General features: G+C 48.9%; 3 protein-coding genes across 9 annotated transcripts; 2 read left to right on the forward strand and 1 right to left on the reverse strand.

Moving 5' to 3' along the window:
• The first annotated feature begins 1,110 nt into the window (after window positions 1–1,110).
• TRIP10 (thyroid hormone receptor interactor 10) lies at window positions 1,111–12,973 on the forward strand. 3 transcript variants are annotated; one of them, XM_003819348.6, is made up of 15 exons: window positions 1,111–1,236; window positions 2,461–2,576; window positions 2,676–2,732; window positions 4,408–4,555; window positions 4,635–4,697; window positions 4,935–5,039; window positions 5,146–5,274; window positions 5,992–6,138; window positions 6,238–6,432; window positions 7,471–7,638; window positions 7,894–8,003; window positions 11,399–11,531; window positions 11,757–11,896; window positions 11,977–12,098; window positions 12,528–12,973. In XM_003819348.6, the coding sequence occupies exons 1-15, from the start codon at window positions 1,213–1,215 to the stop codon at window positions 12,674–12,676; spliced, it is 1,806 nt and encodes a 601-aa protein (XP_003819396.1). In that variant the 5' UTR covers window positions 1,111–1,212; the 3' UTR covers window positions 12,677–12,973. The 3 variants fall into 3 exon arrangements, with proteins under 3 accessions (XP_003819396.1, XP_003819395.1, XP_003819397.1); XM_003819347.6 differs by lacking the exon at window positions 7,471–7,638; XM_003819349.5 differs by lacking the exon at window positions 7,471–7,638 and having other exon boundaries at window positions 1,121–1,236; window positions 12,499–12,791.
• A 652-nt stretch (window positions 12,974–13,625) lies between these two features.
• On the reverse strand, window positions 13,626–29,246 carry SH2D3A (SH2 domain containing 3A). Of its 5 annotated transcripts, XM_003819351.4 has the most exons (10): window positions 28,703–29,243; window positions 24,991–25,127; window positions 21,963–22,312; window positions 20,928–21,004; window positions 16,296–16,780; window positions 16,081–16,196; window positions 15,716–15,890; window positions 15,517–15,628; window positions 14,922–15,107; window positions 13,626–14,219 (listed from the first exon to the last, which is right to left on the reverse strand). In XM_003819351.4, the coding sequence occupies exons 2-10, from the start codon at window positions 25,057–25,059 to the stop codon at window positions 14,059–14,061; spliced, it is 1,731 nt and encodes a 576-aa protein (XP_003819399.3). In that variant the 5' UTR covers window positions 25,060–25,127; window positions 28,703–29,243; the 3' UTR covers window positions 13,626–14,058. The 5 variants fall into 5 exon arrangements, with proteins under 5 accessions (XP_003819399.3, XP_034801290.3, XP_054960139.1 ...); XM_034945399.3 differs by having other exon boundaries at window positions 15,517–15,890; window positions 28,703–29,246; XM_055104164.2 differs by lacking the exon at window positions 28,703–29,243 and having other exon boundaries at window positions 15,716–15,913; window positions 16,296–16,397; window positions 24,991–27,682.
• Window positions 29,247–34,014: 4,768 nt separating this feature from the next.
• VAV1 (vav guanine nucleotide exchange factor 1) lies at window positions 34,015–120,156 on the forward strand. The gene is made up of 27 exons (XM_034944953.4): window positions 34,015–34,319; window positions 81,082–81,198; window positions 82,002–82,060; window positions 82,171–82,239; window positions 82,602–82,710; window positions 82,800–82,895; window positions 85,434–85,502; window positions 85,684–85,787; window positions 86,993–87,092; window positions 88,456–88,551; window positions 88,799–88,867; window positions 89,002–89,088; window positions 89,195–89,280; window positions 90,166–90,298; window positions 92,467–92,576; window positions 93,324–93,425; window positions 93,668–93,765; window positions 93,851–93,873; window positions 94,048–94,093; window positions 96,561–96,697; window positions 97,127–97,192; window positions 103,237–103,268; window positions 108,046–108,162; window positions 110,734–110,821; window positions 112,733–112,847; window positions 113,715–113,866; window positions 116,788–120,156. Exons 1-27 carry the CDS (start codon window positions 34,116–34,118, stop codon window positions 116,839–116,841), a joined length of 2,538 nt encoding a protein of 845 aa, XP_034800844.1. The 5' UTR covers window positions 34,015–34,115; the 3' UTR covers window positions 116,842–120,156.
• The last annotated feature ends 844 nt before the right edge of the window (window positions 120,157–121,000 follow it).

Consider the following 121,000-nt stretch of genomic DNA (forward strand, 5'->3'; position numbering starts at 1 on the left):
ACAGAACTCACTGGGTTCAATTGCCCAACTGCAATCAGACATTTTCTAGCTCAGAAGCCACCAGCAGGTGGGGCCAGGTCTCAGCAGAGACATCAGTCCCAGTGTGGGCTCCCAAGGCTCTCCTCCTGGGCTCAGCCGTATCTCTCTGTTCTGGGAGCCTGGGTGCTCTGTGTAAGGGGAACGTATACCCAAGGGCCCCCCTGCAAGACGCCCAGCCTTGTCTGAGGCTGCAGAGAAAGCGCCAAAGCCCGGAGAGAATGGGAGTGGGAATCCCCAGTGCCTCCTCTCCTCTTTCATTCCAGCACCTCAAAGGGATTTACAAGGTGTGAACAGACTTTTATGGGAGAGGTGACAGACTTCCCTTCTCCAGGGCCCAGATGGCCCAGATGTCTGGGGGAGGGGCGGAATCGGAATCTCAGGGGCAGTACTGAGAATGAAACCAGGTTAAACTGGAAAATGGGCAGATGCAGGCGCGAACTGGAAGGCACCTGGGGAAGGGCCTGGGCCTGGCGCCCCAAGGACGGCCTGTCCTCAGTTTCCCAGCGGAGACTCTGGGGGAGGGAAGGCAGGATGCGGTGCGGGAGTTAATGGACCCGGCCTTGGCGAAGGCGCGTCCTGGGTTGGATCGAAGCCCTCTCATCCGCCCTGTGGCCGGAGGGACCAGACCATTAGTGGGACGAACCTAGACGCCTGGAGCCGGGCCGGCTCGCAAGAACGGGGTGACCTCAGGTTGCCCCTGCAATGGGGTTGAGGAAGGACTTCTTGAGTTTGGGGTTTTAGTGTCTTGGCCCTTTAAGGAATAATTGCGGGGAAAGGGGAAAAGGAGATAGGAAGAACCGTTTGGAGCGGGGAAGGAAGATGAGAGGACGAGAGGGACCCCGGGGATTTGGAAAAAATGGGTGGGGGTTCTTTAAGGGGTCGGTCCAGCGGCGTCGAGCGGCAACGTTGCTTTAAAAGGGGGCGGAGCGTCCGTTGGGCCCCGCCCCCGAATCGCAGGGCTTGGGCTCCGCGCGGGTGGGGGCGTGGCAGAGCGTGCAGGGGGGCGTGGAAGAGTCTGGGGTGGGCGGGGCCGGGCGGGGCGGGGCGGGGCCAGGCGCACCGCCCTCGGCTGAGTCTCCCCGGGGAGGGCGGAGGGCGGCGGGCGGCGGGCGGCGGGCGGCGGGGACCGGGTGCGGTGGTGGCTGCGGCGGCGGCGGCGGCGGCGGGAGCAGCATGGATTGGGGCACTGAGCTGTGGGTAAGTCCAATCGGCCCGCCTCTAAGTTCCCCTTTGCTGGGGTCCAGGCACCCCCCTTTTGTCCCCAATGTATCTTAGAGGGGGCTCCGCGCCTTTCCCTTCCACCGACCCCTGGGTCCCCGCCCTCCACCCTCCGCTCTCTCTCGAAGTTTATCTGGGAGTCTCAGCACGCTCAGGGGCGAAGGGCGACTTTGCCGGACCGGAGTGGGGAAACTGAGGCACAGGGTTGAGAATGAGGCGGGCAGAAGGAATCCTGGGGCCAGGCCGGGGCGGCTGAGAGAGGTCACCTATTTTGGGCGCCCTGGCCGGGCAGGCGGCTTATCTTACGGCCCCTGGGTCCCTGCCCGTCGTCCGCCTGTCCGGCTAGGAGGGGGGAGGGGACCCTCTGGTCACCCTCATCCCCACCCACGTGGGACCTAGAAGTCCTGACCGCCCTTTCCCTCGCCTTTAATCAACACCTAGGGGCTGGGGACGCTCATGGAGGGGAAGGGGGATGCTAAGCTCGGCCTGATCCCCCTCCCTGGCTTCCCCCTGCTCACCCCAGGCCCAGGGCGGGACCGCCCCCTGGTCGCCTATAACCTCAGCCCTGGAAGCCCCAGAAATTTCCCCCTATCCTAGCCGGACCTCTGACCCCTCCCCTTCCTGGGGGCGGTGGAATCACTGAGTTCTTAGTGCAGCGGGGGTAACCAGACTGCCACCCCCTCCTCCAATTCTGCGATTTCTTTTGGATGTGTAGTGGGGTCAGTGGGGTAAATTGAGTCACCCATCGGGGGATCCCTGGAAGCAGGGAGATTCAGGGAACCTGGTGCCTGCCCCCTGGCCACTCAGGGGCTCCCAATCTGCCAGGAACCCTGCCCCTCTGGCCTTGACTCACGCCGGGCCGGCCGGATTTTCCGGAATCCGGGGGGATTAGGGGAGCCCGAGCTGGGGGAGTGGCCCTGTCCCCTTCCACGCCCCTCTTGGAGGTCCTATGACGGAGACCTCCATCTCCCGGCCGGGGTGGCTGGGGCCTGGGCGCTGTTCTCCGGCCCTTCCCGGGAAGGGGAGGGGGTTCCCGCCAGTTTCCTGCCTCCCCCCGCGCCACGCCGGGGCGGCGCCGGGAAGCCACTCCTTCTAGGAGCGCAGAGCCTTGGCCCTCCCTGGGAGTCTGGTCGGCGGGCTGTGGGGTCCCAAAATCGTGACCCCGGCCCCTCTCCCCTCCTCCCCCACCATGTCCCATGTCAGGATCAGTTCGAGGTGCTCGAGCGCCACACGCAGTGGGGGCTGGACCTGTTGGACAGATATGTAAAGTTCGTGAAAGAACGCACCGAAGTGGAACAGGCTTACGCCAAACAACTGCGGTGAGACCCTGGGGTGGACGCTACGGAGGACGCGCCTGGGGCGACGGGGAGCGGTGGGAGGGCTGCGGGCTCAGCCCTCCTACCTCTGTCTCCCCTTAGGAGCCTGGTGAAAAAATATCTGCCCAAGAGACCTGCCAAGGATGATCCTGAGTCCAAGTAAGGTTGGAGAGGGGCTGCAGGGCTAGATTTGTGGGGGAAGGCGGTGCATGGGTCTCACTTCCCCTCCCTCAGCTGGGACACCCCACCGCTCCTCTCACTTCCCCTTCCAGAGGTGAGAGCATGGATGCAAGATGCGGGATTATCTGGCTTGGAATCCTGAGTCCACTACTATGTAGAGGAATTGACTTGGGCTTGTGACTCAGGTTTTCTGCCATTATTTTCCTTAACTGTTAAATACAGAGGCCCCAGCAGTTACAAAACCAGTAACTTTGGGCAGATGACTTAAAGTTTTGCGCCTCTGTTTTCCTCATCTGTGAAATGGAATGATGACGATTCCTCCAGCTTTGTAGGGCTTTCATGAACACGAGCTGAATGAATGTGTTTAAACAGTGTGCAGTCCATATCAAACGCCGTAAGGAGCATTTGACTTTGAGTCCCCAATTCCAAAATCCAAAAAAGCCCTGGAAATCAAGTTGTTTTGGTCACTTGTTTGGCAGCAATCTCTGACCTGAACTTTTTGTTAATTGTAGTTTTTTTTTTGACAGAGTTTCACTCTGTCCTCCAGGCTGGAGTGCAGTGGCCCCATCTCAGCTCACTGCAACTTCCGCCTCCCAGGTTCAAGCGATTCTCCTGCCTCAGCCTCCCTAGTAGCTGGGATTACAGTCACCTGCCACCATGCCCAGCTAATTTTTATATTTTTAGTACAGACAGGGTTTCACCATGTTAGCCAGGCTGGTAATTGTAGTTTTGACTTTTATCCCACTTAGTGTGAATGTTAACACCTCTCATTGTAAAATTAAAAAAAAAAAATAGGGTTGGGCACAGTGGCTCACACCTGTAATCCCAGCACATTGGGAGGGTGCGCAGGTGGATCACTTGAGGTCAGGAGTTCGAGAGCAGCCTGGTCAACGTGGTGAAACCTTGTCTCTTCTAAAAATACAAAAATTAGCCAGGCGTTGTGGTGCGCGCCTGTAATCCCAGCTACTCAGGAGGCTGAGGCATGAGAATCGCTTGAACCCGGGAGGCGGAGGTTGCAGTGAGCCAAGATCGCACCACTGCACTCCAGCCTGGGCGACAGAGTGAGACTCTGTCTCCAAAAAAAACAGATACGGTGTTTGATTACAAAATGATGTCCCCAGCCCCACTGAGATGATGCAGAAAAGATGGTATAAGCTTTGTACACCATCTTTAAAAACTGGAAAATTCTGTGTTCCAATATACATTCAAGGTCCAGTGCGGTGGCTCACACCTGTACTCCCAGCACTTTGGGAGGGTGAGGCGGGAAGATGCGGAGTTCGGGGGGATTGGAGTTTGAGACCTCATCTGAAAAAAAAAAAATTAGCCAGGTGTGGTGGCGTGTGCCTGTGGTCCCAGCTATTTGGGAGCCTGAGGTGGGAGGATCACTTGAGCCCAGGAGTTTGAGGCTGCAGTGAGACGCGATCATGCCACTGCACTACAGCCTGGGTGACAGCAAGACCCTGTCTCAAAAAAAAAAAAAAAAAAAATCTACTCAAGGGTTGGGGTTAAGGAATATGGACCAGAATTTGTCATCGCTTCAAGGATTACATTCTTGGGGCTTAACCCTTTTCCACCTGGAGGTGCGTCCTGGGGCATCAGCCTGCTCGGGAGGAGGGGCCTGACTCCCTGTTCCCCGATTCTCATCCAACCCCAGATTCAGCCAGCAACAGTCCTTCGTACAGATTCTCCAGGAGGTGAATGACTTTGCAGGCCAGCGGGAGCTGGTGGCTGAGAACCTCAGTGTCCGTGTATGTCTTGAGCTGACCAAGTACTCACAAGAGATGAAACAGGAGAGGAAGATGGTGAGGAGCCCCCCGATTCAGGTTTTACAAAGGGCTTCTGCTGGAACCCTGGCGAGCCTTATCACTCTTCTTTCTGTAGCACTTCCAAGAAGGGCGGCGGGCCCAGCAGCAGCTGGAAAATGGCTTTAAACAGCTGGAGAATGTGAGTTTGCAGAGGTAGCAGTGACTGTGGCCCGGAGGCACAGGGGCAGGGTTGCGGATCCGGAGTCAGGGAGCTGCCCTCTTTGTCAGACCTGGACCTTCCCTCCCCCATAGGCTTCCAGTACTCCCTTGTCCCCTACTTACTGGATGACATCCCAATAATCCCTGAAACCTTGGTTTCCCACCCTGCTGTCTTTGGGATGGTGGCTCCCTCACTCCGGTTCTGTCCCCTACACAGAGTAAGCGTAAATTTGAGCGGGACTGCCGGGAGGCAGAGAAGGCAGCCCAGACTGCTGAACGGCTAGACCAGGATATCAACGCCACCAAGGCTGATGTGGAGAAGGTGTGTGTGTGGGGGGGGGGGGGGGGCGGGGTCTGGGACAAGCTTGGGGAGTCCGAGTGGGACGTGACCGGAACCTGGCAGTACCTTCCACCTCTGCATTCTTCAGGCCAAGCAGCAAGCCCACCTTCGGAGTCATATGGCCGAAGAAAGCAAAAACGAATATGCGGCTCAACTCCAGCGCTTCAACCGAGACCAAGCCCACTTCTATTTTTCACAGATGCCCCAGATATTCGATGTGAGTGCTCCCAGTTCTCAGACCTACCTTCCTGAAAGCCTCCAAATGTTTGCCAACTCCTACGCATTCATCAAAACCCCAGCTGCAATGTCCCAGTCCCTAGATTGAAAGGGAATCAGAAACCTATAGTAACAGTGAGCTGTGCTTTTAGTCAGCTGTTCTTCCTGCTGGGCATGCCTTTTACTTGTTTGTTTATTTACTTCTATAGAGAGATGGGGCCTGGCTCTGTCACCCGGGCAGGAATGCCGTGGCGTAATCACAGCTCACTGCAGCCTGGAACCCCTGTGCTCAAGCGACCTTTCTTTCCTTTTGAAATTCCTACTTATTCTTCTAAGCTCCACCTCTAACAACCCCTCTGAAAGGTCTCGAATTCCCCCTCTCCTGTTTCAATCTAGCGCTCCAGTCTCCACTCCATCCGTGGCCCTGGGAGTATCAGGGCTGGTTCTGCTTTTTCTTCAAATCCCTGTTCCCTTGTCTCCTCCTTTGAGAAGCGTTTGCTGACCCCCTAGGCAGGCGTCCCCCTCTGAGATCCCCCTGGCCCTGTGTCTCTTCCCCAACCACAGTGGGCTGGAGTCTCTCTTCCCGACTCTGTCTTCCCCTCCAGACTGGCTTGGGGCTGGGGCCAGCGTGGAGCGCGATCATATTTGCAGAGTGAATCACTGTGCTTCTAGTCCCTCTGTTAGCACCCCTGAGCCACCCTTGTCCCTGTCCTTACAGAAGCTCCAAGACATGGATGAACGCAGGGCCACCCGCCTGGGTGCCGGGTATGGGCTCCTATCGGAGGCCGAGCTGGAGGTGGTGCCCATCATAGCCAAGTGCTTGGAGGGCATGAAGGTGGCTGCAAATGCTGTGGATCCCAAGAATGTGGGTGCCTGGTCTGGGTCCACTGGGCTACGGGAAGGGCAGAGGGAGGTCCCCATAGGCTAGGCACTCGACTGCTCATCCACTGTCCCCCTCCCCCAGGACTCCCACGTCCTTATAGAGCTGCACAAGTCAGGTTTTGCCCGCCCGGGCGACGTGGAATTCGAGGACTTCAGCCAGCCCATGAACCGTGCACCCTCCGACAGCAGTCTGGGCACCCCCTCGGATGGACGGCCTGAACTCCGAGGCCCGGGCCGCAGCCGCACCAAGCGCTGGCCTTTTGGCAAGAAGAACAAGGTGGGGGCCGGGACCCTTGGGATGGTGGGGGAGAAGGACAGTGAAGTGGGGACAGTGGGGCCCCTATTGAGTCAGCCCCAGCCGCCTGAACACTGAGTCCCGGGCAGGAATTTTCCTCTTGGCTGCCAGCCCGGACTGGAGGGAAGGAAGGCGGGCGGGCCGATTGGCCTGGGAGTCCCCCGAGGCGAAGGTGGGGGCGGGGTGGGGAGGTGGGGAGGTCTGTGGCGTTTGTCTGCTGCTTCTCGGGATGCTGGGAGAAAACCTGCTGGTGGAATTCAGGGCTGGCCTGAGGGCTGGTGACACCATCCCTGGGGACTCCCCGAGTTTCTCTCTCCATCCTGCTGATGGGACTCTGGGAGCCGCCCTGCATGTCCTGCTTTCTTGGGTTTTTGGATTTTAATATACCTTAGCACCCTTGGTTTATACCTTTGATTTATACTTTGGGTCCCTCTTCACTTACACTCTCATACCTCTCCTTGACTTAACACCTGTGATCCCCGAGCTTAAACTTCTGATGCCCCTAACCCCTCTCATCTTCCTGCCTTCCACTCCCTCTCGGCTTGTGGTTTTATTTTTGTTTATTTATTTTTGTCCTCTGTGGCCTCATACCTGTCTGAGACCTTGATTCCTGCATGCGTCTTCTAGACTGTCAGCCCAGAAAGCTAAGTGGACAGAGAGACATGGGCCTCCCTGCCTCCTGGACCCATGCTTGCTCCCGGACATAACATTCCAGAGACCTAGGAGATACCGGGGGAGTGAGAGTTCTGGCTTTCGGGCTTACAGTTCAACATCCTCCCCGCCACCTTCCAGATTTTTTTGTGTCGCTCCTGCATGCGTTTTCTCTGTGTGGTTGTGCATCTTGAGTTGTGGTTTTCTTACCGTTTTTTTCTTTCTCCGTTTTGTTTTTCCTTTTTCCTTTTTTTGCGTCCATCCGTCCGTCCGTGCGTCCATCCCTCCGTCCATTCGTCCTCACTCTCTACATCCTCCTATGCCCCCCCACCCCTTCAACCTATCCCCCTCCCCGGCCCCCGCCGGTAGCCTCGCCCCCCACCCCTCTCCCCCCTGGGGGGCCCCGTACCCTCGGCATTGCCTAACGGACCCCCGTCCCCCCGCTCCGGCCGTGACCCCTTGGCCATACTGAGCGAGATCAGTAAGTCGGTCAAACCGAGGCTAGCATCCTTCCGCAGCCTTCGAGGCAGCCGTGGGGTAAGTGAGGCCTCGGGGCAGGAGGAGGTGGTGGCCCTAGCCTGCCCAGCGGCGGGTGGCGGGACCCTGGGCTCGCTTCCTGCCGCTGGCTGGGCCCCTCTTCCCTGGTTGCCCAACCCAGACCTGCTTTGCTCTGTGCATGGCCTCGCTGCCAAGAACCATGGCTGGGGAAGGGCGTGAAATATCTCAGACGGGTGCAGAGTCTGGCAGGCTAGACTCCTTGATCCCAAATTCAGCCCTCTACCCACCTTGCAGACAGTGGTGACCGAGGATTTTAGCCACCTGCCCCCAGAGCAGCAGCGAAAACGGCTTCAACAGCAGTTGGAAGAACGCAGTCGTGAACTTCAGAAGGAGGTTGACCAGAGGTAAGGTGGTGGCATAGGGAAGGACAGGCAAGGAACATGATAAAATAGTAAATGAACTTCATTTATTTGTTTATTATTTTATTTTATTTATTTTATTATATTTTATTTTGTGACAGGGACTTAGTCTGTCGTCCAGGCTGGAGTGCAGTGCTGTGATCTTAGCTCACTGCAATCGCCACATCCCAGGTTCAAGCAATTCTTGTGCCTCAGCCTGCCGATTAGCTAGGACCACAGACATGCACCAGCTAATTTTTATATTTTTAGTAGAGGCGGGGTTTCCCCATATTAGCCAGGCTGTCTTGAACTCCTGGCCTCAGTTGATCTGCCTGCCTTAGCCTCCCATAGTGCTGGGATTATAGGCATGAGCCACTGCCCTGGTCTGTAAATGAATGACATTTAAATGGTACTCAAAGATCTCTCCAATAATCCCAAGGCCCCGACGGTTTTACAGGTGATTCCTACCACACTTAGTTACTTCTTGGCCAGGTGCAGTGGCCCGTGCCTGCAATCCCAGCATTTTGGGAGGTTGAGGCAGGAGGATCATCTGAGCCTAGGAGTTTGAGACCTGCCTGGGCAACAGAGTAAGACCCCATTTCTAGCAAAAATAAAAAAATTAGCTGGGTGTGGTGGTTTGTGTCTGTAGTCCCAGCCACTTGGGAGGCTGAGGTGGGAGGATGGCTTAAGCCTGGGAAATTGAGACTACAGTGAGCTGCGACTGCACCACTTGCACTTCAGCCTGGGTGTCAGAGTGAGACCCTGTCTCAAAAAGAAAAAAAGAAACAGTTACTTCTTGTCTTATACAAGTCATTCCAACAAACAGAAAGAGTGTGAAAGCTGTCAACCTCTTTAGGCTGAAGAATCCTGGTTCCCAAATCAGTGGCCAAGAATTCAATAAGATAAAATTAAGGGCTCATTTTACCTTATTTATGATCATAGAGGCAAAATCCTAGCCAAGCAAATCCAGTGTTTAAAAAATAATACATCACTTTGGGAGGCCAAGGAGGGCAGATCACGTGAGGTCAGGAGTTCGAGACCAGCCTGACCAACATGGTGAAACCCCGTCTCTACTAAAAATACAAAAACTAGCTGGGCATTGTGGCACACGCCTGTAATTCCAGCTACTTGGGAGGCTGAGGTGGGAGAATCGCTTGAACCTGGGAGGCGGAGGTTGCAGTGAGTCAAGCCTGCACCACTGCACTCCAGCCTGGGTAACACAGCGAGTCTCTACCTCAAATAATAATAATAATAATAATAATAATAATAATAATAATAATACATTAGCCGAGCGCAGTGGCTCATGCCTATAAGCCCAGCACTTTGGGAGGCTGGGTAGAAGGATCACTCACTTGAGCCTAGGAGTTCAAGGCCAGCCTGGGCAATGTAGTAAAACCCCATCTCTTAAAAGAAGAAGAAGAAGAAAAACCCAAGTAAATTTTTTTAAAAACTAAAAAAAAAAAATCCACCATTGGTTGGGTTTTATCCCAATAATGCAAAGATAGTTCAATATCAAAAAATGTATCCATCTAGTTCACCACATTAATTGGCTAAAAGAAAAGCAGCATATGGTTATCTATTTAATAGCTCAAACACTTAAAATATTGACAATAAAAAAATCTGGCAGATTAAAAAAAAAATCTTTACTCACTCTTTCCAGGCAACAAAATCCTCTTCCCAGTTCTGTTACATAATAGGAATGATGTTTGCCACTTGCAAACAGGCAGCCAAATTATATTTTGCCATTTGCATGTAACCTCTTGGACAGAATGGCTTTTATTGGTGTAAAGTTCCATTCAGAACTCTCTAGTTCCTGAGTTTCTATGGTGGAGGGGTTAAGGGTGCATGTTCTAGAGTCACGACAAACTGGACTTGATTTCCAGCTTTATCTCAGGACTTGGGCAGCTTGTTTTACCTTTTAATTCCTCAGTTTCTTCATCTGTAAAGTGGATCAGGTATTAGAACTGGAATGAAGTTGGCAGGGTGCAGTGGTTTACGCCTGTAATCCAAGCACTTTGGGAGGCCGAGGCAGGCAGATGGCTTGAGGCCAGGAGTTTGAGACCAGCTTGGCCAACATATGGAAATCCTGTCGCTACTAAAAATATAAAAATTAGCCAGGCGTGGTGGCGTGTGCCTGTAGTCCCAGCTACTCCAGAGGCTGAGGCACGAGAATCACTTGATCCCGGGAGGCACGGGTTGCTGTGAGCCGAGATTGCGCCACTGCATTCCAGCCTGGGCGACAGAGTGAGACTGTGTCTCAAAAAAAGATAAAAAATGACTGGAAGGAAGTTGAGCTCAGATCTGGTCTTTTCCAAAGGTCCATTATAGTCGTGACTACCTGTATATATAGACATAGAGGAGACAGGGATGAGAAACTGATGATAATGATAACAGTATTTATTAGTCACTTACTGCATTCTAGGCACTATTCAAAACAGTGTACATGGATTTATTCAAATTTTCAAGGTTTCCTGAGAGATTGTATGCAGACTTAAGATCTGTCTTGTTTAGTGTTATATTTATCTTTATTTATTTTTTCCCCTGCCCCCCCTTCTTTTTTTTATTTTTTAAAAATTATTTTGATTTTTTACTAGAGACAAAGTCTCACACCATTGCCCAGGCTGGTCTTGAACTCCTGGCCTCAAGTGATCCTTCCACCTCAGCCTCCCAAAATAATGCTGGGATTACAGATGTGAGCCACCACGGCCAGCCCAGTGTTATATTTCTGATGCTTGGAATAGGACCTGTATGCAGTAGGTACTCAATATGTATATGAGTAATAGTGAGGACTTACTAGGTATCAGGCATTGCATTAATCCTCACAGTGACCCACATGAGATATTAGGATCATTATCTCCATTTCCAAAATAAGCAAACAGCAGTGGGGGTTCAATGATTTAAGCCAAGCTCACACAGCTAGGAAATATTCAAACTGAGATTCGAACCCAGGCAGTCGGGCACTAGTATTTGCATCCTTAACCATTGTCCTGCCTTGCTATTTGCTCCTTGATGCAAAACCCCTGTTTTTTGCTTGTTAAATCACATGGAGCCCGGTGCTGTGGCTCATGCCTGTAATCCCAGCACTTTGGGAGGCTGAGCCAGGAGGATCCCTTGAACTCAGCCTGGGCAACATAGCCAGACCCCATCTCTACTAAAAATTTTTGAAAAATCAGGCGAGTGTGGTGATGTGGGTCTATAGTCCCAGTTACTCAGGAGGCTGAGGCAGGAGTATCACTTGAGCCCGGGAGGTTAAGGTTGCAGTGAGCCATGATTGCACCACTGCACACCAGCCTGGGGAAAGAGTCAGAGTGAGACCCTGACTCAAACAAAACAAAACAACAGCAACAAAAAAACTCACACGGAACTATGTTTTCCTTTCTATCCTGTCTCCCTTGTCATAGGGAAGCCCTAAAGAAAATGAAGGATGTCTATGAGAAGACACCTCAGATGGGGGACCCCGCCAGCTTGGAGCCCCAGATCGCTGAAACCCTGAGCAACATTGAACGGCTGAAATTGGAAGTGCAGAAGTATGAGGTCAGGAAAGACCCTGGGGAGGGGCGGGAGCCAGCGGGCCTGGCTGAGTCACTGCTGGGTGGGGTGGGGGGTCGGGGACAGGGGAGGTGTTCGGAGCGGGGGGTCTCCAGCTGTTTTCCATCACAGCCTTGGCTGTGCGTGGGTGATCTCAGGGAACCTCTGGATCCAAAGTGGGCTGACCCCGGAGCTCTGCCCTGGAACGATTTTCCTGTCCCCTCCTCCCAGGCGTGGCTGGCAGAAGCTGAAAGTCGAGTCCTTAGCAACCGGGGAGACAGCCTGAGCCGGCACGCCCGGCCTCCCGACCCCCCCGCTAGCGCCCCGCCAGACAGCAGCAGCAACAGCGCATCACAGGACACCAAGGAGAGGTGAGGGGTGACGTCAGAGTGGGTCTGTTCCCAGGGTCCCAGGAGGGCCTGTCTTTATCTGCCGAATTATCCCCAAACAGCTCTGAAGAGCCTCCCTCAGAAGAGAGCCAGGACACCCCCATTTACACGGAGTTTGAGGAGGATTTCGAGGAGGAACCCACATCCCCCATAGGTCACTGTGTGGCCATCTACCACTTTGAAGGTGAGAACGGCCAGAGTGGGCTTGGCGGGGTATGGGAGGCAGTGTCTCTGGCTAGGTTCAGTTTAAATTCGCCTAAAGCAGGGCTGGGCGGGTGGCTCAGGCTTGTAATCCCAGCACTTTGGGAGGCTGAGGCAGGCAGATCACTTGAGGTCAAGAATTCCATACCAGCCTGGCGAACACGGTGAAACCCCATCTCTACTGAAAATACAAAAATTAGCCAGGTGTGGTGGCACACGCCTGTGATCCCAGCTACTCGGGAGGCTGAGGCAGGAGAATCCCTTGAACCTGGGAGGTGGAGGTTGCAGGGAGCCAAGATCCGCGCTGCTGCGCTCCAGCCTGGGCGAGAGCGAGGCTCTGTCTCAAAAATTAAAAATAAAAATAATAAATTTGCCTAAAGCAGATCTGGGCCCACCCCCACCCCCATCACAGGGTCCAGCGAGGGCACTATCTCTATGGCCGAGGGTGAAGACCTCAGTCTTATGGAAGAAGACAAAGGGGACGGCTGGACCCGGGTCAGGCGGAAAGAGGGAGGCGAGGGCTACGTGCCCACCTCCTACCTCCGAGTCACGCTCAATTGAACTCTGCCAGAGACGGGAAGAGGGGGGCTGTCGGCTGCTGCTTCTGGGCCACGGGGGGCCCCAGGACCTATGCACTTTATTTCTGACCCCGTGGCTTCGGCTGAGACCTGTGTAACCTGCTGCCCCCTCCACCCCCAACCCAATCCTACCTGTCACACCGGACAGACCCGCTGTGCCTTCTACCATCGTTCCACCATTGATGTACATACTCATGTTTTACATCTTTTCTTTCTGCCGCTCGGCTCCGGCCATTTTGTTTTATACAAAAATGGAAAAAAAAAAAAGAAATTATATAAAGTTCCTAGAGTCGGTGTCTTATTAGAGGATTTAAATACTGGGACTGGAAGTATCTAACACCACGTTTCTTACAGGCCACACAGGGAATGAGGAAGGGGAGGTGATCTTGGGCACACCTTGGGTCAACCCTGCCCCTTTCTGGAAGTTGGCCTATGTCATTGTCAGTGGGTGTCTGCTTGTGACTCAGGTAGGGAGAAGGATACCAAGTTTCTTTTTTTTTTTCTTTTTGAGACAGTTTCACCCAGTTGCCCAGGCTGGAGTGCAGTGGCGTACGTGATCTCAGCTCACTGCAGACTCCATCTCCCGAGTTCAAGCAATTCTGCCTCAGCCTCCCAAGTAGCTGGGATTACAGGCACACACCATCATGCCCAGCTAATTTTTGTATTTTTTGTAGAGACAGGGTTTTGCCATGTTGGCCAGGCTGGTCTTGAACTCCTGACCTCAAGTGATCCATCTGCCTCGGCCTCCTAAAAGTGCTGGGATTGTGGGCGTGAGCCACCGCGCCTGGCCAGGACACCAAGTTTCATCCCTTCTGAATGCACTGCAGCTTCTGAGAATGGGTAGCACTTATTGAAGACCTACTGTGTGCCAGGCATTCTCCACCTGCGGTCTCATTCCCGGCCACAATTCTTAGAAAGTACACAGCCTCAACTTTTACATTTTTAAAAAGTTTTTTATTTTTCAGTTTTTGTAGAGATGAGGTCTCACCATGTTGCCCTGGCTGGTCTTGAACTCCTGGCTTCAAGCCTTCCTTCCGCCTCGGCCTCCCAAATTGCTGAGATTACAGGCCTGAGCTGCTGTACGGCTAAGATTTTGTTAAAGGCAGACACAGAGGTGAAGTCATCTGCTAGAAATCACGGCTTTTAAGAGGTGGAGTCACATTTGAACTCTGGCCTCTGATGCCAGATCTGCAGGTCACATGTTCACCATGACCCAGGTGACCCTGACTGCGGTCCCCACCTCTTCTGTGAGGCACAGGGCAGGATTCCACCTGAGGCGTGAGGAGCCTGGGACGACTCCTTTGGTCTCTTCTGGGGTTCGCAAAAACCTGGGGGTCCCGGGTGTGAAGAAGGGTGTCTGCGCTCTCAGCGGTCAGGCTCCAGGCGCTGCGACAGGACGCCGAGGACGCGCTGGAACTTCTCAAAGCGTTCAGCGCGCGGAGCTCCCGCGCCCCGACTACCCCAGAGCAGCCTCCGCACGAAGCCGGTGGTCAGGGCCTCCCTCAGCTCCGGGTTAGGCCGGAATCCTGGAAGCAAGGTCAGGTGGGCTGGGGGCGGGGCCCAGGCGCCCGCCTCGCCCCTCCCAGCCTCCCGGCACCTTCCTTTCCCCAGAGGACTTTGACCCAACAGGGGCCCGGGAGGGACCTGCCCCACCTGCGGGATGACTAGGCGGGGTCAGAGGGGAGGGGGCTTCCAGCTCTCTGCAGGAATGGGGGTGGGGTGCCTGAGGGGCTCTACCGCAGTGCAATGGGGTGGCCTGTTCCTGGTGCCAGATCCTGGAGGTCCCGCCTTAGGGGCTGTGCCTGGACGTGGGGCTGCCCCGAGGACGGGATCCCAGGTTGTCGGGGAAGGTGGGGGGATCTTGCCGGGTGGGCTGCCCTAGGATAGGAGGGAGGAGTCGTTTTGGAGGGAGCAGGGCGTTCTTGGGGATCGAGATCCCTGGGGGACGGGATCGTCTTAGGTGGGAAGGGGGAGTGGGGACCCGCGGAGGTGGCTCTGGGGGCAGGACAGCCCGTTTTGAGGTGGACGGCCCTGTTCCTATCAATACCGCTGGATGCAGCGTTTGCTTGGGGTGAGAACCTTCCTGGAGTGGAGCCGTCCCAGTTTGGGTGGGGCTCCCGGAGGCGTGGCGAGAGGCTCCCCTCCTGGGACAGGCTGGGTTTGGGGGATCCGGTTAGAACCTGCAGGGTGCTCTGAAGTCTGCAGTCCAGCGCAGAGGGAATGCTCACCTCGCAGGCGCTGGGCTGCCACCTTGCGGAATTTGGGTGCGTCCCGGACCATGTGACGCGCTCCGTGCAGGGTGCGCAACAGCCGCTCACAGCTCTCGTCCAGCGGCCCCGCGACTTCCTCGCCCTCCAGTAGGCGCACCAGGGGTGCCACGTGCGGCAGCGCCACCTCGCCGGGGTCGCAGGGTCCTGCGGAGGGGGAGGGCCTGATCAGGGTTTGGGGCTGTAGATGGGGCATAGGGCGGAGGTGGAACCTAGGACAAATGCAGGGGCGGGGCTTAGGACTGAGCGACAGCGGGGTCTGTGGAGAGGGGCCAGGACCACACGCCCCTATGGAGGGCGGGGCCTGCGGCGAAGGGGCGTGGCCTAGGGAAAGGGGCTGGGACCAAGGCTGGTGGGGGCGTGGCCTAGGAACAAGTCTCGTGTGGAGGGCGGGGCCTAGGGAAAGGGCCAGGACCAACCCTCATGTGGAGGGCGGGGCCTATGGTGAAGGGACCGGGCTTAGAACAGATGCAGGGACTCGGCATACGACTAGATTGAGTCCTGTTAAATTTGGTCTGGGCCCCCAGGGGATGCTAAGCCCCAGACCTTCACTTACCAGCGCCCTCATCCAGAGCCCGCATCAGCGGCTTCAGCTCCTGCTCAAAGGCCAGCGCAGCCTCCGTGTGGCTCCTTCGGAGCTGGCGCCACGTGTGCTCCAACCGGGACACCTGGGAGAAGAGACCTGCGCATGCCTCCTCTCCAGTCTTCCCAGTCACCCGCACTCCAGCTTCCTCCAGTCCCTGCTCCCCACGAACCTGGGGCATGAGCAGGGCGCCCATGACCGCAGCCAGCCCGGGCAGGTCCCCCGCCGCCCCTGGCCGCAGCGCCAGCGCCAGCTCTACCAGGCCCCTCAGTGCGGCTGCGCGCTCCTCCAGCGGCCCCGAGCAGCCCAGCACCGCCAGCGCCCCGGCCAGCGCCAGTGTCTGATGCCTGCAGAGGCGGAGGGCAAGGGTCTGGGGGAAGTGGGGAGGTTTGTAATGCAGGGGTGAGGGGGGACAGGAGGTGGCATTGCCCCATCTCCCTTCTTCCCTGGGGAGCCATGAGTGAGGAGCTGTTTGGAGACCTTGGGAAGTGGGGGGAATTGGCCTCCCCCAACCAAGATTACAAGCTGCTGGCTTACCTCTCCAGCAGTTCCAACCTCAAGTGGTGTCCATGGGGAAGAGTGAGCAGCTCCAGGCCAGATGAGACTCCCATGTTGCCCCGCTGATCCCTGGTCACTCCCAGGAGGCCTGTGGCCTGCAGAAGGGAATGGGGAAGTCAGGTGAAGAGTGATTATGTAGGCATGGTTGGGTCTTGCCCTGGGCCTGGGGAGGAGCATCCCAGGAGGTGACCCACCTGGCAGTCTACCAATAGCAGGTGAAGGGCGGTGCTCCCAGGATGGTGCTCCAGGAACAGGCCACGGAGGGTATGCAGGACTTGGGGTTCCAGGGGCCGATTCTGGGGGCCCAGCAGGCAGGAGGGGGCATCATGGGGGCAGAAAGAGATCTCAGCCTGTGGTCTCGTAAAACATCTATTCTCTTCCTCCTCATCCTCCTCGGCCTCCCACCATGGGGCCTCTGGCTCTGGGCAGCTTTGGCTCGGGGATGTTCCCTGGACACTGGGCACTCGGGGCACCAGCTCGCAGTACGTCGGGGGACGTTCAGAGGCATCAGGCAGTTCGAAGGAGGGTGTCCAGGGGGGCTTCGTTGGTGCCTTGGCTTGAAGCTGCCCATCGGAGGCCCTGAGACTGTCGGCAACAGTTCCCAGGAGAGCAGGGGCCTTCAGCAACACCGGGTCACTGCTTGTTCGGGGCAAGGCAGATATGGGCATGGTGGAGGCTTCTAGAGGTCATACAAGAGGGGTCAATGGGAATACACAGAGAAGATTGCTGAATGGGCGGGGGTGAGAGCTTCATCGGCTACCACCCACCTGATCCATCCACTCATTCCAATAATGGGGTATAACAACCTATCCGGGTGCAGTTTTGAATTTTAACCACCTCGACAGTAGAAATGCTACATGCTTACACATGGTTAGAAAACTTTAGCATCTCTATAGTTCTGTAAATTATTTTAATTTATTTTATTTTATTTTATAGAGATGGGATCTCACTGTGTTGCCCAGGCTGGTCTGGAATTCCTAGTCTCAAGCAATCCTCCCTTCTCGGCCTCCCAAACTGCTGGGATCACAGGCATGAGCCACCTTGCCTGACCCTATGAATTCTGAATACGACATTTTAAATTTGAATTCTTTGTTTTTGCCCCTCTGACTGAAAGATGGTAAGCAGTGACCCAACGAAATTAAAAATTTTTTTAAAAAAAGGATGAGCGTGGTGGCCGACGCCTGTAATCTCAGCATTTTGGGAGGCCAAGGTGAGGGGATTGCTTGAGGCTAGGGATTCCAGACCAGCCTGGGCAACATAACAAGATCTTGTTTCTACAAAAAGTTAGAAAATTAGCTGGGCATGGTGGCATGCACCTGTGGTCCCAGCTACTTGGGAGGCAGAGGTGGGAGGATCACTTGAGCCAGAGGCTGCAGTGAGGTATGACTGCACCACTGCACTCCAGCTTGGATGACAAAGTAAGACCCTGTCTCAAAAAAAAAAAAAAGATATCTATCTATCTACAATTAAGTGTAGATATATCTCTCTATATCATATCTATAGAGATAGATATATTATATAAATATATAATATATATTTAAATTAAGTATATGTTAAATAAAATCAACATTATTAAATGTATAATGTTGCCCTATATGCTATATATAATTACATTTATATATGATAGATATTTTACTTTTTTTGTGATAATATATATCTCTCCATAGACATATCTATATAAAATATATACAATTAATATAGATATCTATAGAGAGACAAAGTATAAAAAATTCACAAAGCTGCATATGGTATGACACTCAGATAAGTGTCAAAGAAACCAAGCTTATTAAACTTTCTTTTTTTTCTTTTTTATTTCTTCTTAAAAAAAAAAAAGATACATGTGCAGAATGTGCAGGTTGAGTATCCGTGTGCCATGGTGGTTTGCTGCACCTACTGACCCCTCCTCTAAGTTCCCTCCCCTCATCGTAAACTTTCAAATGATGTCCTTTGTAAGTTGGTGGCATGTTGATCTCCTGGACTATTAGTACTTAAAACTGTACTAAGACTTTTGGGAGACTGCATTTACCATGCCTTTGAATAGGCTCTTTTCTAGGAACTTGAAATCATCCAACAGTGCCTGGCTCACTCTGAGTTAAGGTCCAAAGTGCTCACATTAGCTGAAAAATCCTCACAATCTGAGCCCCAGGGTCTCTCTCTCTGACTCTCCCCTCATTCCCTCTGCTTCAGCTACACTCATGTGTCCCTCCTTCCCTCCCTCCCTTCATTCCTTCCTTCCTTCCTTTCTTTTCTTTCTTGATGGAGTCTCACTCTGTCACCAGGCTAGAGTGCAGTGGCGCCATCTCGGCTCTCTGCAACCTCTGCCTCCTGGGTTCAAGTGATTCTCCTGCTTCAGCCTCCCGAGTAGCTGGGACCACAGGCACCACCACACCCAGCTAATTTTTGTATTTTTAGTAGACACGGGGTTTCACCATGTTGGCCAGGATGGTCTTGATCTCTTGACCTCGTGATCTGCCTGCTTTGGCCTCCCAAAGTGCTGGGATTACAGGCTTGAGCCATTGCACCCAGCCCTTTCTTTTCTTCTTTTTTTTTTTTTTTAAATTTGAGACAGGGTCTCACTCTGTGGCCCAGGCTGGAATGCAATGGTGCGATCACGGCTCACTGCAGCCTTGACTTCCTGGGTTCAAGGAGTCCTCCTGCTTCAACCTCCCAAGTGGCTAGGACCACAGGCGTGCAACACCACACCCAGCTACCCACTCATTTTTTGGTTGAATGAACAGCTTAAATTCTTGTTCTGACCCAAGAGCCTTTGCACTGCCTCTTCCTCCTGCCTGCTTATCCCCCAGTTATCCACCTGTTCCCTCCCTCATTTCCTTCAATTTTATTTTATTTTTTTCTGCAATGGGGCCTTTCCTGACTACCATTTAAAATTGCTTGCTTGGGTACAATGGCTCACGCCTGTAATCCCAGCACTTTGGGAGGTCGAGGTGGGTGGATCACCTGAGGTCAGGAGTTTGAGACCAGCCTGACCAACATGGGGAAACCCCCATCTCCACTAAAAATACAAAATTAGCAGGGCGTGGTGCACATGCCTGTAATCCCAGCTACTCGGGAGGCTGAGGCAGGAGAATTGCTTGAACCCAGGAGGTGGAGGTTGCAGTGAGCCGGTATCACGCCATTGCACTCCATCCTGGGCAACAAGAGCAAAACTCTATCTCAAAAATAAATAAATAAATAGAAATAAAATAGAATTGCAATATACATCTCCATCTTTATAGTCTCTATCTCCCTTACTCTGTTTTTTTGTTTTGTTTTGTTTTTGTTTTGTTTTTTTGAGACAGTCTCACTCTGTCCCAAGTAGCTGGGATTACAGGCATATGCCACTACACCTGGCTAACTTTTGTATTTTATTTTATTTTTTTTAGTAGAGATGGGTTTTCACCATGTTGGCCAGGCTGGTCTCGAACTCCTGACCTCAAGTGATCCACCCACCTTGGCCTCCCAAAGTGCTAGGATTACAGACCTGAGCCACCTCACCCTTCCCTTACTGTTTTTTGTTTGTTTGTTTGTTTGTTTTTTGAGACAGAGTCTCACTCTGTTGTCCAGGCTGGAGTGCAGTGGTGCAATCTTGGCTCACGGCAACCTCTGCCTCCCGGGTTCAAGCAATTCTCGTGCCTCAGCCTCCCGAGTCTCCCGAGTAGCTGGGATTACAGGTGTGCACCACCATGCCCGGCTAATTTTTGTAGTTTTAGTAGAGACGGGGTTTCACCATGTTGGCCAGGCTGGTCTCGAACTCCTGACTTTAGGTGATCCGCCCGCCTCGGCCTTCCAAAGTGCTGGGATTTCAGGCCTGAGCCACTGTGCCTGGCCTTCCCTTCCTGTGTTTTAATTTTTATCTTGAAGCAAACAAAATTGCCTTATTTTTGTGGTTCATGGTTTGTTGTCCTCTCATGGGCTGTTGGCTCCCATAGGGCAGGGATCTTTGTCTCTTTCTGGTTCGTTGATGTATCCTAGCACTCCGTGCAGGGCCTGGGATGCAGGGAGGGCTCATGTTGAATGGGGCTGGGAGAAGGATGGGAAAAAAGGGGCATGAGGGGGCATTCAGGTGAGTCCTCCTTTAGGTAAGACCGTCAGACTCAACTGCTTTGAGGAACTTACCCTGGATGGAGAGGAGCCACTCAGGAAAAAATTAGGGGAATGAGAATGTTCCCGTCACTGGTGGAAATGTAAAATGCAAAGGCCCCGAGGCGGGAATAAAAGCCTGAGGGTTCGAACAACTGCAAGGAGGGCTGTGTGACCAGCATGAGGAGGGTATGTAGCAGAAGTTGTTAGCAAGGTAAGCTGTGGTCAGAACAGGTACAGCTCCTTGGAATAATTGTAAACACTTTTTTTTTTTTTTTTTTTTTGAGATGGAGTTTTGTTCTGTCACCCAGTCTGGAGTGCAGTGGCGCCATCTCAGCTCACTGCAACCTCCGCCTCCCGGGTTCAAGCGATTCTCCTGCCGCAGCCTCCAGAGTAGCTGGGATTACAGGTGCGTGCCACCACGCTCGGCTAATTTTGTGTTTTTAGTGGAGATGGGGTTTCACCATGTTGGCAAGGCTGGTCTCGAATTCCTGACCTCAAGTGATCCACCGGCCTCGGCCTCCCAAAGTGCTGGGATTACAGGCATGAGCCACCGCGCTCAGCCTTGTAAACACACATTTTAAGCACCCACAAAGTCCCTGCATGTTTTAAGTCATCGTGATTGTCATCATTTTCTAAAGCAAGAAATTGAGGCTCGAAGAGGTGCCTGCACCTGACCAAGATCTCTTAGGTGGTGAGTGGCAGAGCCAATCCCTGAGCCACAGGCCATTCTAGCAGACACTTACCCATCCCAGGGGGGTCTTCTCTTGACCGCCCCATATGTGCCAAATCTGCAGGCTGACTGTTGCTCCACTTCCTTGCCCTGGGGGACAGAAGTGGGAGAAACCTGTAGTCCCCACCTAAGCAGTGTCCCCCACCAATATCTGCAAAACCCTGTGTCCAGTTACTCTGTACCAGTGAGTCTCAACCAACCAAGGTGACCTACGTCCAGGGGACTCTTAGCAACGTGTGGAGACATCTTTAGTTGTCACGACTAGTAGCATCTAGTTGGATGGAGCTCAGGAATGCTGCTCAGCACCCTATGATGCACCTCCTCCCCCACAACTAAGAATGTTCGGGCCTCAAAAGTCAACCAAGGCCGGGTGCGGTGGCTCACACCTGTAATCCCAGCACTATGGGAGGCTGAGGCAGGCGGTCACGTGAGGTCAAGAGTTCAAGACCAGCCAGGCCAACATGGTGAAACCCTGTCTCTACTAAAAATACAAAAAATTAGCCAGGCGTGGTGGCTCATGCCTGTAATCCCAGCACTTTGGGAGGCCGAGGCGGGTGGATCACTTGAGGTCAGGAGTTTGAGACCAGCCTGGCCAACATGGTGAAACCCAGTCTCTACTAAAAATACAAAAAATTAGCCAGGCATGGTGGTGCACACCTGTAATCCCAGCTACTCAGGAAGCTGAGACAGGAGAATTGCTTGAAGCCGGGAGGTGGAGGTTGCAGTGAGCTGAGATCGTGCCATTGCACTCCAGCCTGGGCGACAGAGTGAGACTTCGACTCCAGAGAAAAATAAAAAATAAAAAAGTTAAAAAATTAGCTGGGCGTGGTGGTGCACTCCTGTAATCCCAGCTACTCTGGAGGCTGAGGCAGGAGAATCGCTTGAACCTGAGAGGTGGAGGTTGCAGTGAGCTGAGATCATGCCACTGCACTCCAGCCTGGACAACAGAGTGAGACTCAGTCAAAAAAAAAAAAAAAAAGTCAACCATTGAGTTGGAAAACCCTGGGAGTGTTGGGTGTTCTCAAGGAGGCAGGGAGACTGTGAGTACCTGAGAGGCTCTATCCGAGCTGGGCCATCCATCAGGGTGTCCTCGCTAAAGCTGCGTCGCAGAGGCCCCTGCCAAGTCACAGGCCTGGAGACCACAGCCCCTGTGGCCTGGGACAGTGGGCGCCTGCCTGTCATGTAACTGTGAACCAGAGCCGGTATGCTGGGGAATTGCTCATCCTCCAGTTGAAAGAGGGCTGTGGGTCGGCCTGGCCGGGGACGCAGGGCCACACGGAACACCTCAAAATGGAGGGCTGAGCCCCGCCAGCGGCAGGAGATCACGGGGTTGCCCCCACGGGACCCAGAGGCGCGAACCAGGAAGTCGCCATCTTGCTGAAGAAGAGCTTCAGCCTTCTGTGGATGGAGGTCAGGGGGCAGGGGAATTAGGAATGAGTCCAGGGCAGTGGTTAATGGTAGCTCCCCCCACCATTGCCCCCACCACCCAAGAAAAGCTACCCCAGTGAAACTTCTGTGGCAGGCAAAGACGGGGAACTTTCACACCAAGTTCTGTCCCCCTTTCTCCTGGCACCTATGTAGACTACATTTCCCAGGTTCCCTTGCAGCTAGGGTTGTCATGTGATGAGAACTGGCCAATGGGATGTGGGGTAGAAGGGCTATGGGAAATATCCAGACCTGGCCCATAAAACCCTGCTGCACAATCTTATAGGTTGTGTCCCCTGTCAGCTGATATCCCCCAAAGCCCAGAGGGATGACAGAGCTACAAGATGCGCTTGGCTCCCGACTGATTTATGGAGCTTTGCATCTCTGCTTCTCAACCACCTTGGACTATGACATTAACATGTTGACTGTGTTTAGCTGGTGATATCTTGGGAATGTTTGTTACAGCCACTAGCTGATGCTGACCAATGCAACATCTAATTTGGTAAATGCACTGGGCTTGTTATGCAAATGTGGCTTCAAGAGAAACCATTAGCTGGATGCTTCCAGATTGGGGCCCCCTCTTTTATAAACATTTGCAAGCAGTCTTATGCCAGCTGTGGTGGCTGGTGTCAAAATAGGGTAGGAAGGGTGGGGCACAGTGGCTCACACCTGTAATCCCAGCACTTTGGGAGGCTGAGGTAGGCAGATCACTTGAGATCAGGAGTTTGAGACCAGCCTGGGCAACATGGCAAAACCCTGTCTCTACCAAAAAATATAAAAATTAGCTGAGCGTGGTGGTGTGCACCTGTCATTCCAGCTACTCAGGAGGCTGAGGTGGGAGAATCGCTTGAACCCAGGAGGCAGAGGTTGCAGTAAGCCGAGATGGAGCCATTGCACTCCAGCATGGGTGACAGAGTGAGATCATGTCTCAAAACAAAAAAACAAAAAAACAAAAAAAAGACTTGGGGAGGCAGGTAGAAGGGCCAGGACCCCAGAGAGAGGCAAAGTAGAGCTGAACGTGGGGTCTGGGGACTAAATAATAGATGTAGCAGACACACGTGTGTAGCCCTTACTATATGTCAAGCACTGCTTTAAATGTAAAGGGTGTTAACTCTTGTAATTCCTGTAACAAGGGTGGTAGGTATTATTATACCTTTTTTTGTTGTTGTTCTTTGGGACGGAGTTTCACTCTTGTTGCTCAGGCTGGAGTGCAATGGCACAATCTCGGCTCACTGCAACCTCTGCCTCCTGGGTTCAAGCGATTCTCCTGTCTCAGCCTCCCGAGTAGCTGGGATTACAGGTGCATGCCACCATGCCCGGCTACTTTTTTGTATTTTTAGTAGAGAGGGGGTTTCATCATATAGGTCAGGCTGGTCTCGAACTCCTGACTTCAGGTGATCTACCCACCTCGGCCTCCCAAAGTGCTAGGATTACAGGCATGAGTCACCGTGCCCGGCCCATTTTTTTCTTCCGGCCTTTTTTTTTTTTTTTTGAGTCAAGATCTCTCTCGATTGCCCAGGCTGAGTGCAGTGGAGCAATCATGGCTCACTCACAGCCTTGACCTCCTGGGCTTAAGCAATCCTCCCATCTCAGCCTCCTGAGTAGTTGGGACAACAGGTACATGCCACCCATGCCTGGCTAATTTTTGCATTTTTTTTTTTTTTTTTTTTTGTAGAGACAGAGTTCTGCTATGTTGCCCAGACTGGTTTGGAACTCCTGGCCTCAAGTGATCCTCCTGCCTCAGCCTCCCAAAGTGCTGGGATTACAGGCATGAGCCAACATGCCTGGCCTGCTATCCGTATGTTAAAGATTGGGAGACTGAGGCCCAGAGAGGTCAAATGTCCTGCCCAAGGTCACATACAATATAAATTGTAGGGTTTGGATTTGAACCTAGGGTGTCTGGGTCTCGATTATGGGATTTTAACTATTAAGTTCTACTGCCTCTCATGATTTCATGAGATGCTCAGGGTCCCAGAATTTTGGGGGGTGACAACTGAGTTTCAGATGGAGGTGGGAGCCTCAGATTTCTTTGTTTGTTTATTTATTTCTGTTTTTGACAGAGTCTCGCTCTGTTACCCAGTCTGGAGTGCAGTGGCACAACTGTGGCTCACTACAACCTCTGCCTCCTGGGTTCAAGAGATTCTCCTGCCTCAGCCTCCCAAGTAGCTGAGACTACAGGCGCATACCACCATGTCTGGCTAATTTTTGTATTTTTAGTAGAGATGGGGTTTCACAATGTTGGCCAGGCTGGTCTTGAACTCCTGACTTCAAGTGATCCGCCCACCTCGGCCTTTCAAACTGTTGGGATTACAGGCGTGAGCCACCATGCCTGGCTTGGGAGCCTCACATTTAGAGGGAAATACCAGGAGGTAGATGGAGTTCAGAGGGAGAGACGGCCAGAGCCAAGAGTAGTTTGGGGGCATTAGGACTCTCCTTAAGCTCCATCACCAATCTCATCATCCCAAAGAAAGTGATAATTTAAATATAGTGACAGTCCCCAGCCAGCCAACCTTCAAGACAGTCCCCAGCCCTCTGCCACCTGTCCCAATAGACCTTGGCACTAAGTCCCTCATCCAGGGACCCAGGAATCCTCAGCAAGGGTGGGAGAGGCTCCCCACCAGATGGTGCTGAGGTCCTGCTGTGGGTGGTACCTGGCGGGACAGGAGGCCGTGGTACCAGGGTTGGCCAGCAAGGTCTTCTCCATCCTGTGGCACCTGCATGGAGCTCTTGGGAACACAGGGTGCCAGGGCTGAGCTCTGCACTTTCAACAGGCCTCAGTCTTCCACATCTGTAAAAGGGGAATAATTAGCCCTGCTTGACTGTCTGGGTCAGCTCCTTTCATCCTCTTCTTAATTTTGGAGACAGCTCCATCAAATCTTTTTTTTTTTTTTTTTTTTTTTTTGAGACAGAGTCTCATTCTATCACCCAGGCTGGAGTGCAATGGCACGATCTTGGCTCACTGCAACCTCTGCCTCCCAGGTTCAAGCGATTCTCCTGCCTCAGCCTCCCAAGTAGCTGGGATTACAGGCATGCACCACCACACCCAGCTAATTTTTTCTTCTTTTTTTGTATTTGTAGTAGAGACAGGGTTTCACTGTGTTCGCCAGGCTGGTCTTGAACTCCTGACCTCAGGTGATCCACCCGCCGCAGCCTCCCAAAGTGCTGGGATTACAGGCATAAGCCACTGCACGCAGACTTTTTTTTTTACATTTAAAGAGAGAGGTCTTATGTGTTGCCCAGGCTGGAGTGCAGTGCTATTCACAGGTGTGATCATAGCACACTTTAGCCTTGAATTCCTGGGCTCAAGGAATCCTCTAGCCTCAGCCTCCCAAGTAGTTGGGATTACAGATGTCACCATCGTGCCTGTTCCAAATATAATGCAATCGAAGAAAAAAAAAATGGCTGAAGATGACAACATGCCACCCCATCTTGCAGAAATGTAATTAATGAATTCACTGAACCCCTATTTATTCAGCACCTTATGGGGTCCCAGGCTCTGTTCTAGGCCCTAGAGACATAGCATTGAACAAAACAGATGGAAATCTCTGTCCTTGGGAGCTGACATTCTACTGGGAAGCAGCACCTCAGAAAAGAACTAGATGATGGCATACATGAGTGAGTGCTAGACAAAAAAACTAAACCATGGATGGGATATAATGAAAGTACAGGTGCTAGGGTGAACACCCTTTTTTTTTTTTTTTTTTGAGACAGAGTCTTGCTTTATTGCCCAGGCTGGACTGCAGTGGTGCAATCACAGCTCATTGCGGCCTTGACCTCCTGGGCTCAAGTGATCCTCCCACCTCATCCTTCTGAGTAGCTGGGACTATGAGCGTGGGCCACTGTACCTGGCTAATTTTTTTTTTTTTTTTTTTGAGATCGAGTCTCACTCTGTTGCCCAGGCTGGAGTGCAGTGGCATGATCTCAGTTCATTGCAACTTCCGCCTGCTGGTTTCAAGCAATTCTCGTGCATCAGCCTCCTCAGTAGCTGGGACTACAGGTGTGTGCCACCATGCCTGGCTAATTTTTAAAATATTTTTAATAGAGATGGGGTTTCTCCATGTTGGCCAGGCTGGTCTCGAACTCCTGACCTCAGGTGATCCACCCGCCTCAGCCTCCCAAAGCACTGGGATTACCAGCATAAGCCACTGCATCTGGCTGTGACTGGCTAATTTTTAAATATATATGTAGAGATTGGGTCTTGCCACGTTGCCCAGGCTGGGTGAACATTTTTGATCATGTGGCCAGGGAAGGTCTCATTGAGTAAAGTCTGGAAGGAATTCTGGGGAGTGTGCCAGGTGACTCTGGGTGAAAAAACATCCCAGTCAGGGGGAATTTAACTTACAAACATCCATGGCTTCTCGGCAACCTATGCGCACACTCAGAGGTTCTCAGGATAGGTGCAGATCTAACCCCTATTCTTTGCTTTAGAATGCAACGCTGGGGGCCAGGTGCGGTGGCTCACTCTTGTAATCCTAGCACTTTGGGAGGCAGAGGCGGGTGGATCATCTGAGGTCAGGAGTTTGAGACCAGCCTGGTCAACACAGTGAAACCCCGTCTCTACTAAAAATACAAAAATTAGCCAGGCATGGTGGCGTGTGCCTGTAGTCCCAGCTACTCAGGAGGCTGAGGCAGGAGAATCGCTTGAACCCAGGAGGCAGACCCTGCAGTGAGCCGAGATCACACCACTGCACTCCAGCCTGGGCGACAGAGCAAGACTCCGTCTCAAAAAAAAAAAAAAAAAAAAGAATGTAACCCCAGGGTTAAGATTTTTAAAAGGTCACATTTTATAGCAATGTCAGCAAACAGCAATGTTGCCTTTGCAGATCCTTCTATTTCGGAGCCCATACATGTGGTTATCATGATGATCGAATTTGGATCTCAGACATTTTGGTAGTTTCCTGATAATCTCACAGGCCTCAGGGCCAGTGTGTCTCAGGTGTCCGGTGGGGGAGATTTCTCTGGATGGTCCAGAAGAAGATAATCTGCTTCTTACTCTCCTGCAAACTCTCCCTGCAGCCCTGCAAAGTCTTCTGGTAGGGTCTGCAGAGAAATTCCTGCCTCCTGAGTCAGCAGGAAGTTCCCAGACCAGCCCTAGGTGGCTTTAGGGGAGGAGCGCTGGGCAGGGAGCCAGCTGCCAGTGCCGCATACCTGAAGCCAGGTGTGTCTTTGCAAGGCCTGTGCACTTCCTGTTTGTCACCTGGACCAGGGCTAGCCTCGTTCGCAGAGTTTCCCAACCCCAAGTTCCTGTCTTGTGTCTCCCTTAGTGAGAGTGAAGTTGAGTCAATGGCAAGGTTCTGGTTAGTTTGGGGACACAGGGTGGCCATAGGTCAGCCAAAGGCCAACTAAGCCATCCTCCTGCCTCTGAGTCCTTTGGGATCATTTATTCGGGCACGGAAGAGAAGAAACGGGCAGAATCAGGAATCAGACCAAGCATAGAGAGAGGAGAGAGGGGATTATTCATGTTCCAGTTGGATCATAAACATGTGTCCACGTGTGGGGAGGACATGGAGGGTGGGAACCACCAGCACAGGCAACACAAACACAGATGTAGGCAGGACTCGCTTTTGACGTTGGACGACCATTGCTGGAGCACTTGCTGTGCGCCAGGCTCTGTTCTAGGACCTAGAGATACAGTGACTAAGGAGATTAAAGCCCGGCACCGCCCTGCCCTCCAGAGCTTGCAGTCAGCTGCGCAAGACAGACTGCAAACGAGCACAAGGTGAATGGAGAAGACAGACCATTTCTAAGAGTTATCAATGAAAGTGATAAGCCAGGGAGATGTGATAGAGGAGGCTGGACAGGACAGCCTCTCCTATAAAGTGACATTGGAACTGAGACCTCAGTACAGAAGGAGGCAGTTAGGCAAAGATTTGGAGGAGTCGCCTGGGTGAGGGGTACAGTAAGGGCAAAGGCCTGTAGCTGAGATGGACTTGCTTTTTACATTTTACATCATCAAGGCTGCTGCTGTAGCCGGAATACGATGAGCAAGGAGTAGATAGGAGGGCAACGAGGTTAGAGAGATCAGGAGGGGACACCAGGCAAAAACTAGTGGACTTTGAATTTTAATCTCTATGACCCAAGGGTTTTAAGTGAAGGAGGGGCCCGATCTGATTCGCCGTTTAAAAGGATCACTCAGGCAAAAATGGAAACAATGGCTTTCTGTGCTGCACAGGAAATACACTTAGAGAGGCACGCCCAGGTGAGCCCGGGCACACCGACACGCGTAACGCACACGACCCACTCATTCGCGAGGCGACCTCTTCTACCCCAGATCCTCCCTGCGAGCCGGTGGCCCCACCTGGAAAGAGAGGACTCCCCATCCCAATAATCCTGGTTCTGGATCTGCCCTGGGGCTCCACTCACCTGGGCAGGACCCGCGGGGCTCCCACGAGGCTGGGTCCAGGCGGAAGCTGAGGCTCCGCGGCTCCGGGCTGCTGTCACCCACGCCCTCCACCTTGCCACCGCCCCGGCCTTCCCAGACCACACCTAGTGGGAACCCAGCCCAGTTACCTGACCACACCTCCTGCAGGCCCCGCCCCCTTAAACTAACTTCCCAGGCCCTTGCTCCGCCCCCTTAAAACCATTTTTTGCCACTAGCCACGCCTCCTTTTGCATCGCACCGCTTTCTCCATAGACCCTGCCCACTAGGGGAGCACCACGCATCCTTTCCTGCCAATGGCCCCTCCCCTTGTACATAGCCACGACCACCGCCGAATGACTACGCCCACCCGCAACCACCTCCTTCTCAGCCCCGCCCCTTAGGGCAATAGAAGAAATTTCATCCCAACGTTCCCGCCCCTTAGAACCCTGCCCCTCCCTTCCACCCAGGCGGCCCCAGGCACCCATGGCCCTTTGGGACCAGGGCGGGGTGGAGTGGGGTGTCTCTCTCCCCTCCCCGCCAAGGCTCTGGGTCAGGGCAGGGCAACTCCCTCGGGCTCTTACGCCAGGCTGGGGTAGCTGCGGCAGCTGTGACGTAAGGAGGGGTGCGCTTCCTCCAGACCGCCCTCCCGGATTTTCCGGAAAGAAGCCCCATTTAGGTGGCGGATTTTGTGGAGAGACGTCCGGGAAAACGCGACAGCTTCCTTCAGTGACAGCACGCTGGAGCGGGGCGGGACTTTGGTGGAGGTGGAAGGCAAATCATTCAGGTGGTTTCCCAGGTGGGAAGAAGGGTGGGGGGGACTTCCATCGTGATGCCTGGAGACGAACAAGAGAAAAGGTGACAGGGACCTAGTGCAAGAGAGAGGACTCTTTGGCCACGTTTATTGATGAGTTCCTCATATTAACATCAGTCTTGTCTTGTAGAGACAGGGTCTTGCTATATTGCCCAGGCCGGAGTGCAGTGGTGATCATAGCTCACTGTAGCCTCAACCTCCTGGGCTTAAGCTATCCTCCCGCTTCAGCCTTCCAAGCAGCTGAGACTAAAGGTGCACACCACCACACCCAGCTGATTTTATTTTATTTTTTGTAGAGATGGGGTCTTACTATGCTGCCCAGGCTCTGGAACTCCTGGGCTCGTGCGAACTTCCTGCCTTGGCCTCCCAGAGCGCTGAGATTACAAGCAAGCATGAACCACTGTGCTTGGCCCCAGTAACCACAGTCTTAAAAGCAGTAGCAGCAGCTAACATTTATTGAGCACTTACTGTACACAAGGGCTGTTCTGTCAACTTGCCTTTATTTTATTTTATTTTATTTTATTTTTTGAGATGGAGTTTCACTCTCGTTGCCCAGACTGGAGTGCAGTGGCAGCAGTCTCAGCTCACTGCAACCTCCACCTCCCCGGTTCAAGCGATTCTCTGGCTGTAGACTCCCGAGTAGCTGGGATTACAGGCTAATTTTTGTATTTTTAGTAGAGATGGGGTTTCGGCCAGACTGGTCTCAAACTCCTGACCTCATGTGATCCACCTGCCTCGGCCTCCCAAAGTGCTGGGGTTACAGGCATGAGGCCTCTCTTTTAATTTTCAAACAGACCACCCTGTAAGGGTGGTAGGTAGTATTTTCATCACTTCCATTTTCCAGATGGAGAAACTGAGGCACAGGACAACTAAACCATTTGCCCAAGTTAACCTGGCTTGTAAGTGGTAGAGGCGAAATTCAAACCCGGAGCTCTGGAGCTTTATCCTGTCTGCCTCCTTTTCAATCTTCGCATGCCCACTTTCTCCACGATGCTGCTTTGCGGTGAAAGTTACTCACCCACCATTTTACAGATGAGGAAATTGAGGCCTAGAGGGCCAACGTTGCTTGGGGATGAAAAGTTTTGATGCCTGTAGGTTGCAAAGCAGGGAATTTCCAGACTGGGCTCCCCCCACTGGCCCTGGCAAATATGGAAGAGACTCCAGGCTCAAGAGGGGAAGAAAGTTTCTTCCTTATCCCCCACCGGTCTGGTATTGGTACAGTCAGAGGGTAGGGGCCTGTTCAGGGAAGGGGTCTAGCGCCTCCTCGTGGTTATAATAATTTAAAAAGAGGGCCCAGCACTTTGGGAGGCCGAGGTGGGCAGATCACCTGAGGTCAGGAGTTCCAGACCAGCCTGACCAACATGGTGAAACCCTGTCTCTACTAAATACAAAATTAGCTGGGTGTGGTGGAATGCACCTGTAATCCCAGCTACTGGGGAGGCTGAGGAAGGAGAATCACTTGAACCTGGGAGGCGGAGGTTGCTGTGAGCAGATTAGCTGTGTGTGGTGGCATGCACCTATAATCCCGGCTACTAGGGAGGCTGAGGAAGGAGAATCACTTGAACCTGGGAGGCAGAGGTTGCTGTGGGCAGAGATTGCACCATTGCACTCTAGCCTGGGCAACCAGAGTGAAACTTTCTCCTAAGAATAATAATAACGATAATTTAAAAAGAAACTCCATGATGAGGGCCACGTATTAGGTGGAGGGGGGAGGGCCTGCTTACACTCTACGGGGGTGGAAGCTAGGGATGGGGGCAGAGAGACCTAATCTCATGAAGATGATTTCAGCTAATGATAAGGTAATGGCCGGGAAGCCAGTAAATGTTTGTTGAGTGAGTTAATGAAAGACACTATTGGGCCTGGCACAGTGGCTCGTGCCTGTAATCCCAGCACTTTGGGAGGCTGAGGCAGGTGGATCACTTGAGGCCAGGAGTTTGAGACCAGCCTGGGCCACATGGCGAAACCCTGTCTCTACTGAAAATGCAAAAATTTAGCCACGCATGGTGACACCTATAATCCCAGCTACTCGGGAGGCTGAGGCAGGAGAATCACTTGAATCTGGGAGGCAGAGGTTGCAATGAGCCGAGATTGCGCCACTACACTCCAGCCTGGTCCATAGAGCAAGACAAAAAAAAAAAAAAAAAAAAAAAAGACACTATTGTAGTCTATAAGGAGAGGGATGATGGTGGCTTGGATTTGGGTGGTGACCATGGACATGGTGATAAAGGGATGGATTTGGGATAAATGTCAGGTGCAGTCAATAGAGCTTTCAATTATTTATTCATTCAACAGGTATTTAAGGGGCATGCCTATGTGTCAGGTGTTGCATAAGAGAGGGGTCAGTAGTGAACCAAAGAAACATAAATTCTTGAACAGACAATAAAGAAACAATGATGAGCGGGTGCCATGGCCCACGTCTGTAATCCCAGTACTTTGGGAAGCCGAGGTGGGAGGATTGCTTGAGGCCAGGAGTTCAAGACCAGCCTGGGCAACATAGTAAGAGCCCCTCTCTGCAAAAAATTTAAAATTAGCCAGGCACAGTGGCACAAGCCTGTAGTTCCAGCTACTTGGGAGGCTGAGGTGGGAGGATCACTTGAGCCTAGGAGTTTGAGGCTGCAGTGAGCTATGATCATGCCACTGAACTCCAGCCTGGATGACAGAAGAAAGAGCCTGGGCACAGTGACTCAAGCCTGTAATCCCAGCACTTTGGAAGACCAAGGCGGGCAGATCACTTGAGGTCAGGAGTTTGAGACCAGCCTGGCCAACATGCTGAAACCCTGTCTCTGTGAAAATACAAAAATTACCTGGGCATGGTGGCAGGTGCCAGTAATCCCAGCTGCCTGGGAGGCTGAGGTCAGGGAAAACCTGGGAGGCAGAGCTTGCAGTGAGCTGAGATCATGCCACTGCACTCCAGCCTGGGTGACAGAATGAGACCCTGTCAAAAAAAAAAAAAGCCGGGCGCGGTGGCTCACGCCTGTACTCCCAGCACTTTGGGAGGCTGAGGCAGGTAGATCACCTGAGGTCAGGAGTTCGAGACCAGCCTGACCAACATGGAGAAGCCCCGTCTCTACTAAAAATACAAAATTAGCTGGGCGTGGTGGTGCATGCCCGTAATGTCAGCTACTTGGGAAGCTGAGACAGGAGAATCGCTTGAACCCAGGAGGCAGAGGTTGTGGTGAGCTGATCACACCACTGCACTCTAGCCTGGGCAACGAGAGTGAAACTCCATCTCAAAAGAAAAAAAAAGAAGAAAGAAGCCGGGCACGGTGGCTCACGCCTGTAATCCCAGCACTTTGGGAGGCTGAGGCGGGCAGATCACGAGATCAGGAGATCGAGACCACGATGAAACCCCGTCTCTACTAAAAATACAAAAAATTAGCCAGACGCGGTGGCAGGCGCCTGTAGTCCCAGCTACTCAGGAGGCTGAGGCAGGAGAATGGCGTGAACCTGGGAAGCGGAGCTTGCAGTGAGCTGAGATTGCGCCACTGCACTCCAGCCTGGGCGACAGAGTGAGACTCCGTCTCAAAAAAAAAAAAAAAAAGAAGAAAGAAAGAAACAAAGAGAGAAAGAAAGGAAAGAAAGAAAGAAAGAAAGAGAGAGAGACAGAAAGGAAGGAAGGAAGGAAGAAAGGGAGGGACGGAGGGAGAGAAAGGAAGGAAGGAAAAAAATAACTATTAAAAAATCAGATTTGTTGGACAAAGATCAGGGCTTAACCTAGGGAGGTGGGTAGAGCTGACGGAATGCGGAAAAGGCTGTGATTTGAAATCAGGGGATTTAGGAAGACCTCATGAGAAGGTAGCATTTGAGCAAAGACCTGTAGGGGTGAGGGAGCTAGCCATGAAGTTGCTTAAGGTGGAGGACACAGCCCGTGCAAAGGCCCTGGGGCAGGGCCGTATGTTCCTGGCATGTTGGAGGAAGAGTGAAGAGGCCCGTGTGGCTGGAGCACAGTGAAGAGGGGGAGAGAGGGAGTGGGGAGGGCAGGGAGGGAACTGGGCAATTCAAGCAGGGTTTTGTGGGCCTTGGGGAGGACTTGGGCTTGTCCCTGGAGGAAAGTGGGAGCCATAGAGAGTTGTGGGCAGAAGAAGGGTGTGCCCTGACTCAGATGCTCACAGGCAACCTCTGGTGGTGGCTGCAGGGAGGACAGACTGTGGGGGACGGGGGCTGGAGTCAGAAGACCAGCTGAGTGATGATGGGGCTGGACCAGACAGAGGAGGGGGTGAGAAGTGGGTGAATTCTGGGTATATTTCAGAGTGTCACTGCCACTGTCTGCATATGGAGGAAGCTCACCCATCTCATAGTCTAGTTGGCCTGACTCCCCCAGCCCCCCAACTCCCCATGCCCAGGCCTGTGTCAAGTGGGCGGAAGAAAGAGATGTCAGATTCTGCATGGAAGGCGTGGGGTGGGGCTGGGCTGCAGGTGCTCCCCCAGCTCCCTCCCGCCCCATGGCTCCTCCTCCTCCACCCCCTCTCAGGGCGACAGTTACAGGCAAAGAAGAGGAAGTGGTAGCACTAGCTGTCGCTCCACAGGCGAGCAGGGCAGGCGTGCGGGCGGGTGGGTGGTGGAGGCTGCGAGGGTGCACGGCCGGCCCTGGGCAGGCGGTAGCCATGGAGCTGTGGCGCCAATGCACCCACTGGCTCATCCAGTGCCGGGTGCTGCCGCCCAGCCACCGCGTGACCTGGGATGGGGCTCAGGTGTGTGAACTGGCCCAGGCCCTCCGGGATGGTGTCCTTCTGTGTCAGCTGCTTAACAACCTGCTACCCCATGCCATCAATCTGCGTGAGGTCAACCTGCGCCCCCAGATGTCCCAGGTGAGCCCTCCGTGGGCAGGTGTGCTGAGGGTTGGAGACGGGGGTCCTCCCCGGGGCTGACAGTCGAGGGGTTGACGTGCTCCACCTCTGGGCCTGCAAAGGAGAGGGAATATGCTTACAGGTCCAGGGCTGGCCTAGGGGGTGGTCACAATCTGAGATTCTGGGGTGGCCTCCCCAAGCTTAACAGGCCCCCTGTGTGGGTTCACGGGCCCTGAGTTGGCCCGCATCTGGGCTGAGAACTGGCAAACTAGGGGTTAACTCTCTCAAGCCCCAGGCTGCCTCTACTGTGGTTCATGCCCCCAAATGGGACCAACCAGAGGTCTCGGGGGAGCTCCCCAGAACCCCCAGGGTGGCCATTGGGTTACCTGAGGCTTTGGACTCCTTTGACCCCCAGAGTCTGGATGTGGGGGAGGAGCCTCCGCCAACATCTTCCCCCACATGTGTCTCCTCCTCCCGGGCCCTGGGCCCCTTCCTTCCCCTTACATCTTCCTTCCCCTTGGCTTCCTGCCTGGGCCTGGGGTACCATGGGGCAGGTGGGGGGCCGCAGCCCCAGGGATCTGAGCTTCCTCCCTGCATCCATCTCAGAGGAGATAGTAAGGCAGGGCCCAGTCCTGGGCTCAGAGAGTGGGTCCTGAGGTCTTGGTGCTTGGAAGAGCTGCATTTTCTCGGCAGGGATTTCTGCAGGGGCCCAGGCTGGAGGGGTGGTGGTGGATTTGACTGTGGCTGTATGAGACTGGCTCAGGAAATATATTCAAATCCCTATTTGAATGTGGTTGGGTGGGCGTGTGATGTGGCTGCATTATGTTTCTGTAGCATCGTGTCTGGTTCCCCAGGGCTGCTGGGTGGGAACGGGGGACGGGGCAGGGCTGGTGGAGTCCCATCTCCTCTGGGATGAAAGGAGATACAGCCCTATCCTGGGGCCTGGGGGACACAGTCCTGCCCTGAGGTCTGAGGGGACAGCTCCCATCTGGTCCTCAGGCTGGCCCTGCAGATGAGGAGCTGAGAGGATAAGTTAGTGGAGATGGGCCCATGGGGGTTCCTGGCGGGTGGTTTTCAGGGGCAGGGCCATTGGTGGAAGAGATCCATGCGCCTTTACTCCTTCTGTTTATTTTATTTTATTTATTTATTTATTTATTTTTTTGAGACGGAATCTCACGCTGTCACACAGGCTGGAGTGCAATGGCACCATCTCGGCTCACTGCAAGCTCCGCCTCCCAGGTTCACGCCATTCTCCTACCTCAGCCTCCCGAGTAGCTGGGACTACAGGTGCCCGCCACCACGCCTGGCTAATTTTTTGTATTTTTAGTAGAGACGGGGTTTTCCCATGTTGACCAAGCTGGCCTTGAACTCCTGACCTCAGGTGATCTGCCCACCTCGGCCTCTTGAAATGCTGGGATTACAGGCATGAGCCACCGTGCCCGGCCCTTCTGTTTCTTTAGTGCCAGGGGATTACACCGTCCTCAGCTGGGACAGGGCTTCCCGAAAGGAGAAGGCACTCCCCCCACCAACCTAAGCATCCATCCTCTGGCCACAGCCCATCCCAGCTTTGCCTACATTTGCTTAATCTTCTGGTTTGTAGGGCATGGGGAAGTAGTCATGGGATCTGTTAGGCCCCATCTGTTAGACCTGGCAGGGAGTCGAGCTCTCTGTGATGCTTCAATAGCAGCTAATGGGAAAGTGGATAGACTTAAGGATGAACTTCCATTCTTGTGTATGTCTTAGCTAAAGCTAGTTTTTGGATGAAGGGCGAGGGTGCATGATGCTAATCCCTGGGAGAGCAGCTGCACTCCAAATACAGTCCTAATCCTCTGTAACAGGGAACAAAGGGAACCCAGACGGGGTCAGGCTTTATGCAAGAGGGGACATTTGTGCTGGGGTTTTGAAGAGTAAATAGGAGTTTTTCTCATTGTTCTGCCTTCCTGTGCCCAGCTGTATCAGGCTCCAGGCTGGGCATGGGTGTACCCAGACCCTTTCCCTCTTCGAGGGGGAACATTCCTGCCCCTACCCATTTTGTTGCCCTTTGAAGCTCGGCCGTGTGTCTGGTATGTAGTGGGGACATGTGAGGGAAGGTAAAAGGTCTTGACAAGAAGCCAGAGGAAGCTGCCACAGGAACAACCTCTCTGGGTTTCTGGGTGCCTAACTGTCCACAGATTGAAGCAGAGCTGTGAATGCCCCATGGGATGTGAAAGGGTAGAGGGAAAAAGGAAAGGTGCTCCTGCGGAGGAAATAGCATAAATAAAGGTGTGCAGGCTGGAATGAGAATTCTTCCCAGTTTCTGTCATTTCTCTTCAGAGTCCTTCTCTTTTTTCTCAGTTGTTTCTTGGGAAGAGGGTGGAAAGAACATATTCATCCATCCGTTCATCCACCCATCCACTCATTCATCCACTCATCTATCCCTCCAATTATCCATCCATCTACCCATCCATCCATCCATTTATCCATCCATCCATCCATCCGCTCATCCATCCATCTGCTCATCCATTCATCCATCCACTCATCTATCCATCCATCCATCTGCTCATCCATTCATCCATCCACTCATCTATCCATCCATCCATCTGCTCATCCATCCATCCACTCATCCATCCATCTGCTCATCCATTCATCCATCCACTCATCTATCCATCCATCCATCCATCCATCCATCCACCCATCCACCCACCCATCCATCCATCCATCCATTCATCCATCCACTCATCCATCCACTCATCTATCCATCCATCCTCTCATCCATCCATCCATCCATCCATTCAACCACCCACTCATTTACCCACTCATCCGTCCATCCACTCATCCATCCACCCATCCACCCGTCCACTCATTTATCCATCTATCAGTCTATCCATCCATCTACTTTTCCATCCATCTATCCACCCATCCACCCACCCACCCATTCACCTATCCACCCACCCATCTATCCATGGATCCATCCATCCACTAATCTGTCTTATTTATTTATTTATTTATTTATTTATTTATTTATTTATTTATTTATTTATGGAGTCTCACTCTGTCACCCAGGCTGGAGTGCAGGGGCATGATCTCGGCTCACTGCAACGTCTGCTTCCTAGGTTCAAGCAATTCTCCTGCCTCAGCCTCCCGAGTAGCTGGGACTACAGGCACCTGCCACCACGCCTGGCTAATTTTATATTTTTAGTAGAGATGAGGTTTCACCATATTGGCCAGGCTGGTCTTGAACTTCTGACCTTGTGATCCGCTCGCCTCAGCCTTCCAAAGTGCTGGGATTACAGGTGTGAGCCATACACCCGGCCCATCCATTCATCTATCTATCATCCACCTGCCCACCCACCCATCCATCCATCTATCCATCCATCCATCCATCCATCCATCCATCCATCCATCCACCCACCCACCCACCCCATCCATCCATCCATCCATTCATCCACCCATCTACTCATCTATCCATTCATCTACCCATCCATCCATTCATTCATCCATCCATTTATCTGTTTAACTATCCATCCATCCATCCATCCATCCATCCATCCATCCATCCATCCATCAATCCACCAATGACAAGGTCTGCCAGGCCCTGTTCTTGGTGCTGGGGACAGTGGGAATAGCACACACACACAAAAACCCCTGTTGTTGAGGAGCCTGCATTCTAGTGGGGGAGGCTGACAGTGAAGAAATAAGACAATGTATAAGTCATCAGGAGGTGGTATGTACTGCTCTGGAGAAAATAAAGTGGAACAGGGTATGCAGGGGGCACTTTGACGAGGAGGGCTAGTGGTAAGGTGACATTGGAGCAGAGACCTGGGGAAAATTAAGGAATGAACCATGTGGATCTGGGGAAATGGTGTCCCAGACAGTGGTTACTGCCAGTGCAAAGGCCCTGAGGTAGGAGCCAGTCAGTGCCTGTATGTTCAGGGCAGTGACTGGCCCAGCTGGTGGGAATGGTGCAGGAGGTCAGGTTGGATGAATCTCCAAGCGGCTGGTCCCCTTGAGATCTGAGGCCCAGGGAGAGAATGATACCATCATGAGAAGCCACAGCTATACTGAGACACCCAACTCTCAATTATGATTTTTTTTTTTTTTAAATGAGACAGAGCCTTGCTGTCTCCCAGGCTGGAGTGCAGTGGCATGGTCCCAACTCACTGTAGCCTCCACCTCCCAGGTTCAAGCAATTCTCCTGCAGCAGCCTCCTGAGTATCTGGGATTACAGGCGCCCGCCACCACGCCTGGCTAATTTCTGTTGCCCAGGCTGGAGTACAGTGGCATGATCTTGGCTCACTACAACCTCCTCCTCCCGGGTTCAAGCGATTCTCCTGTCTCAGCCTCCTGAGTAGCTGGGGCTACAGATGCGTGCCACCATGCCTGGCTAATTTCTGTATTTTTAGTAGAGACAGGGTTTCAGCATGTTGGCCAGGCTGGTCTCGAACCTTAAGTGACCCACATGCCTCGGCCTCCCAAAGTGCTAGGATTACAGGCGTTAAGCCACCACGCCCAGACACCACTGTGCTCTTGAAGTCCAAAATCTGGGCTGCGGAGATGGAACTTGAAGGCCAAGAGACTGGAGAGGAAAGAACAGATCGTTGGAAAGATCCACCAGGACATGGGAGCTGGTTAGACCTAGGATGTGGGCAGCTGCTGGGGCCAAGATGATGTTAAGTTCCCCAGCCCCAGTGAATAGTGGGGAGAGGGTGGGACAGTTAGAGTAGGGGGTGGACTGGGGAGTGGGTTGGGTGGTGGCTTTGGAGAGCCACACCTGGGTTCAAATTCTGGTACCACCACTTCCTGGTTTCACCTCTCTGAGCTTCAGTTTCTCCATCTGTGAAACATAGATAAAAATGGCACCTTTTAAGGCTGGGCGGTGGCTCATGCCTGCGGTCCCAGCTACCCGAGAGGCCAAGTGGGGAGGATCACTTAAGCCTGGGCTGCAGTGAGCTGTGATGGCACCACTGCATTCCAGCCTGGGCAACAGAGAGAGACTTTGTGTCAAAAAAACAAAACAAAACAAAACAAAACAAAACAAAACCCTATTTTGCCTGGGTGTGGTGGCTCATGCCTGTAATCCCAGCACTTTGGGAGGCTGAGGTGGGAGAATTGCTTGAGTTCAGGAATTCAAAGCCTGGTAACATAGTGAGACCCCGTCTCTACTTTTTTTTTTTTTTTCTTAAGAGACAGAGTTTTGCTCTGTCAGCCAGGCTGGAGTGCAGTGGTATGATCACAGCTCACTGCAGCCTCCAACTCCTGTGCTCAAGCAGCCCTCCTGCCTCAGCCTCCCGAGTAGCTGGGACTACAGGTGTGCACCAGCATACCTGGGTGATTTTTTTGTTTGTCTGCCGGTTTTTTGAGACAGGGTCTCAATCTGTCACCCAGGCTGGAGTATAGTGGTATGATCACAGCTCACTGCAGCCTCAAACTCTTGGGCTCAAGCAGTCCTCCTGCCTCAGCCTCCTGAGTAGCTGGGACTACGGGTGTGCACCAGCAATACCTGGCTAATTTTTAATTTTTTGTACAGATGGGGTTTTGCTATGATGCCCAGGCTGGTCTTGAACTCCTGGCCTCAAGCAATTCCTCCCGCCTTGGCTTTCCAAAGTGCTGGGGTTACAGGCATGAGCCACTGCACCCGGCCAGAATAGAGGTTCTTATCTCCATCCTCCCATAACAGGAAAGATGACACATGCCACCCACTGCTCTATGCTTGCTTTCCTCACTGATCACCTTGGCAGTCTTTCCAAGTCAGTCTGTAGAGATTATAATTATTCTTTATAACATGACTGCGTATTCCATTTATTTTAAGAAATACTTACATTTTGCTCGCCCTGTGCTAGACATTAGTCTAAACCAGGGAGGGGCCTGGCTGGATGCAGTGGTTCAGGCCTGTAATCCCAGCACTTTGGGAGGCCGAGGCGGGAGGATTGCTTGAGTACAGGAGTTAGAGGCCAGCCTGGGCAACAGAGTGTGACCTCGTCTCTATAAAAATGAAAAATAAAAATAAAATAAAGCTGGGGGCTGGGTGCGGTGGCTCATGCTTATAATCCTAGCACTTTGGCTTACAGGTGTGAGCCACCGTGCCTGGCCCAATTATAGCTTCTAAAAAATAATAAAAGGCCGGGCGCGGTGACTCACACCTGTAATCCCAGCACTTTGGGAGGCCGAGGCGGGCGGATCACAAGGTCAGGAGATCGAGACCATCCTGGCTAACACGGTGAAAACCCGTCTCTACTAAAAATACAAAAAATTAGCCGGGCGTGGTAGCGGGTGCCTGTAGTCCCAGCTACTCGGGAGGGTGAAGCAGGAGAATGGTGTGAACCTGGGAGACGGAGCTTGCAGTGAGCCGAGATCGCGCCACTGCACTCCAGCCTGGGCGACAGAGCGAGACTCTGTCTTAAAAAAAAAAAAATAATAATAACCTCATCCGTGAATCATTTTCCAGCTCCTCTGCTGTGTGATCTTGGGCACATTAGTAAACCTCTCTGTTTCCCGGTTTCTCATCTGTAAAATGAGGATGCTAAATCCCTATTTACAGTGTCATTGTGGGGGATAAGTGTATTATTATAAAGAACCTAGAAAAGTGTTTAGCTGCATATACAGTTGTGTGTTGCTTAATAAAAGGAATCTGTTCTGAGAAATGCGTAGTTAGATGATTTCACAGTTGTGTGAACATCAGAGTATATTTACATAAACCTAGAGGGTACAGCACACTGCACACCTGGGCTATATGGTATAACCTATTGCTCCTAGCTACAAACCCGTACAGCATGGGACTGCACTGAATACCTACCATTGCATTAAAAGATTGCTTTTCTTCTCCTTTTCTTTCTTTTTTCTTTTTTTTTTTTTTTTTTGGGATGGAGTCTCACTCTATTCCTCAGGCTGGAGTGCAATGACGTGATCTCAGCTCACTGGAACCTCCACCTCCTGGGTTCAAGAGATTCTCCTGCCTCAGCCTCCCGAGTAGCTGGGATTACAGGCACGTGCCACCACATCTGGCTAATTTTTTTGTATTTTTAGTAGAGACGGGGTTTCACCATGTTGACCAGGCTGGTCTTGAACTCCTGACCTCAGATGATCTTCCTGCCTCAGCCTCCCAAAGTGCTGGGATTACACGTGAGAGCCACCATGCCCAGGCGATTTCTTATCATTTATACCATATTTTATACAAAGATTTCTTATCTTTCTTTTGAGACAGAGTCTCGCTCTGTCACCCAGGCTGGAGTGCATTGGCACGATCTCTGCTCACTGCAACCTCCACTTCTCGGGTTCAAGTTATCCTCCTGCCTCAGCCTCCTGAGCAGCTGGGACTACAGATGCACACCACCAAGCCCACCATTTTTTAAAGTAGAGATGGGGGTCTCACCATGTTGCCCAGGCTGGTCTCAAACTCCTGGCCTCAAGAGACCCTCCCACCTCGGCCTCCCAAAGTGCTGGGATGATAATCATGAATCATCGTGCTCCACCCAGTCCTTGTGTTTTTATTTTTCAAATTTTAAGACGTTTTATTTTGTCAACCGAAGTGCTAGCCAGTCTTTGTGTTTTTGATAGATATTGCCAAATTGTTATCCGTCTGGGATTGTTTCCATATGAATTATTTCAATTATACCACCACATGCCAGAGGACTGGCTTCTCTGCTGCCTCCCCGACAGATGGTTCTGTTGCCAAGATTCTGGAGTTTTGCCAGCTGGATGGGAAATCAGTGGAGCTCATTAAGGCTCAGTTTACATTTTCTCTTATTCTGAGTGAAGCTGAGCCTCTTTCCTTATGTTTAAGAGCTACTTATATTTTCTTCCTGTGATACAATCTCTGTTCATATCACTTGCTTACTATTGTTGCACTTTCTAGAACTACTGACCTTTTCTCTTATTGATTTTTTTTTTTTTTTTTTTGAGGCTGAGTCTTTCTCGTTGTACAGGCTGCAGTGTAGTGGCGCAATCTCAGCTCACTGCAACCTCCGCCTCCCAGGTTCAAGTGATTCTCGTGCCTCACCTCACAAGTAGCTGGGATTACAGGCGTGCGCCAAGATGCCCAGCTAATTTTTGTATTTTTAGTAGAGACAGGGTTTCGCCATGTTGGCCTGGCCGGTCTCAAACTCCTGACCTCGAGTGATCCGCCCGTCTTGGCCTCCCAAAGTGCTGGGATTACAGGCATCTCTTACTGATTTTTAGGAGCTCTTTATATACAGGTTGACTTAAATTGCAAGTCAGGTATTTGCTAGCTTTGTGGTCTTGGAGAAAAAAATAATTACTTAACCTATTGGATCCCTGATTGTCTTACCTATAAAACAGGAAATCTATAAAATGAGAATGTTGGCCGTGCACATGGCTCACTCTTGTAATCCCAGCACTTTGGGAGGCTGAGGTGGGGGATCACCTGAGGTCAGGAGTTCAAGACCAGCCTGTCCAACATGGCGAAAACCCAACTCTACTACAAATACAATAATTAGCCGGGTGTGCTGGTGGGCACCTGTAATCCCAGCTACTCAGGAGACTGAGGCAGAAGAATCCCTTGAACCCAGGAGGCGGAGGTTGTAGTGAGCCAAGATTGCATCACTGCACTCCAGCCTAGGCAACAGAGTGAGACTCCATCTAAAATAAATAAATAAATAAATAAAAATAAAAATAAAAATAAAATAAAATAAAATAGAAATGTTGACAGTACCTTTATTTCAGAGTTGTGTAAGGATTAAACATGATAAGGTAAATGAAATTCCCAGCATGGCAATTAACATATAGCAAGTGCTAAATGAATGAGAGTCATTATTTTTGTTAATTTAATTCCATTGAGTCCCAGCTGCCTGTAGGCAATGGTATATAAGTCAGGGTATGTATGTTAACTGCTGTAACAAATTGCATCATTTTGCCAGGCACAATGGCTCACGCCTATAACCCCAACACTTTGGGAAGCCAAGGCAAGGCTAATCGCTTGAGGCCAGGAGTTTGAGACTAGCTTGGGCAACATACAAGATCCCCATCTCTACAAAAAATATATATATATTAGCAGAGCATGGTGGTGTGTGCCTATGGTCCCAGCTACCTAGGACGCTGAGGCAGGAGGATCGCTTGAGCCCAGGAATTGGAGGCTGCAGTGAGCTATAGATCGCGCCGCTGCAGTCCAGCCCGGGTGACAGACTGAGATCCTGTCTCGGAAGAAAAAAAAAAAAGGCCAGGTGCGGTGGCTCACGCCTGTAATCCCAGCACCTTGGGAGGCCAAGGCAGGTGGATCATGAGGTCAGGAGTTTGAAACCAGCCTGACCAATATGGGGAAATCTGGTTTCTACTAAAAATACATAAATTAGCCAGGCGTGGTGGCGTACGCCTGTAGTCCCAGCTACTCAGGAGGCTGAGGCAGGAGAATGGCTTGAACCTGGGAGGTGGAGGCTACAGTGAGCTGAGATCATGCCACGGCACTCCAGGCTGGTGACAGAGCGAGACTCCGTCTCAAAAAAGACAAAAACAAAAACAAAAACAAACAAAACCAAACCCTCAAAACAGAAAACCAAATTACATTACTTCAGTGATAGTGAGACTTTACTTCTTATTGATGTCACAATTCAGTTTGGGTCAATGTCGGGGGTTGGAGGAGGAGGGCTCTATGTTATAGAGTCTCTCCAGGGCCGAAGCCCCATCATCTCATGGTCTTAGCTTCCCTAAGGCCCTTGGAGTCTTTTCTACTGGGGAAAGAGCGCTATGAAAGAATTTCCCAGGCCAGGCCTGGAAGTGGCGCCATCACCTCCATCCTTTTTTTTTTTTTTGAGACGGAGTTTCGCCCTTTTCGTCCAGGCTGGAGGGCAATGGCGCGATCTCTGCTCAGTGCATCACGGCAACCTCTGCCTCCCAGGTTCAAGTGATTCTCCTGCCTCAGCCTTCCAAGTAGCTGGGATTACAGGCATGCACCATCACACCTGGCTAATTTTGTAGGGGTTTCTCCATGTTGGTCAGGGTGGTCTTGAACTCCTGACCTCGGGTGATCCACTTGCCTCGGCCTCCCAAAGTGCTGGGATTACAGGCGTGAGCCACCATGCCCTGCCTCCATTCTTGTTATTGGCCAGAACTTGGTCACATGGCTCCATTTAACTACGAGAGAGACTAGGAATGTGGTTAAACTGGAGCTGGGGATAAAAAGGAGATAGGTTGTTTGGACGCAAAGAAGTCACTGCCGTAGAACCTCAGGGTAATGCCTCACTGGCTCCAGAAATGCAGGTATGGAGCGGGTTTCAGGAATGCAGGTCTAGGGCCAGGCATGGTGGCTCATGCCTGTAATCTCAGCACTTTGAGAGGCCGAGACAGGAGGATTGCTTGAGGCCAGGAATTCAAGACCAGCCTGGGCAACATACCAAGGTCCCGTCTCTACAAAAAATAAAAAAATAAGCCCGGCATGGCGGTGCACGCCTATAGTCTCAGCTACTCAGGAAGTTGAGGCAGGAGGATCGCTTGAGCCCAGGAGTTTGATGCTGCAGTGAGCTATGATTGTGCTACTACTGTACTCCAGCCTGGACAAAAGAGTAAGACCCTGTCTCTAAATATATCTATGCAGGTCTGTGGAAATCTCAATGGGATGTAGAATAAGAAGGACCTGAGCCAAGGCCATGGGGGAGGAATTCAGCTGGGGATGAGGGAGCTGGGTGATAGCAAACTTCAGCAAAATGGGTTGGGCTGATTGGAAAACCTCCTCTTACCTTGCCTGCTAGGGCCAACAGGAGGGGCATCCAGGAGGGTCAGCACTTGGCACCATCCCTTTCCATTCCATTCTGTTCCTTTTTTTTTTTTTTTTTTTTTTTTGAGACAGAGTTTCACTCTCTCTCCCAGGCTGGAGCGCAGTGGCACAATCTTGGCTCACGGCGCCTCCGCCTCCCGGGTTCAAGCGATTCTCCTGCCTCAGCCTCCTGAGTAGCTGGAATTACAGGCAAGTGCCACCACACCTAGCTGATTTTTGTATTTTTAGTAGAGATGGGGTTTCACCATGTTGGCCAAGCTGGTCTCCAACTCCTGGCCTCAAATGATCTACCCGCCTCGGCCTCCCAAAGTGCTGGGATTACAGACGTGAGCCACCATGCCCAGCCTCCATTCTATTCTATTCACTGACCTTGGTCCAGTGCTGGGAAATGTCACCTTTCAGGACTTTCACAGAGATGCTGGAAATCTCTGTCCCTTCCCTACTCACAGCCCTTCCCTGGTTCCCCACTGCCCTTGGCGAAAAAGACAAAATCCTCACTGTAGCCCACAAGGGCTTATGCATTTGGCCTCTGTCCACCTCTCAGCCCTTCCCTGCTCCCTCTCTGCCCATTGCTGTCTGCACTGCAGCCAAATCGGCCACCCGGCACAATCCAGCCTCAGGGCCTTTGCACTGGCTCTTCCTTCTTCAGGGATTTCTCTTCCCTCAGGTATACACTGTGAGTGTTCTCTTATCTCCTTCAGGTTTCTCTTTCTCTCTCTGTCTTTTTTCGGAGAAGGGGTCTTGCTCTGTTGCCCAGGCTGGAGGGCAGTGGCGTTATCATAGCTCACTGCAGCCTCCAACTTCTGGGCTCAAGTGATCCTCTCGCCTCTGCCTCCCAAAGTGCTCAGATACAGACATGAGCCACTTCACCTTTTTCTTTTTTCTTTGTTTTAACGGGGTCTCTGTCTATTGTCCAGGCTGGAGTGCAGTGACATGATCTCAGCTCACTGCAACCTCTGCCTCTTGGATTCAAGTGATTCTCCTGCCTCAGCCTCCCAAGTAGCTGGGATTACAGGCATGTGCCACCATGCCTGGCTAATTTCTGTATTTTTAGTAGAGACAGAGTTTCACCATGTTGGCCAGGCTGGTCTCAAACTCCTGACTTCAGGTGATCTGCCCGCCTCAGCCTTTCAAAGTGCTGGGATTACTGATGTGAACCACTGCACATGGTCAGTGGCCAGGTTTCTTTCTTTCTTTCTTTCTTTCTTTCTTTTTTTTGAGACAGAGTCTTGCTCTATTGCCCAGGCTGGAGTGCAGTGGCACGATCTCAGCTCACTGCAACCTCTGCCTCCTGGGCCCAAATGATTCTCCTGCCTCAGCCTTCCGAGTAGCCAGGATTATAGGGACGCACCGCCACACCCAGCTAATTTTTGTATTTTTAGTAGAGATAGGGTTTCACCATGTTGGCCAGCTGGTCTTGAACTCATGACTTCGAGTGATCCGCCCGTCTCGGCCTCCCAAAGTGCTGGGATTACAGGTAATGAGCCACCGCGCCCAGCCCAGATTTCTTATCTAAGAGATCTTCCACTGTTTCTAGATATAAAATCATAGATTTCGCCCTCCCAACTTCCCATTCTCTTTCATGTTTTATTTTTCTCCATAGCACTTAGTGCTCTCTGACCTGTCATAGTTTTTACTTATTTGCTTATTACCTGTTTTCCCCACTCAAATGTCAAGGCAAGGATTTTTGTCTATTTTACGTCCCCCAGTGCTTTAGAACACCACCTGGCACATAGTACGGAATCAATTAATTATTATTCACTTATCATATGAATATATGATTCTAATTGCTTCATTCATTCACTTAACACAGGGGCTGGCAAATGATAACTCATGGGCCCAGGCTGCCTTGTGTTTTAAAAATTATTTTAGCATGTGTCTGTAGTCCCAGCTACCCGGGAGGCTGAGATGGGAGGATCGCTTGAGCCCAGGAGTTTGAGGCTGCAGTGAACTATGATCCTGCCACTGCACTCCAGCCTGGGCAACACAGCAAGCCCGTCTCTGAAAAATAAATTAATTTAAAAAATTAAAAATAAAAATTATGGCTGGGTGCAGTGGCTCACGCCTGTAATCTTAAGACATTGGGAGGCTGAGGCAGGAGGATCACTTGAGCCCGAAAGTTTGAGATCAGCCTGGGCATCCTGGCAAAACCCCATCTCTACAAAAAATATAAAAATTACCTGGGTGTGATGGTGTGCACCTATAGTCCCAGCTACTCAAGAGGCTGAGGTGGAAGGATCACTTGAGCCCGGGAGATGGAGGTTGCAGTGAACCATGATTGCACCACTGCACTCTAGCCTGAGCAACAGAGACAGGGTCTCCAAACAAAATGAAACAAAACAAAATAAAAATTATTTTATTTATTTACTTTTCTTGTTATTGATTTGAAGTTTACTATTTTTATATTTTATTATTATTATTTTTGGTATTCCGCATATTCAGAAAAACTTCTCTAGTAACAATCTATATAAAAATGATCCCTGAAAGTAGAGTCTTACTGCCTTATTTTGAAAATAAAATTTAACCAATACACGGTCAGGCCCATTTGTTGACACGCTGTCTATTTTTTTTTTTTTTTTTTTGAGATGGAGTCTTGCTCTGTCATCCAGGCTGGAGTGCAGTGGCCTTCAGGTCTGGCTGGATCCAGGGGCTCAGGCAATATCTCAGGACACCTCCTCCCCACCCTTGGTCTTTCCATCTCTCTCTCTCTATTTTTTTGTTTGTTTGCTTTCTTGTTTTTTGAGACAGGGTCTCACTCTGTCACCAAGGCTGGAGTGCAGTGGTGCAATCTTGGCTCACTGCAACCTCCATCTCCTGGCCTCCAGTGATCTTCCCACCTCAGCCTCCTGAGTAGTTGGGACTACAGGTGCACACCGCAATGCCAGGCTAATTTTTGTATTTTTAGTAGAGATGGGGTTTCACCAAGTTGGCAAGGCTGGTCTTGAACTCCTGACCTCAAGCAATCTTCCCCACCTTGGCCTCCAAAAATGCTGGGATTGCAGGCGTGAGTCACCACACCCAGCCCTCCATCTGTTAACTCTGCTTTCTTGTGGGTGTTTTCCTCTATCCTCAGTCATTCTTTTCCCTCATGGAGGCAGATGAGGGTGACCAACTACTCCAGATTTATTTATTTATTTAAGTCTAAGTTTTGCTCTGTCACACAGGCTGGAGCGCAGTGGCATAGTCATAGCTCCCTGCAGCCCCAAACTTCTGGGCTCAGGAGATCCTCCTACCTCAGCTTCCCAAGTAGTTGGGACTAATAGGTGTGCGCCACCATGCCCAACTGTTTTTTTAATGTTTTAAAAACATTAAAACACGGCCAGGCATGGTGGATCACACCTGTAATCCCAGCACTTTGGGAGGCCGAGGCAGGCGGATCACGAGGTCAGAAGATCGAGACCATCCTGGCTAACACGGTGAAACCCCGTCTCTACTAAAAAATACAAAAAATTAGCCGGGTGTGGTGACAGGCACCTGTAGTCCCAGCTACTCGGGAGGCTGAGGCAGGAGAATGGCGTGAACCTGGGAGACGGAGCTGGCAGTGAGCCGAGATCCCGCCACTGCACTCCAGCCTGGGTGACAGAGCAAGACTCCGTCTCAAAAACAAACAAACAAACAAACAAAAAAACATTAAAACATTCAATGGAGATGGACCTCACTGTGTTGCTCAGGCTGATATGGAACTTCTGGCCTCAAATGATCCTTCTGCCTCAGCCTCCCAAAGCTCTTAGATTACAGGAATGAGTCACCACGTCCAGCCTGCTCTAAATTTATATTCTCATCACTCTGAGTTCGATGGAAAATAGGGGGGTTGGCTTTCTGGTCACTGAAGCCAAGGTCCTAGCATTATCCTTCGTTGAACATGATTCTTTTTATTATTATTATTATTATTATTATTATTTTGAGACTGAGTCTTGCTCTGTTGCCCAGGCTGGAGTGCAGTGGCACAATCTCGGCTCAGTGCAACCTCCACCTCCTGGGTTCAAGTAATTCTTGTGCCTCAGCCTTCCTAGTAGCCGGGATTACAGACAGGTGCCACCACACCTGGCTAATTTTTGTATTTTTGGTAGAGACGGGGTTTCACCAGATTGGCCAGGCTGGTCTTGAATGACCTCACGTGATCTGCCCGCCTCGGCCTCCCCAAGTGCTGGGATTACAGGTGTGAGCCACTGCACCTGGCTGTTTGAACATGATTCTTTTTTTGTGGAGGTGGGAGGTGGCTGGTCACATGTCTATTTCTGAACCGGCTGCTGTGGCCAGGAGAATACCATGCTCTGATGGGCCAGGCCAGGGTCATGTGCCTATTCCTTGAGTTGAGGTTGGGGTGGCTTCCACAGAGGAAACTGAGGAACTGTTACCTCAGAAGGGTAAATAAGATGTCAGGAGGCAATCAGTGTTTATATGGGCAGTGAGTTCTAAATTTAAGCCAGAATTTCCGATTCTCAGTCCTGTTGACATGTGAGGCCAGATCATTTTCTGTCCTGGGAGCTGCCTTGTGTATTCTAAAATGCTTAGCAGTATGCTTGGACTCTATCCATTTCACACAAGTAGCACCTCTCCCCAGTATCTCCAGACATTGCCAAATGTCCCCTGGGAGGCAGAATCGCCCTGGGGGCGGGCAAACCAGTTTTGGAGGGAGTGAGCTTGCTGTCTTGGGGAAAATCCAAAGAGATCTGATGATTACTGGCTGAGAACAGCAAAGAAGAGATTGAGGGCTTCTTTGAATTAGAATATTTACTTTAATTTCTTTCTTTCTCTCTCCTTCCTTCCTTTTTTTTTTTTTTTTTGACAGAGTCTCACTCTGTCGCCCAGGCTAAAGTGCAGCGGCGCGATCTCGTCTCACTGCAAGCTCCACCTCCCAGGTTCACGCCAGGTTCACGCCATTCTCCTGCCTCAGCCTCCCGAGTAGCTGGGACTACAGGTGCCCACCACCATGCCCAGCTAATTTTTTATATTTTCGTAGAGATGGGGTTTCACCGTGTTAGCCAGGATGGTCTCAATCTCTTGACTTCATGATCCACCTGCCTCGGCCTCCCAAAGTGCTGGGATTTCAGGCGTGAGCCACCGCACCCGGCCCTTTCCTTTCTTTTCTTTTCTGTTCTGCTTTCTTTTCTTTTCTTTTCTTTTCTTTCCCTCCTTCCTTCCTTCCTTCCTTTCTGATGGAGTCTCTCTCTGTCACTCAGACTGGACTACAGTGGTGTGATCTTGGCTCACTGCAACCTCCGCATCATGGGTTCGAGTGATTCTCCTGCCTCGGCCTCCAGAGTGGCTGGGTTTATAGGCATGTGCCACCATATCCGGCTAATTTTTGTATTTTTTAGTAGAGAAGGGGTTTTGCCATCTTGGCCAGGCTGGTCTGGAACTCCTGACCTCAAGTGACCTGCCTGCCTTGGCCTCCCAAAGTGCTGGATTACAGGCATGAGCCACTGCACCCAGCCTTATTTTTTATTTAATGATGGGGAGAGGCCAGGCGTGGTGGCTCATGCCTGTAATCTCAGCACCTTGGGATGCTGAGGCCGGTGGATCTCCAACATGATGAAACCCCGTCTCTACTAAAAATACAAAAAAATTAGCCGGCCATGGTGGCAGGCGCCTGTAATCCCAGCTACTCGAGAGGCTGAGGCAGAAGAATCACTTGAGCCCAGGAGGTGGAGGTTGCAGTGAGCTGAGATCGTGCAAGTGCACTCCAGCCTGGGTGAGAGAGTGAGACTCTGTCTCAAAAATAAAATAAAATAAATGCTGGGGAGAGGAAGAGGGGAGGAAGACTCACTTGATGTTATTTTATCATCAGTGATAAGGGCTATACTGATTGCTGGGGTTACAGCACAGGACATAATGGACACAGTTAATGCTTTTCTGAGTTCATGCCCTCGTGAGGGAGGGGGTGGTGTTTTTGTTCCTTGTGGCTTTTGTAACAAAGAACCACGGATCGGATGTCTTAGAACAAAGGACATTTATTCTCTCATAATCCTAGAGGCCAGAGGTCTGAACTCAAGGTGTCTGCAGAGCTGTGCTCCCTCTGGGGGCTCCAAAGGAGAATCTTTCTCTGCCTATTCCTGCTTCTGGGGGCTCCAGATGATCCAGGACAGGCGAGCCCCTAGATTGGGGCTTAGCCCTGGAGGGTTCTTGGCTTCACCCAGGAAAGAATTCAAGGGCAAGCTGGTGGTGTTAGCAAGTTTTATTGAAGCAACCATGCAGAGCAGCAGCAGAGGTACTGTTCCTTGCAGAGCAGGGCTACCCCATTGGCAGTGAGCCCAGAGTAGCAGCTCAGAGGCAGTGCTGCAGGCATATTTATCCCATTTTAATTATATGCAAATCAAGGGGTGGATTATGCAGAGATTTCTAGAAATAAAGTGGTAACTTCTGAGTTGTCAGGTCTTTGCCATGGAAGGGGGCATCAGCTTCTGGGTGTTGCCATGGCAATGGTAAACTGACATAGCACTGGTGGCCATGTTTTATGGAGAGGCACTTTTGCCTCTTCCCTGTTTCAGCTAGTCCTCAATCTGGTCCAGTGTCTGAGCCCCACCTCCAGAGTCGAGTCCTGCCTCCTATTTCACATGCATCCTTGGATTGTGACTCCATCTTTACATGGTTTTCTCCTGTGTCTGTCTGTGTGTCTCTTACAAGGACACTTGTTATTGGATTTAGGGCCCACCTGGATGATCCCAGATGGCCTGGGTGGGTCTTAAATATCTCCTCATCTTGAAGTCCTTGAGATACCTCCTCATCTTGAAGTCCTTGAGTTATCTCCTCATCTTGAGGTCCTTGAGATATCTCCTCATCTCGAGGTCCTCAAGCTATCTCTTCATCTTGAGGTCCTTGAGATACCTCCTCATCTTAAGGTCCTTGAGTTATTTCCTCATCTCGAGGTCCTTGAGATAACTCCTCATTTTGAGGTCCTTGAGATACTTCCTCATCTTGAGGTCCTTGAGCTAGCTCCTCATCTCGAGGTCCTTGAGATATCTCATCTCGAGGTCCTTGAGCTAGCTCCTTATCCTGAGGTCCTTGAGCTACTTCCTCGTCTCAAGGTCCTTGAGATATCTCCTCATTTTGAGGTCCTTGAGCTATGTCCTCATCTCAAGGTCCCTGAGACATCGCCCCATCTCAAGATCCTTACCTTACATCTTACAAAGTCGTTTTCTCCAAAAAATGTTCACAGGTCACCTTCACAGCTTCCAGGGATTTGACCTGGATACATCTTTAGAGAGGGCCAGACCCATTCCAGACAGTAAACAAATAGACAGACAAAACGCTGGCACATTGTAATAAATGTCACAGATGAAACAAACCCAGGGATCAAGGGGAAGAAGAAGAGGAGGGCATGCTTTCTGGAGGGTGGTCAAGGAAAGCTGAGAGCTGAAGGAGGAGGAGCCAGCTCTGGGAAGCATGAGGCAGAGAGGGCAAAGACTGTGCAAATACCCTAAGGTGAGAAGAATCAGAATGAAGGAGCTTCTGGAAGGAAGGGAGTGAGTGGAGGGAGAGTGGTAAAGAATGAGGTTTGGGAGGAAGGCACTTACCTAGAATGGCTATGGGGATGTGTGTGGAACTTAAGGGGGGGATGGGAAATCCTTGGAGCATTTAAGCAGATCAATTGTTTAAAGAGGTCCCTGACCAGGTGTGGTGGCTCATGCCTGCAATCCCAGTGTTTTGGGAGGTTGAGGCAGGAGGATCACTTGAGGCCAAGGGTTTGAAACCATCCTGGGCAACATAGTGAGATCCCACCTCTACAAAAAACAAAAAAAGAAGAGAGATCTGGAAGAAAAAGAAGGTTGATGAAGGCATCCCCATGAGAAGTGATGGTGGCCTCGACTGGGAGTCGGGAGTCATGGATCCAGCTCACATTTTCGTTGAGGAGGAAGGGTGGAGGTGGATGAAAAGAGGAGGCAGGTCTCATATTCCAGGAAGGCAAGAATTGAAAAAAAAAAAGGAATGAAATGAAATGAAAAGAGGAGGCAGGGTGGTGTCTAGGTTTACAGCTTAGGGACTTGCGTGAATTAGGGTATCTTCTACTGTAGTAGGAAGACTAGGGGAGGAACAGGTCTTGGGGAGTTTGATCAAGCAAGGGAAGGAAGGCAGTACAGCATAATGGCTAGCACATGGTTCTTTTTTCTGTTTTGTTTTGTTTTGTTTGTTTTTGTAGAGACAGGGTCTCACTATGTTGCCCAGGCTGCTCTTGAAATCCTGGGCTCAGGTGATCCTCCCATCCCAGCCTCAGTGCTGGGATTACAGGGCATGAGCTACCATGCATGTCCAGTGCATGGTTCTTAACTAAGGGGTGGTGTGGGGCAGCAGTGGGGGCGAGGGGAGTGACTCTGTCCTCCCAGGGGACATTTGGCAATGCCTGGAGACAGTTTCAGTTGTCACTACTGGAGGGCCTGGTGTGTTATTGATATCTATTGGGTAGAGGCCAGAGATGCTTCTGAGTGTCTTCCAATGCCCAGGACAGGCCCCTCTCCCACCAAATGTCAACAGCGCTGAGACCGAGGGACTCAGTGCTAGGCACATGGACTCCAGTTCTGTGGGGGGTCCAGGTTCCAGTCACAGCGGTGGGATCTTGGGCAAGGTATCAAACGCTTCAAGAAAGGACCATATATATAGCCAGGCACGGTGGCTCACACCTGTAATCCCAGCACTTTGGGAGGCTGAGGCAGGCGGATCACAAGGTCAGGAGATCAAGACCATCCTGGCTAACACGGTGAAACCTCATCTCTACTAAAAATACAAAAAATTAGCCAGGCATGGTGGCGGGTGCCTGTAGTCCCAGCTACTCTGGAGGCTGAGGCAGGAGAATGGTGCGAACCTGGGAGGCGGAGCTTGCAGTGAGCTGAGATCGCGCCACTGCACTCCAGCCTGGGTGACAGAGTGAGACTCCATCTCAAAAAAAAAAAAAAAAAAGAAAGAAAGGACCATATATCAAAAATGACCCCAAAAGCAGAGGGAGCCAAGACACCAAAGAATGCAGCAGACAAATCCTGTTTGTTGGTAAAGGGTGATTTGTTGGGGGAGCTTATGGACAGAAACATGGTCTTGGGCGGCGGCAAGACAGGTACCTCTCTGCACCATTACCTCGCAGACCCAGTGCTTATATAGTACAGGAAAATGTGCAGGACAATTAAAGGCAGTCCTCCAGAACAGGCAAGAACACCGTGCACATCACAGCCTATAATTTGTATGATAACATCAAGTTTGCTTTGATATGTTCTTACACTAGGGACAGCAAATAATGTAGAACTCAGGAGATGTTCCCGGGATTGGGGTTAATCAGAAGTCAACATGGCAATTAGCATCCAAGATGGGGCCACTTTGTCTTCACACAGAACCTCTCTGTGACTCAGTTTCCCCATCTTTCAAATGGAGATAAAACTAGTCCCTACCTTATAGGATTGTTTTAAGAATTAAAAATGAGGTAATAATTGTAAAGTTGTAAAGTGCTTCAAGCAGTATCCGTTAAGTGATTGGTAAATGATTTACCAGTGATACTGATAAATGATTCTTTATCATTTATAAAAAATTGATAAATGATTTATTTACCAATAAATCAATGGTAAATGATTTATTTACCAAGGGTAAATGTCACTCATTGATAAATGACGTATTGGTAATAAATCAATTATTAGTTTATTGGTTTATTGGTAATAAATCATTTATCAAAGAGTGAAATCATTTGGGACAAAGAAGAGAGAGGGAAAAGAGGTGGTCTGAGGGTTGGGCCTTAGGTTGTAACAGCATAGAAACATTGGGGAGAGGAGAATACAGTGACTGAAGAGGAAAACCAGGCCAGGCGTGGTGGCCCATGCCTGTAATTTCAGCATTTTGGGAGGCTGAGGCAGGAGGGTCGCTTGAGCCCAGGAGTTTGAGGCTGCAGTGAGCTATGATTGCATCACTGCGCTCAGGCCTGGGCGACGCAACAAGATTCTGCCTCAAAACAAAACAAAAAAACAAAGAGGATAACCAGATGGGTGTGGTGTCAAGAGACCAATGCCGTTGAGAGGAGTAGATTCAGAAAGTGTCATGAATAGCAACAAAAACAATAGGTCACTTTAATGAGCACCCACTATGTTCAGGTGTTGTTCTAGGTACTTTATACTTATTAACACTTTTGAATTTTCACAACAAATCCATGGTGTTGGCACCACCATATATTTAGGTTATTAGTTATTGCTGTGAAACAAACCACTCCAAACTGAGTGATGTAAGAAAAACATGATTTTTGATTCTCACAGATTCTATGACTCAGGAATTCAGACAGGGCATAGTGATGATGGTGCCTCAGCTCCATGGTGAGAAACTTTGACTTTCTGGGAACTAGAATGCTCTGGAGGATTCTTCGTCACATGATGGGTGTCTGGGCTGGGATGACTTGAGGCTATGCTCAGTTGGGGCTATTGACTGGAGCACTTACCTGTGGTCTCTCCAAGTGGCTTAGGCTTCCCCACAACATGGCGACCGGGTTTCAAGAAACCCGGAGAGAGAGCAAGTATTCCTCAAAAAGATCAAGCCAGAAGCTGCAAGGCGTCTTCTAACCTACTTGGAAATCACGCAGTGTCACTTACGGCAGTTTTCGTAACAAGAAGCCATACTCTGGTTTCTCTCTTCCTACCCTAGGCACCAGCAGGGACCTCCAATTGGCTGAACCTATCTAGGAGCAGGGTGCAAAGGAGCCTGGGAAATGTAGTTGTCTTCCTGGCAGCGCAAAACAAAGGAAGGGGATGAGTCATTAACCAATCAGGTTAATGACCTACATGAACCTTGAGCAAATGACCCTCCTTCTCTGAACTCTGTGTATCGCTCGCGAAATAGGAGCCCTACTTCATTGCAGGATCGTTTTGAAGACCAGAGAAGACAGTTGTAATGCACACGAACTGCTTCACCCAGGGCGTAGTTCTTTTATTTATTTATTTATTGAATTAATTTTATTTATAACTCTAATGGGTAAGCAGCCTGGTTCTCAATTGATGGGAGCTGTCAATATTGCTATTGGTCTGAGAACTGATGATATGTAACGGTTTACTATGTCCTGGCACAGGGTGGCACGTCTTAGCTCTACTGGTCCTGCTGGTTTTGGGGTTTAGTCCACTCTTTTTGCTTGTTTGTTTGTTTGTTTCTTTGTTTTTTGAGATGGAGTCTCACTCTGTCGCCCAGGCTGGAGTGCAGTGGTGCGATCTCAGCTCACTGCAACCTCCGCCTCCTGGGTTCAAGTGATTCTCCTGTCTCAGCCTCCCGAGTAGCTGGGACTACAGGCGCGTGCCACCGCGCCCAGCTAATTTTTGTTATTTTTAGTAGAGACAGGGTTTCACCATATTGGCCAGGCTGGTCTCAAACTCCTGACCTCGTGATCCGCCCGTCTCAGCCTCCCAAAGTGCTGGGATTCCAGGGGTGAGCCACCGGACCCGGCTAGTCCACTCTGAGATCAAGCCCAGATATCCTTTCTTGTGACCGTCTCTGCCATGAGCTACCAGGACATGACGAATCTGCCTTCCTTCTTGCTGCCTGTTAGAGATATACCCCGGTGATCTAATCACCTCTTAAAGGTCCCGCTTCTCAACACCATTGCATTGGGGATTATACGTTCCCAACATGTGCACATTCAAACCATAGCAGCGTTTAAGCGCTCCAAGGATATGGGTCTACTGCCTTCAGCCTGACTTGCTATTGAGTGTGTACTCGAGGGAGAGAGAGGTGGGAGAAATACTTCAAAGGCTTCAAAATCATTTATTTGTCCTTCTTTATAGGGACTCCGGGAGATATGGCAGGATATGGGGTGCTTGGGGTGACAGCCACTTGCTCCATTTTGATTACACGGCCACGGTTTGGGCATATCAGCACCTGAGACCACCCTTGGTTCACTCCCTTCCTCCCTCCCTCCCCCTCGCTTAGTCTGCTCCAGGCACACAGATCTCCTGGCTCCAACATGCCAGGGCCTCAGGGCCTTTGCACTGGCTGTTCCCTCTGCCTGAAATGCTTTTTTCTCAGAGCCTTTGCACTAACCTCAGGGCTTCTTGTACTAACCTCACTGGCTATTCCCTCTGCCTGAAATGCTTTTCCTCCAGACACCCACCTGGATTGTCCCCTCACCTCCTTCAAACCTTTACTGAAATGCCACTCTCTCAATGAGGCTTCCTGGACTTCCCTATTTAAAATTGCACCCCCTCCTGACATTCTCCATTCCTTTTCCTACTTACTTTTTTCTTGCTTAACACTTACCACCTTCAGACAAGCTATGTAATGTACTCCTACAATACCTTCATTGTCTTCCTTTGCCAGAATATCAGCCCCTTGAGGGTAGAGATGCTTATCTCTTTGGTTCATAGCTGTATCTCCAACACCTAGACCAGTACTGGGTGTATAGTAGGTGCTCAATAAATATTTGCATATTTGGCCAGGCACGGTGGCTCACATCTGTAATTCCAGCACTTTGGGAGGCCGAGACGGGTGGATCACTTGAGGTCAGGTGACCAGCCCGGCCAACGTGACAAAACCCCGTCTCCACTAAAAATACAAAAATTAGCCAGGCATGGTGGCAGGCGCCTATAATCCCAGCTGCTCAGGAGGCTGAGGCAGGAGAATCACTTGAACTCAAGAGGCGGAGATTGCAGTGAGCCGAGATTGCACCACTGCACTCCAGACTGGGTGACAGAGTGAGACTCAATCTCAAAAAAAAAAAAAAAAAAAAAAAAAATTGCATAGTGAATGAAGGAGTGTCTGAACGATCAAAGCCCTCTCGCCTGCTACTCCCTTTGCTTGGAACCTTTTTACCCCCTTCACACTCTAAAGTAAGAATAGTTTGAATTACAAAGAATACAAATTTATCTCTCATTCAGTATGTTTTATCAAGGGTAGGAGCAAAATGGCCGGGCACAGTGGCTCATGCCTGTAATCCCAGCATTTTGGGAGGCCGAGGCGGGCGGATCATCTGAGGTTGGGAGTTTGAGACTCAGCCTGACCAACATGGTAAAACCCAGTCTCTACTAAAACTGCAAAATTAGCTGGGCATGGTGGCGCATGCCTGTAATTCCAGCTACTCAGGAGGCTGAGGCAGGAGAATTGTTTGAACCCCGGGGGCAGAGGTTGTTGTGAGCCGAGATCGTGCCATTGCACTCCAGCCTGGGCAACAAGAGTGAAAGATCGCGCCATTGCACTCCAGCCTGGGCAACAAGAGTGAAACTCCGTCTAAAAAAAAAAAAAAAAAAGTAGGAGCAAAAATATGACTAAGACTGTATTTTGCATTATTGACCAATGATGGTTTACAGTATTTCCTTATTTTCCACCCCATCGTCCCCCACCCACTCCCTAAGCTGATAGTCATCCTATGCACCTAGTTTTAGGGGAGAGACACAGCAGGGCAGCCAGTATCCTGCCGACTTAAAAAAAAAACCAGCTATATTGACATACAGTAAATTACATATTTAAAATACATTGGTGGGGCGCGGTGGCTCACGCTGTAATCCCAGCACTTTGGGAGGCCGAGGTGGGCGAATCACTTGAGGCCAGGAGTTCAAGACCAGCCTAGCCAACATGGTGAGACCCTGTCTGTACTAAAAATACAGAAATTAGCCAGGCATGGTGGCACACACCTATAATCCCAGCTACTCAGGAGGTGGAGGCAGGAGAATCGCTTGAACCTGGGAGGCGGAGGTTGCAGTGAGCGGAGATCGCGTCATTGCACTCCAGCCTGGGCAACAGAGTGAGACTCTGTCTCAAAAAAATATATATATGATTTGGTAAACAATTTTTTCTTTAATTTCTAGATTTGTTTTCAGAAACGGTCTTGGCAGGGCATGGTGCCTGAGGCCTGTAATCTCGCCCCTTTGGGAAGCTGGTGTGGGAGGATTGCTTGAGTTTAGGAGTTCGAGATCAGCCTGGGCAACATAGTGAGACCAGCCTCATCTCTAATAAATAATAAATAAATAAAATAAAATAATTAGCTGGTCATAGTGGCATGTGCCTGTAGTCCCAGCTACTTGGGAGGCTGAGATGGGAGGATCATTTGAACCCAGGAGGTCGAGGCTGCAGTGAGCCAGGATTGCACCACTGCACTCCAGTCTGGGTGACAGAGTGAGACCCTGTTTCTCCCCTTCCCCCCCACCCAAAAGAAGGGGGAAAAAAAGAAAGAATCAGGGTCTCCCTATGTTGCCCAGACTGGCCTCGAACTCCTGGACTCAAGCGATCCTCCTACCCTAGCCCCCTGAGTAGCTGGGATTACAGGTGTGTGCCACTGAACCTGGCCTGATTTGATAAATTTTGACATATGTGTGCAACTATGAACCCAGCCTTGAAATCAATGGATCATATCCATTGCCCCTCAAAGTTTCCTCCATCCCACCCCTCCCTGCCTCCCCCTCCTCCCACCTCTCATTCCCTCGTACCTCCTGATTTGCTGTTAGTCACTGTCGATTAGTTTGTATTTCCTGGAGTTTTATGTAAGTGGAATGGTACCATCTGTGGTCTTCTGTGACTGGCTGCTTTCCCTGAGCATGATGTCCTGGTTCATCCATGTTGTTGTATGTATCAGTGTACCATTCTGTTGTACGGATGCACCCCAGTTTGTTTATCCATTCATCCCTTGATGGAGGTTTTTTTGTTTGTTTTGCTTTGCTTTTTTGAGATGGAGTCTCGCTCTGTCGCCCAGGCTGGAGTGCAGTGGCGCAATCTCGGCTAACTGCAACCTACGCCTCCCAGGTTCAAGCGATTCTTATGCCTCAGCCTCTCGAACAGCTGGGACTACAGATGTGCGCCACCACACCTGGCTAATTTTTTTGTATTTTTAGTAAAGACAGGGTTTCACCATGTTGACCAGGCTGGTCTCGAACTCCTGACCTCATCTGCCCACCTCGGCCTCCCAAAGTGCTGGGATTACAGGTATGAGCCACCATGCCCGGCCTATACTTTAAGTTCTGGGATACATGTGCAGAACGTGCAGGTTTGTTACATAGGTATACATGTGCCATGGTGGTTTGCTGCATCCATCAACCCATCATCTACATTAGGTATTTCTCCTAATGCTATCCCTCCCCTAACCCCCAGCCCCCGACAGGCCCCAGTGTGTGATGTTCCCCTTGGTTGGGGTTTGAATTACTGACGGCACTTTTGGCTCTGATGAATCAAGTTGCTAGCTGGGTATGGTGGCACATGCCTGTAGTCCTAACTCTTTGGAAGGCTGAGGCAGGAGGATTGCTTGAGCCCAGGAATTTGAGACTGCAGTGAGCTGTGATTGTGCCAGGCTGCACTCCAGCCTGGGTGACAGAGTAAGACTGTCTCAAAAAAAAAAAAAAAAAAAAAAAAGGAAAGAAAAGAAAACAGAATCAAGCTGCTATGAACATTCTGTACAAGTCTTTGTATGGACATGTGCTTTCATTTCTCTTGAGTAAATGCCTGGTAATGGAATATATCATATGATAGGTGCATGCTTAATGTTTTAAGAAAACTTACCAGGCCAGTCACGGCGGCTCATGCCTGTCATTCCAGCACTTTGGGGAACTGAGGCGGGAGGATCGCTGGAGCCTAGGAGTTTGAGACCAACCTGACCAACATAGTGAGGCTCTGTTTCTTAATTTTTTTTTTTAATAAGAAGAAAATGTACCAACTTTTCTTCCTTTGTGCTGGAATTGCAAGGTAAAAAAATAATAGTAATAACAAGGAAAACGTACCAACTTTTCCAAAGTGGATCTGCCATGTGATGTTCCTGCCAGCTGCTCAGCATGCTTCTCTTCTTTGCTTCACTATCTGTCTCTTTTTTTTTTTTTTTTGAGACGGGGTCTTGCTCTGTTGCCCAGGCTGGAGTGCAGTGGCATGATCTCGGCTCACTGCAACCTCTGCCTCCTGGGTTCAAGCGATTCTCCTTCCTCTGCTTTCCAAGTAGCTGGGACTACAGGCGTGTTCCACCACACCCAGCTAATTTTGTATTTTTAGCAGAGACAGGTTTCACTATATGTTGGCCAGGCTCGTCTCAAACTCCTGACCTCAAGTGATCAACGCACCTCAGCGTCCCAAAGTGCTGGGATTACAGGCATGAGCCACCACACCCAGCTTCTTTTTTGTTTTGTTTTGTTTTTTGTTTTTTTGAGACATCCTCGGTCTGTTGCCCAGGCTGTGCAGTGGCGTGATCTCGGCTCACTGCCACCTCTGCCTCCTGGGTTCAAGCGATTCTCCTGCCTCAGCCTCCAGAGTAGCTGGGATTACAGGCGCCTGTCACCACGCCTGGCAAATTTTTTTTTGTGTATATGTGCAGTCGGGGTTTCACCATGTTGCCCAGGCTGGTCTTGAACCCCTGACCTCAAGTGATCCGCCCGCCTCAGCCTCCCAAAGTGCTGGGATTACAGGCGTGAGCCACCGCACCCAGCCGCTCACCATCTCTTTGTCGCCTGCATGGCACCATTCTCTCCTGTACCACCCCAAAGCCTTACCAGGTGCCTCCTGCATTTAACCAGGTCCCATAGCTCTCTGTGCTTCCCGGCACACCCTCTCACCACCCTCATCATCAATTATTCACCTTGCTGTCTGCTTAGTGTTTGTGTCCTGGCTGGATTACATAAGCCCTGTAAGGGCAGAGCTCTGTTTGTCTTGATCACCATTAGGTTCTGGTGCTTGGCATACAGTAGGCATTCCACACGTGCTTGCTGAATTAATGCATGACCGGGTCTGGGGTGCTGGGTTTCACACCAGGCTCTACCGCAAACATTGGGTCAAGTATTTTCATTCCCGACGTACAGATGAGTCAATTGAATCAACGGAAAGCAAAATGATCCCATCCAAGCTCCCTCAATTTGCCGGGCTGGTCTGGGAGTCGAACCAGATCTGCCTGACCCTCCCACCGGTGCTGAAAAGTGGAGTGTGTGCTGGGGTGGTAGGGGATGGGGCAGAAGAGAGACGGGCTTCCTCACAGAAGGGTTTGAGGGCTAGGATGAGGCGTGTACACTCTGCACCCCTGCTTCGGAGCTTTGAAAGGGTGCACAGCACACCCGCCCTCTCTGGGAACCCTCGGGAGCTTGAGGTTGCCTGATTAAGGGGCTGATGGGTTGAACGCAAAGGGCCCCTCCACCCACCCTTTTTTCTATCTCCCCAACCAAGCCCTGGTAACAGGCATTTCCGGTTTCCGGCCGGCTCCCTGGTGCTGGGGTGGGGGTGGGGAGTTGATTGCTGCCGTCGTGCTTGGCTCTGGGTCCCCTTCTCCCAGACCCCAGAGGCCTCTGTCCCTGCACACTGCTTCCCCGAAGGAGCGTGGAAAGCCAGCCGACCTTTCTGGCTCGTTCTTCATCTTGGGCAGGGGTTTTGTTGATGGGAGACTGGCTGGCAAATGGGGAAGAATGAACCTCAGGGTTCACCGCAGTGCGCCTGGGTGCTGATTTGCATATGGGCAAGATGCCAGCACAATGGGTGCCCGCCTCTTCCTGGAGGAAGGAAGAGGGGCACTGAGGGGGGTTGCCCCCAGCAGGGAGGAACCGTCCTCATATGCCTCTCCTACGTTTGTTTAAAGGACCATCATTCTCAGCAAACTATGGCAAGGACAAAAAACCAAACACCGCATGTTCTCACTCAGAGGTGGGAATTGAACAATGAGAACACATGGACACAGGAAGGGGAACATCACACACCGGGGACTGTTGTGGGGTCGGGGGAGGGGGGAGGGATAGCATTAGGAGATATACCTAATGCTAAATGACGAGTTAATGGGTGCAGCACACAAACATGACACATGTATACATATGTAACAAACCTGCACGTTGTGCACATGTACCCTAAAACTTAAAGTATAATAATAATAAAATAAAAAAAAATAAAGGACCTCCTGTCCTTTGCCACTTTCTCACACTCTTCAGGCGACTGGGAAGTCCTTTCTGGTGGTCTAACTGCAGTCACTGCTGCTGTCTGACGGAGCCCCTTTCTTTAGCTGGCCCCACCGCAGCCCGGAGAGGGGATGAATCATGCCCCCTTTCCCCTCGTTGAGGCATCACATGACTGAAAGGAAGGTGTCTCCGGGTTCAGCTGATCTCCCTGAGGTCGGGAGGGAACTTCCTCCCTTGAGCCACAGACACAGCCATCTGCTCTATTGTCTCTGGTGATCTGCCTGCCCATGAGCGCCCTCATTATGCCACTCTCTAAGAGGCACCAGGAGCAGCTTAGTGTGGTTCAAAGAGGTAGTGTTGTACAGAGGTTAGAGGCACAGACTTTGGGCGCCAGTGCTGGTATGTGGTTCTCCATTCCTATCTTTGTGGTCTGGGATGGGCAGTATCCCCTCTCTGAGCCTCAGTTGTTTCCTCTGTCAAAGGGAGATTTATTCATTCAACAGATTTTATTGAGCATCTACTATGTGTCGGACATGGTACTAAGTATTAAGGTCCTCTATTTACCCAAAGGAGTTGAACATTTATGTCCACACAAAAACTTACACACAAGTCTTTATAGTGGCTTTATTCATGATTGCTGAAACTGGGAGGCAACAAAATGTCCTTCGGTAGGTGAATGCGATGTAGGGCAAGGCAAGCCCTAAATTGGGGCTCAGCCTGGGAGGGTTCTTGGTTTTGCCCAGGAAAGAATTCCAGGGTGAGCTGGAGGTGTTAGACAGTAACTTTTACTGAAGTGAAAGTGCATAGCAGCAGTTGCAGAAGTCCTGCTTCTCGCAGAGCAGGGCTACCCCACAGGCTGTGAGCCTGGAGTAATCAGGGTTGCAGTCATATTTGTACCCACTTTAATTATATGCAAATTAAAGGGCAGATTATGCAAATTTCTAGGAAAAGGGTGGTAACTTCTGGGTTGTTGGGTCATTGCCTTGGGAAAGGAGTAGTAGCTGCTGGTGTTACTATCACAATGGCAAACTGCCATGGCACACTGTTGGGCATGTCTTATGGAAAGGTGCTTCTGCTCCAGCCCTGTTTTAGCTAGTCCTCAATTTGGTCCGTTGTCTGAGCCCCACCTCCGGAGTCAAGTTCCACCTACTTCCTCCTATGGATAAATAAGCTGTGGTGCATCCAGACAATGGAATATTATTATTATTATTAGAGATGGACTTTTGCCCTTGTTGCCCAGGCTAGAGTGCAATGGTGTGGTCTCGGCTCACTGCAACCTCTGCCTCCCAGATTCAAGCTATTCTCCTGCCTCAGCCTCCTGAGTAGCTGGGTTTACTGGCACCTGCCACCACACCTGGCTAATTTTTGTATTTTTAGTAGAGATGGGATTTCACCATGTTGGCCAGGCTGGCCTCAAACTCCTGACCTCAGGTGATCCAGCCACGTCGGCCTCCCAAAGTGCTGAGATTACAGGTGTGAGCCACCACTCCCAGCGCAGACAATGGAATATTATTCAGCACTAAAGAGAGATGAGATGAGCTCTCAAGCCATGAAGAGACACGCAGGAACCCCAAATGCATATTACTAAGTGAAAGAAGCCAGTCCCAAAAGGCTACATACTATATGATACCAGCTATGTGATGTTTCAGAAAAGGCAAAACTGTAGAAGCAGTAAAAAGATCAGTAGTTGTCAGAGGTTATTGGAAAGGGGGTATGGATAGGCAGAGCATGGAAGCTTTCCACGGCAGTGAAAATACTCTCTATGACACTATAATAGTGGATACCCATCATCATACATGTGTCCAAATCCAGAGAATGTGACGCATGGCAGGCAAGCCCCAAAGTGGGGCTTAGCCTGTGAGGCTTCTTGGTTTCACCCAAGAAGCCTCACAGGCTAAGGAAAGAATTCAAGGGTGATTCCAGTGGTAGAGTAGAAGAAAACAGCTTTATTGCCATGGCAGTGTTACAGCTCCATGACTGCTCTTGCAGGGCTACCCCACAGGCTGAGAGTAGCAGCTCAGGGCAGTTTGGCGGTCCTATTTATATTTATTTATTTATTTAGAGACAGAGTCTTGCTCTGTCGCCCAGGCTGGAGTGCAGTAGTGCAATCTCAGCTCATTGCAACCTCTGCCTCCCAGGTTCAAGCAATTCTCCTGCCTCACCCTTCTGAGTAGCTGGGATTACAGGCGCGTGCCACCACGCCTGACTAACTTTTGTATTTTTAGTAGAGATGAGGTTTCGCCATGTTGGCCAGGCTGGTCTCAAATTTCCGACCTCAGGTGATCTGCCTGCCTTGGCCTCCCAAAGTGCTGGGATTACAGGCATGAACCACTGTGCCCTTCCCATACCTCCTTTTTTTTTTTTTTTTTTGAGATGGAGTCTTGCTCTGTCGCGCAGGCTGGAGTGCAGTGGCGCAATCTTGGCTCACTGCAAGCTCTGCCTCCCAGGTTCACGCCATTCTCCTGCTTCAGCCTCCCGAGTAGCTGGGACTATAGGCGCCTGCCACCACGCCCGGCTAATTTTTTGTATTTTTAGTAGAGATGAGTTTTCACCATGTTAGCCAGGATGGTCTCGATCGCCTGACCTTGTGAACCACCCGCCTCAGCCTCCCTAAGTGCTGGGATTACAGGTGTGAGCCACTGCCCCCCGGCCCATACCTCCTTTTAATTACATGTAGAGTAAGGGGCAGTTTATGCAGAAATTTCTAGGGAAGGGGTAGTAACTTTTGGGTGATCAGGTAATTGCCATGAAAAGCGGTGGTAAGGCCGGGCGCAGCGATTCATGCCTGTAATCCCAGCACTTTGGGAGGCCGAGGCGGATGGATCACCTACAGTCAGGAGTTCGAGACCAGCCTAGCCAACATGGTGAAACCCCGTCACAGGCACACACCTGTGATCCCAGCTACTCAGGAGGCTGAGGCAGGAGCATCGCTTGAACCCGGGAGGTGGAGGTTGCAGCGAGTCGAGATCATAACACTGCACTCTAGCCTGGGCCACAGAGCAAGACTCCATCTCAAACAAAAAACAAAACAAAACAAAAACAAAGAAAATAGACCAGTCGTGGTGGCTCACATCTGTAATCCCGGCACCTTAGGAGGCTGAGGCAGGAGGATCACTTGAGCCCAGGGGTTCGAGACCAGCCTGGGCAACATAGTGAGACCCTCATCTCTACAGGTATATATATATACAAACACACACACACACACACATATATATACACGCACACACACACATGAGTTGGGGGGATGGTTTCAGGATGAATCAAGCACATTACATTTATTGTTCACTTTATTTCTATTATTATTACATTATAATATATAATGAAATAATTATACAGCTCACACATATGTGTGTATATATACATGCACACACACTATATGAATATTATGTATAGTAATATTTATTCATATATAAAAATAAAAAAGAAACAAAAAGAGAGGAGGAAAGGAAGGAAGGAAGGAAGATCAGCCTGGAGTCTCTGGACTGTCCTGATGGAAGTGTCTTGGATGCTAAAGGGGTTTATGGGCTGATTCCCTCAACTTCCTCCTGTCTAACAAGGTCTGGTGTTCCATCAAGGCAGTGGCTATGCTCCCAAGAAGTTTGCAAATGACAGAAAACCTAATTACAGGTCAACAAACCATGACCTGTGGGCCAAATGCAGCCTGTCACCTGTTTTTGTAAATGAAGCTCTTTTTTTTTTTTTTTTTTTTTTGAGATGGAGTCTCACTCTGTCACCCAGCCTGGAGTACAGTGGCACGATCTCGGCTCACTGCAACCTCCACCACCCAGGTTCAAGCAATTCTCCTGCTTCAGCCTCCCGAGTAGCTGGGATTACAGGTGGATTCCACCACACCCAGCTAATTTTTGTATTTTTAGTAGAAACGGGGTTTCACCATGTTGGTCTGGCTGGTCTCGAACTCCTGACCTTGTGATTCACCCGCCATGGGCTCCCAAAGTGCTGGGATTCCAGGCGTGAGCCACCATGCACGGCCAACAATTTTTTTTAATGAAAATAATTTTTTCTCAATGCCGTTTTGGAAGAGAAGCAAACTCGTATGTGGGTTTTAAGTATGGCTTCATTCAGTAGCTCCAACAATGTCATCAAGGACTGCATGTCTCTGTGATGGATTCCTTTTCTGGCTTTGTAAATCTAGGATCTCCCACTCATGGCAGCAAAGTAGCTGCAGTTGCTCCAGACTGCCTAACCTCACTCTTGACCAACACAGCGGAGAGTAAATCACTGTCCCAGAAGCTTGAGCTTAAGATCCGGGATTTGCACTCTCTCATTGGTCTGAAGTGGGTCATGTGTTAATCTCTGAACCAATAGTCATAGGCAAGGGGATGGGCCATGCTAATTGACTGGAACTGGGGGTGGAGCCCCTCTCAGCCCATGTTGCTAGAAGAGAAAGAGGAAGGGGTATGGATGTGTGCATAATTAGTTAATGAATATGTTCATTCTTTCCACCATCCCTCATTGATTTGTCTACTGTGTCCCAGCAGCAGGGAATGTGGTGGTTGATAAGAACTTGTTTCTGCTCTCATGGTGATCCCAGTCTACTGGGATTCCACGATCTGTTCAGACAGTTACAGCCTGTTGTAATCAATGCTGTGTATTCATTAGGATAGAGGTTTGGCTACTGTAACAGTTAGGTAGAGATTAATTTATCATCTAAACCTATAGAGCAGCAGTCTCCAACCTTTTTGGTAGCAGGGACCGGTTTTGTGGAAGACAATTTTTCCATGGACCAGAGTTAGGGGGGATGGTTTCAGGATGATTCAAATGCGTTACATTTATTGTTCCCTTTATTTCTATTATTATTACATTGTAACATATAATGAAATAAGTATACAACTCACCATAATGTAGAATCAGTGGGAGCCCTAAGCTTGTTTTCCTGCAACTAGATGATCCCATCTGGGGGTGATGGGAGACAGTGGCAGATCATCAGGCACCAGATTCCCGATAAGGAGCACACAAGGTAGATCCCTCACATGTGGAGTTCACAGTAGGGTTTGCACTCCTATGAGGATCTAACGCTGCAGCTGATCTGACAGGAGGTGGAGCTCCAGTGGTAATGTGAGCAATGGGGAGTGGTTGTAAATACAGATGAAGCTATGCTAGCTCACCTGCCCACCACTCAACTCCTGATGTGTGGCCCAGTTCCTAACAGACCATGGACTGGTACCAGGAGGCTGGTACTGGGAGCTACTCTGGAGGCTGAGGTGGGAGGATCACTTGAGCCCAGGAGGTGGAGGCTGCAGTGAGCTGTAATCATGCCACTGCACTCACCTAGGCAACAGAGTGAGACCCTGTCTTTAAAAAAAAAGTTAAAATCACGCCTGTAATCCCAGCACTTTGGGAGGCTGAGGTGGGCAGATCACAAGGTCAGGAGTTCGAGACTAGTCTGACTAAGATGGTGAAACCCCATCTCTACTAAAAATACAAAAATTAGCTGGGTGTGGTGGCACGCACCTGTAATCCCAGCTACTCAGGAGGCTGAGCAGGAGAATCGCTTGAACCTGGGAGCCAGAGGTTGCAGTGAGTCGAGATTGTGCCACTGCACTCCATCCTGGGTGACAGAGTGAGACTCTGTCTCAAAAAAAAAAAAAAAAAAAAAAGTTAAAAAAAAGGCCGGGCGCGGTGGCTCAAGCCTATAATCCCAGCACTTTGGGAGGCTGAGGCAGGTAGATTGCCTGAGGTCAGGAGTTTGAGACCAGCCTTGCCAGCATGGTGAAACCCGTCTCTACTAAAAATACAAAAATTAGCCAGGTGTGGTGGCAGGTGCCTGTAATCCCAGCTACTCAGGAGGCTGAAGGAGGAGAATCGCTTGAACCCAGGAGGCGGAGTTTGCAGTGAGCCAAGATCACACCATTGCACTCCAGCCTGGGTGACAAGAGTGAGACTTCATCTCAAAAAAAAAAGTTCAAAAAAACCCCAACCAATTCTCTCCTCCCCAATAATTACCCTAGGACAACAGGCATAAGCTTGGGTCATCCTTGGTGAACTGGGAGGTAAGTCACTCTATGTAGCAGAGAACCAAAGTAACAATGACTTAAATAAAACTGAAGATTATTTATTTCTTATGCAATAATCTGAGCTTAATCAGTCCGAGGCTGGCATGGTCCTTTCTACAATGTCGAAGACCAGCTCCTCCTGTTCTGTTCTTCCGCCATCTGTGAGTTTCCTTTGTCCTCAGTTTCCAAGAATACTCATCACCATACACACTTGCCAGCCAGATAAAGGGGCTAGAATGTTCCTCCCTTTAAGAATGCAACCTGGAATTGCACATTATCAGTTAGCTTTTGCTGTGTAACAAACAGTCCCCTAAAATGGAATGGCTTAAAGACAACATTTGTTATTCCAATTAATTTGGTAAATTGTCTGGGCAGATAGGTGATCTCTGTGGTTAGCTAATAACTTGGCTGGGGTAGGTAGTCTAGGAGGGCCTCATTCACATATCTGCTGGTTGGCCAGTTGATTAGTATAGGATACCTTTAGCTAGGTGCTTGTCTCTGCTCCACACGGTCTCTCATCCTCTGGCAATTTAGCCTGAGTGCTTGAATTTGGCAGGAGTATTCCAAGAAAGCAACAGGAGAAGTTGCAAAGCCTCTATGGGCTAAAGCAAGCCACAAGACCAACCCAGATACAAAAGATGAAGACTTAGAATCTACCTCTTTTTTTTTTTTTTTTTTTTTGAGATAGGGTCTTGTTTTGTCGCCCAAGCTGGGGTGCAGTGACTTGATCTTAGCTCACTGCAACCTCAAACTCCTGGACTCAATTGATCCTCAGCCTCCTGAGTAGCTGGAACTATAGGCATGTGCCACCACACCTGGCTAATTTTAAATTCATTTGTAGAGACGGGGTCTTGCTTTGTTGCCAGGCTGGTCTTGAACTCCTAGCCTCAAGCAATTCTCCCACCCCACCCAATCCTCCCAATCATGTCTTGGGATTACAGGCATGAGCCATCATACCCGGCAATTTTCTTTGGATGGTAGGAGCTGGAAAGTATTTGTAATCTACCACAAAGGGCATTCAGGGCAGAGGCAACCTTATAAACGAGACCTGGAGATGAGAGACAGTAAAATAGGTTGCATTTAGCATGTAGCAACCATTTCTACCTGGCTGGAGCAGAGGTGGGAGAGGTAAGTGAGAAAAAAAAGAGTAGAGTCATCAGAGAAGTCAGCAGGGGCCGTGGTGAGGTTGAACTTTGTGTCGAGGATGATGGGGGAACCATGGCAAGGTTTCAAGAGGAGATTGACATGGTTAGATTTGCTGTATGAAGGTGGGCTGGGAGGAGTACAAAACGGATCAGGAAGACCACTGAGGAGGCTGTTGCAGCCACAAAGGTGATCACCGCGGTGGCTGCTCTAGGATTTGGGAACAGGGATGGTGAGAAGAGATTAGATGTGACAGATAGTTTGGATGTAGAATCTGAATAATCTATTGATTGACTGGAAATGGAGGATTCAATGAATCCTCCATTTCCAGGCAGGTGCAGTGGCTCATGCCTGTAATACCAGCACTTTGGGAAGCCAAGACAAGCTAATTGTTTGAGGCCAGGAGTTCAAAACCAGCCTGGACAATGTAACAAGACCCTGTCTCTACAAAAAATAAAAATAAAAATAACATTATCTGGGCATGGTGGTGCTTGCCTGTAGTCCCAACACTCAGGAGGTTGAGGCAAGAGGATCAATTGAACCCAAAAGGTGGAGGCTGCAGTGAGCTATGATTGTGACACTTCACTCCAGTCTGGGTGACAGAGCAAGACCTCATCTCTACAAATAAAAAGTTAGCCAGGTGTGGTGGTGCATGCCCATAGTCCCAGCTGCTCAGGAGGCTGAGACAGGAAGATTGCTCGAGCCCAAGTTCGAGGCTGCAGATTGCACTACTGCACTTCAGCCTGGGCAACAGAGTGAGACCCTGTCTCTAAAGAAATAAAAATAAAAATAAACCCGACTTTCAAAACACTTAGATTCGTTCCTGGCTTGTAGATGATCACCTATGAAATTACTCTAACTTGGCCGGGCACAGTGGTTCATGCCTTTAATCCCAGCACTTTGAGAGGCAGAGGTGGGTGGATCCCCTGAGGTCAGGAGTTCGAGACCAGCCTGGCCTACATGGTGAAACCCTGCCTCTACTAAAAATACAAAAAATTAGCCAGGCGTGGTGGCAGGCGCCTGTAATCGCAGCTACTCAGGAGGCTGAGGCTGGAGAATTGCTTGGACCCAGGAGGCGGAGGTTGCAGTGAGCTGAGATCACGTCATTGCACTCTGGCCTGGGCGACAAGAGTGAAACGCTGTCTCAAAAAAAAAAAAAAAAATTACTGTAACTTGATTCTGAAGGATTGGGGAGTGTTGAAAATCATCTTGGGTTCCTAAGACAAATTGCTGTGTGGTAATGGCGCCATTGTTAGATGAAGAGGCTGGAGGGAGAGCAAGTTTGAACTGGCAATGATGTCAATCTTGGACCTGTTAAGTTTGAGGTGCCCATTGTTGAAAGAATGAACCTGTTTCCCCAGCTGTAAGCAAAGAAATGGATTGCAATGAAAAGGCATGCTTTCAACTGTTGTTCCAAAACCTTTGTCCTCATCTGGAACGGAGGTACAGACTGTCTCTCAGTTACTGTGTTATTCATTTCTATTTATTTATTTATTTATTTTTGAGATGGCGTCTTGCTCTGTTGCCCAGGCTGGAGTGCAGTGGCACGATCTCGGCTCACTGCAACCTCCACCTTCCAGGTTCAAGTGATCCTCCTGCCTCAGCTTCTCAAGTAGCTGGGATTACAGGCATGCACCACCATGCCCGGCTAATTTTTGTATTTTTAGTAGAGACGGCATTTCACCATGTCGGCCAGGCTGGTCTCGAACTCCTGACTTCAAGTGATCCACCCTCTTCGGCCTCCCATAGTGCTGGGATTATAAGCATCAGCCTCCACACCCAGCCTCATTTATTTATTCAATAAATTGTACTGGGCACTATGGCATGCCACCATGTGGTGTTCAGGATTCAGAGGTGACTCAACCCTGGGTCCTGACTTCATCTGGAGAGAGCCCAGCACAGGCGTCTTCGTTGTCAGGCCTGGGTTGAGGAGGGACATCATGTTAAGGGAGGCTGCAGTTGGGGGAGAATGAGGACTCTGCTTGGCTGAAGACATTGGGGAAGGCTTTCTGGAAGAAGAGATATTGGAGATGGGCCTTGAAGGATGAGTAGGAGTTCGCCAGGCAAATAGGAGAGGAACTTTTAGCCCAGACAGCAGTCCTTTATTCATCTCCCTGCATATAATTACTGTAAGAATCGGCAAGAGAAGCTGGAATGGAGATCCATGAGGTCTCTGAGGATCAGACAGACACATCACAGCTAACTCTGGCCCAAAGGGTGCTTCATTAGGATAACACCAGCTACTGTAACAAACAAGACATTTCAGTGACTTCACATGGTAAAAATTGATTTCTTGTACACAAAACAGTACAATGCATGTGCTTCTGGTTCCAGGTCAGGGGGCTTTTCCCTGCAGATAATTCAGGGACCCAGGCTACTTTCATTTGCAGTTTTGCCATCCCTTAGAGTCTCAGCCTGCAGAAAATAGGGAGAGAGGAGGTATGGAGAAGTAATTTCTCCTTAAATACAGTGCCCTGAAAGTGATGCTTATGACAAATGCTCCTATTCGATTGGCCAGAAGCAGTCATATGACTGCATCCACATGCAAGGAGAGATGGGAAATGCAGTCCTTAGCTGGGCAGCCATTTTCCAGCAGCAATTCCATATTATGGAAGAGAAAACATGAATATTGGTGGATCTTTAGTGGCCTCTGCCCGAGGTAGACAGCAGGAATAGAACTAAGGGCTTGGAGGCAGTAACACTCAGTTTGATTTGTGCTCTTGAGTAAACCCTTCTTCTCACTCTTTGGGTTTCTCTCTCTGAGTGATGAGTGAAGATTGGAAGCTGATTAATATCTGAGGTCTTTTCCAGTTTCAAAAATTGACCGGGTGCAGTGGTTCACACCTGTGATCCCAGCACTTTGGGAGGCCAAGGCAGGCAGATTACTTGAGGTAAGGAGTTCAAGACCAGCCTGGCCAACATGGTGAAACCCTGTCTCTACTAAAAAGAAAATATAAAAATTAGCAGGGCATGGTGGTGGGCGCCTGTAATCCCAGCTGTTCGGGAGGCTGAGGCACTTGAACCTGGGAGGTGGAGGTTGCAGTGAGCCAAGATCACGCCACTGCACTCCAGCCTGGGTGACAGAGGGAGACTCTATCTCAAAACAAAAACAGAAACAAAAACAACCCCAAATACAAAAATTGATGGGTTGGTGAATGCTCTTGGTTTCCCAGCTGGAGCTAAGATGATGATGGTGGTGATGCTCATGGTCATGAATACTATTGTGGTAATGATGGTGGTGATGGTTATAATGGTAACGATGATGGTGATGGTGGTGATAATGATGATGATGATGATGATGATAAGAATGGTGATGAGGAGAATGGTGACGGTGGTGATGATGATATTACTGTCATAATGATAATGATAATTTCCAGAACTTGAAACGTCCAGCCCTTTTTATGCATCATATAACTGAATTACAACAACATGACACAGTAGGCATAAACCCTTCATATTGGTTCATTTGCCTTTATCCTTGTTACCTATTTATTGCTAAGTAACAAATTATCCCCAAACTTAATTGTATAAAACAACCATTTATTATGCTTACGGATTATTTGGGTCGGGAATTCTGAAATAGCTCATCTAGGCAGTTCCCCTTTGGAGTTTCTAATGAGGTTGCTCACAGATGTCGGCTGGGGCTGCAGTCATCTAAAGGCCTTAGCTGGAGGGTCTACTTCCTGAGTGGCTGGGCCACACAGAGCTTCAGCTCCTCTCCACCTGGGGCTCCCCACAGGACTGATTGAGTGGCCTCACAACATGGTTGCCGGTGAGTGGTCCAAGAGACCAAAATGGAGCTTCGATATGTTTCATTATTTAGTCTTGAGAACTCACATCTTGTTTCTTCCACCCTGTTCTTTTAGTGACACATGGCCAGTCTTGGTTCAATGTGGGAGGGGATTACAAAAGGGCATCTTAACTTACGTATGAATACTAGGAGCTATGGACCGTTGGGGGCCATCCTGGAGGCTGGCTACTACAAACACATTGTCTTAATTACTGTAGATTTATGGTGTCTTAATATTCGGTAGGACTCATACCCTTTATTTTCCCTCTGTAGGAGTATATTGGCTACTCATGGCTGAGGTTTTCTATACAAATCTTAGGATTTGTATGTCAAGTTCAATGAAAAGCCATTCTGGGGTTTTTAATTGAAATTGGATTAAATCTATAGCTCAATTTTGGAGAGAATTGAAGATTTTAAAACTTGAGTCTTGGGGCTGGGTGCGGTGGCTCATACCTGTAATCTCAGCACTTTGAGAGCCTGTGGTGGGAGAGTCACTTGAGGCCAGGAGTTGAAGACCAGCCTGTGTGACATAGTGACATCCTGTCTCTATAAAAAATCTTTAAAAAAAAATTAGCCAGGTATGATGGCATATGCTTGTAGTCCCAGCTACCTGGGAGACTGACGCAGGAGGATCTTTTGAGTCCAAAAGGTCAAGGTTACGGTGAACTATGATCGTGCCACTCCACTCCGGCCTGGGTGACAGAGTGATATCCTGTCTCTAAAAATAAATCAATGAATGAATAAATAAAATAAAACACTGAGTCTTGCTAGAAAGGAACTGGTATATATTCTATTTTGTTTAGGTCACTAGCTTTATGCAGTTTTGTTTCACATCTTCTAGGCTACGGTCAATAGTATCCTTTTAAAATCAAAGTCTGATTTCCCTATGTGAAATGCTAAATTCTTCATTTTATCATTCAACCAGTTCTAGCAACTGTGGACACTTGTGCAATCCACACCCTTATCAAAACAGAACATTTCCATCACTTGTGGCCTCTCTGAGTCAATCTCTACTTTCCCTCTTGCCCCGGAAGCAACCACTGATTTGATTTCTATCATCATAGGTTAGTTTTGCTTACTGTAGGATTTCACAATTTTTTTTTTTAATTTGTGAGTTATTTTTGCTTGTGTACTGACACTTAGTACACTTTGTATACTGGTTTTGTATTCAGCCACACTGCCAAATAATTTTATTAATTTCAGCAATTTATCTGTATATTCTTTGGGAATTTCTATGTTGATGATTGCTTCTTCTGCAAAAATGACCTCTTTCTTTCTTTCTTTCTTTCTTTCTTTCTTTCTTTCTTTCTTTCTTTCTTTCTTTCTTTCTTTCCCTTTTCCTTCTGTCTTGTCTTGCAGTACAGGCTGAGATCTTCAATACAATGTTGAATAGAAATGGTGATAGCAGGTTCCGTTGCGTAGTTCTGATTTCAAAGGGAATCTTTTCAACATCTCGTTATTAAGTATAGTGTTTCGGTCTAGGTTTTCTGAAGACCTTCTTTGTCAGGTTACAGAAGTTCCCTTCCATTTTTACTTTGCCAAGAGATTTTTTTCCCCCCTCTTTCTTTTGATCAGGAATGAATGTTGAGTTGCTACCGCATCTTTCATGTGTCTTCTGTTGCAAATTTCTCTTTTTGACAAAAAGAGAACAGGTCTTGGGTCAGAGCCTTGGGCGAGCAACAGAATATACCTAGAATTTAGTAACATTGTTTGAACCATATTTATTCTACAGTTGCTTCTTTATTTATTTATTTATTTATTTATTTATTTTGAGACAGGGTCTCATTGTGTTGCCTGGGCTGGAGTGCAGTGGTGTGATCATAGCTCACTGCAGCCTCTACCTCCTGGCCTCAAGTGATCCTCCTGCCTCAGCCTCCCAAGTAGCTGGGACTACTGGCCATCACACCAGCCTAATTTTTGTATTTTTTGCAGAGACAGTGTCTCTCCATGTTGCTCAGGCTGGTCCCAAACCCCTGACCTCAAAGTGATCCTCTCGCCTTGGTTTCCCAAAGTGCTGGGATTACAGGTATGAGCCATCACACCCATCATACAGTTGTTTCTGTTTGTAGCCCGTGAGCTTAGTTTTGTAGGAGGATGTAAAGCTCTCTTCTTAAACACAAAAGAGTTAAAGTTAAAGTTCATGTTCCATATGCAATGGGTTGCATAGACTGTGGCAGCAATTGAAAAGATGATACATTCTGCAAATGGAAGTGTGAGAAACAGGGTTACAACAGACACTAAGTGCCAAATCAATTCACACACACAGCTATGGCATAATAGTTACGCACAGGCTTGGAAGTCATGCTGCCTGAGTTTGCATCCCAGCTGTGTGTCTCACCTCAGTTTCCTTCTCTGTAAAATGAGGATAATAATATTACTTACCTTGAAGAGTTGCTGGGAGGAGTCCATGTTATCTCTGCAGCATGCTGAAAATTGAGAGCACGGTGGGTGGAAGCTCATGCTAGCTTCCACTACACACAAGGTAAAGAGAAAAGGCTGTGGTCAAGAAAGTGGGCTCAGCTGGGAGTTGTGGCTCCCACCCGTAATACCAACATTTAGGGAGGCTGAGGCAGGAGGATTGCTTGAGGACCAGCCTGGGCAACATAATGAAACTCTCTGTCTCTACAAATTTTTTTTTTTTTTTTTGAGACGGAGTCTCGCTCTGTCGCCCAGGCTGGAGTGCAGTGGCGCAATCTCGGCTCACTGCAAGCTCCGCCTCCTGGGTTCACGCCATTCTCCTGCCTCAGCCTCCTGAGTAGCTGGGACTACAGGTGCACGCCACCACGCCCAGCTAATTTTTTTGTGTTTTTGGTAGAGACATGGTTTCACCATGTTAATCAGGATGGTCTCGATCTCCTGACTTCATGATCTGCCCTCCTCGGCTTCCCAAAGTGCTGGGATTACAGGTGTGAGCCACCATGCCCGGCTACAAAAACATTTTTAAAATTAGCTGGATGTGGTGGCACACATCCATTGTCCTGGCTGCTTGGGAGGCTGAGCTGGGAGCATTGCTTGGTCCCAGGAGGTGAAGGCTGCAGTGAGCTATGATTGCATCGCTGCACTCCAGCCTGGACAACAGAGTGAGAGCATCTCTCTCTCGCTCTCTCTCTCTCTCTCTCTCACACACACACACAGACACATACGCACACACAGACACACACACATGCAGATACACACAGACACACACACACACACACACACAGAACGTGGGTTCTAGATTCATACCATCTCGGAATTTAATTGCAGCTCCTCCCCTAACTTACTCTTGCTGTTAATCTCAAGCAGCATCCCCACACCGATCTAAGCCTGCTTTCTTGTAGGTAAAATGGACACAGATGGGTGTGGTGGCTCATGCCTGTAATCCCAGCACTTTGGGAGGCTGAGGCAGGCGCATTACTTGAGATCAGTTCAAGACCAGCCTGGACAACATGGTGAAACCCCCATCTCTAGCAAAAAATACAAAAATCAGCTGGACGTGGTGGCACACTCCTGTAGTTCCAGCTACTCGGGAGGCTGAGGTGGGAGAACCGCCTGAACTTGGGAGGCGGAAGTTGCAGTGAGCCGAGATGGTGCCACTGCACTCCAGCCTGGGCGACAGAGCAAGACTCCATCTCAAAAGGGTATAAACACTCACAGTGTGGTTATGAGAATGGAGTTAATCTGAATGCCTAACCATGCGTATTAGGCATCCAAGAAATGCAATTTTTTTTTTCTTTTGAGATGGAGTCTCACTCTTGTTGCCCAGGCTGGAGTGCAGTGGGGATATCTCAGCTCACTGCAACCTCCGCCTCCTGGTTCAAGCAATTCTCCTGCCTCAGCCTCCCAAGTAGCTGGGATTACAGGTGCCTGCCACCATGCCTGGCTAATTTTTTTTGTTTGTTTTTTTGGTATTTTTAGTAGAAATGGGGTTTCACCATGTTGCCCAGGCTGGTTTTGAACTCCTGACCTCAAGTAATCTGCCTGCCTCAGCCTTCCAAAGTGCTGCGATTACAGGGATGAGTCACAGCACCCAGCCAAAAAATGCAAATATTGTTATGGTAGGGGCACAGAGTAGGGGTTGGCAAGTATGTCAGAATCACCTGAGGAGAGTGTTAATATGCAGATTCCCAGGCCCCACCTCCATCCATCTAGTTAACAAACGTATATCAGGGGCCTCCTACACACAAGGTACTATCATAGTTGCTGGGCATTCAAGAAACAGAACGATGGCCCTCCCCTCTTCAAACTGACATTTTATTTGGGTGAGATGAACAATAAACACAACAAGAGAAGCAAAACTAAGGGGATAGAAAACGCCAGAGTAGGGGTGTGGGATTTTATGAAATTTTAATTAATTTATGTATATATTTATTTTCTGAGATGGGGTCTCGCTCTGTTGCCCAGGCTGGAGTGCAGTGGCACCGTCGTGGCTCACCGCAGCCTCCACCTCCTGGGCTCCAACAATCCTCCTCTCTCAGCCTCCCGAGTAGCTGGGACTACAGGCACCCACCACCTTGCCCGGCTAATTTTTTGTATTTTTAGTAGAGACGGGATTTCACCGTGTTAGCCAGGATGGTCTCGATCTCCTGACCTCGTGATCCGCCCGCCTCGGCCTCCCAAAGTGCTGGGATTACAGGCGTGAGCCACCGCGCCCAGCCTTAAATTTGTTTTTGTAGAAATGGGATCTCATTACGTGGCCCCAGGCTGATTTTGAACACCTAGGCTCAAGTGATTCTCTCACTTCCGCCTCCCGACGTGCTGGGATTACAGGTGTGCACCACCACACCCAGCTGACTTTTTATTTTTTGTGGAGACGGTGTCTCCCTGTGTTGACCAGGCTGGTCTTGAACTCCTGGGCTCAAGTCAACCTGGGAGTGGGATTTTAAATAGGGTGGTTAGAGGAGGTCTCACAGAGAAGGTGTCCTTTGAGGAAAGACAAAGACGTTAGCAAGGAACTTTCTTCTGGATATCAGGGTGTATTTGTTTGCGTGGGTGCCACAACAAAGTACCACAAGCTTGGAGGCTTAACCAGCAGAAATTTATTTTCTCACAATAAATGTCTTGGTCACCTCCCTGTCCTCCCCCTTCTTCCTCCTCGCCCACTCTGACTCCAGCCACATGGGCCTCCTTGCTGTTCCTCCAACATGTTAGGCAAGATCCTGCCTCAGGACCATTGCATGCACTGTTCTCTCTTCTTGGAATACACTTTCTTGTGTGCTATGGGTTGAACTGTGTCCCCCCAAAATTTATACATTGAAGTCTTAACCCCTAGTACCTCAGAATGTGGCTGTATTTGGATATGGAGTATTTACGGAGGTAGTTCAGTTAGAATGAGGTCATCTGTGTGGGCCCTAATGCACTATGACTGATGTCCTTATAAGAAGAGTAAACTAGGGTACAGGCAGGGCAAGACCACGTCACAGTGCAGGGAGAAGGTGGCTGTCTACTGAAATGAGCCCTTAGAGGAACCTACAAATATCCAGTCCTAAAAAGTAGAAACAAACTGGCCGGGCGCGGTGGCTCACACCTGTAATCCCAGCACTTTGGGAGGCCGAGGCGGGTGGATCACCTGAGGTCAAGAGTTCAAGACCAGCCTGACCAACATGGTGAAACCTCATCTCTACTAAAAATACAAAAATAAGCTGGGTGTGATGGCGGGTGCCTGTAATCCCAGCTACTCAGGAGGCTGAGACAGGAGAATTGCTTGAACCTGGGAGGTGGAGGTTGCAGTGAGCTAAGATCGCACCATTGCACTCCAGCCTGGGGGACAAAGTGAGACTCCATCACCCTCAAAAAAAAGAAAGAAAAGAAACAAGCTATCCATGAAAACACTTGTGATGTGCTGTTTTATATCACAGAATGGAACCTGTGTTTTGATTCAACAAGTTCAAAACACTCTTTTCGTAAAATCTAAGAAGTTATGTTTCTGAACCTATTGAGCCTTTATAGGAACATATGAATATCCAGTCCTAAAAACTAGAAACGAGCGATCTGTGAAAACACTTTGTGATGTGCTGTTTCATATCACAGAATGGGACCTGTGTTTTGAAGAAACCAACCCTACTGACACCTTGATCTTGGACTTCTAGTCTCAGAACTATCTTGGACATTTCCTATGAATAGAATTGTACAATACATGGCATTTTGTGATTTGCTTCTTTCACTGAGCATGTTTTTAAGGTTCATCCATGTCGTAGTGTGGAACAGTATTTTGCTCCTTTCTTATGGCTGAGTAATATTCCGTTGTGTGGATTTGCCTGTACTGGACCTTTCATATAAATAGATGCATGCAATACGTGGCTTTGGAAGATGGATTTTAACTAACTCTACTGATGAGTCTGCTTTAGGACTCTTGGTCCACACTGACTTCATGGAGAGTGTTGGGGGTTGTGGGAGAGGCCAAGCCTACAAGCTGTAGGAGGCTGGTGGATGGAAGGCTGGTTAGAATTCTTCAGGATCTGGGGAACCTCAGAGAGTGCTGAACCTGTTGGGACGTTGGATGAGCCAATACTTGGCAAATGCAAGAATACAAAGGTTTCTTTCTTTCTTTTTCTTTTTCCAGATACTCAAAAGCTGGGGCCGTGTTACATGTGCCCGGCTGTTTCATTAGTTAATATCTTTTGGTTGCAGGCCATGGCAACCAAATCTAAAGTGACTTAAACAAGAAAAGGAATGTTTTGGCTCATGAAATAAAAAAGTTTAGGGATGGCCAGGCATGGTGGCTCCCATCTGTAATCTCAGCACTTTAGGAGGCCAAGGTGGGCAGATTCCTCAAGTCCAGGAATTCAAGACCAGCCTGGGCAACATAGCGAGACCTTGTCTCTACAAAAAATACAGAAATTAGCTGGGTGTTGCGACACATGACTGCAGTCCTAGCTACCTGGGAGGTGGAGGCAGGAGGCATGGTTTTTTGTTTGTTTGTTTGAGACAGGGTCTTGCTTTGTTGCCCAGGCTGGAGTGCAGTGGTGCCATCTTAGCTCACTGCAGGCTCGAACTCCTGGGCTCAGTGATCCACTCATCTCCGCCTCCTGAGTAGTTCAAAATGTTTTTGAGGTCATCCACATTGTAGTATGAATCAGGGCTTCATTCCTTTTTATGGCTGAATAATATTCCATTGTATGGATATACCACATTTGTTTAACCGTTAGTGATTAATTTTATCTTTTGTGAATTTTAACTCAATAAAAACATTCAGAGCATAGATCTGGATCAGGCACAACTTAATCTTTATCAGAAGATAATTCAATTTCATGGAAGAGGGTCTGTGCTTTCATTTCCCCTCCACACCAGTCCCCAAGCCAGGTGGCCTGGGGGTCAGTTTCTCCCCTGCCCTTTCTTACTCCCCCACCCTCATTTCTCTGTCTCCTCACAGTTCCTGTGCCTTAAGAACATTAGAACCTTCCTGTCCACCTGCTGTGAGAAGTTCGGCCTCAAGCGGAGCGAGCTCTTTGAAGCCTTTGACCTCTTCGATGTGCAGGATTTTGGCAAGGTGAGCTGCGCAGTTGAAGCCCAAAGACTGAGTTTCAGTTCATTTCTATTGACGTCTACACTGGGCAAGCTAAGGACTGTCAGGGGACAGGCAGACAAGCCAGACCAGGCCATATACAAGATGCAAATAGCACTGGCTTGGGATATGTGGAACTGGGTTTGAGTGCCTGCTCTGACACTTGCTGTGTGACCTTGGATACGTGGCTGTGCCTCTCTGAGCCCCTTGTTTCTCATCTGAAATATGGGAATATTATCATCCTGCCCTCTCTGAGTGGCTATGAGGATTAAATAGAAAGATAGAGGGCCGGGCGTAGTGGCTCACGCCTGTAATCCCAGCACTTTGGGAGGCTGAGGTGGGCGGATCACGAGGTCAGGAGATCGATTCCATCCTGGCTAACACAGTGAAACCCCGTCTCTACTAAAAATACAAAAAATTAGCTGGGTGTGGTGGCTGGCGCCTGTAGTCCCAGCTACTCGGGAGGCTGAGGCAGGAGAATCGCTTGAACCCGGGAGGTGGAGGTTGTAGTGAGCCGAGATGGTGCCACTGCACTCCAGCCTGGGTGACAGAGTGAGACTCCGTTAAAAAAAATAATAAAATATAAAAGAAAGAAAGAAAGATAGGAGCAAAGGGTGGGGCTCATTTGAGGGAACAATGGTATGGGGAATAGGAGGTAGAGAAAATCCTGAATTAGGCTTCCAAGAGGCATGGGATCTAGCGCCTCAGACAGAGCCTTGCAGCTGGAAGCTGTGTTCTGCCATGGGGGTGTACAAGGGGCTCACTGAGTGGCCACTGCCCCGTCACAGGTCATCTACACCCTGTCTGCTCTGTCCTGGACCCCGATCGCCCAGAACAGGGGGATCATGTGAGTAACCACCTGGGCCTTGGGCCATTTAGCCCCAATCCTCCCCCTCCCTGAAGCCCCACTTCTACCCAGTCCCCAGGCCCCTGGCTCACACCCTCCTGACCCCCCAGGCCCTTCCCCACCGAGGAGGAGAGTGTAGGTGATGAAGACATCTACAGTGGCCTGTCCGACCAGATCGAGTGAGTGCTCAGGCCTGTGGCCGCACAGCTCACTGGAGCACCGTCCTGGGGGTGGAGGGTCTGGGGGGACATGGCCTTGCCCTCCGGGAAATAAGGTCATACCCTGGTGTCTGGGGCACACAACCTTGCCTGAGAGTCTGGGGAGACACAGCCCTGCCCTAGGGTCTTGGGGGACATGGCACTGTCCTGGGGTCTTGGGGGACATGGCCCTGCCCTGGAGCTTGGAGGGACATGGCCTGCCCTTGGAGTCTGAGGTCCCACCCTTGGAGTCTTGGAGGGGACAAAGCCCTGCGCTGGGGTCTGCGGGGACCCTGCTGTGATCTGGGAGAGGTCCAAGGGATCCCTGACCTCACAACCCACAGCGACACGGTGGAGGAGGATGAGGACCTGTATGACTGCGTGGAGAATGAGGAGGCGGAAGGCGACGAGATCTATGAGGACCTCATGCGCTCGGAGCCTGTGTCCATGCCGGTGCGTGACGTGGAGGGTCGGGCCTGGGGAGAGCGTGGGCGGGGGGCAGCCCCAGGCCCCCCAACACCGGCCTCTCCCCTCGCTCTCAGCCCAAGATGACAGAGTATGACAAGCGCTGCTGCTGCCTGCGGGAGATCCAGCAGACGGAGGAGAAGTACACTGACACGCTGGGCTCCATCCAGCAGGTGGGCGCCTCCCACCCAGCGCCTGCCGGGCGCATGCGCGGGAGCTGGGCCGGCAGGTGCACGTCCACCTGTCCGGCCGCTCTGGGCAGCTGAGGCTTTTCCTGCTCCCATCGCTTTTCCTTTCTGTGACTGTCTCCGTCTCTGAGTTTCTCTGACTTACATATGTATATATAAATATGAGTCTGACGTATATATATATTAAAGTATATATATAAAATATAGGACACTGCCTGCAGGAGCAGTCAAAAAACCAAAAACAAACAAAATAAATACAAAATCAAAAATATATAAATATATTAAGCATATACATAAATAGAAAATATATAAATATATACAAAGTATATATAAAAATATAAACATACATAATATGTATAAAATATAAACATATGATATACGATATTTATAAGATGTAAAATATATAGTTTTTCATATAGAGCTATATGTAAATAATATATACAATATATAAATCTATAAAATATAAAATGTACATATATTGATATAGGTATATATCTTTTTATATAGATATATATTTTTAACATACAAGATATATGTCCATATGTAGATATATATACCTTTATATATCTTATATACATAAAAGATATATATCTTTATCTATCTATCTTTTTTTTTTTGAGACAGGGTTTCTCTCTCATTGCTCAGCCTAGAGGGCAATGGCAAGCTCTCGCTTTACTACAATCTCTGCCTACCAGGCTCAAGCAATCCTTCTGCTTCAGCCTCCCAAGTAGCTGGGATTACAGGCATGCACCACCATGCTCGACTAATTTTTGTATTTTTAGTAGAGACGAGGTTTTGCCATGTTGGCCAGGCTGGTCTCGAACTCTGACCTCAAGTGATCTGCCCACCTCGGCCTCCAAAAGTGCTGGGATTGCAGGCATGAGCCACTGTGCCTGGCTTATATATCTATCTTTTAAAGATATATATCATTATTTAAATATATATAGATAAAGTATGTATAAGATATGTAATATATACAAATATATATTTTATATATTTTTTTGTTATGTTAACCAGGCTGGTCTTAAACTCCTGGGCTCAAGCAATCCTCCTGTAATCCAAGCCCTTTGTGAGGCTGCACTGGGCCTCTTCCTCTTGTCTCTCTGTCTCTCTCTTTATCTCTCACTCTGTCTCTTTTTCCCTCTGGGTCTCCTCTCGCTACTTTCTTCCTCAGTGTGTCATTCTCTCCTTTGTAGCTCTTTATCCCAGGCTCAGTCTTTTTCTGTATCCTCACCTCTCCATTTCTTTTAAAAATAGCTTTATTGAGATTTCATTAATATACGTGTAATCCACCCATGTAGAATATACAGTTCAATGGTTTTTGGCACACACAAGATTATGCAGTCATCATCACTGTCTAATTTTGGAACATTTTCATTTGTTTTGTTTTGATTTTTTTTGTTTCTTTTGTTTTGATTTGTTTTGTTTTGAAATGGGGTCTCGCTCTCCCATCCAGGCTGGAGTGCAGTGGCACGATCATAGTTCACTGCAGCCTCAAACTCCTGGGCTCAAGTGATCCCCCTGCCTTAACCTCCTGAGGAGCTGGGGCCACGGGTGCATGCCACCACACCCTGCTTAATTCTTTAATTTTTTTTGTAGATATGGGGTCTTGCTCTGTTGCCCAGGCTGGTCTCCTACTCCTGGCCTCAAGTGATCGTCTTGCCTTGGCCTCCCAAAGTGTTGGGATTATGGGTGTGAGCCACCACCCCGGCCTTAATTTTAGAACGTTTTCATCATCTCCCAAAGAAACCCCAAACTCTTTAGCTGTTCCCCTTCAATCTCTTATCTTCCCCCAGTCCATGGCAACCACGAGCTTACTCGCTGTCTCTGTGGATTGGCCTCTTCTGGACATTTCATATAAAGGGCATCACATACTATGTGGTTTATATGTGTCTGGCTTCTTTTGCTGAGCGTAGTGTTTTCAAGGTTCATCCACATTGTAGCCTGTGTCAGAGCTTCATTCCTTTTCATGGCTGAATAATATTCCATTGTATGGATGGACCACATTTTTTTTTTCTTTTTTGAGATAGAGTCTCACTCTGTCACCCAGGCTGGAGTGCAGTGGCATGATCTCAGCTCACTGCAACCTCTGCCATCCAGGTTCAAGTGATTTTCCTGCTTCAGCCTCCTGAGTAGCTGGGATTACAGGCACCTGCCACCGTGCCCAGCTAATTTTTGTAGTTTTAGTAGAGACGGGGTTTCACCCTGGCCAGGCTGGTCTTGAACTCCTGACCTCGTGATCCACCCACCTCAGGCTCCCAAAGTGCTGGGATTGCAGGCATGAGCCACCACACCTGGCCGGACCACATTTGAAACACCCATTTACCCATTGATAAGCATTTTGGTTGTTTCCGCTTTTGGGTTATTATGAATAATTTCACTGTGAACATTCTTGTACAAGTTTTTGTGTGGACACGCTCCCTCTCTTTATCTCCCTCTCTCTGTCTCCTTCCCCTGTCTCTCTGACACTGGTCTGGAGGAGGGAATCTTATCTTCCATCATCTTTCTCTCCCTTCCCCATAGCATTTCTTGAAGCCCCTGCAACGGTTCCTGAAACCTCAAGACATTGAGATCATCTTTATCAACATTGAGGTGAGCCAGCCGATCCCCAGCCCTCTTGGGTCTGTCTAGTGCGGATAACCTGCTGCCCCTACCTGTCCCTGGAGTACGGGGGTTGGGAGTTGAGCGGCATGGGGCGGGTGGATGACCCTTTCCTTCCTGGCCCCCTGAGCCCTGGGCTCTGGTCCCAGCCCTCACCCTTCCCCCCGAGTAGGACCTGCTTCGTGTTCATACTCACTTCCTAAAGGAGATGAAGGAAGCCCTGGGCACCCCTGGCGCAGCCAATCTCTACCAGGTCTTCATCAAATACAAGGAGAGGTGAGACCCAGCTGGCCAGACTGAAGCTCTGGGGTCACTCTGCCTTGCCTAGGCCGGGCATTTGAGAGACCTTACCCTCAGACACCACTGGACGGGGAGGACTTTGTGCTGTGCGTTCATGGGCGAGGGGCTGCCCATCTCTGGTTCAATTCCCAGCTCTGCTCTGTGGCACTGGGTAGTCACTTAACCTCTCTGTGCTTCTGCTTCCTCATCTGTACATCAGTGGGCCACAGGAATGTGCCTCCTAGGCTAGTGGTGGGGGTTGACTATACGGATGCACGCAGGGCCTGGCACATAGTAGATGCTCAATAAGTATTTGTTAAATGAAGGAACATTGGCCAGGTGTGGTGGCTCATGCCTGTAATCCCAGCACTTTGGGAGGCTGAGGCAGGTGGATCATTTAAGGTCAGGAGTTCAAGACCAGGCTGGCCAATATGGTGAAACCCTGTCTCCATCACCTAAAAATACAACTAAAATACAACTAAAAATACAAAAAACAATTAGCCGGGCATGGTGGCGTGCACCTGTAATCCCAGTTACTCAGGAGAATTGCTTGAACCCGGGAGGCGGAGGTTGCAGTGAGTCAAGATCATGCCACTGGACTCCAGCCTGGGCAGCAGAGCAAGACTCTGTCTCAGAAATAAAAACAGGCCAGGCGTGGTGGCTCACGCCTGTAATTCCAGCACTTTGGGAGGCCGAGGAGGGCAGATCACTTGAGGTCAGGAGTTTGAGACCAGCCTGGCCAACATGGCAAATCCCCGTCTCTACTAAAAATACAAAAATTAGCCAGGCATGGTGGCAGGTGTCTGTAATCCCAGCTACTCGGGAGGCTGAAGCAGGAGAATCGCTTGAACCCGGGAGATGGAGGTTGCACTGAGCCCAGATCACACCACTGTACTCCAGCCTGGGAGACAAGCGTGAAACCCCGTCTCAAAAATAAATAAATAAATTAAATTAAATAAAAATAAATAAACATTGGGCAGAGACAATACCAGGTACTATGGTGAAATTACTGTAGCATTAAATGAGATAATGCTACAATAGCCTCATGTGGGAGATGCTATTGTTATGCCCATTTCACAGATGGAGAAACTGAGACTCAGGTTTCTTCTCCAGCGGGGAAGAGCAAGGCCAGGGCTGACGCGAGCCTCTGCCTGACCTTGATGCCAGTCACCTTTACCTGGTGGCCTGTCTTCTCCCTGTAGGTTCCTTGTCTATGGCCGCTACTGCAGCCAGGTGGAGTCAGCCAGCAAACACCTGGACCGTGTGGCCGCAGCCCGGGAGGACGTGCAGATGAAGCTGGAGGTGGGCGCCGGGCCACTTCTCGGGGGCCTCTCCTGCTCCTCCCCAGGCCCTGGGGGCAGCAGGGAGGACACTGAATTGCAGATGGTCCACTTTCTGCTTCAGCCCAGCCAGAGATCCACCAAAGGACTAGGGAGGGAGGTACTAGCCAGCCAAGCAGAGGAAATGGAGAACAGAAATGGGCTGGCCCTGGGTCTGGGCTGACCCCTGATATCAGGGTGAAGTCCTGACCCTGAACTGAGCTCTGATCTCACACTCAACCCCAGCCCTGGGCTGAGCCCTAGCACTGATTGTACCCCAAGTCGGGCTGAGCTCCCACTTCTCACTGAACCCCAATTCCAACCAACCCCTGATCCCAGGCTGAACTTGATCTTGAACTGAACTTCGACCTGGATCTGTCTGGTGGAAACACAGACAGGGCAGGGGTGGTGAGGACGGGGGCTCTCCAGATCTGTCCCTCTCCCCATCTCCAGCCCCCCTCAGCAGGCAGAATACTGGACCTCTATCCCAGGCAGCATTTGCCACATTCCAGTGGGGTTTTTTGTTTTTGTTTGTTTGTTTTGTTTTGTTTTTTTGAGACAGGGTCTCATTCTGTCCACCAAGCTGGAGTGCAGTGGCATGATCATAGCTCAGCGCAGCCTCGACCTCCTGGACTCAAGCAATCCTCCCAACTCCTACCTTGGCCTCCTGAGTAGCTGGGACTACAGATGCATGCCACCATTCCTGGCTAATTTTTGTGTTTTTTGTAGAGATGGGGTTTCACCATGTTATCCAGGGTGGTCTCAAACTCCTGGGCTCAAGCGATTCACCCACTCAGCCTCTCAAAGAGCTAGGATTACAGGCGTGAGCAATGGTGCCCAGCCTCTTCCCATTGCTTTTTTGTTTGTTTGTTTGTTTGTCTTTGTTTTTTGAGATGGAGTCTCCCTCTGTCACCCAGGTTGGAGTGAAGTGGTGTGATCTCAGCTCAATGCCATCTCTGCCTCCTGGGTTCAAGCAATTCTCCTGCCTCAGTCTCCTGAGTAGCTGGGATTGCAGGAGTCTGCCACCACGCCAGCTATTTTTTTTTTTTTTCATAGCAGAGACAGGGTTTCCCCATGTTGGCCAGGTCTTGAACTCCTGACCTCAAGTGATCCTCCCGCCTCGGCCTCCCAAAGTTCCTTCCAGTGGTTCTCAAGCTGCCCCCACCTCATGGAGTCCTTTTCCTGTTTCCTTGGGGGCAGATATGATGCTTTGGCCTCTAGAAAAATCCCCACAGCTCTGGGGTGGAGAGCTGCCCACGTATTTATTCAAATCTATCTGCACCCACCCTGCAACTGGCTCTTTCTGGGACCTGCCTCAGTTTCCCCGTTGTTCTCTGATTCCCCAGGAATGTTCTCAGAGAGCCAACAATGGGAGGTTCACCCTGCGGGACCTGCTGATGGTGCCTATGCAGCGAGTTCTCAAATATCACCTCCTTCTCCAGGTGCCGGGCACATCTCTAGGCGTGGGCTCCACGTACCTACTCTCCTATGTCTATAAAAGTGGGGACGGGGCTGGCTTCTGGGGGTTGGGTCTCTAGGACGCTCGGGGATGGGTCACTGGGGTCATGTCTCAGCCTCCAGGGTCAGCAGTACGATGGAGGAGCTGGTGAGCTAGCATTGTTTGGAAGGCCCTCCCCGCAGGGAGAAGGGGAGGGGCCCAGGTGACGTCTGACGTCTTGGTTCTCTCAGGAGCTGGTGAAACACACGCAGGAGGCGATGGAGAAGGAGAACCTGCGGCTGGCCCTGGATGCCATGAGGGTGAGTGGGTGTAGGGTGCTGGTGACTCACCTGCTGCAGACACCCTCCTGGTAGGGGCTGATCCTCTAGCCGGGGTTAGGTAGGAGCCTGGGTCGGCTGTTGGGGGACCAGGTTCACCCCTGCCCCCTCCCCAGGACCTGGCTCAGTGCGTGAACGAGGTCAAGCGAGACAACGAGACACTGCGGCAGATCACCAATTTCCAGCTGTCCATTGAGAACCTGGTGAGGCGGTGGAGCCGGGTGGGCCAGGGGTGTGGCCACGTGGGGAGAGTGTGTGTCTGGCTCCTTTCTTGGGAGACCCTTGCTAGACCCCCTGCCTACTGCATAGGACCAGTCTCTGGCTCACTATGGCCGGCCCAAGATCGACGGGGAACTCAAGATCACCTCGGTGGAACGGCGCTCCAAGATGGACAGGTGGGTGGAGTCAACATGGATCTGGGATGGAGCCTGGGCAAAGGGGTGGGACCAGGCTCCTAGATGGGCAGGTGGGTGGAGTCAACACAGATCTGGGTGGAGCCTGGGCAGGGGCGGGGCCGGGCTTCTAGATGGACAGGTGGGTGGAGTCGACATAGATCTGGAGCAGAGCCTGGGCAGGGGCGGAGCCAGGCTTCTAGATAGGCAGATGGGTGGAGTCAACACAGATCTGGGAGGAGCCTGGGCAGGGATGGTGCCAGGCTCCTAGATGAGCAGGTGGGTGGAGTCAACACAGATCTGGGTGGAGCCTGGGCAAGGTGGGGGCCAGGCTCCTAGATGGGTAGGTGAGTGGAGCAAACCATATCTGTGGTGGAGCCTGGGTAGGGATGGGGCCAGGTTTCTAGATAGGCAGTTGGGTGGAGTCAACATAGGTCTGGGGAAGAGCCTGGATAGGGGCGTGGCCAGGTTCCTAGATGGACAGGTGGGTGGAGCCAACACAGATCTGGGGTGGAGCCTGGGTAGGGGTGGGGCCAGGTTCTTATGTAGACTTGTAGGTGGAATTAAGATGAATTTGGGGAGGGACCTGAGTGGGGGTGAGGCAAGATTTCTAGACAGACAGGTGGTAGACCCATCCAGAGAAGGCGGTGGAGCCTTGTTGGACAGGCAGGACAGGGCCAGCGAGGGGTATGGGTGGAGCGAAGACTGACAGGCAGTAGGGCCAACGCGGCTCACGTGGGTGAAGTCAGGATGGACAGGTGGGCATGGCCAAGTTGGCCAAGGAGGAGGAGAAGGGCAGGGTGGGACCAGGATGTGGAGGAACTGGTCAGAGGGCTGATGGGGACAGTTGGGAAGAGCCAGACAGGAATGCATTATCCATCCTTCCAGGTATGCCTTCCTGCTCGACAAAGCTCTACTCATCTGTAAGCGCCGGGGAGACTCCTATGACCTCAAGGACTTTGTAAACCTGCACAGCTTCCAGGTTCGGGATGACTCTTCAGGAGACCGAGACAACAAGAAGGTGGGGCTTTGACGCCGGAACTATGGGGTCCTCCACGCAGTCGGCAGCTTAGCCCTCTCCACTTGGGCATGTGCCTGTTTGCCAGACTACATCTACATGGAAGTGTGTGTTAATCCACTCAACAGGTGTTTTTTGTTTGTTTGGTTTTGTTTTGTTTTTTAAGATGGAGTCTCGCTCTGTTGCCAGGCCGGAGTGCAGTGGCACAATCTCGGCTCACCGCAACCTCCGCCTCCTGGGTTCAAGCGATTCTCCTGGCTCAGTCTCCCGAGTAGCTGGGACTACAGGCACACACCACCACGCCCAGCTAATCTTTGTAGTTTTGGTAGAGACAGGGTTTCACCATGTTGGCCAGGATGGTCTCGATCTCTTGACCCCGTGATCCACCTGCCTCGGCCTCCCAAAGTGCTGGGATTATAAGCGTGAGCCCACTCAACAGTTTTTAAATTGAGCACCCACTATATCCAGGGCACTCTTCTAGGCACTAGGACTAAAATGGAAAGCAAAACAGAATTTTCATTTTGTTTGTTTGTTGGTTTGTTTTTGAGACAGTCTCACTCTGTCGTTCAGGCTGGAATGCAGTGGCACGGTCTTGGCTCACTGCAACCTCTGGCTCCCAGGTTCAAGCAATTCTCCTGCCTCAGCCTCCCGAGTAGCTGGGATTACGGGCACCCACCACCATGCCCAGCTAAATTTTGTATTTTTAGTAGAGACGAGGTTTCACCATGTTGGCCAGGCTGGTCTCAAATTCCTGACCTCAAGTGACCTGCCCATCTTGGCCTCCCAAAGTGCTGAGATTACAAGCGTGAGCCACTGTGCCTGGCTTATTTTATTTCTTATATGGTACTTGCGTTCTTATGGGATGCTTTCTACAAAGAAAATAAAGTAGGTGGCTGGGTGCAGTGGCTCATGCCTGTAATCCCAGTACTTTGGGAGGCCGAGGTGGGAGAATTGCTTGAGCCCAGGAGTTTGAGATCAGCCTGGGCAACATAGGGAGATCCCCGTCTCTACAAAACATAAAAAAAAATTTAGCTGGGCTTGGTGGCACATGCCTGTAGCCCTAGCTACATGGGAGGCTGAGGTGGGAGGATCGCCTGTGGCTAGGAGTTGGAGGCTGCAGAGAGCTATGATTGCACTACAGCTAGGACCACAGAGTGAGATCCTGTCTCTATTAAAAAATAAATGAATGAAACAGGAGATGTGGCTGTGGTAGCTGAGGGTGGGAGGGGGAGCTATCTTACCTCCATTGTTCAGGGACATCCTCTGTGGAAGTGACATTTAAGCTGAGACCCCTCTCCCTCTCGGCTCTTCCTTACTTCCTTCTGCTTTTTCTCCTGTGAACTCTTCCGTTCGCTTCAGTTTTTGCCCTGGAGTTCCCCCCTGTGCTCTGGTCTGTGGCTTCTCTATTTCTTTTTTTGAGACGGAGCCTCACTCTGTCACCAGGCTGGAGTGCAGAGGCATGATCTCGGCTCACTGCAACCTCCGCCTCCTGAGTTCAAGAGATTCTCCTACCTCAGCCTCCTGAGTAGCTGGGATTACAGGTGCCCGCCACCACGCCCGGCTAATTTTTTTGTATTTTTAGTAGAGACGGAGTTTCACCACATTGGTCAGGCTGGTCTCGAACTCCTGACCTCGTGATCCGCCCACCTCAGCCTCCCAAAGTGCTGGGATTACAGGTGTGAGCCACCGCGCCTGGCTGGCTTCTCTATTTCTCAACCTGTGCCTCCCTCGAGGAGCCAGTTGCTGTCTTGTAACTGCCTGCTTACAGCATCCGTCTCTCCTACCAGGCTGGAGCTCTGGGGACCACATCCTATTCACTGCTCTGTCCCCAGCTCCTAGCAGTGTCTGTTTCTCAGCAGATGCTGCACCAATGCTTTGTTGAACCGAAAAATCGATGATGAGTGACATGCTGTGTCTGGTGTGTGCTTCTGCAAAGGGAAGTGTGTGTGTGTGTGTGTGTGCATGTGCACGCCTGCCTGTGTGGTTTTGGGTTTATGGTTGTGTATTTGGATATCCTAGAAAGCCCTTTTACAAGGATATCCATGCATGGTGCTAGGGGCATAGAGACTGTCATGGGCTTGCCTGTTCCCTACAGAGGGAGGGGTGGGTGGGTGTGTGCTCCCACCCTCTGCGGGGGCAGTGCCTTCAGTCTGAGCCCTGCTTCCCTGCAGTGGAGCCACATGTTCCTCCTGATCGAGGACCAAGGTGCCCAGGGCTATGAGCTGTTCTTCAAGACAAGAGAATTGAAGAAGAAGTGGATGGAGCAGTTTGAGATGGCCATGTGAGTCCCCGCCTTCCTCCCTCTTTCTGTCCGCAGAGGGGCAGGGGCTGGGAAGGAGGAACGTGCTCTAGTCCCTACTCTGTCCTGACATGCCATGGGACCACTCTGAACCACAGTCTCTTCATTTGGGAAATAAGAGGGACGGGCCCAAGGCTGTCTTCATCCTTGGAATGCAGGGGTTGTGTGCAAGCTTCAGTTACCAGCCCAGACTCTTCTCCTCTCCTCCTCCTCTTTCTTGTTCTCCTCTCCTCTTCCTCCTCCTCCTCCCTTTCCTCCTCTTCCTCTTCTTCCTTTTCCTCCTCCTCCTTCTTCCCCTCTTCCTCCTCTTCCACTTTTGTCTCCTCTTTCTCCTTTTTATGTGAGGCAAAATTCCAACAACAAAAATCTAACAATTTCGAAGTGTACGATCGCATGGCATTTTGTACACTAACAGCGTTGTGCAACCATCACCTCTATCCAGTTTCAAAACCTTTTCATCAGCCCAAAGGAGACCTCATACCCATTAAGCATTCACTCCCAATTCCCCGCTCTCGCAGCCCCTGGAAACTCCTAGCCTGCTTTCTCTTTCTCCCAATGTGCATGGCAGCACGATTCAGTGTGGCCGAAGGGTGAAAACGACCCAAACGTCAATCAATGGATGAGTGGACACGCAAAACGTGGTCTGTTCATACCATGGAATAGTATTCAGCCATAAAAAGGAATAAAATACTGACCTTCCTTTTTTTTTTTTAAATTTTCCCCTGCCAGCTCCAACATCTATCCGGAGAATGCCACCGCCAACGGGCATGACTTCCAGATGTTCTCCTTTGAGGAGACCACGTCCTGCAAGGCCTGTCAGATGCTGCTTAGGTGAGAATCTGGGAGGAGGGTCCTGCATACCGGACTTGGTCATCAGTTCCTTGCTAGAGAAGATGCCCTAGTAATTGGTTCCCTAAATTGAGAGATGGGGGAGTCCCTACTTTGATCTTCTGCTTCTCCGTCACTCTCCTGATCTAAAGAGAACCCAAGGGGTCCCTTTATGTTTTTAGCAGAATATTTGGCCCTGTCTGTAAAGGTCACTCACTCTTCTTTATGTGTTCCCTGCATCTCAGAGGTACCTTCTATCAGGGCTACCGCTGCCATCGGTGCCGGGCATCTGCACACAAGGAGTGTCTGGGGAGGGTCCCTCCATGTGGCCGACATGGGCAAGGTACGAGTGGGAGGGAGGCTGGGAGGTGAGCTTGGTTCTCTTTGGAGGATTTCCCGTTCTCACCATTTCCTTTACCCTCCCGTAGATTTCCCAGGAACTATGAAGAAGGTAAGACTTTCCCGTGGTCCTTCCTGTGTACCGCAAATAATGGGCAACAGCGCGGGGAGGACCCAGGACATCCCGGAACTGGGCAGGATCCTTTGTGGGGTGAGGACAGTAAGGGGGCCTACAAGCCCCCAGGCTGGGCATAGGTAGACAGGCTTTCTTTGTTTCTCCTTCCAGGACAAACTACATCGCAGGGCTCAGGACAAAAAGAGGAATGAGCTGGGTGAGTTGGCAGGGGTTGCTGTGTGGGGGCGGGAGGAAAATTCATCTCTTGATGTTGACCCAGGGACAGATCTCCATAATCATATTGACAGCCACATTGGGCTGGGTGCAATAGCTCACACCTGTAATCCCAACAATTTGGGAGGCCAAGGCGGGAGGATTGCTTGAAGTCAGGTGCACACCACCACGCCTAGCTAATTTTTTTTTTTTTTTAAATAGAGATGAGGTCTTGCTACGTTGCCCAGCCATACTGTATAAATTAAATCATACGGTATGTGCTTATTTTAATTAATTAATTTATTTATTTCTGGAGATGGAGTCTTGCTGTGTCGCCCAGGCTGGAGTGCAGTGGTGCGATCTTGGCTCACTACAACCTCCACCTCCCAAGTTCAAGCGATTCTCCTGCCTCAGCCTCCCAAGTAGCTGGGATTACAGGCACATGTCACCACGCTCGGCTAATTTTTGTATTTTTAGTAAAGACGGGGTTTCACCATGTTGGGCAGGCTGGTCTCGAACTCTTGACCTCAGGTGATCTGCCTGCTCAGCCTCCCAAAGTGCTGGGATTACAAGCGTGAGCCACTGTGCCCAGCCTTAATTTTAAAAAATTTAAAAATATATGTATTTTATTAAATATATAATAATTTATTATTTAATAATATATTAATATTTAATTAATATAATATAGTAATTAATAATATACTATAATAATATATAAAATATATATTAAATAATATATATTTATTAAAAATATATTATATGTATATATAATATATCTTTTTTTTATTTTTAGAGGCAGGGTCTTGCTCTGTATCCCAGGCTGGAGTGCAGAGGCAGGAGTGTTCCACTTATATGCCATTTATATGACATACAAATATATAACATAAGTCAGGTGTGGTGGTTCATGTCTGTGATCCCAGCACTTTGAGAGGCCAAGGCCATGAGTTTGAGACAAGCCTGGGCAACATAACGAGACCCTGTGTCTACAAAAACATTTAAAAAAATTAGCGGGGTTCTTGCTTGAGCCCAGGAGTTCAAGGTTGCAGTGAGCCATGATCACGCCACTGCACGCCAACCTGGGCAACAGAGCAAGATCCTGTTTCAAAAAAATAAAAAAATAAACATATGAAATCTATGAATGGGTATGTTTTCTCCTTATTATTACTTACTATGTAATTAGCAATAGTCAGCTTTCTTAGCAAGAGTCAAAATTAGAAACAACCCGTGTCCTTTGTACAATAGAATATATATATGTGTGTATATATATATATATATATACACACACACGTATTTTATTGAGAGAGGAAATACATACTTTAAGGTATGTAAAAATCAATAAATCTTAAGTATATTACTTAATACATTTTTATCCATGCAACCAACAATCAAATAAAAATATAGAACATTTCCATCCCTCCAGAACTGCACTGTGTAATATAAATTAATTAAAATGAAATCACCTTAAAAATTTTTTTGCTCACATTAGCCTTGAAGTTCTCAATAATGGCCTGTGGCTAGTTGCTACCATATTGGACATATCCATCACCACAGAAAGTTTTGTCAGAAAGCACTGCTACTCACCTATCTCCCATAGGGAACCACTGTCTGACCTCTATCACCATAGATTAATTTTGCCTGCTCTTGAGTTTTCTATAAATAAAATCATACAGTACATGCTTATTTCATCTGGTTTCTTTTATCTGACGTAATGATGGTGAGATGCATTGATGTGATTGCCTGTAGCAATAGCTTGTTCCTTTTCATTGTTGTATAGTATTCCATTATGTGATGATATCACAATTTGTTTATTGATTGATCAACCTATTGAGGACATTTGGTTGGTTGCCAGTTTTTGGATATTGTGAATAAAGCTGCAACTTTTGAAGGACTTTTTTTTTTGTTATTTGTTTTTTTGTTTAGTTTTGTTTTGAGACAGAGTCTCACTCCATCGCCCAGGCTGGAGTGCAGTGGCATGATCTCAGCTCACTGAAACCTCTGCCTCCTGGGAGTTCAAGTGATTCTCCTGCCTCAGCCTCCCAAGTAGCTGGGATTGCAGGTGCCTGCCACCACACCCGGCTAATTTCTGTAGTTTTAGTAGAGATGGGGTTTCACCACATTGGCCAGTCTGGTCTCGAACTCCTGACCTCAGGTGATCTTCCCGCCTCGGCCTCCCAAAGTGCTGGGATTACAGACATGAGCCACCTTGCCCAGCCAGGACACATGTTTTCATTTCTCTTGGGTTGCTGGGTTACAGAGTAGATACAATGTTTAGCTTCAGTAGATATTGCCAAATAGTTTTCCAAAGAGTATCCCCACCAGCAATGAGTGAGAATTCCAGTTGCTCCACGTCCTTGTCAACACTTAGTATTGCCAGTCTAAAAAGAAAAATTTTAGCCATTCTCGTGGGTGGCAAGATTCAGGGTTGAAAGTTGACTGCCAACCACCCTGTACTCCTGTACCCTGTCCTCCAGGTCTGCCCAAGATGGAGGTGTTTCAGGAATACTACGGGCTTCCTCCACCCCCTGGAGCCATTGGACCCTTTCTACGGCTCAACCCTGGAGACATTGTGGAGCTCACGAAGGCTGAGGCTGAACAGAACTGGTGGGAGGTACAGGCTGGGGCCACAGGAGTGATGGGGTGGGACCCAAGTGTAGGGTTATGGATTCATGTGGTCTCAGGGAGTTGGGTCATAGTTCCACCATGCTCTGGAGGTGATGCCTGGGGAGTGGGGTAGGTAGACTGAGATTTCCGGGCATGGCTTTTCTGAGCGGGCCATCTTCCCAGGAAGTTAATACTCATTATCACCTCTCTGGGCTCTCCAGGCCATCCTGAGATAGATGGACAAGCAGAGTGACCATTGAGCAGAGAGATGGACACACACACACACACACACACACACATGCACACGAGTGATGGGGCAGGATACACGTGTAGGGTTATGGGTTTAGATGGCAGGTGGGGTTATGGGTTTAGATGGCAGGTGGGGTTATGGATCCTATAACCTCTCTGTTCCTGTTTTTGTCTCCTGGGTGTTTAGGGCAGAAATACATCTACTAATGAAATTGGCTGGTTTCCTTGTAACAGGGTGAAGCCCTATGTCCATGTGAGTGCCTCAAGTCTGAATGGAACAAGGGCAAGGGGTCCAGGGCGGGTCCTGGGAGGATGGACAGACTTGGAAAGACACCCCTGGAGTTGGGGAGGGGGCTGCCCATCATGGCAGGTCTTTCTCTAACTCAAGGCTTCACCCACCCCACCAACTGAGCCCAGAGAGGGGCCACACTGGAAACAATGATTGATCTTTTTCTCCTTGATCATTTTTGTGTAAAGGTCCTTTCCTTCCTACATGGGTATGGTAGGGAGGAAGGAGCAGGGACCTAGAAGGTGGGCCTGCCCCTTGCTTCCTTCTGAGACACCAAATTGAGTTCTGTGGGAGCACTGTGGCCTCCATTGCCTGTGTCCTTGCCCTGCTCCTGGTGGACACACCTGTCCACTCCAGCCTCTGCTGTTCTTCCAGTGTTCTCTGCTTGATGGACCCCTTGCTCTTCATGATGACTTCAGATCTCTCCCTCTCTCCCCAACTTCAGACGCCCCCTACCTCATTCACAGCAAATGACCCCACTGTCCACTTCACAGCCTGCAGAGGGAAATTCTCTCCAGTGCTGGTTTTAACTTTATATTATTTCAGACTTCTAGCAAAGCTATGAGAATAATGCAAAGAGCTCCTGTGTAGCCTTTACCCAGTTTCATCAGTTCTGTTAATGTTTTGTTCCATTTGCTCTGTCATTTCCTCTCTCTACCCACACATAGTATTTATTTTTCCTGGAAGAGTTAAAAGTGAGTTTGCAGATGACGTTCCCCTTTACTCCTAAATACTTCTTAAGAGCAAGAGCCTTCTCATACATAACCAGAGCAAGATTTTAAAAGACACAAAATTCAACATTGACATTATACTATTATTTAATTCATAGTCTGTATTTAAATGTTGTCAATTTCCCCAAAAATTTTATCAAAAATTTTTTTGTTCCTATGGTTTCTCCACTGTCAAGTTACAATAGGAGTTTCCAACCCCATCATTCTTTCCAAATTTATTAGCTGGTGTTCTGCTGCAAGGAAGAGCTGTCCTTTCTGCCCTCATCTGTCTGTCTGTCTGTCTATCTATCTATCTATGCATCCATCTATCATTTATCTATATATCATCTATCTATTTACCTATCATCTATTTGCGTATCACCTATCTACCCATCTATTATCTATCTAGCTATCTAGCTATCTATATCATCATCATCATCAATCTTTTATCTATTTACCTATCATCTATCCGTCTATTCGTCATCTACATATTATCTATCTATCTATCTATCTATCTATCTATCTATCTATATGTCTATCTATCCATGTACCTACCCATCAATCCATCCATTCATCAATCAGTTCTTCTATCCATCCATCCATCCATCCATCCATCCATCCATCTATCATCTATCTACTTATCAATACATTCATGATCTATTCATCCACCTATCATTTATCTATGTATCATCTGTCTATGTATTATCTATCATCTATCTATTCACCGATCATCTCTCTGCCTATTTTTCACCTACCGATCTAACCATCTATCATCTGTCTATTACCTATTTATTATCATTTCTCTCTCATCTATTCATTTATCATTTATCCATCACCTGTCTGTTTATCATCTATCATCTTTCCATCTATCTATTACCTGTTTATCCATCATCCATCTATTCTATCTATCTATCTCTTAATTTTTTGTTTTAGAGAGAGGGTCTCATTCTGTCACCTAGGCTGGAGTGCAATGGTGTGATTTTAACTCACTGCAGCCTTGACCTCCTGGGCTCAAGCAATCCTCCCACCTCACCCTCCTGAGTAGCTGGGACCACAGATGCAAGCCATTATGCTCAGCTTTATTTATTTATTTATTTATTTAAGATGGAGTTTCACTCTTGTTTCCCAGGCTGGAGTGCAGTGGGGTGATCTCGGCTCATTGCAACCTCCGCCTTCCGGTTTCAAGCGATTCTCCTGCCTTAGCCTCCTGAGTAGCTAGGATTACAGGCGCCTGCCACCACATCTGGCTAAGTTTTGTATTTTTAGTAGAGATGGAGTTTCATCATGTTGGTCAGGCTGGTCTCGAACTCCTGACCTTGTGATCCGCCAGCTTCAGCCTCCCAAAGTGTTGGGATTACAGGTGTGAGCCACTGCACCCAGCTGCATCTGTTTTTTTGTGTGTGATTTTTTTTTTTTTAGAGATAGGGTCTCACTATGTTGTCCAGGCTGGTCTTGAACTCCTGGGCTCAAGCAATCCTCTCATAGAACATCCTTGTCTTTTTTCTTTTAAAAAATTGAGGTGAAATTTGCACAACATAAAACTCACCATTACAATGAAAAATTCAGAATACTGAGTAGCTGAGATTACAGGCATGCACCACCACACCTGGCTAATTTTTTGTATTTTTAGTAGAGATGGGATTTTACCATGTTGGTCAGGCTGATCTCAAACTCCTGACCTCAAATGATCTGCCTGCCTCGGCCTCCCAAAGTGCTGGGATTACAGGCGTGAGCCACCACGCCCGGCTGGGTATGGCATTTTCTTTTGGAGTGATAAAAATGTTTTAGAACTAGGTAGAGGCGGTGATTCCTCATTCATTTTATTAGTATTATTTTTGATTATGGCAAAATATATAGAACATAAAAGTTAACAATGTAACCTTTTTTTTGGAGACAGGATCTCACTCTGTTGCCCAGGCTGGAGTGCAATGGTGCAATCTTGGCCCACCGCAGCCTCGCCTCCCAGGCTCAGGTGGTCCTCACACTTCCGCCTCCCAAGTAGCTGGGACTACAGGTGCATACCACCATGCCTGGCTAATTTTTTGTATTTTTCGTAGCGATGGGGTTTTGCCATGTTGCCCAGGCTGGTTTTGAACTTCTGGGCCCAAGTGATTCCCCTGCCTCAGCCTCTCAAAGTGCTGGGATTACAGGCCTGAGCTGCCACGCCCGGCCAACATAACCATTTTCTAAGGTACAGTTGAGTGGCATTAAGTACATTCACAGTGTTTTTCCACCATCACCACCATCATCTCCAGAGCACTTTTCATCTTGCAGCACTCTGAACCCATTAAACAGCAACCACCTATTCCCCTCTCCCAGCCCCTGACATTCACATTCTACTCTTGAGCTCTATGGATTTTTCTGTCCTAAGTACCTCACCTAAGTGAAATCATACAGTATTTGTCCTTTGTGTCTAGCTTGTTTCACTTGGCATAATGTATTCAAGGCTCATCCATGTTGTGGAATGTGTCAGAATTTTCTTTTCTTTTTTTTTTTGGTGAAATGGAGTCTCGCTCTGTCACCCAAGCTGGAGAGCAGTGGCGCAATCTCGGCTCACTGCAAGCTCCACTTCCCGGGTTCACACCATTCTCCTGCGTCAGCCTCCCTAGTAGCTGGGACTACAGGCACCCGCCACCATGCCTGGCTAATTTTTTGTATTTTTAGTAGAGACGGGGTTTCACCGTGTTAGCCAGAATGGTCTCGATCTCCTGACCTTGTGTTCCTCCCACCTCGGCTTCCCAAAGTGCTGGGATTACAGGCGTGAGCCACTGCACCCGGCCTTTTTTTATTTTTATTTTTTTGAGATAGAGTGTGGTCCTGTTACCCAGGCTGGAGTGCAGTGGTCGTGTAATTATAACTCACTGCAGCCTCGACCCCCTAAGCTTAAGTGATCCTCCCACTTCAGCTTCCTGAGTAGCTGGGAATACAGGCATGTGCCACCATGCCTGGCTAATTTTTCTACTTTTAAAAAAATTTTTGAGATGGAGTTTCTCTCTTGTTGCCCAGGCTGGAGTGGAATGGTGCAATCTCGGCCCACTGCAACCTCAGCCTCCCGGGTTCAAGTGATTCTCCCGCTTCAGCCTCTCGAGTAGCTGGGATTACAGGCATGCACCACCACACCAAGCTAATTTTTGTATTTTTAGTAGAGACAGGGTTTCACCATGTTGGCCAGGCTGGTCTCGAACTCCTGACCTGAGGTGATTTGCCCGCGTTGGCCTCCCAAAGTGCTGGGAGTACAAGTGTGAGCCACCATGCCCGGCCTAATTTTTGTATTCTTCTGTAGGGACAGGGTTTCATCATGTTGCCCAGGCTGGTCTCGAACTCCTGGGCTCAAGAGACCCACCCTCCTTGGCTTCCCAAAGTGCTAGGATTACAGGCATGAGCCACCGTGCTGGGCAATTTTCTTAATTCTTAAGGCTAATATTCCATGGTATGCATATACCATGTTTTGTTTATCCGTTTTCCTGTCAATGAACAATTGGTTGCTTCAACTTTTGCGTATTGTGAATAAAGCTGCTACAAACATGGGTATGCAAATATCATTTCAAATCCATGCTTTCAATTCCTTTGGGTATATACTCAGAAACAGGACGGCTGGGTCATATGGTAGTGTAGTTCTAGTTTTTAATGTTTTGAGGAACCACCATACTATTTTTCTTTTCTTTTCTTTTCTTTTTTTTTTTTTTGATAGGGAGTTTTGCTCTGTCCCCAGGCTGGAGTGCAATGGAACGATCTTGGCTCACTGCAACCTCCGCTTCCCAGGTTCAAGCAATTCTCCTGCCTCAGCCTTCCAAGTAGCTGGGATTACAGGCATGTGTCACCACGCCCGGCTAATTTTTTGTATTTTTAGTAGAGACGGGGTTTTGCCATGTTGGTCAGACTGGTCTTGAACTCCTGACCTCGTGATCCGCCTGCCTCGGCCTCCCAAAGTGCTGGGATTACAGGCATGAGCCACCGTGTCCGGCACATACTGTTTTTCGTAGTGCACCATTTTCCATTCCCACCAACAGTGCACAAGGGTTCCGATTTCTCCACATCCTTGCCAACATTTGCTACTTTCTGTTTTGTTGATTTGTTTTTGCCTTATAGTAGCTGTCCTAATTGTTTTAAGGTAGTGAAAGTGAGCACTTTCGGCCGGGCGCGGTGGTTCACGCCTGTAATCCCAACACTTTGGGAGGCCGAGGCGGGTGGATCACTTGAGCTCGGGAGTTTGAGACCAGCCCGACCAACATGGAAGAAACCCCATCTCTACTAAAAATACAAAATTAGCCGGGCATGGTGACACACACCTGTAATCCCAGCTACCTGTAATCCCAGCTGAGGCAGGAGAATCGCTGGAACCTGGGAGGCGGAGGTTGCTGTGAGCCAAGATCGCGCCATTGCACTCCAGCCTGGGCAATAACAGCAAAACTGTCTCAAAAAAAACAAATAAATAAATAACAAATAAATACATAAAATAAAAAAGCAAGTGAGCACTTTCGCCCATATTTAGATAAGGGTTGGTAAACTTTTTCTGTAAAGAGCCGAAGAGAAGTGTAAATCTGCTCACCCTCCAGGGTCCCATATGGTTTTGCAACTCTTCAGCTCTGCCCCTGTAGTGCAAAAGTAGCCACAGATAATCTGTAAATGATGTATAGACATGGCCGTGTTCCTATAAAGCATAATTCATGAGCACTGACGGTGAATTTCATATCATCTTCACCATCCCAAAAATATTCTTTTGGCTAGGCGTGGTGGCTCATGCTTGTAATCCCAGACCTTTGGGAGGCCAAGGCAGGAGGATTGCTTGAGGTCAGGAGTTTGAGACCAGCCTGGGAAATAAAGGGAGACCCTCCCCCTCATCTCGACAAAATTTTAAAAAATGAAAAATTAGCGGGTGTGGTGGTGCATGTCTGCAGAGGCTGAGGTGGGAGGATCGCTTGAACCTGGGATATTGAGGCTGCGGTGAGCTATGATCATACTGCTGCACTCCAGCCTGGGCAACATAGTGAGACTCTGTCCCTAAAAAAAAAAAAAATTCTTTTGATTTTTGCCAACCATCTAAAAATATAAAAACCATTCCTGACTTGAGGGTTATGATAAACTGCTGGGAAGACAATCCCTGTTTTATATGATACTGGGACAGTCTCTCCCCCGAGATTCTGGGACTTTATCCCCAATGAGTACCACCGTGCCTGGCACATAATAGGCACTCACTAAATGCAAGTGGAATGAGTGAATGAATGAATGAAGTGCCCTGCCCTCTGCTGTCACGTTGGGGTCTTTACACTAAGTCGGGGTGTCTCTCTGTATTCTTAGGGCCCTCCTCAGGACCTGTCTGTTCATCTCTGGTGAGTAGAAGCATTTATTTTTGTTTCAACGAGAGGTTTCTGGGTTGGGGTTCCAGGCTGGGTATGGGAGGAACCTCTGAGCCAATTAGTTATGTGTTCTGTGATCCCTGAGCACCGACTTCTGAATCTAGCTCTGGGCTGGGGACTGCTGGGGATGGGACAGACAAAGGAGGGTCCCTCACCTTGGGAGATGATGGTCTTGTTGGAAGGAAAATGGTTACAATGATGATGACAATGATGATGATGATGATGATGATGATGATGATAATGATGGTGGTGGTGATGGTAATGACAGTTCCAGTTTTTGTAGGATTTTTTGTTTTGTTTGTTTGTTTTGCACCTATAGCATGTCAAGCATATAGGGGTGGAGGTTTACAGTGTGGCTTTTGGAGCCCGCTGACCTGGATTCAAATTCTGACCCCAACCTTACCTAGCTATGTGACCTTGGGCCGGTTACTTAACCTCCCTCTGTTTCAGCATTCCTCTCTGGAAAATAGCTTAATGACAGTGTCTACTTCATAGTGTTTTTAGGAGGCGTAAATGAGTCTGTCAAGTGCTTAGTCCTGGTCCTGACACATAATGAGGACTTTATACAGCATTAGCTGTTGTTATTACTGCATTTAATCTGTTCTAAGATGCATGGTTGTTGTTTTTTTTTCTTCACATTTGAACATCTCTGACATTGAAATAGCTCTTGCGATCCACAGTGTCCATCTTCTGCTGAATTTTATAGGCAGGAAGTGTTCTTTCATAATGGCACATAAAAGAATGGTGCATTGAACAATTGCTGGCGCATCAGCTCTTTAACGAGCTCCTTTACTCTTCACAAAAGCCCTTCGGAAAATAGATTTGATTCTTACTCTCTGCCCCCCTACTTTCTTCTTTTCATCTTCTTTTTTTTTTTTTTTTTTTGCAAATGAGGCTGAGAGAGGGTAAGTGAATTACTTAATGTCACATGGTGAGGAAGTGATGGAGATGGGATTTGAACCCAAAGCCTCAGTGCCTCAGTTTATCATCTCTGGCTAGTAATAAAACACAGCATGATGATGCTCCCATCTTCTTGTTGCCCAGGCTGGAGCGCAATGGCGTGATCTCGGCTCACTGCAACCTCCACCTCCCAGGTTCAAGCGATTCTCCTGCCTCAGCCTCCTGAGCTGGGATTACAGGCACATGCCACCACACCTGGCTAATTTTTTATATTTTTAGTAAAGACAGAGTTTCACCATGTTGGCCAGGCTGGTCTCGAACTCCTGACCTCAGGTGATCCACTCGCCTCAGCCTCCCAAAGTGCTGGGATTACAGGTGTGAGCCACTGCGCCCAGCCGACGCTCCCATCTTCTAAGTGTGTACCACATAGTAGCAGGTGCACTATTGCCATTTATAAAAAATGTGCATCTGTGGCATCTCCCTCTTTTCAGAAGAGGAAATTGAGGCCCAGAGAGGCAAAACCAGTTGCCAAGGTCTTAGAACACGCAAGTGGCAGGGTCAGGATTTGAATCGTGTTCTCCTGCATTAGCACTCCTTCCGCCCTTCTGCGCCGAGATGTGGTCAATGGGGTGGGGACCAGGGTGAGACCAGGGAGGCTCTCTCATGGGTGCCAGATTTAAGGGGACGCTGAAAATCTCAGTCATTAAGGTCCATCATGTTTTAATACAACATTAAAAAAATCAAAAACAAGCCAAAAAAATTTTGAGATGAACAAATATCAAAATCCTAACTAAAGACAGGATCCAATAGAGCCGGGACTAAGAGGAGGTGGGTGAGGTGAGTCGGGCAGTCAGATTCTGTCTTTACTCAAAATTTTGATGTTTGTTCATCATGGTTTCTTTGCATTCATTAAAAAGAAAATGTTAAACACCAACTCGAACCAGATTTGCATTCGTTTTTTAAAATTGAGGTGAAATTCGGCTGGGCGCAGTGGCTCACGCCTGTAATCTCAGCGCTTTGGGAGGCCGAGGCGGGTCGATCACTTGAGGTCAGGAGTTCAAGACCAGCCTGGGCAACATGGTGAAACCCTGTCTCTACTAAAAATACAAAAAAAATTAGCTGGGCGTGGTGGCACACGCCTGTAGTCCCAGCTACTCAGGAGGCTGAGGCAGGGGAATCGCTTGAACCTGGCAGGTGGAGGTTGCAGTGAGCCGAGATTTTGCCATTGCACTCCAGCCTGGGCAACAGAGCGAGACTCGGTCTCAAAAAATAAATAAATAAAAAAAAATGAGGTGAAATTCATACAACATAAAATTAACCTTGTAATTGTTACTGGCATTTCTATTTCTATTCATATTTACATTTATATTACATATTAACATTTACATGATGTTAGATATTATATGCAATTACATATGATTTATAATTAATACTTATTATTTATATTGTGTATTTATGTTTACAACCTATTATATATTATACCACATATCATAAAATATATTTATATTATGCTATGTATTTTCACAAATTAATGTTTTTTATTTATGTTGCACATTTATGTTTATATTATATTATACAGTACACAATATATTATAATAAGATTTATAGGTTACCTATTTACTTTACATTATATTATATTTATCTACAATTATGTATAATATATAACTAATATTTATTCTTTAAATTGTATATTTACATTTATATCATCTTATCACATATTATAACCTATATCATAGTGTATTTATATTACAGATTTGCATTTATATTATGCTACATATTCTAGAGAATTAACATTTATTATTTATATTGCACATTTATGTTTATATATCATATGCGTTATATAATATACTATACTGTAGCTTTATATATTACATATTTACATTTACATTATGTTAGGTGACAAAATTATATATTATGTATAATTAATATTTATTATTTATATATGTTACATTTATGTCATATTGTACATTATGTATTTTAACATACATTTACATTAACATGATGTATTTACACTTATATAAAATTATATATCATGTATAATTATGTATTACACATAATATTCTTTATTGTATGTTACATTTATATCATGTTGTACATTATATACTATAATATACATTACATTAACATGAGATATTTACGCTTATATAAAATTATGTATTATGGGCTGGGCACGGTGGCTTATGCCTGTAATCCCAGCACTTTGAGAGGCTGAGGCGGGTGGATCACTTGAGGTCAGGAGTTCGAGACCAGTTTGGCCTACATGGTGAAACCCCGCCTCTGTTAAAAGTACAAAAAATTAGCTGGGCGTGGTGGTGTGCACCTGTAATCCCAGCTACTCGAGAGGCTGAGGCAGGAGAATTGCTTGAACCCAGGAGGCAGAGGTTGCAGTGAGCCAAGACAGAGCGAGGCACTGTCTCAAAAAAAATTATATATTATATATAATTATGTATTACATATAATTAGTATGTATTATTTATGTTGCCCATTTACATTTATAATATATTGTATGTTATACCATATATTTTACATTTACATAGACTATATATGGTGTATTCCATGTAATATAAATATTACATGTATATTTATATTATATTCATATTATATATTATAGGGTTATATATAACTATCTATATTAACATATAGCTATCTACAATAGATAGTTATATATTATTATATAATGATTATATATTATTATATAACTATTATTTATATTGAATATTTACACTCACATTATAAATATATTCATGTTATATTTATATTCAGTGGCTTTTTGTTTTTTTTTTTTGGAGACAGAGTTTCGCACTGTTGCCTGGGCTGGAGTGCAGTGGTGTGATCTCAGCTCACTGCAACCTCCGCCTACCGAGTTCAAGCGATTCTCCTGCCTCAGCCTCCTGAATAGCTGGGATTACAGGCACCCGCCATCAAGCCCACCTAATTTTTGCATTGTTAGTAGAGACGAGGTTTCACCATGTTGCCCAGGGTGGTCTCGAACTCCTGCCCTTGTGATTCGCCCACCTCGGCCTCCCAAAGTGCTGGGATTACAGGCGTGATCCACAGCGCCCAGCCAGTGCCATTTAGTATATTTGCAATACTGTGCCGCCATCACTGCCGTTTAGCTCCAAAACATTCTCAGCACCCCCAAGAGAAACCCCATCCCGGGCAGTTGCTCCTGCCTCCCGCAGCCCCCGGGAACCAAGGGTCTCCTTCCTGTCTCTGTGGATTGGCGTGTTCTGGGCATTTCCTATGAATGGAAATCACAGTGTGTGGCCGTTTGTGCCTGGCTTCTCTCACTGAGTGTGATGTTTTAAGGCTCATCTCCATTGTAGCCCATGTCAGTGCTGCTTCCCTTTTGATGGCTGACTTTATTCATTTTGATTTCTAAGAATATTGTATTAGAATACTGTTTGTTTTACTTATTGTCATTTACCTTGATGACTAGGTTTTTTGGCTCTCACTTACATTTTGCACCTGAGGCTCGTGACTCATTCTCCTTCCCCTACTTCTGTCCGGGTGACCACAGAGATGGGCACACAGTGAGCCTTCAGGAAATGCCTGGCGAAGCCATCGCCAAATTCCAGACACCCAGCCAGACCCAAAGGGCTGAGCCATCCCCCCGAATCCATGTGTCAAACCTTAGTGGTGACCTGTAGAAGTGGAAGCCCGCTCCCCATGTCTGGGCTCTGGCCCCTGCCTCCACGGCACCTACCTTGGTGCTGAAGGGCTGTTAGATCCAGGCTGTCACCAACTTAAAAAATCAAAGGGGTTCAGGGGGAAAGGCAGCCTCCATATGGCAATATGGGGACCCAGGCACGGGGGCCGTGCCACCTCTGTCCTTGGTGTCTCTTTGCAGGTACGCAGGCCCCATGGAGCGGGCAGGGGCAGAGAGCATCCTGGCCAACCGCTCGGACGGGACTTTCTTGGTGCGGCAGAGGGTGAAGGATGCAGCAGAATTTGCCATCAGCATTAAGTAACTCCTTTCTCCCTGACTCATACCCTTTTGGGGCCTGGGCCCTGCGGGCCTGGGAAAAAGGGTATCCAGGTTTTACTTTATAGAAGTGTACAGTAATAGCATGCACCTTTTACTGAGCCCCTGCTGTTTCCCGCGTGCCTTTCACCTTCCTTATTTCTTTTAATTGACAACCACAAGAAAGAGATATGATTCCTATAGAGGCTCAAAAAGGCTCTTAAAATTAATTAATTAATTTGAGTCAGAGTCTCCCTCTGTCGCCCTGACCTTTCTTCCCCCCCCCCCTTTTTTTCTTTTCTTTTCTTTTTTTTTTTCTGGCAGAGAGTCCCTTTGTCGCCCAGGCTGGAGTGCAGTGGTGAGATCTCAGCTCACTGCAACCTCCCAGGTTCAAGCGATTCTCCTGCCTCAGACTCCCGAGTAGCTGGGATTACAGGCGCCTGTCACCATGCCCAGCTAATTTTTGTATTTTTAGTAGATACGGGGTTTCTCCATGTTGGCCAGCCTGGTCTTGAACTCCTGACCTCAAGTAATCCACCCGCCTCGGCCTCCCAAAGTGTTGGGATTACAGGCGTGAGCCATCGTGCCTGGCCTGAAGGCTTTTATTTTTAACCAATTTTCATATATATGTTTTTTCTTTTTTTTAACTTCCAGGAATTTCTAATTTTTTTAATTTAATTTTATTATTATTATTGTTATTTTGGTGACAGTCTGTCTCTGTTGCCCAGGCTGGAGTGCAGTGGTGAGATCTTAGCTCACTGCAACCTCTGCCTCCCAGATTCAGGGGACCCTCCTAGCTCAGCCTCCCCAGTGGCTGGGACTATAGGTGTGCACCACCACACCCAGCTAATGTTTATATTTTTTGTAGAGACGAGGGTCTCTCCGTGTTGCCCAGGCTGGTCTCATACTCCTTACCTTCAAACATCCTCCCACCTCAGCCTCCCAAAGTGCAGGTGTGAGCCACTACATCCCACCTATATATATTTTTTTCAACTTATTTTAGAATCAGAGGGCACATGTGCAGGTTTGTTACAAAGGTATATTGCACAATGCTGAGGGTTGGGGCCATGAATGATCCCAACACCCAGGGAGTGAGCATATACTCAGTAGGTAGTTTTTCAGCTCTTTCATCCCACCCTCCTCCCTCTAGTGCTCCCCCGAGTCTATTGTTTCCAGCCTTTTTTTTTTTTTTTTTTTTTTTTGAGATGGAGTCTCACTTTGCCGCCCAGGCTGGAGTGCAATGGCATGATCTCAGCTCACTGCAAACTCCACCTCCCAGGTTCAAGTGAGTCTTCTGCCTCAGCCTCTTGAGTAGCTGGGATTTACAGGTGCACGTCACCATGCCTGGCTAATTTTTTTGTATTTTTAGTAGAGACAGTGGGGTGGGGGGTTGGGGGAAAGTTTCACCATGTTGGCCAGGCTGGTCTCGAACTCCTGACCTCAGGTGATCCACCTGCCTCGGCCTCTCAAAGTGCTGGGATTACAGGCGTGAGCCACTGTGCCTGGCCAATATTGTTCCCATCTTTATGTCCATGTGTACCCAATGTTTAACCCCTGCTTATAAGTGAGAACATGTGGTGTTTGGCTTACTGTTTCTGTATTAATTCATTTAGGATAATAACACCCAGTGCATCCACGCTGCTGCAATGCACATGATCTCATTCTTCTTTATGGCTGTATAGTAGTCCATAGTGTGTGTATATGTACCACATTTTCTTATCCAGTCCACTGTTGATGGGCACCTGGGTCGATCCATGTCTTTGCTATTGTGAATGCTGCTGTGATGAACATACAAGGGTGTGTGTCTTTTTGGTAGCACAATTACTTTTTCCTTTGGGTAGATACCCAGTCATAGGGTAGCTGCATCAAATGGTGGTTCTGTTTTTAGTTCTTCGAGAAACCTCCAAACTGCTTTCCGCAGTGGCTGAACCAATTTACAGTCCAGCCCACAGTGTAGAGGAATTCCCTTCTCTCACATGCTGCTGAGTTTGTAATTTCATTGTTATTTTTGGCTCCTGTGAATTTCCCTTACTTTTTTTTTTTGAGAGCTCAGCAATTTTTTTCTCAACATTTCTAGTGTTTTTTTAAATAGGAAGAGTTTGTTTTGTTTCTTTGTTTTGTTTTTTTGTTTGTTTGTTTGTTTTTTTGTGATCTAGTTTGCCAGATGAGCAGGAGTGGAGGTCTTCTCCAAGGCCCCTTTTAGTCTATGTCCACCATGTTGACAGAAATGGGTCTTTCCTCCAGGCTCTTCCTTTATATCCTATGGTCGTCTATATTGGTGGAAGGGGAGGTCTCTTCGTATCCATTCTAGAACACTGCCTTCTTTACAAGATCTTAGTGACTTCTCAACAAACCTGTGAGTCAGGGAAGATGATTCCTCTTCTACGAGAGGAAGACATTAAGGCTTTAGAGTAGCAAAGGCCCCAGGGAATGGGCTCTGTTGGGACAGCTTGTCTTTGGTTTCCAGTAGTTACTCCTCCCTGAAGGGGTCAAGGTTGCTTCCTCCATGACTGGGGCTTGGTGGGGAATGGGCCTGGTCCCCAGACTCAGGGCCCGGTGGCCATCTGGTTCCAGATATAACGTCGAGGTCAAGCACATTAAAATCATGACAGCAGAAGGACTGTACCGGATCACAGAGAAAAAGGCTTTCCGGGGGCTTACGGTAAGGGCCAATGTCCGCTCAATCCCAGCTTTCCAGAACCTAGGAGGACCCTCCCTGCACCTCCGCCTTGGGACCCCCTTTTCCCACATTCAGGGTGACCCCCCTCCAGTGGCACTACAGTGCAAGTGACCTTAAACTTATGCTCTTAATGATGAACAATGGGAATAATAATGAATAACAGCAGTTGAATATTGACAGAGCACTTAAGTGTAAGATATGTTCATTTTTAAATTTTATTTATACATATATTCGAGCATTATGTATATATGTATGTGTGTATATATGCATATATACATACATATGTATGTATGTGTATTTAAATTTTACTTACGTATATATACGTACATATGTATACATATGTATGTAGGGTACATGTATATACGTGTATCTATTTATTTTTATATAGATAGATAGATAGATAGATAGATAGATAGATAGATAGAGATTGAGAGAGAGAAAGAGAGTCTTGCTCTGTTGCCCAGGCTGGAGTGCAGTGGTGCAATCATAGTACACTGCAGCCTCAAATTCCTGGTTTAAATAATCTCTCGCCTCAGCCTCCCGAGCAGCTGGGACTATAGGCATGCACCATCATGCCTGGCTAATTAAAAAAAAAAAATTTTTTTTGTAGAGATGGGGACTTGCTTTGTTGCTCAGGCTGGCCTTGAACTCCTGGGCTCAAATAATCCTTCTGTCTTGGCCTCCCAAAGCGTTGGGATTACAGGTGTGAGCTACTGCATTCAGCCCTCAAATATGTTATAGATAGAAACCTAATTAATCCCCTCAACCTTCTTTCTGAGTTCCCATTTCACAGATGGGTAAAACTGAGGTTTACTCCTCGTCTAGCTTCACTGAATGGCAGAGCCCATAGCTTGTCTTTGCCTAATCTGCTGCATAATCATTTCAGCAACAATTCAAATGCCTTTTGAGGGTTCTTGCTTCTGTTTGGTGCCTTGTAATTGTCAACCATATTTTAGACATTTTAGGCCTAGCGATCTAAGGCATATGGTTTTTACCCATGGTCTGTGGGCCCTTGAGAAGCTGAGTCCTCTGAAAGAAAATCCAGAATGTTGCATGCATCTGTATTTTTTGTCTTAGATTTCACTTGATTCTCAAATGGATCCTTGACTCCCCCAAAGGTTAATTTATTCAACAAATCTTTTTTTTCCTCCATATTTTTTATTCTGAAACATATTCCCCCAATTTTTAACTTCTGAAAAATTTCAGACAAGTTATTGGAATAGGGTAATGAGTATCTATGAACCTTTCATATAGGTTTACTTTAAAAAAAATACAAGAGACAGGGTCTTGCTCTGTGGCCCAGGCTAGAGTGCAATGTTGTGATCATAGCTCACTGTGGCTTCAAACCCCTGGGCTCAGGCAATCCTCCCTCCTCAGCCTCCTGAATAGCTGAGACTACAGGCATGCACTGTCATGCCTGGCTAATTTTTTAAATCTTTTTTAGAGATGGGAATCTTGCTTTGTTGCCCAGGCTGGTCTTGAACTCTTGGCTTCAAGTGATCTTCCCACCTTGACTTCCCAAGGTGCTGAGATTCCAGGCATGAGCCACTACATCTGGCCTGATGATGATTGCTAATTGTAAATTAAGGCATGTGGCCCCATAGAAGGTTTTGAATTTGGTGAGCTAATTATCTGGTAAATTTATCACGAAGTAAGTTAGTCCACTATTGGAAGAACCTGTTTTAGGCAGTGTGGTCCCTTCCCCATAAATAGTCCTGGCTGCTCAGGGAGGTGATGAACTCCCCATCATGGGGAGTATTCAAGGGGTCACTTTCCAAAGAGGCCAGAAGCAGGGCCTGCCTCATGTGAGGAGTTGCATATGGCTGTTCCTAGCTCTGCCCCCTTATGGGCTGGCCCGCTGGGATAGCATCTGCCATGTGGTCCGCCTTCCAGGAGCTGGTGGAGTTTTACCAGCAGAACTCTCTAAAGGATTGCTTCAAGTCTCTGGACACCACCTTGCAGTTCCCCTTCAAGGAACCTGAGAAGAGAACCATCAGCAGGCCAGCAGGTAGGAGGTCTCAGACTGGGGGCTTACAGCCCCAGCCCCTTCCCATTGTGGAGGGAAACTTTGGGGATGCCATTGACACCCCTTCCAATGGCCTTGCAGAGGTCATATCTGTGCAGTAGCAGGAACCCCTTTCCACTCCTGTCTAGCCCTTCATATATATTTTTTAAATATAATATAATTTAATTAATTAATTAATTTATTTTTTGAGACAGAGTCTCACTGTGTTGCCTAAGCTGGAGTGCGGTGGTGCAATCTTAGCTCGCTGCAACCTTTGCCTCCCACCTCTCGGGTTCGAGGGACTCTCATGCCTCAGCCTCAAAATAAAAAAATAAAAATAAAAATTCAAAACCAGTCTTATTTTCTGGCTGGGTGCGGTGGCTCATGCCTGTAACTCCAGCACTTCGGGAGGCCAAGGCGGGTGGATCACTTGAGGTTAGGAGTTCAAGACCAGCCTGGCCAACATGGTGAAACTCCATATGTACTAAAAAAAAAAAAAACATAAAAATCAGCCGGGCATGGTGGCACAGGCCTGTAATCCCAGTTATTCAGGAGGCTGAGGCCGGAGAATCGCTTGAACCCAGGAGGCATAGGTTGCAGTGAGCTGAGATTGTGCCACCGCACTCCAGTCTGGGCGACAGAGAGAGACTCTATCTTTAAAAAAAAAAGTGTTATTTTCTAAATTCAGACGGGAGGATGATGCTGGGAGTACAATTGTGTCCCCTTACAGTACAGGGCATCTATTACTCTGCAGAAAAGAGCACTGAGGAGCCCTTTATCCTGGAGTTACTGTCCTGAGAGCTTGTGCCCCCAGAGAGTGAGTGGGTATCTGCCCCAGACCCTTTTCTCACTTCTGTTCTCTCTCCACAGTGGGAAGCACAAAGTATTTTGGCACAGCCAAAGCCCGCTATGACTTCTGCGCCCGAGACCGATCAGAGCTGTCGCTCAAGGAGGGTGACATCATCAAGATCCTTAACAAGAAGGGACAGCAAGGCTGGTGGCGAGGGGAGATCTATGGCCGGGTGAGGCAGGCAGGGCTGGGTGACAGGGGGAGGGCATGGGGGTTGAGCTGGTGGTGGACGAGACTGGAATTGGGGACTGGAGAAGGTGAGGTGCGGCTCCCATGGAGATCTCTCCTGGTGGGAGGGAAGGAAGGGACACAGGGATGTCATTTATGCATTTATGCAACCTACCTGCATGTATTCAGCACCTGCTGTGTGCAGACATTGTGCTGGGTGTCGAGGAGACAGAAACAAGCACGGTACAAGGATTGCCCTCATGAAACTTATAATCGAATGTGGAGGACAGACCTATAACCAAGCAGTCGTGACACTGAGTGGTCAAGACTAACAAGGGTGCCGGTCACGGTGGCTCATGCCTGTAATCCCAGTGCTTTGGGAGGCTGAGGTGGGAGGATCTCTTGAGGCCATAAATTCAAGGCAAGCCTGGCTAAAATAGTGAGATCCCACCTCTACATAAATAAAAATAAAAACAAAAACATTAGTTGGGCGTGGTAGTGTGTCCCAGGTACTCAGGAAGCTGAGGTGGGAGGATTGCTTGAGTCCAGGAGTTGGATGCTGCAGTGAGCTATGATTGTGCCACTGCAGCCTGGGTGACAGAACAAGACCCTGTCTTTAAAATAAAGAAGAAAGAATAAAAGAGATTGTGGTGGAGAATCACAGGGCAGCGTGGGAGCACTGAGGGAGCCCCTGACCCACCCTAGGAGTGGATCAGGATGACTTCTGAAAGGCCAAACTGATTAATAAGGGATAAATAAAGTCATCCAAATGAAAAGGTTGTATATGTGTTGGGGGAAAGCATTCCAGACAGAAGGACCAGTGTGTGCAAAGGCCCTGGGGTGAGAGGTGCCTAATCAGTACTGAATATACAAAGAGGTAGAGCTGGGACTAAACCACTGTGCTCACTTTGCCTGCTTGAATTCTGACTCTAAGGAGTGGAATAGACTTCAAATGTCTTCAAGTCCACTTGTTTCTGCCAAGTTCTCATTTTTGTTCCATGAAGGCAGAGCACCTTCTTTATTTCATCCACTGATGACTTCTCAGCCTCTAGAATTCTGCCTTATGATGGATTTCTCAGAAATATGTTTGTGTAATGAAGACAAGGACAGTGGTTAGAGTTTACATTCTACTGGGGAAAATATACACAAAAAATGATGTGGATAATTGCATCGATGAGGAGTTTTGTTAATACATTGGAGGGTCAGTTTAATGAGCAGTGGAGGACAATTAGGCTTTGAGAGAGGCTTTTGGAGCATTGAGGAAGGATTGGGATGTAAAGGATTCATCCATCCATCCATCCATCCACAAATCATCCATTCATCTGTGCATCCATCCATCTCAGCCTATGCATCCATCCATCTCAACCTACGCATCTATCCATTCATCCACCCACCCTTCCATTCACGCATGTATCTATCCATCTATCCACCTACCCACCCATTAAAACATTAATCTATCCATTAATCCACCATCCAGCCAACATCTATTCATCCATTTCTATCTGTGCATCCATCCATCTATCCATGCTTGCACCCATCTGTTAATCTATCTCTATATTTATCCATCCATACACCTACTCACCAGTCCATTAATTCATCCATCCATCCATCCGGCCACCATCCACTCATCCTTCCAATCACCATTCACCAACCCAAGTATCCATCTATCTATCTATCTATCTATCTATCTATCTATCTATCTATCCATTCATTATCTATCTTTCTATCTACCTATCTATCCACCTACCCATCAATCCAATAATCCATCCATTCATCTATCCATCCAGCCAAAAAATATTCAGTAAGTATCTACTGTGTGCCAGGAACTGTTCTAGGCTCTTGGGATTCAGTGACAAATAATACAGACAAAAATCCCTGCTGGCCAGGCGTGGTGGCTTATGCCTGTAATCCCAGCACTTTGGGATGCCAAGGTGGGTGGATCACTTGGGGAGAGGAGTTTGAGACCCGCCTGGCCAACATGGCGAAACCCTGTCTTAACTAAAGATACAAAAAAATTAGCTGGGCATTGTGGCCTGCGCCTCTAATCCCAAGTACTCGTTAAGCTGAGGCAGGAGAATCGCTTGAACCCAGGAGGCGGAGGCTGTGGTGAGCTGAGATCGCGCCACTGCACTCCAGCCTGGGCAACAGAGTAAGACCGTGTCTCAAAAAAAAAAAAAAAAAATTCTGCCTTGTAGAGCTCACATTGCAGTTGCAGGGAGGGGAACAGACAAAAAGCTTGTAAATAAGCAAATGATACATAATGAATCAGATGGTGATATGTGCTATAGAGAAAGATAAAGCAAGACAAGGGGTCCAGGCACGGTGGCTCATGCCTGTAATCCCAGCACTCTGGGAGGCCGAGATGGGCAGATCACCGGAGGTCAGGAGTTTGAAACCAGCCCGGCCAACATGGTGAAACCCCGTCTCTACTAAAAATACAAAAAAATTAGCTGGGTGTGGTGGCAGGCGCCTGTAATCCCAGCTACTCGGGAGGCTGAGGCAGGAGAACCACTTGAACCCGGGAGGTGGAGGTTGCAATAAGCTGAGATTGCGCCATTGCACTCCAGCCTAGGGGGCAGAGTGAGACTCTGTCTCAAAAAAGAAAAAAAAAAAAAAAAGAAAAAAAGAAAAAGAAAAGAAAAAGGGGCTAAGGAGTGTTGGGGTGGGTGGAGCTTGCAATTTTGAATAGTATGGCTAGGAAGGCCTTGCTGATAAAGTGCCATTTAGGGAGGGACTTTTAGGAGGTAATGGGTGTGTGTGTGTGTGTGGTCAGCCTTGTGTACGTTGGGTGATGTGTTTTCTGGGATAGACAGAAGGAAGAGCAGGTGCAAAGGCCCTGAGGTGGGAGGGAGCCTGCCTGGTGTGTGGAGGGGCAGTAGGAGGATGTGCAGAGGTTGCTCTGATGAACTCCTCATCTGTTTCCAGGTTGGCTGGTTCCCTGCCAACTACGTGGAGGAAGATTATTCTGAATACTGCTGAGCCCTGGTGCCTTGGCAGAGAGACGAGAAACTCCAGGCTCTGAGCCCGGCGTGGGCAGGCAGCGGGGCCAGGGGCTGTGACAGCTCCCGGCGGGTGGAGACTTTGGGATGGACTGGAGGAGGCCAGCGTCCAGCTGGTGGTGCTCCCGGGATGTGCCCTGACATGGTTAATTTATAACACCCCGATTTCCTCTTGGGTCCCCTCAAGCAGACGGGGCTCAAGGGGGTTACATTTAATAAAAGGATGAAGATGGATGGAAGGACTGGTGTCGTTCAGAAGGACCTGCTAGGAGAGAGATGGGGAGAGAGTGTGCCACACTGACAAAGCCCCCTCACCAATCCACAGACAAAGCCCCCTTACCAACCACAGACAAAGCCCCCTCAACAATCCACAGACAAAGCCCCCTCACCAATCCACAGACAAAGCCCCCTTACCAACCACAGACAAAGCCCCCTCAACAATCCACAGACAAAGCCCCCTCACCAATCACAGACAAAGCCCCTCACCAATCCACAGACAAAGCCCTCTCACCAATTTCTGTCTCCTAACTTGATTGCTGTTCTCTGTCATTTATTAATACAATACAACTTGAATCTGGGATACGAAATTCCCTCTTTTGGGCTGGGCATGGTGGCTCATGCCTGTAATCCCAGCACTTTGGGAGGCTGAGGTGGGCGGATTACCTGAGGTCAGGAGTTCAAGACCAGCCTGGCCAACATGGCAAAACCCCGTCTCTACTAAAAATACAAAAACTAGCCGGTGCCTATAATCCCAACTACTCAGGAGGCTGAGGCAGAAGAATCCCTTGAACCTGGGAGGCGGAGGTTGCAGTGAGCCAAGATCGCACCACTGCACTCCAGCCTGGGCAACAGAGCGAGATTCCGTCTCAAAAACAAATAAATAAATAAAATAAAATAAAGCAGGAATTTGCTGGGTGCAGTAGCTCATGCTTGTAATCCCAACACTTTGGGAGATTGAAGCAGGTGGATCACCTGAGGTCAGGAGTTCAAGACCAGCCTGGCCAACATGGTGAAACCCCGTCTCTACTAAAAATACAAAAACTAGCCGGGTGTGGTGGCAGGTGCCAGTAATCCCAGCTGCTTGGGAGGCTGAGGCAGGAGAATCGCTTGAACCCAGGAGGCGGAGGTTACTGTCAGCCGAGATCATGACGCTGTACTCCAGCCTGGGTGACAGAGCAAGAACTCTGTCTCAAAAAATAAAAATAAATAAATAAATAAATAAATAAATAAATAAAAGCGAGAATTTCTTTTTTTTTTTTTTTAGTACTCAAAGATTTTTATACTCAGGAAAGAATTTTATACTCAAAGATTCAAGATCACAAAAATGTACCGCTCATTCGTTTTTCTTTCTTTTTAAATTATTTTATTTTATTTTTTCAGGGACAGAGTCTTACTCTGTTGCCCAGCCGGGGGCACAGTGGCACGATCATAGCTCACTGCAGCCTCCACCTCCTGGTGTCAAGCAATCCTCCCACGTCAGCCTCCCAAGTAGCTGGGACTAAAAGCAAGCACCACCACACCCGGCTAATATTTTATTTTTTGTAGGGAGAGGGTGTTGCTATGTTGGTCAGGCTGGTCTTGATCTCATGGACTCAAGCAGTCCTCTCACCTTGGCCTCCCAAAGTGCTGGGATTACAGGTGTGAGCCACTGCACCTGGCCTCATTTGTTTTTCTTTTTGAGACAGAGTCTTGCTCTGTTGCCTGGGCTGGAGTGCAGTGGTGCAATCTTGGCTTACTGCAACCTCCGCCTCCCGGGTTCAAGTGATTTTCCTGCCTTAGTCTCCCGAGTAGCTGGGACTACAGGCATGCGCCACCATGCCCAGCTAATTTTTTGTATTTTTAGAAGAGACGGGGTTTCACCATGTTGGCCAGGCTGGTCTGGAACTCCTGACCTCAGGTGATCCACCCACCTCAGCCTCCCAAAGTGCTGGGATTACAGGCGTCAGCCACCTCACCTGGCCATTTTTTATTTAATAGTCTTTATTAATTATTAAAATTGCAGTAAAATATACATTACATGAAATTTATTTTCTTAACCTTTTTTTTCTTTTTTTTTTGAGACGGTGTCTTGCTCTGTCACCCAGGCTGGAGTGCAGTGGTGCGGTCTCAGCTCACTGCAAGCTCTGCCTCCTGGGTTCACGCCATTCTCCTGCTTCAGCCTCCCGAGTAGCTGGGACTACAGGCGCCCGCCACCACGCCCGGCTAATTTTTTGTATTTTTAGTAGAGACGGGGTTTCGCCTTGTTAGCCAGGATGGTCTCGATCTCCTGACCTCGTGATGCACCCGCCTCGGCCTCCCAAAGTGCTGGGATTACAGGTATGAGCCACCACGCCTGGCATTTTTTTTTTTTTTTTTGAGACGGTGTCTTGCTCTGTCACCCAGGCTGGAGTACAGTGGCGCAATCTCGGCTCACTGAAACCTCTGCCTCCTGGGTTCAAGTGATTCTCCTATCTCAGCCTCCCAAGTAGCTGGGATTACAGGCACCCACCACCACACCCGGCTCATTTTTGTAGTTTTAGTAGAAACGGGGTTTCCCCATGTTGGCCAAGATGGTCTCGATCTTCTGACTTTGTGATCCACCAGCCTCGGCCTCCCAAAGTGCTGGGATTATAGGCATGAGCCACTGCGCCCAGCCCTTAGACTTTTAATGCTCATAAACTAAGATTCAGGATCTCCAAGGAAGATTTTGAAGTTCGAAAGCCAGGGAGGCTGAGGCCAGAGGATTGCTTCAGGCCAGGAGCTCGAGACCAGCCTGCACAAAATAGTAAGATCTTCCTCTCTACAAAATAAATAAATAAAATAAAATAAAATAAAATAAAAAAATTAGCTCTGCATGGTGGCACACAACTGTAGTCCCAGCTACTCAGGAGGCTGAGGTGGGAGGATTGCTTGAGCCCAGGAGGTGGAGGCTGTGGTGAACTATGATTGCACCACTGCACTCCAGCCTAGGCAACAGAGTGAGACCTCATCTCTAAAAACCAACCAGGCCAGTCACAGTGGCTCACGCCTATAATCCCAGCACTTTGGGAGGCCGAGGCGGGCAGATCACTTGAGGTCAGGAGTTTGAGACCAGCCTGGCCAACATGGTGAAATCTCATCTCTACTAAAAATACAAAAATTAGCCGGGCGTGGTGGCAGGTACCTGTAATCCCAGCTACTTGGGAGGCTGAGATAAGAGAATCACTTGAACCTGGGAGGGGGACGTTGCAGTGAGATGAGACTGCACCGCTGCACTCCAGCCTGGGTGACAGAGGAAAACTCCATCTCAAACAAAAACAAAGAACAAAAAACAAAACAAAGCAAAGAAACAACCAAGTAACCAACTGACCAACAAAAGCCAGGGAGTTGCTTTTTGGGTAAATCTGCAGGCTGCTAGAATAACCCTTAGGAGGCAAAAAGATGGGCTGGCCTAAGCTGACAGGGCTGGGGAAGGATCATGGGCTATAAATTAATTTGGGGAAAAGTAGTTCATACTTCCAAATATATTACCCTACCATACTACTAACAGAGGCACCTCCCATGTCAAGTATTCAGTGTTGTCTGGCGCCATGAAAGTAAGCACTTCTTACACATTATCTAGATTAATCTCACAGCCAGCTTCGTGGTATTTTATCTTATTTTATTATTTATTTATTTATTTTTGAGATGGAGTCTAGCTCTGTCGCCAGGCTGCAGTGCAGTGGTGCAATCTTGGCTCACTGCAACCTCCACCTCCCAAGTTCAAGCGATTCTCCTGCCTCAGCCTCCCGAGTAGCTGGGATTACAGACACACGCCACCACACCCAGCTAATAGTTGTATTTTTAGTAGAGACACAGGGGTTTCACCATGTTGGCCAGGATGGTCTCGATTTTCTGACCTCGTGATCTGCCCACCTCAGCCTCCCAAAGTGCTGGGATTACAGGTGTCAGCCAACTGCAACCGGCCGGGTTTCTTTTTGTTGTTGTTGTTGTTTTTGAGACGGAGTCTCGCTCTGTCGCCCAGGCTGGAGTGCAGTGGCATGATCTCGGCTCACTGCAAGCTCTGCCTCCCGGGTTCACGCCATTCTCCTGCCTCAGCCTCTTGAGTAGCTGGGACTACAGGTGCCCGCCACCACGCCCGGCTAATTTTTTGCGTTTTTAGTAGAGATGGGGTTTCATCG

Source organism: Pan paniscus, chromosome 20 (assembly GCF_029289425.2).
Source record: "Pan paniscus chromosome 20, NHGRI_mPanPan1-v2.0_pri, whole genome shotgun sequence".
Classification (NCBI taxonomy): Eukaryota; Metazoa; Chordata; class Mammalia; order Primates; family Hominidae; genus Pan; species Pan paniscus.

Excerpts from the sequence above, each read along its gene's own strand:
- TRIP10 (XM_003819348.6), top strand. The coding sequence starts at position 1,213 with ATGGATTGGGGCACTGAGCTGTGG. Across the intron at positions 4,698-4,934 it reads GCTTTAAACAGCTGGAGAAT|AGTAAGCGTAAATTTGAGCG; the intron begins GTGAGTTTGCAG and ends TCCCCTACACAG. Across the intron at positions 8,004-11,398 it reads CAGAAGGAGGTTGACCAGAG|GGAAGCCCTAAAGAAAATGA; the intron begins GTAAGGTGGTGG and ends CCCTTGTCATAG.
- SH2D3A (XM_034945399.3), bottom strand. The coding sequence starts at position 25,059 with ATGCAGGTGCCACAGGATGGAGAAGACCTTGCTGGCCAACCCTGGTAC. Across the intron at positions 22,313-24,990 it reads ACGGCCTCCTGTCCCGCCAG|AAGGCTGAAGCTCTTCTTCA; the intron begins GTACCACCCACA and ends CTCCATCCACAG. Across the intron at positions 16,781-20,927 it reads AGAAGACCCCCCTGGGATGG|AAGCCTCCACCATGCCCATA; the intron begins GTAAGTGTCTGC and ends TATGACCTCTAG.
- VAV1 (XM_034944953.4), top strand. The coding sequence starts at position 34,116 with ATGGAGCTGTGGCGCCAATGCACCCACTGGCTCATCCAGTGCCGGGTG. Across the intron at positions 85,788-86,992 it reads TTCATCAAATACAAGGAGAG|GTTCCTTGTCTATGGCCGCT; the intron begins GTGAGACCCAGC and ends TTCTCCCTGTAG. Across the intron at positions 93,426-93,667 it reads GCCTGTCAGATGCTGCTTAG|AGGTACCTTCTATCAGGGCT; the intron begins GTGAGAATCTGG and ends CCTGCATCTCAG.